This window comes from Helicoverpa zea, chromosome 19 (assembly GCF_022581195.2).
Source record: "Helicoverpa zea isolate HzStark_Cry1AcR chromosome 19, ilHelZeax1.1, whole genome shotgun sequence".
NCBI classification, from domain to species: Eukaryota; Metazoa; Arthropoda; class Insecta; order Lepidoptera; family Noctuidae; genus Helicoverpa; species Helicoverpa zea.
In genome coordinates this window covers 6418300-6545953 of record NC_061470.1, presented here as the reverse complement: position 1 = coordinate 6545953, position 127654 = coordinate 6418300, and the positions used below count along the sequence as shown (strand labels likewise).

The window sequence follows — 127654 nt, the reverse complement described above, 5'->3', positions numbered from 1 at the left end:
TTTTCATAAATTTCAGTATTCTACTGAAAAAGTTTGTTAGTAGTTCCGTATTTTGTGTTAAAACTACCACTCCTTGATTATATGAGGATAATAATCGAAGGGCACAGTTTACGATGGCTATTGACCATACAGTAATGTACCCCTGGCCTTGCAAACAAATAGGACATAAATAACTTTATAGGCGGTCCCACCAACATAAGGAATAAATGCTATGATTAATACTGCCAGTTATTTTTAATATACAATGCGAAATAATAACTGGTATCGAGAAAGCGCTCCATAAATGTTATACTATTTTTATTTTGCCCCTGCGCTATCCTTACTTCCTTTACTTATATTATATTTTTTAAGGTTATTTCTTTACTACAAAAAATATACATAGATATACTTTTACATTATAAGCTACATTCTCAAGCTCTTCATATTATTTCTCAGGACGCTTTTGAACCCTTTGGAAACAATTAACATTGTTCCCATAAATCGCAATGAGGGATTTTCTTTTTTTTTTATTCTTCTTCTAGGTGGCTAGATGACGCTGATCTTGGTACGTTACTACAAGGAACGAAGTCATATAATTTTGAGGTCGTAAAACGAAACGTACATGTCATCAACATTTTTTTCTCAAGAACAAAACCTATAAGGGATCTTTCTCATCTCTTTCGCTACATTGTTTACTATATATTCAGGCGTATAGCCCATTTATTCAAGTCCACAACTAGATCAGCCTAGATACGTCTACAGGCAATCAATCCTGCTACCGTTACTGAGTGCCAGCACCACCGCTACACCAGTTCCGTTCTATTGGACCGCGTCCAACTGATAACCGTTGGTTCCTATGCCTTATTGGACCATTGTCTCCTGTATACTGGGTCAATAGAGTAAATTGTAGTCTTTGGTAATTGGGTAGTTTAACTCGCTGTTGTCTCTACGGCTTATAGTTAGATCAGATCTATTTATTTATTTAAGGAACACCAATAGGCTACACATAAAATATGTGTTGGCAATAGATATATGTAAAATAAAATAAAGAGGAGGCGGTATCCATCTCCATTTCACTTTCATCCAGTATTTTGTAAAATGCTGAAACTGGTGGCTATTTGGCATCATGCCAAAGATATAATGCCTCTCTCTCTGAAGGTTCTAGAAGAAAGACAAGATATTTTTTATCAGTATGCGTTAAGGAGTTGCCTATTATGAAATAGCTACCTGCTTAGTATTTATCCAGTGTCACTTAGTGCTTAGATCGAGCCATGGGCATTCGTAACAATCTATTTAAATGCTTTATATAAAAGAATCTCTAGATTCCTGACACTTACAGAAGCATGCCGTTGCATAAGATTCCCTGTCCACAATTAATTAGTCTTACGCTCGCTAATTATGCTATGCACTATTATTTACATAGCACATTCTACAAATTATTTAGTATGTAACTTTAATGGGAAAAATCTGTGCGTCGCAGATAATACCTCTCTTATGCTGACTCATGCTCCTCTGATGCTCATATCAATCTATCTATAAAGTGGAGGAAGTTGCTTTAATGCGTGGTGCTCTTATAAACTAGAAACTTTATTTTTCTGCTTTCTACATGTTTCTTTGTTTTAGCTGTCTTCCTCGGTAAAGGGGCTACCTAACGTTGAAAGAATTTTTCAAATTGGTTAGTTGTGCCTATCCTATAATTAGGAATTTACAGTTCCTGAAATTAGCGCGTTCTTAGATGTATTGTATTAGTTACAACTGTAAGTTAATAGCAGGTTACACCGAAACACGTAAATTGTAATAAGAATTTTCACGGTCAGGCTCGTGCTTGAAATACTGAACAAACAGTTATTGGGAAAAAGTTTGTGATCCGGATATTCATGCCAACATTTTTACTACAGATGAAAAATAATCCTGAAATCTGTCGTGCTAATGTCAAAACAAAATTCAATGCGAACATTTATCGTGAAATTATGAATTAAGAAATATTTCAGTTCCATTCCGAACAGGCTGGTCGTTGAAAATAGTAAAGTAAAAGAACTAAAAAACGTAATGTCTGAATTAAAGAAAGCTTAACTGACATGGGTTAGGTGTAAGAACAGCAAAATATGGCAGTTGGGAAACGACCCAAGAGACCTAGCAAAAGTGATTCGAAGGTGAAATCTCCTTCTGTAACAAAAGAAACTAAACCGGTAAAAAGGGAATCAATAAACACTCCGAAAGGAGCTTCAATAACGAAACCTTCGAAAGTAGAACCCGGGGCTACTCCAAAAGTGGAACCCGAAACCGCTCCAAAAGTAGAACCCGTAACTACTCCAAAAGTAGAACCAGATATTCCTGTTGTACCAACAAATAACACAATGGATTCAACACCTAAAGCTTCCAACACTGAATCAAAGAAATTCGGAGCCAAATCTTCTAAGAAAGCGAAAAGTGAGAGTGGTGTTATATGCGCTTGTCATCCAGAAACAGGTGGTAGTGGAGAGGACGGAAAAGATGTAGGGACGGCATGCTGTGATTATTTGTCAAAGGGGTGTAAGCGTTGTAACGTTGATGTTAAAACCCTAGCGTCGGGAGTCGCAATAGGCATACTGACTTTGTGCTTTATAAAATGGTGCTGGGTTTGCTGGTGCCGAAGATCCTGCCGGAGACGACGCCCAGTACAAACTTGCGGCTACTCTGGCTTCTGCGCTGTGTTCATGCCACTCATATACGCACTGCTTTAATTACAACCACGCTAACTATAGAGATGCTGCAAGTTTACTATGAAGCTTCAATCTTCATAGATGAAGGTAAGCAGAAGAATATTATTACTTTTTATTTTTTTTTATTTATATTTTATAAAAAAAAAAAAAAAACTTTTTATTGCACACAAATAGCAACAAACTATTCGTTATAGTAAGGAGGAAACATTTTTTCTGCTTATTTGTACCTCAGAGGCTCCGAAACTATACAACAGATTTAAAATGAATTTTATCCAGACACGGGAAGAAATTCCTCTGGGATGCGGGCGATACCGCGAGAAACAGCCATCTGGGCTGCCAGCAGGCCCTTTTATTTTAGATGAAGAAACATTTCGAAGTGTTTCGGTGTTAGCAGTACTTGCTTAGTTTTCTATCGTTATTATTCGTTATACACATTATCCTCACTCTCGCAAGGTCTTACCAAATATCTGTAGCCTCTGTAGGTAAATAAAGATCCAAATGCAAAAAGTAGGAGAAGCATAGACTTGTTAGAAAATATATTGATACTCATATATCATCAACATGCGTAACGACATTCTAGGCACAGATTGTAGACTATAATCACAAATGAAAGATGTCAAATCCAAAAACTCAAACAACATTTAATTTGCAAATAATGAATTAATTTTCATTTTCACTTCAGATGGAGAAACTGCCGTAAAAGAGGACAATGGATAACTTTGGAAAAGAAAAGAATTAACAAAAAATAATAAATAATGGTGTGAAAACACTAGAGTTTTCGTCATGGGTTAGACTGAAGTGTTAAAATGGTTAAAACTGTGACCCAAAAGACCTCGACCAAGGGCAATGTGAATTGCGCCTGCTTCTACTCGGCTTCTCTAGCTGCCAAAGCGAAGAAGACGGCAACATACAGCGTAATACTTGGATTACTGGCCCTGCTCGGCTGGTACTTATATGCACACTTTTATAAAGGCAATTGCGATCGGTGTTGTCGAAGACAATGCCGATTTGGAGGTGTACGCTGTTGTTGCTTGCGTGATCGACGACGACGATAACAATCATACAAAATGAACAAGGTACCGTATTTTCTAGCGTCACTTACTTTAAATACAATGTTTCCATTTTTAACACGTTTCCTGGGACAGTGATATTTTTATTCTTTGCATTCCTGTGGCACCAAGCAGTAGACTGTAATTGTTTCGGGACAGAGCATGACCCTGATACATTCTTTCTTTTTCTTTTTCTTTTGTAAATTAAATTTCGTTTCTTTCGTGCGATACCAGATGTAAAATATCTGGCACTGATGTAGGTACAGCACTATATTTTAAAAATAGATACATATTTTTTTAGAACTGAAGTGTTTTCAGTATATCTTACGAGTCTTAGATACATCATAATGTATGTTCATCTTTGATCTACTTACACTTCAATACAGTTTACTGTATTTTGGATCTGGTTGCGCACTCGACGTTTTAAGGGATTAAAAGGTTCTAGGTGGCTCCATATTAACACTGCGTTACTAATCCGGTAGGTAGAAATTATAAGTACCATTATTTCACATCACTCATTCCCACATAATTATTCTCCATAAGAAAGGCGAAAAAACAGATATTAACAACTACAGACCCATAAGCCTGATTTCGCACCTGTACAAACTATTTATTAAAGTAATACAACAACCGCATAAGAGGCCAACTAGACCAGCATCAGCCAGTCGAACAAGCCGGATTTCGCCCTTCTTTCTCCACAACCGACCATCTGTTCGCGTTGAACCAAATAATAGAAAAATGCAACGAATACCAGAGACCACTATACCTGGCTTTTGTGGACTACTCCAAGGCTTTTGATAGTCTCAAACACTCAGCGATTTTTACATCTTTACGCTCGCAAAATGTAAATGAGACATATATCAAGCTTTTGGAGTTGATCTACAGAGCCAGTACAGCGTCAGTGAAGCTTCTCTCACCAGGACCATCATTTCACATAGAAAAAGATGTGAAACAGGGTGATCCACTGCCACCAAACCTCTTCACCTGTACGCTGGAGGAAGTCTTTAAAGTGCTCACTGTGCAGTGAACAGGTAAAGACATCGTCGTCGGATGCAAAAGGCTGACCATCTTGCGATTTGCTGATGACAACATCCTTTTTGCGTCCACATCAGAAGAGCTCCAGCAAATGCTCCAAGACCTGAGCACAGCAAGCCGAGAGGTTGGACTTCAAATGAACATGACCAAGACACAAACAATTACCAAGAGCACAAAACGTAGGGTCGAGGTAGATGGGCAAGCTCTACACTATGTCGACGAGTACATCTACTTGGGCCAGTTAGTCTCTTTCGAAAACAGGCAGGAAAGGGAAATCGATCGCCGCATCGAGAATGCCTGGAAAAGCTACTGGTCCATGAAACACTACATGAAAGTTGACCTTCCCCTTTCACTCAAGCGAAAATTAGTCGACATGTGTATCTTGCCCGTCCTAACCTACGGTGCGCAAACCTGGTCTCTCACAGAGTGTCATAAGTCCAAGCTCAAGGTTTGCCAAAGAGCAATGGAGAGTAGTATTTTAGGTATCAAGCGGATGGACCGAGTACGCAATACCGTCATACGCTCCAAAACAGGAATCTTCGATGTGGGCCAAAAAACAGCAAAATTAAAATTTGATTGAGCTGGGCACGTCAGCCGAATGCATCGAGACAGGTGGGCCAATGTTGTTGCTCAGTGGATACCACAGGATGGCCACCGTAGACGTGGTAGGCCCAGGAAGAGGTGGCGTGACGATCTGGACGCCTACAACCCCGACTGTTACAATAAGGGTTAAGAGAAAAAAAAAAAAATACTCATGCCTCAGTTTACTTAGTATGAATGCTGTAATAAGTGCCTAAACTAATATGAAGCCTTTATTTCAGACACGACGATATAACAAGAACACAACTCAGTCCATGACGTTAATAATATTCCAGAAACAACTTCAAATAATATTCAAAATAAATAGTTAAATGTTTGTTATGAAAATGTCTTTTTACCACACCAAAATGATTACAATAAAGTAATTTGAAAACTTATTGTCGTATGTTTTACGCTGGTGCATGACTAGGGAATCTGGCTGCCTTTAATAGGTAGGTAGGTAAACAAAATCATAGAACCTTTGTAAGGCACCAAAGTTAATCGTTCACGCTACGATATTATCATGTTCAGTACCTATTAAGTACATTGTAAACGGAAGGCTTGCTTTAAGATGCGCTATTTTGTTAGCAGTTCTCCACTACAGTCATAAAGTAAAAGTCCTAGAGCCAAAGGCGAAAAAAGTTATCTTAATAGTCTTAATAGGAAATTACTGAAAAGATGCAATATGCAGAATTTAAAATGAAAATTAAGTGGTTGTTTTAATAATAAATATTACCACTTGAAAAACTATGGTCTCAATTAGGTCTGCCTATAAAGTTTACTGGGTTCGCTATTCAACCGAAAAAAGGGGAAATTCACCATCCCGAACTTAGTAAGTTGGAGTACCAATTACCTTGGTAAGTAGTAGTAAGTTAAAAAAAAAAGTATGAGTACGTAGGTAAAATTTTAATCTATGCAAAAGTAGAACAATTAAAATGGCCGATCAGCTAAGGAAATGCGCCCCAGTAGGAATTACCGTCCTTGCTATAGCCGTTGAACTTGACTGGCATTGAGACGGGTTCTCATTTACAATGCAGCTTATGACAAGACGGTTTGCCTTGAACTTGCAATTTCCGAATATACTCGCACTGGTATGAAAGTTATTGGCTTGTTTTACTCGCCTGGATGTAAATAAGTAGTTCCGTAAAGGGCGATGCACGGTTTTCAGATCAAGTTTATCGATTGTAGTTAAAATTATACGCTATGGTTTGGTCGGAGAAGAAGTAAGAAACAATTTTGGGCGTTTTCACGAGAATTTGCTGTATCACTTATATACGTATGTGCCATTGATGATTGATCAATACATTTCGCCCCTATTAGTAACCTACACCCCTCAAATTATATCTTGGTAGCATTTTGTAGATAGGTAGTCCATATCCTGATCTGATTATCTTGCTATCAGACGTCAATTGTCAAACGATACTATTAGACGAGAAGAACCTTACAACTTAGGTAAAAAATCTAAGTATAAAACTACTTACAAAAGCAGACTCAAATGAACAAAGTAAAACTGCTAACATGAAACTTTACATCAAGGAAGGTAAAAATGTAACAAAATTATTATCCTGTGCAAAAATACATGGTTTTCCGATATTGCAAACAAAGAGCTTGGCTATTACCTAATTATAATGAAACAGGCATAGGTACGCCATGAAGCTTGTGAAGTAGGTAGTTGTACATTGAACCGTTTTAGTAAAAAGTAATTAAGTACCTAGGTTCATTGATCAAAGTTATGAGTCCAGAAAAGTAGGTACCTCCATATAAAACACACTAGGTACCAAACAATACTAATAAATGTATAGGAGTCTGTGTCTAATGATGATGGTGAACCGTTTTCAGTAAACTAGCGTAGCGGTTGCCCGCAGTTCCACCCGCGTTCCGAGATAACTATTTCCGCTCCTGGATAAAAAAAGCTATCTCTATTTTGAATTGGCTGAGTTACGGCGTGAAAGCGCGACAAACGAAGTTACTTTAGCGTACTCTTTATACCTAAGGATTATTAACCAAACTTTTTGCAATCCCATAAAACGAGAGAGATTAATCTCATCATTAAAAATAATGATAAAATATTAGACGCAATCTAAAACTTAACAGTAATCCGATCATAATTTTCTAAACATAATATTATCGAATGTTCGACAATAAAAACCAGTTTATATTTATTTTGATGATTTAAAAATAAATTCACATAATTACGTGATGTCAAATGATGTCACATTAACAGTATCGCATAGTTTGAGGTCAGTCACTTTATTCTAGTCTAGATCTTCGTTAGCACTATGGCTATTAATTATAACGGATTATTGAATACATTCAACGGTGGATTAGACGAGCAAATCACTATTTTAATTTATTTATTTCTGCTTTTAAATTTTGTAATGGGCCTAAAATAAAACCTTGCGGTATGCCCGGCTCATGGAACGTAACGGGTAGCGGAAAATTGCACCAGGATATATTATATTGCGAACATTTTCTATCAAAGCGTAAAAAATCGGTGTTGTAGATTAGTAACGCATTTACAACCGACTGTTTGCCCAATATTATCACATGAACTTTGTCTAAAGCTTTAGACAGGTCGATGCCAAAAAGATACGAATTTGTTCCTAAAGTTAGCAGAGGAACAAAGCTAACCCATCTCCATATGTATTGTCAGATGATTTACTGTCTTACTGTGAACACTAAGTAAGCTTTTTGGATCATAATTCCGCATTATCACTGGATGAATATTCCACATAAATACAACTTATTATATACACATTAAAAGATAGTTCTAAATGACAAAAAACGCAGTATTTAAAATAATATTTAAAAAAACTTATCGGTAATTCGTTGCAACGTCGCCCTGATAGCGGCATATCGCTCACGTCATTCAGTCCTACTCGTTTAAATGTAACGTATGATAACAAATATTAATTTGAAAAAATGTCGACCATTTCATTATGTTATAGAGCAAACTGTGTGACTTGCTTATCCAACGAAGTACTTGGTGCTTTTAAAAGTAGTTAATTCTACAAAGAACTATGAGGCTATGTTGGTACTTAGATATACTTAGATATGTCCTATATTCAAATCAATTTTGTTCTCCATGTTCTAAACATACAGATATTAGGTAAGATATTTCAGATTTTGAAACAATTCTGTTGGCCAGACAAAATTATGCCATTTTCGTATCAAATACACCTCTATTTTCTAGTAGCAGCTTCTATGCGTACAAGATCCGAATTAAATACAATTACCTACAGTTTTAACTTAACCAATAACTTATAAGTAAAAACACACGTTATTAAACAATAACTTATAACTAAAAACACACGTTATAAAATCGTACAATTTCAGTGTCTTCCACGATAAATTCTTCTCAGGATCCGTAGTATCGTTGGTCAACTCAGTCATTTGTTGCCCTTCGCTAGGCAGCTGGCAATAATACACAGCAAACTGCCATACGATGAGCCGCAACCGACAAGAGTTTTGATGATCACTTCTTCTTTTCCATACACTTTATTATTAATAAGGCTTATGTTCTAAATACACAGGGTGACTGGTTATTAGTGACCGATGCCTAAGCATGTGGTTATAGGTAACATGATTACAAACGATTTTCCCAAATAAACTTTTTTAATTCTCATTACCAGTACCCTATTACCCTGTTCCGATCTCTTCATATAGGGAGAGTCTACACGTACGTTACAATATCAAATACATAGATGAAGATGACAATATAAATAAAGCTACAATAAAAATATAATATGACTTATGTCCACTATGGTAAAAGTGTAATTTTATGGCCTAGTTACTAATTATAACTTAACATGTAATAAGGACCGCACACTTTATAGTTTCTTTTTTAATATTAACTTGATTTAAAAGCTAGAGTTGTGATTGCACATTTAAAATCACTGTGCAACCGATTTTTCACACCATCAAAATATAACAAGCTACTAAAATCAAAATAGACATTCAAATAAAATATTAAATTGTACATACCAGGAGCCTGTGACACAGTACAAAACAAAGTCACTAATAACAAATTTCCCGATGGTCGGTTGTTAATAAAGTACATTTTATCTATAAGGAAAGCCGCGTGTTATTCATATGGAGCCAATTAGCCGCGTTACAGTAGCGGTCTACTGTTTTACGGACATATGACTAATGTCGCACTAAAATGGTAGCGTCGTGTTGTGGCAGCGCCCCGGGATTAAATCCCGGATTTAAATCAAACAATTCAATCGAACGCGGACTAAAAGTTCGATGTGAACACTCTAATTAGAATACGGTTAGTGATCAGACAGAATAGCAGGTTTAGCATTCAGGTGCAATATAAATGTGGCTATTTAGAAGCTTTTGTTTGAGCTTACCTATTCTATTATGTAGGCTCAATCATATAGTTGTATGGTGACAAAACGTATTACAAATTTTCTTATTAAGGCTAAATCACTAGCAAGCTTCCACTATATGCTCTAAATCAAGTCTAGGAAAGAATCATCCCATCATCCGGCTAGTTTTCAGTGCAAGGTTTTAGGCCGCCCTAAATTACATACAGGGTACAGGGGGCCCATGACAATACGCTTCCATTTTTTTCCATTCTGAAGTCAACATTTATTCATGTAAAATATCCGTAAATCCCGCGTTTTGCCCTCCCTATTTGAGCAGCGAACATATTTCGTTATCGATTACACAGGAAATGTGACAGGAAGACTGGACTCATACCGATAGAACAACTCCTAACATTACAATATAATCGTTCTTTATAGGTACTAATCAAAATATTTTAAAAAATTGACATAGTAACCGCCACTTTGTATATAGGATCGAGGAAAGATACCTAAGGATGCGTTCAAACTAAACTAGTTAAAGCTCCTTCTATCTATTAAGCCTATATCAATGATTTTATTAAGCCTATATTTTTTATAAAGCCCTTAGTCTTTTTGCATTTAAAAATAATTTTGATAAGAAAATATATCTGAAATGCAGAGCTAGTGGTCCAGCTCTAGCTGTTCGATGATTTAGTCTAAACCCAAAGCGTAAGCATTTAGCCTTCGTGCCAAGAACACGAATCATTTTAAAATATTAGAGGAGGCCTGTCTAGCGAACTGAGTCAAATTGGAAAGAATGTGTAAGCTCACTTAAGATGGAATTCGACAATTCCCTTCGGTCCAGCGTACAACCAACGGCTCCAAGCCGTCTTTGTACCTACGCGAGAGGCACCTTGTTCAGCAGTCCACCTAAGACTTATGCCGATATTCCTTCGGATGTGCCAAACGGCACACAGTGTGCAATACAAAAAGCTTGTGGTCGACTCACTTAAGGAAACAGAAACAAGAGTATGAGTTTATATGAAAATGAAATTAATGACACTATTTCCTCGATAATCAATTGGATGACCAATAATAACCTAAAAATAAATCTAAGCAAAACTAAAATTATGTGGTTCAGCCAACGTAAAGCCACTTCCCAATTAAATATTAATTATAAAGGTACACCACTGAGCACTACAGAAAAAGCCAAATTTCTAGGCGTAACCATTGACACAAAATTAAACTGGAAGGCTCATTCTGAAGAACTTAATAAAAGATTAAGTACATCGTCGTATGCCCTATGGAAACTTTCATATGTCGTGAATTCAGACGCATTAGTTACGGCATACCATGGCATCGTAGGGTCTGTGTTAAGATTTTTCATATTATTCTGGGGCAACTCCACGAATAAGGAAATGCTGTTCAAATCCCAAAAAAGATGTATCAGGGCAATGTTTGGTTTAGATATCACAGACAGCTGCAAGCCTTATTTTATAAAACATAAAATTTTAACCCTACCATCTTTATTTATTTATGAAACTGCAATTTTTGTCAAAACAAATTCTAATCGTCTCTCGGATGTGGTAAGTCGCAGCCGGAGAGATAATACTAAACTATGTGTAGTTCGATCAAACACAACACTAATGCACAATAGCATTCTATGTTTGGCCCCAGTTATCTATATCTATACATATAATAAATCTGTAAAAAACTGTGTCTGTACATTGAATATTTAAAAAAAAAATAATTGGGTGGGGTTTAGAAACAGTAATGGAGCACAAATCCAAAAAAATCTGTCTGTTTGTCTGTATGTCTGTTTGTTTGTACACGCTAATCTTCCGAACTACTGAACGGATTTCAATGATTTTTTCTTTGTTGTATTAGTATTAAGCCTGGTCAACATATAGGCTATAATTTATCTTCGAAACTTGAAGACCTGATGCAGAACACCAACAGACCAACAAAACTATAAGAGATACAAAAATGGTGCCATGGCAAAAATTGTTTCATGTGATGAGCATTTTCAGCTGAGATAATAAATTTTAAGATCTGGAACCCCTGATGTGGAACCCCAACAGCCCAGCTTCTCTGTACCATATACAAGTATGACGTTTTAGCAAAAGTTGTTCAATTTGATAAGTACTTTCTATTGACATATACAAATTGAAGATCTAAAACACCTGATGTGGAACTCCAGGGGCCCAGCTAGACTATAGCATATAGAGGTATGACGTTTTAGCAAAAGTTGTTCAATCTGATAAGCACTCTCTGTTGACTTATAAAAATTGAAGATGTAAAACACCTGATGTGGAACCCCAGGAGCCTAGCATATAAAGATATGACGTTTTAGCAAAAATGGTTCACTCTCTATTGACGTATCAACATTGAAGATCTGGAACACCTGATGTGGAACTTTAAGAGCAATACTACACTTGAAATGTATAGAAACGAATGTTATGAAATAGGTATGGTGAATCAAAAAAAGTAATTAGTCCGTCTTTTAGATAACCCTAAAATAATTGACACGTATTTTTTCTTTTCTCTCTCTCACAAACAAATAATAACGAAGATATAACACGCTTGAATGTTGTGTTAAGTCACTGCTTAGTCCAAATGTTACATACCTAGACGTGGCGTCACGAGCCTCTTCGAATTTGTTGCGTTATATCTCATTATTATTTTGTATGTCTCTTCCAGACCTCGGGACTACAGAGTTCCGAATTTTTGGGAGGCAAACGTGGGGCCGAAGCCAACACGCTGAAGCCCTTTCGAGACAACTTTAATGAAATGGTGACACAAAACCGACGATTATCCCTTTATACACTATAGAAATGAACCCAAGGACAATCCCCGGTGGACGTCGTTAAAAAAAAAGACAATCCCCGGTTCTGTGCTATACCATTGCTAACTGTGGATGAAAACTACTTGGGCTATTGTGATGGGATGCTAATGGACTAGGAAAGGGGAAACTACGGGAACCATTGCACCTGCCGATGACAATGTATTAGATACATGTAAAAATAGCAGGTGGAGACTCGCCAGCTCACTTACTGGGCCCCGGGAATCAGTCACTGAATAGCAACAAGAGGGCAACAGGGACTTGAGCGGCTGAAGTGTGAAGATTCCTCGGCAGATTTTAAACGCAGATTACGCGTTCCCTGTGGGTCACTTACCCCGAGGCACCTATCCTTCGAGCAGGGCTACTAACCCTGCTCTAGCGACTCCACTCTGGACGGCCAAGCCAAACCAGAGGCGTGAGACCTACCCCCGTCATGGTTCACTCCGACCGGCCGGAGATTGGTGACAGTATACTCTCCCTGGAGAACTCAGTATATATAGCCAAGCGGGGTCGCTACTCCCCGTCATTATCAGCCTCAGATGTCCTGCGGTGCTTATATCTCATTATTATTGTCGTTATTATCTCAAGAGCCTTTGTCCCAATTATGTTAGGGTCGACTTCCAGTAACGATGCAACTGAGTACCAGTGTTTTACAAGGAGCGACTGACGATCTGACCTCCACAACCCGGTTACCCGCTCAACCCAACACCCCTTGGTAAAACTGGTCAGACTTACTGGTTTCTGACTACCCATAACGACTGCCAAGAATGTTCAATGACAGCCGGAACCTACAGTTTAACATCCCCTCCAAATAACGGTCATTGGTATCCAAAATATACGTAGAAAGTACATACAAACTTAGAAAGGTTGCATTGGCAGGTACTTGCCAGACCTGGAATCAAAGACGCACGCTCATACTTGACAGATTGGTTCTCTACCCACTAAATCACCACGACTTCCACTAAGTCATCACGACTTTGTCATCTCAGTAACATTTAATGTTTTTTTACGTAATAATACGTGTAATATTTTTGCCACACACAACTTAAATGCGGACTAATTAGAATCACTACTTTTATTCCTATGGTCACGTCTATTGCGGTTCAGTTCTCAGCGTTTTGTTTAGTGTGCTGTGCTTTTGCCGTTGAAGTACAAAAATTAAATATATGGAACGCTTCTGTTGTAATGGCTATGCGTATTCCGTTGTTTTCAAGTCAACGGGCCCTTAAAATTCAATATCAGACGATTCACATCTTTGATTTTGCTGACCCCGTAGTCGCTGGATAAGGGACAGGATCCGCGTACGAAGTCGCGGGCAGAAGCTAGTCTATAATAAAATACCAAAAGAAATAAAAACTTTGAATTTAAAACTATTTAAAATACATTTGAAAAAATATCTAATTGAGAGGTGCTACTATAGCTTGACAGACTTCCTAAACACCTAGGGCCTTACTACAAAAACTTTAAACCCTGTTTTACACTTGTCTAATAAAATTTTGGCTGCAAAATGAACCATATGTCAACGTCATAATTTGTCATTTTTTTAGACAAGGCATAAACTGACGTTTAAAAGTTTTTGTGGTAAGACGGTTAATATTATGACATTTTTTCTTTAGCGATTATAATTGCATCATTACAATCATATTTGTACGCTGTTTAATAACGGCAAAACATGATGATTCTTATTTATTATACCTTTAACACCTTGTATACTCATGTTTTACAAATAAAATATCTTTTTATCTTTTATCTTTTAACAACAGTGCGTAGCACCTTTTTGTGTGCGCACAAATATTGTAGGTACCTAAAACAAAATATGTTGCAAATATTTTGTTGGAATTTCATCCTTAGTAGATCTACACTTCTAAACAAAGAGAGGATAGAGTGCTGAAAATTGTACCTTTGTCACGTAGCCGCGTTTATTTGTAAGTCGGTAAACCGCATTTGAGGAATACGGGTTTCTCGTTGTGTCAGTGATTTATTTAGGTCACATTTTAAGAACAAAGCTTTTGGAATGATGACATAATATGCATTCATTTCTTACTAGGTATGATCTGGGTAAGTATTAGTTTCGGTGGATCGAATGACGCTAGCGCGCCGTCCTAGGCAAACTGAAGCATTGTTAACTCTTTTACGATATTGATATCTACAGTAGTAGGTAGGTACCTAGGTATGTACCTATTTAATTAATTATGTGGGTTGCTGAAGACTAAGCAAAGTGGCGAACCTTCGGGGAGACCTTTGTCCGCAGTTTTCGTCATTCGGCTAAAGCAACGACGACTAAGTACCTACCTGAAATAATTTCAGGTAGGTTTCAGGGTTACAGGATTAATTTCAGTGAAATTAAAGTGTTGTGGTCGCCAATTAGAGACTTTGTAATTACCTACATCTTTCACAAATATTTATGAACTCGAAACTCAAACCCCCAGAGCTGGCGTTGTTTCTGTGAATGACCAGGGTAATGTACCTACCTGACCTAGGTACGTATGGTTTCACACGTCAAAAAATCCAGATCGACCACTTCGAAGAAAACGCCAGAAATTGTTGTCGAAATTACTGTAAGTACCTATGTAAGTACATAATATATTTAGTTCAATAAGGGGCAGAATGGACGCAGCAGCTCAACTTGTTATTCTCTTATTGAGGTATTCTTTAGAAATGAACAAATAGGTACCTATACAAGAGCCACATCATCCTATTAGGTAAATAAATAATTTGAAATGACATAACCCGCTATAAATACATTTAATTAAACACGATAATTATTCCACATTGTATATCATCCTTAATATAATAAATTTTCAGCTCCATAATAAATAGGTTCGACGGCCATAATTTAATTATATCGGTGTAGGAAAACCGCATTTGTTATATTTGTCCATGTTTTGGAAAAACCCAATGTAGGCACCATAGGCAATTGATCTCATCAAATAACTAATAAGTAACTACGAACAAACCATATTTTTTTACTTTAAAAAAATTGGCATTGCCTTATGGACTTCCGAAAATGGTGTGTATGGTCATTGGTAAAATGTAAATTCATCAAGAGTGAAGTCAGCATGTCTATTCATATGATAACTAGGTAGGTACTACAAAAACTGCATTGCCGTTTTACTTTAGGCTGTACCTATTCTCCTCCTTCTAAATATTTATTTTTATCATTTTATTAGTAAAACATAGGTAAGTACTAAACTCATTATTTCCAGAAACAAGAATAAGTATTACTTCAATATAATTATATTACCTACTAACATCTCTATTGTTTATTGTGCTACTTACTATGCAAACTACTGGTTTGTGTACTTAATTTCTATATACTTACTTAATTATCTTAGGAACTCAGCAATAACAAGCTTATTTTGATAGCTACCTTGTTCGTGCTTACTCACATCTTAATTTAACGTTATCTACACTTATCCATAAATTGCATCGGACTACTTACCGACTCAATATCTCGGTCAAGGTCACAATTCATCCGAAACGTAGAAGATACCTTCTCGCTCCTGATATTATCGATTTTATATGACGAAGAACACCAAATTACACACAACTTTACAAATAACTCGTGAATATGTGGGTTTTATTGTAAAATGTTCAATGTTTTTGTTCGAATAGATGTTATCTTGTTTATATAAGGATTATTGGATGCTGCAGGTCACTAGGTAGATGTCAAGTTCTAGGTGAAGGCCGGGGTTGGACTTGCGCAGTTTGGCGCAAGAAAATGTTGCCAATTCTTGTTAAGCGCCTGAAAAGTTTAGCACAGCAATGGGCCGTACTGTTATTTATTTTGTTTGAAGAAAAAAATAAAATGCTAGTGATTTTGCCCACAACTTTTTTAGATTTAATTTTGGGTTTACTGACAAAGCGTGTACCTACAACGTGTACAATTTTAGTGAAGATCTGAAAACATCACACTGTGGTCCTATGGCGGGCTTTTGTCGTCGGCTTCTGATCTCATGATTTTCTAACGGTTGATAAGGTCCTGAAAATATTATGGTCGGCAATTATATGAATTCCGAATTGGTCAATCAGGGCCTAACCGTATCACATAGGCAGGCTATTCAACTAGAAACGGCTTTTGGCGTTTGAATCGAGTAGCTGCTTTTTCTCATTGAAAAAAATGAGCAAAAGCTCATGTATACTAATATTATAAAGCTGAAGTTTGTTTGCTTGCTTGAACGCGCTTATCTCAGGAACTACTAGCCCGATTTGAGAAAATATTTCAGTGTTAGCTAGCCCTTTCATCGAAGAAGGCTATAAGCTACTTTTTAACCGGTTCGTGTAGAGGTTCCCACGGGATGCGGATGTACCCGCTGGCAGAATCTAGTCCCCCATAAAATCACCTTACGTTTTGACGTGACAACGTCTTATAAATCGATGGAGCCGGCTGCACGCACGAAAAAACATGACTCATGCGGCGTTACCTCGCTCTGAGGCGTTACCTCGCTCTGAGGCGTTCCATCGCACAATCGGCCTACGCGTTCGGCAGCGTTCGACATCTGTCTCTCTCCCACTTGAGTGAGCGATGCGTTCGCGTAAACAGCTGCTATTCAATAATATATTTACATATTTTCGTCAAGTATGAAGTGCAGTGAAAAGTGAATGTGGTGTAAATTGTTTATAGCAACGATAATTGCGACGATAAAGGTAATGATTCTTTCGATAGTAAATATGTGTTCAGTGATATATTGTCGAATATTCGTGCTTTCATAATTAAAATAAATAGCATCAGTCCGCTAGTGCAGCGATTGTAGGTTATGCTATAACAAAACTATAATAATAAGGTAATAGAACTATTTCACGATGAGTAAAAAATCAATTGCTTTACTATTCGATCGAAATAATTATGGAGCATAGCCAGTGTTGGGCAAAATGAAATCTAACTACTGATTACTAACTACAACTACATATTGTAGTTAGTAATCAAAACTGCAAATTACATTAAATAATCGTAAAAAGTAGTTCAAAAATTTGATTACTAACTACAAATTGTAGTTGCAATCACGATTACGAGATTACTTTTTATAACTACCTACCTACACATTTTAAATAATCAATCGCGCGTTCATGTACTGACTTGTCGTTTGCTATATAGTTAAGTACAGTTACCGGCACGAAAGTCGAGCCCTGACTTTCACCTGCGCAGAAGTGATATATTGGGTCCCTTTGGTGGTATGAAGGGAGCGCGGGGGCGGCGGTAAAGCGGTGATTGGCCCGCAGCGCATCGTGTCATAGCCGTCACTCGGGATTGGTTCTTAGCTGCGGTTGACGTACGTCAGGACGACGAAACACTTCGGGCCAATTTAATTGACACCAATTTTTATAAAATATATTTTTCTTTTTTATAAAAAATGTTTTTCATTTAATTAAAGAATAAATTAAATTCGAGGTAAAAAATGTTAATAAGAAAAGTACCAAGGTACGAAGTAGTTTTTTCTTGTCAAACCAGAAAATTTAACCTATATTTTAAATTAGAAACACTTTTGATTATCTAATTCCATCCCAATTTCCATTTCTCAATTAAATCAATCAATATATTTTTTTTCTTTAAATCACTGAGCCAGTATGAAATTACTTAGGGAACTTAGGAAAAAATAAATAAATACATATATTTAAAAAAAAAATGACATAATTGTATTTATGCGTACAAATAAATGTAACTTGATCAGTTCAATTATAATTTCCATTAACCTCCTTCTCTACATCCATACAAAATATCTATCAAACAAATAAAATGAAAATTTTCTTTTGAAAAATGCAACCATTCCATCAATATTTTCTTATGACGTTGTCACGTTCAACTATCGTCAGTAAACCGACTTTACAGACAACCAATTTTTTTTTTATAGAACAGGCATTCATCGTGTAGAGTGTTATGCCTCTACCTACGTGAATTTTCTTGAATTAGGGTACAAATCAGTTTTGTTAAATCTTTGGGTTATAAAAATAAAACTCACATTCGTAAATATATAATGTATAATGCTATAATAATCTAAGTAAAATAACGTAGTAATAAAATCAAATAGTACATAAATGGAGGTCACAAAAAACAAAAAATAAATCAAACAAAGTATTTTACATGGGGCGGATCGCACCATGGTTATCACGCACTTAACGGGTGTTTAAATCGGTGGATATGTTACACGTTATATCAATTTATTTATTGAACATTATTGACCCCGAAAATCTATTACTACTACGAAATAAACTAAAAACAACCTGCTCATGAACTTAAATACTATTATATAACAGTAGCTAATTGCAGGTCTTTTAATAAGACTTGAGATTTATTCTCAATTAAATTAATATGAACTAACGACACTAACGTACCTAGATGATCCCTTATTTAAACTGCGGCTTCTACTGGTTAGTGTAAACGCAGTTTCAATCACTATAGTTAAGTGACGCATGGTGCAATCCGCCTATTCCAGCAATCAGCTGCCCTTTAACATAATGTATTGGTGAGCGACACAGAATAACATTATATAATTAAATAATACATTCTTACACAACACTAGAGAAGTCTCCGATAATCATGGAGCATACGGGACCAATTAAATGACTACATACTATGCTTGTTATAATCTCTAAAACCAAGTTTTATCCTGGAATATCGAACTTGTATGCCGATGTCTTTGCTACCATTGCACCTTATAGATTGACTGTTTTACATTATTTATATAGTATTGACGAATAAAATATTTCACATTCGAGACTAAATCTTAGCATCATTTCTATTCACCTAAATCAACGTCTTTAAATAATCTTTTTTTTTCGGAGACATTTATAGTGTTGTGCACAAAATATCGAATATTATCGAGTCGCTCCACCATCGTATTAACTAAATCCATTAGGCCGTTATATAGCAAAACAATTAATATGGCGTGTTGATTGCCAACTATAAAATCTAGGGAGTGGGTATGCATTGTCTTGTACTAAACTATGAAACACGATGTCGGTAAAAACATCGATATTGAGAATGTCTATAACTTCCATTCGAATAGTCAAACTGTCATCTAGTTAAAGGTAATGTAGTGTTTTCTCGCTGATATTTACAACATCACACTTTTTACTACGAAAAAATATCGATGTCGAGAAACTAACTCGGCTACAATCGATATTCATCCAATATTTAAGTATTAAAGCCCTTCAAGTAGTCACATATTTGAGTACATTTAACATATATAACAAAATATCCCTTGTATTATCTAGTATTACGACACTTTACACTCCAAGACACATACATATGTTGTTACAACATTGAACTAAATAGCTTGAACTATTAAGCTAAGATCGGGATTTGTTTGAATGAATCGCATATTCTTGACTAAGCACCAAAGTATCATCGTATTTCATAGTTTAGCTTCAGACGCGGAAGCAATGGAAACCTTTTACCCTGATCACACACAGTCGGCTTGACATTCTCACTTTGCATTGTATGTACGCCTTACACTGCGAAACCTCTACATTGGTATACAAGCATAGACAATGCCAACATAGTCGTCACATCGTCACGGAAAGAAGTCTATACACAACAGAGATATTTCTCCAAAAATTCTCATACATTGTAATCCTAGCCTAATATGGTCGTAGCTGTATGCGTGTGTTAAACAACTTTTTTTTTGTATTTTATTCACTTTTTTCACCACAGCATATCGATACGAAGACAACATTTAATTCGTATTTCTAGCAGCCATACCACGTGGTAGATAAATATATAGCATGTAAGTTCCGTGGCGTATAAGCTTGATCTCAAAACCGGTAGAACTTCTAGCATTTTTTTAAACCCTCACGTTTTTTTGACAGACTCCCCTATAGACATCGTTCCGCGACTGTGCCAGGTATCACCAGACTACCGCCCAGGTCATCTGTCCGACTTTCCCGCGTTGTGTAAATGGTTCGGCGCGTCCGCGAATGCGAATTTAAGCCTATAAGCTTCAGCTACCAGTACACTTATATTAGAGTCGGTCCAGTTCTGTGTGGGCACGTTCTGTAGGAGTATCATGAGGCCTTGGAAATCTCTTTCGAGCATGAGTTTTTCCCGCCAGTGGAGTAGGAAGGCGGCACAGACGTAGAGTTGGAAGGTGGCGAACCCGTCAGATTCTGCGAGGTATGTGTCCCACAGACGGATGGTACATGGAAGGGGAATCTCCCTAGTTAGCAGGTTGTTCATCCACCTGAATGAGAACTGTAAGTAGTCTACGCCGTGAGTCTGTAAGTGCTCGTGAAGGGGTAAGTCTATGCGACGTATGAGCTCCTTGAGCTGATTCACCTGGAAACAAAGAACGTAACGGTTACCATTTTATAGTCATAATACTCTCTAGTAGGTTTTTTTTTGTTGGCAATTGTAATAAAGACGATTACTGTCAACATTAGTTGCTAAATCTTTAGAACCTTTGGAATCCCTCTTAGGTTATAAATGCAACTAACTTCGAGTCTCTTTAGCGCACTTTCACATTGAGACTACTCAATGTATTTAAATTAGAGGTATACAGGATAATCTAGCTAGAGTTGAAGACATGGGCTACTTTGCATCCGGTCGTAAGAAGTACCTTCGGCACGCGGTTGTAACCGAGAGGCATAACTAGTATACGAATAGCAAAACATGAAAACAACCAAAGATACCTACATGACATCATACACACAACAACAGGCCATATCACAGCCTATTAACATACCACAATAACACAACATTTACCTGTTACTCCAGCTAATTCGGGACTATCATATTCCTGGTTTTAAAAGCTGAGCTAATTGTTTATGGTAACAATTGACGCGTGACATTTGTACGAATGAATAACAACCACGTGTGTCGGGTGATATGAGCTAATTAGAAGCGGTTTGTGGTAGGAAAATGATAGGTCTGTTTATTTCCTTGTAGGCACGTAAACATGCGGTTGAATATATGGTGCGACTGCACTTGTTATGTTATGCCCTAGATATGTTTTGCATAGATGTTTGTTTATGTTGAATGCTGAATTAAGCCCACAGTCTTGCAGGCCTTATTGACTTCAGCGAGCCAGTTCTTGGTACCTTACGCCTTAATCACAAGTCCACCAACAGCATAAACATCATTAGGATTTAAAACTGGTAGGTATTTACTATGAACTTTTATGTAGAAGTTTCAAAGTAAACAGTTCGTTTGAAAAAACAGACGTTTAAATAAGTAGTTGGTGAATTTTGGCCTGAGTGAAATCGTATACTGATTAACTGTTTACAATACATATAAAGAGAATTACGAACCTCCTTTTTTATGGCAATTTAATAATTTACAATAAACACTACTTTGATTGAACTCTCTAAACTTTGTTTTAATGACAGTTTTACTTCGTAAAGTATTTGGGTGCGTCCACATCTGGCGAATGCGCCGCGAATGCGCAGCACGCGAGCCGATCGCGAGCTGTCCGCGAGCTGCGCGCGTGCATTTTTGTTCGTGCGCCGCTTCTGCGCCGCCCGCGCGCAGCTCGCGCGCGACCTAAGCGCCGCACGCGAGCGGCGCGCAGGCGGCGCGCGACGTCTGCCATCTTCGATAGTACTGAGCCAATATACGGAACTGTAAGGGCGAGAACTGATTGCGCGCAGATCGCGCGCCGCTCGCGCGCTCTATACGAGCCTTGCGTGAGTTGCGCTAAAGAGGCGCACCGAACTATTGCAGTGACTGCACGCGCGCAGCTCGCGGACAGCTCGCGATCGGCTCGCGTGCTGCGCATTCGCGGCGCATTCGCCAGATGTGGACGCACCCTTTGGATGTCGCACTCCATTTAAACAAAAGAAAGCTAATTATTCATCACCATATCGATAAGTCACGTTTTATTGGCGGAAGTACTCCAATTAGTTTACTTATTCTTTGTTTCATATATAAGGACCAATTAACATAATTATGTACCATTGTAACAACTGATTTGAAGGCATTTAGAATAACTGAGATAATAGTTGTTCTCTGCCGGTTCTACGCATGTTCCGAGGGGACTAAGTACTTCCCATAGACCATCTGTGTACTTTTTGTAGCTTTATTCAGGTAAATCACAGATCAAGACAGACAACCTTGTTTTCGCATTTATAATTTTAGGAAGGATATTGATCTCAATTGGATACACGTTAAAAGGTCACCACTTTCACGTTTATTTTTCTGCAACAAGCCCCTACGTTCACGTGAACTAGAGGTCGTGTAGTAACAATGGAGCGTAAAGCAAGGAAATCAATTAACTTGCAACGTATAATAGGCCGTTGTTCCGATATTACCACGTTACAAAGAAACCTTATCTTTCTGTGTAACCAGATTAGTATAGCTGCATCGGTTTTTACAAAAAATTTACATAAATACTATTTAGTTGATAATAGTCTATGGCTATTTACTTATTATTTTACTAAATAGCTATTTTTTAAATATACTGCCAGCGTGCCTCATAATTTTTATAAAAATAAACTTTTATCGACAGTTTTTCTACATTCATAAAAAAAGGAGAAGGAAGGATTATACAAAAAAAGGTTTATCTGCGGAATTTAAATTATGTGTAATGATAAAAACATTTAAGCAGGTGGGTACAAACCGTACAAATAGGTAACTTAATTGGGCCAGAGACAGCTCTGGTAAATGCGCCCTATGAAATTTGCCATTTTCATGATCGAACGACGAATCGGTAAGTATTATTTCAACTGTGCTAGCCGATTTTGATGATGAGATGATTTTTCATCTTAGGTATATGTTATCTTATCTTTATATTTTCAGCCCGCCGTTACACACAAATGTACAATATACAGAAGCTTTAACCGCTAGAACAAGAAAAAAAAACCCTCATTCTTTTAAATCAGATGCGTAATCTATTCACTAATCCTCGTTCATAGAGCAATTGGCTTAAAAAAACTGTTACAGGCAATCAGTGAGATATCGAAACAGGTGGTAGGTATAATCAGTGCTTATCACTTAATCGATTACTTTATTTGTATACTACATAGGTAGAGTTACACTATTATCATATTGTCAAGTGGTTACACAAATTTTTCATTAATGTTACTTTGTCCTACATAACGGCAGGATGTACTTGGATGGACAGGATGAACTTTCTCCGATAGGAAATATCGATTGATTATTTGTTTATCAAAGGCTCAAATTCAGACGATCATTTAATCCTGATTCTAAAAGGATATAAATCAAATGTATCATGCGATTAATTGCCTTTAATTAGTTACTGAGGTTTAAACTATCCTGAAAATACATCGGCCATTACTAATTTATAAATTCGAAAGTAAGTCTATCTATCCTTCCTTTAGGCTTTCACGCTATAACTACTGAACCAATTTAAATGTTTAGCACAAACGAAAGGCCATAGGCTAATTTTTATGTGGATTCGAGAAGTATTTCCCTAGGAAAGCGAGAGAAACCGGAAAATCTAGTATATACAATTTAACTCTAGTCTGAAGACTGTCGGGTATAATTGAACATTTCATGTATAAAATCCAACTAGTATATTCTAATATTTGACAATAAGACTGTCGGGTATAATTCAACATTTCATGAATATAATTTATCGCGCCACGAGGCAATACAAAACAATCATTCGTATTGGTAAAGGCGGCACTTATAAATACGGTTAACACGGAAAGTGGCCTACTTAACACCCCGCAGCGTGTCGGATCGCGCGAGCCATAACAATTGTCAAATTAACGATATATAACGTGCGGGCGATGTACTGGCTGTTTCAATCGCGGCCTAGTAGCCGACGAATCAACACCGGCTTATGAAATTACATATAATAATTATGTACCGATAGGTAATTGATCATCTGTGGCAGTCGTTACGGGTAGTCAGAACCCAGTAAGTGACAACCAGCCTTATTAAGGATATTGAGTTCGGAGGAACTTGGTTGAGGTAACATAGGCAGTTGCTCTTTGTAAAACACTGGTACTCAGCTGCATGTTAGACTGGAAGCTGACCCCAACATATTTGGGAAAAAATAATTACCAGTACCACTAATTACCAGTCACATAGCCTTTACAGAATATAGACTCCTTTTTATCAGGGTGTTGTAATTAGTTCCTTTAAGAAATGGGTGAAACCGCGGCGGAAGCCAGTTATATTACATTTGTATCTATAAATATTTGTAACACTAACCTTGTGTTGAATACCAAGTTGAGCAAATATGTAGTTATCCTGAATGCTGTCCAGGAACTTGGAGAGGCACCAGAAGGAATCAGCTTCTATTATATCCCTCTGTTCCTCCGTCAGCTTGTCAAGAGGGAAGTTGTCTAACTCCTGGCCTGGAGCGGCTTCTTGTAAGAACACCATGAAGAATGGTGTGACCAGGTCATTGATCCCTTGCACATAGCCTGATGCTGGGTGCCTGATCGCCCAGATGTAGAGGATGCGCTCAAACATAACCTGCAATGAGGTTTTAATGTTATTAGATCACTTGTATGCAAAAATCTAACATGAGAGAAGTCTCAATAACTAAATGCTGAGGCCTGTGACTAGGTATATCTTTAAAAGCCAGCTTGTCGGCTAGTAACTATAATCTAACTGTAATATAATAAAGCTGAAGGTTTTTCATTCACTTGGACCTGCGCTAATGTTACTGGTCCAAATTAAAAACAAAACTTTAGCCTATTTATAGGGGCCGGCTAAAGCTACTCTTTATACAGATGAAAGATGGGAAGCAGGCAAAACTGCTGGCTAACAAAAGAAGGTAGTATACGAATAAGTTCTCACCTGCACAGTAATCTGTTGAAACAAAGCCACAAGCGGGCTCATGCGAGGTATGTCTATATGTATCTGTCTGTAAGTATCATCATCTCGTTCCGCATCATAATATTGCTTCACTAGGTGTTTGTAGTCTGCTCTCTTCCGCTCCAGAGTCTCGACGCGACGTTCTGCGTTAGGAGGCAGGTAGCCAGCAAGAAGACGCCATGTTATGGCCCTAGCCTGAAGAGATAATATAAAGATGGTATAGGTCGACAAAAAGACTGCTGTTTACATTTTATATGTTCATATTTGGATAGAGAATTCAACATTTTCAGTAGACCTGAACCAATCTCAAGTTCTAATCTTTCTGTAGTTAATATGTTGTTACTGATCAGCATTGATGTGTAAATTCTATTCACTACAGAACAAAGTCGGTTCTTCACTTAAAAATGTACAACTGCTTCAGTAACAGATTCTTAATAGCATGAAACTGGATGAAACTGAGACAAGCCTAGGTCAATAGTAGATAGGTTCGTTATAGGAATAGGAGATGAGGTTCATGCCTCTTCTTTCTGTATACAACCGGTTGTATATTGAGTAGTTGTTGAAGTCAAATGTTGAATAAATAAGAACAGTAATGTCCGGACACTAAATAAATAAATAAATAATGTCCAGACACTTTTTCACACACGGTCGGTTAGCCCCATGGTAAGTTATTAATTAACTTGTGTTATGGGTGCTAACACAACTGATAAACTACATATATACATATTTATAAATACATATTGTAACACCCAGACCACGGCCAACAAGCATGCTCATCACACAATTGTCGACCCAACCGGGAATCGAACCCGGGACCTCAAGATCGGCAGTCCGGCATGGCGACCATTGCGCCATCGAGGTCATCAAAACACAGTGAACATATCTTAAAGATGGGACACAGGCATTACAGCTATTTTAGCTTCTTGCCTATTCATTACTATAAATCTAATTAATCCAGCAGCCTATTTAATTTGGACATAAAAAGTAATGTACAAAGACTATGTCATACTTTATGGTAATCTCGTGTTCATGTAATTGTCACTTAGATGTAAGAAAACTAATGAGTAGAAACACTACATGTTCTGTGGTGATTGCTAATTATATAACAAAGAAAACATTATTTATCTCTCACTAACCATTCACTACTATAGTTCGGCCATTCAGAGAATGCGTTCCTGACACGTCGCGATTGAACTGACGACGTAACTTTGCAATGGCGTTGCAGTTACGATAAAAATATTTTTGCTGGTTGTTTACCGTTTTAACAATTGAGGAGCATTAAAACAACATTATTATATCAATAATCAATGAATGTAGTTACGTCGTCAGTTCAATCGCGACGTGTCAGGAACGCATTCTCTGAATGGCCGAACTATAATTACACACTGATAAGAGATCAGATAATCAAATGACTTGTTTATTTAGGTAACTATAGTTCTGACACTAATTTTACTAATCTAATTGCCTTAAAAAGGTATGTAGGTTACTTTAAATATCAAATGTAGTGTCAAAGATAGGCTCTGTTGTAGATATTATGACAGCATTTTTTGGTGCCAATGGAATCCAGTTTATAGACTACACAATATGTTGTGATATGAATGAATGTTGTGATATGCTCAAATAAACTTCAGTGGCCTTCATTAATTACAATAACAAGGCATACTACTTTGAGTCAGACAGTTCCTACTAAAGTTACAAGTATACCCAAACATTTTATGACATGACTCATCTAATTATGACAGTTATTGACTTACTTTTACTGGAATGCCAGACCAACTGATCTGTTTGAGGTCATCCAAGTCTATAACAGTACTGTCGTGCATCTGCTGGAACCTTTCGAGCTTGGACTCGCTGCTCTCTTCGCGGGAGGTCAGCGCCGACAGCCTCACTGGCCGAGGCCGCCCTGGGTAGTGCCGCATGGGCCCTGAGCTCCCCGCACCCACCCTCCGGACCTCATTCTTCTTCACCTCCACTGCCTCAGCCTTCGGCTTCACAATCTCACTCTCAACTTTTACGTCATTTTTGTTTACGTTCCTACTACTATTCCTATGCGAATTTATCACGTTCAAAGCAGCAGTTTGTGATATGGCCTTGGATATTTTAGTTTCAGCGATTCCAGATATGATGTCGTCGTCGCCCAGGTCCCAGGCGTCGTTCACTGACGCCTGAAACTGTTGATACGATGACCCAGACATAACCTCGGTCCGTTTGACCGTCTGAAAAGGCCTGCCCGGGATCGCGCGCTGTGGTGTCTTCCAGAACGTATCAGACAATAATCCGTTCTTGTCATATTCGGGTTGGTAGCTTTCCATAATAAAATACAGCCGTGAACATTCTAAATAACTTTGTTGGACAACAAAAAATTACAGTGGAAATGTTGTTGATATGACATATCACTCGTCTGACCATCCAAAGACAATTAACATTCCAACCACACACAGATTTACTTATTTTGCTTATGACGTGCTCAGTTGTCAAGTGTGCTTCTCTCTCTCTAAATACTAAAGTAAAAACGAGATAAACGACGCAACTGCTGTCGTTATATGCTAAACGTTGTATAATTTACTATCACAGACGTGTCAATTTTATACTTGGCATACTTTTTTAAGCTGGCATTACCTATTTATTTATTTTTTCAAATAGGTCTTTTTGTTTTTGTTGTTAATTGCCAATGAGGGTTTTCGATACTTTTTCTGCCGCCAGGCGGCGCTTCGTATGCGTCAGGTCCAAACAGCTGTCAAATAGTATGGAATTGTAGGGTCCGAACTTATTGTTTATTGAAATTCTGTTATATTGGAAGTGTTATTGATTTTATTATGGACTACGGTCAGAATAAGGTTTCCGAACTAAAAATTGAGCTAAGAGAGAGGGTGCAAAAGTCACTGGTACTAAGGAAAAGCTTGTTGAAAAATTTGTTAACACAATATAATTTAGTTTTTTTTATTTACTCAACCTCAATAGTAAAACAATAATGCAGTGCTTTAATTATAAAATAAAAAAAAACACTAAAATCGTTCACTATTCATAGTAAAGATAAGCACTTTGACAGTTACCTGGACCTGACGACTCGGTGCTGCCACCTCGTGGACGCCATTTTAGAAAACCCTCATTTATATTGATTTGAAAAATAAGTTAAGAGAAGTACATGAAATAAGGAGCTGTTAATTTAGACAGATATGCTTAACTTTGATTTCAAGCACTAAAATGATTTGTACTTAACTTGCTACATAATTTTGGTAAATAATTTTAAGTTATTCATTTTAGTCGTGGCCTGCCCTAAGCCGGCACACCTACAATATGCTGTACACACTAAGGGCAGCATAACAACAAATTGTACTTTATCAACTGACTCTCACGAAATCATATTTTAAGAGTACCCCATTTTAGCCACCCAGAGCCACCACAGAACTTGGAAAATAAGGGATTGTTTATTAAAAACTCTACGAAATATGGCTGACATGTGCGAGTATTCTAATATTTCAAAAAAATAAAAGTGTCATTTTAGCCAATAGAATAAATAGGTTATGCCGTAATTTTTTGATTTTGTAAATACTGCAAATATTTATTTTTTGAGTTTTATGCATAATCTGTACATTTTAAATTGTATGAAGTTTTATCTAAAAATAAGTAACGATACGTAAATTATTCTACTTTAGGAACGACGTCTGTTACTCGTTACCAACCGAAATCGCTGTTTCCAGGAGGCTTATTTGATCAATACCTACATACCGATGAAATCCTTAGTCAGAAGCAAACCGTGACAAAAATGTCTAATCAGCGGCCTGAATCCGATTCAATGTTCATGCAAAGAGGTGATGGGCCACGAAACAGAAGTCCGCCCCGATCTGAGCCACCATCACGACGGAATTCGTCGACTAGAAGCAACGGGTCAGTCGAAACGATAACCGTTAAAGATTTTTTTGATTTTATGAAGACTGCGTATCAAGTTTACGAGCACATGGAAGGTGACGAAGACGAAGGAACGAAGATTGATTGGGAGGAATTAACGAAATTGACGGTTATAAATCATGTGATTGAGCAGCAGGAGAGGGATTTGCTGTATCAGACCGCCTTCCATGAACAGAAGCCGACCATTAGCAAGAGTGAATGTACCATCGAACCGAAGAACCCCGAAGATAGACTAGAAAAGAGATTCAGTTGCAGCGAATTGGAAGGTGACTGAAATTTCATATCATACGTCTTCTCTTGCTGTAATTATTTTTTTTTTCAGGATGAAGTATCTCTATCATTCTTTGATATATCTCAACATATTCTCAAATAATTTATTTGTATTATTAGGTTTCTTTGGATATTACACTAAATTAGATGAATAATTGTATTTTTCGGTGTTTGTTTAACAGCGCCATCTAGTTTTGTTAATAAGAACTACTAAAATACGATCTTTCAGGAATTTCAGGTCGTCGACGGTCATTGCCTCCTGAAGCAAGAGTTGAAATGCTTGGTATTTGGACCGAAGCTAATCTAAATTGCAAGCTTAATGATGTATGTATGAAACAATCAAAATAATGTATTTAAAAATATTTGAACTATGTTTAAGAAGTTTATCAACAGATGGCGCTGTAATATATTTCTTATTTTAGGTAGTAAACGAGGGCATTTTGGACTCTATTCTGCCATACCTTGTTGGATATAAAAAACCTTCTAAAACAACTAGTGTTTACACTCCTATAATCAAGAAAGTACCATCAGGAACAGACGTCAAGAAACCTGCCAGCTTTGGAGGTTAGACTTACCCACGTATTTTTCTATTTTTACCCTAACTTTACAAGTACCTAACAGCCAATTAAATAAATGATTACCCTTCTGCCGGCAAATGATGTGTAAAACAATAATAAATATTTCTAGGTTTCGTGGATGAAAAAGAATCGAGAGATCGTTTGGGTAGGCGAAAGTCTTCAGTTACTATTGCCCAAGAACGCAATAATGCGAAACAAGAGTAAGTCGTAATGATTATTAAAAAACATAAGTATTCATATTAAATTTAGATTTACATACTATTATTTCGATATTCTGTATAATATCCGATATGGTCTAGTGGCTAGGATACCTGGCTCTCACCCAGGAGGCTCGGGTTCGATTCCCGGTATCGGAATATTCTTTTTGCATTTTTCGCATACATTTTTGAATTCTTATTTTCAGCGGGGATGTTGAAATTCACGTTTGCGATGAAGTAAAAGGGCTCAAGAAAGATTTTAGGTGTCCACAGAAGTTGTTGGTATCGAAAATGGGTTATTTCGCCGATGTAACGGCCGGCCAGAGACTAGAAGATATGGATATTTCTGTTCATTGCGACATACAGGTAAGCCATCATGTTGGTTTATGCCATAAACTTTATGGGCTTACTTCAGTGTGATTATTTATTCGTATTCATAGAAATATAGAATTGCTCTACTATATTAAAAAAAATATAATTTCTTGTCACACAATAGCTAAATTTATTGGTCCTTTGATTAGCGAAACATAGAGGTATAATAATCATACAAGAACATATAAGTACATATCAATATAAACTAATATTTTTCAGATTTTTGACTGGTTAATGCGCTGGGTGAAACGCGATACCATACTGGTTGCTGACTGGCCTCTGCTTGACCCCCACAATGTGGTACCTATTTTGGTGTCAGCTTCATTTCTGCAGGTAAAGATATACTTTGTAGATAAAGTAAGTTAACATATAGGTACTCGGTTCCCACGCATGGAGAGGCATCGAGGTCCGTCGAATTTGCTATATGGTTTTCTATAGGCTCACTTCCCTAGTTCCTAAGTTCCCCTGTCCAAACCTTAAGAGTGCTTAGATTCTTAGTTACAGGTAGGTACCTATATAGTTTTATGTCAATGATTTTTTAACTTTCCATTAGAACTGTTTTAGAAGATCTTTTGATCTTCCAAGTTGTAGAAGGATCAAAGGACCAAAAAAACTTAAAGAACTTTGTGCTCAGATGGAGCCACTGCTGCACGACTGTCTGATCTATTGCCATGCTCACATCAACGACATCGTGAAGACATCCACTAACTTGGCATGTCTCAGTGACGCTCTGCTTACCAGGTAACCATGCCGTTCAACTATGAAGTAAAATCTGCTATTTAACAGATTCTTTAGTCACTGGTTTAACCAGTTCAGTGATTTGTAATCGAAATAGCAATCACATTTTATAAATCTGTAAGGGCAAATCCAGCTTTCAGATCAAACCATTGAACAAAAATAATACTTAAGGTACATAAAACCTACAGCGCTACACTAGGTAGGTACTCGCTGGTTTCTTAACGAAGTAGGTACACGGGAAAGTCTTTCGAGTTCGAGGTGAACTAAAATTAACGAAGTGCCTTTCCAAACTCTCGAATTCGCCTAATTTCGATAACTTCGCGAGTAGTGCAAAGGATTCATGAAGATGTTTTCTTTCAGGTTAGCAGCAATGTACACGAACGCGGAACTGGAAGCGATCAGGGACCGCAAAGACAAGATCCAGTCGCGCCTCTTCTGCAAGATGATCCTGTCCCTCGCTGAGCCTGTGCCCGAGACCCTTAGGGGACACTACTCCAGCTTAGCCACGCTCTTCAAGTGCTGCAAGTATGTATGAATTACAGCAGAGCTCTGCATAACTGTGTATAGATAGGTACCGATGTGGTTATGGTTCTAAAAGTTGGACACTTCATAGCATTCGGGACCATTTTTTCCTATGGGTTATCTATCATCAATGAAACCCTACATACATAGGTATATCTGAAGCACAATATTTTGAGTTCATATTATTTGAATAATATTAGGAGCGGAGAAAATATGTAGGTTTATTTGACCTAAAAACCTACCCATTTTCCTTTCTTCAATTGCAAAGCGTAGGGAATAATAATGCCCTGCCTAACTAGCTTATTTACATCGAACCTTCTAAATGTGCTTGTGTCTTCTTTTCTCGTCTAGATGTAACAAACTCCTAGGACGTCACATCGCTGAACAAGTTCCCTGCCAGCCCGCGAGTATGAGGATAGATCGACGCGGCAATGTCGTCTCTTCTCACTCCAAGTAAGCACATTCCCTTGTTATGGTCCACATATTGTTCTTCTTGGTGGTAAGGTTTAGGGTACGTCTACACGGTGCACGTAGCTGGAGCAAGTCAACACGCGCAAGTGACAAGAGCACGCGGGTGGGTATTTTGCATTGGTAGGTACATGCGCGAGTCGCTGGACCCGCAAGTTTAAAATGCATGTAATCTACGCACGTGTCACAACATGCGCAAGCTACTTGCACCCTGTATATGCACCCTTAGCAACAGTGAAAAGTAGAATAAGCTGGATTGCTATGGAGCTTCTTATAGACTGAACGCATTAATCGGCTTAGACAAAACCAAATAAATAAATAATTTTGGGAGACTTCTCAGGATAGGAGTAGCACTCCTTCTTTAACTTCTTCCTTAGATCATAATACCCAAGTGTTACCTCCACAGGGACCAGTCGTGGAGTCTGAACGACTACATAACGTGGCTGTACGGCGAGCTGCGGTCGTGGCGGCGCGTGTATTGGCGTCTGTGGGCTGACTGCCACTTCTTAAGATGTCAGCTGTGTGACAGCTACTTCCCGGCTTATCAGGTAACAGAGTGTGGGATCTGTTCGTCTTTGTGGTGCTTAGTAATAGATGGAGAACGATGAATTCATGATTCATCTGCCTGTGGATAGTACACTGTACACATGAATGGCGTGGTACGTGGTACCTAAGTTAAGTCTGGCTTCTCAAAAACCCTACTTTTCATAGAGACTGAGGCATCTCCTCGTAGCAAACTTCTTGCTGTTCTATATCATCACAAGAACTTTATCTGCTAAATTTTGTTGGCATTTTCAAACTTCAATTAATTGCTAATGCAATACAACAATTATTTATTTACAGATGGAATGGTGTTCCCACCACGAGCAGCCCCCGCACATGTTCGCGATAGAAGGCAGACCCTCACTGCCGGCCGGGCGGTACCCCTGCTGCGGCGAGAGAGCTTACCGATTCGAAACTGTTACCAGGAATACGGTTAGTGCACTTCAGGTTTTTATTAAGGGGAGTTTGTTGCACTACCTCGTCGCAATAAAAATATAGAAAGTGGTGAAGATGGGCTCTTTATGAGACTTGTTTGTTGGTTTCTTTCTACATATTTCCTTTGGTCTTAATTGTTTTTTCAGCTATCTTTCCAATTTTAAATAGGACTTGAGCGTAACTTCATTTGATTAGGCACTATGATAGCATATTCTGCTTACTGGAGCTTGGTAAAGACGCGTCATGGATAACTGACCCGCTTGTAAGAATTGAAACCATTTTACATCGATCTTCAAGTCTTCAATTCCTCAATCGCTGCAGGGTTGCCAGTTCCGCGAGCACGTGCCTGACGAGCGGCTGGCGATGGACTCGTCCGTGATGGAGCTGTACAACCAGTTCCGCGACATCATCGCCATGCGACCCCCTCAGCTTATGTTCCCTGAGAGACTGACACGACTTGTCGGAAGAGGTACGGACTTCATACTTTTAGAGAACTTTTTCTTTCACATACAATAGTTGTGAGCCAAAGATAGGTGTTCAGAAATAAGTGGAAGAGTGCTGCGATATTGTTGCATGTTTTCAGAGAGTCGAGAACTACCGAACAATCTAGCCTCATACAATTCTTTTTATGTTTATGTAGAAATGTATCAAAAATCTTGTCATTAATTGTAGAACCTGAAATACTTGCAAAAGGAACAACATTTTAAACGGTGTATCGTGCTATATATTTTTGCCCCTTTCCTTATCCTTTACAAAATTTGCACTCTCCTCGCAATCCTACACGGTAGTATACATGAGGCCAGCTTCTAAGTTTGCTCCTAGAACCAGGTGAGGACAGCAACGGGCGGCTGCAGTGCAAGGAGGTGTTCTGGTGGGAGGGCATCATCCTCGTCCCTCCGCGCCCTCCTCTCGGCCTGCTCGGCAAGCTCTACACCAGCAACAACAAGTTCAATCGTGAGATAGCACTTTGTTTGTGAATATGTGGTGTGGGGATGTGGCATATCTAGGGCTTCTTACCTTTATTACAACGACATTTTGTTGCTAAGGAAATGGCCCTGAAGTTCTCCAAAAGGAGAAGGGAGCAGAAATTTGTTTTTTAAAAGCCAGTCTGAATGAAATTGAAACATCAGCGTTTTAGCTATATGAGAGGGAAAAAAGTTAAGCGTGACTCTGCGTGACCGACTAAATATGACAGGCAAAGAAAGGGTCAAATAATGCTGTTGCACTTAAGAGAACAAGCATAGACTGTCCATATTTTACCTGGGTTAGGGTACACATCCTTGCACCACTAAGAAGCGCTGTAAATACGCTGTGACGATTGGCAATACATGTAGCGGCCATGGGGACACGCTTGCAATTTACGTAGGGCCCAGCATTGGCAACTTAAAATATGTAAATACACCAAAATTCAAACGTTTTTGTTCTTTGGCTCTAAAATACTTGGGTATGGTAGTGTAGAGATAATGTGTGCATCAAGTATTGAATTTGTTCTAAATGTCGATTCTAAAGAGTCAAAGATTTTTCAAATATCCCTGTCCTAGTTTGAAACGACATATTGTTTTTGTGATTTTGTTTGAAGGTCTGCAAAGATGTGGTCAGCGATTAGACATCGTTTATTACATCGGTAACTTTATATCATAAGTTCAACACAATACTTCAGTTACCTCAGTACAGTAATGACTAGTTATATTTATCAATGTTACACAGAAAACTTTATAAAACCTACATTAATGAACACACATGTTGGGAAGGTTCGAGGTTCATATAACATCAGAAATACATTCAAATACGACGCACATACAGCCAACGTGAGACCTGGTTCTCCCGCCCTGGGTACTTCGCAAGTGTCTGCCCAGTCCTTGGCTGGGAACTGCTCCAGCGGCACCGTGGTGTCTCCGGAGAGAGACGTGAAGCTTCTCAAACCCGTCAAGGATATAAGGGAGGATTCCCTTAGGACCAAGGTAAGACTCGAAGGACCAAAACTCGGCTGGAACTCGAGACCTTTTGATACTGAAGGTTCTACTACTGTTTGCGGTGGTATAGTTTGTATTGCATGAGTATCTATGCATTGTTAGTTTACTTTGACTTATAATATCTATTGTAGTTACCGCATGTCGCATGTTAGACTTACGAAGATCTTTTGCTAGACTAAATAGTTAGATAAATTACCTATCTTGTATCTTTAGAACTATAAGTAGCTCTTAATGTATGTAGGTATTGAACTGCCTTCTTGATGGTTGCTCGATTTAGTTAGAAATGTTATATAATTTTTCTCTATCCTCTACTTTCTTCTTTGATGTATTAATATTTTTAAATCTTTTCTTTATTATTAATTTAATTCTATGTATAATATATTTTATGCGTATTTGTAGTTACCTAGTCTTATGAAACTTATGACTTTGCTTGCTATAATTTTCTTCCTTTACATTTCTGTCTTCATATAAGTTTTTTTTTAATTCTTTAAATATTTTTCATAAAATGTATCTTTTATTTCATAGTAGGAGCCAGTCGCAAAACTGGCCCCTTGCCCTAAAAAGTGCAACGAATGGTCTTTGTGGGCAATCCAACCTATTTCTAGTTAGGGAATGGGAAATTCCATGTGCATTTTATTCAGCTTAAAATTCTTATATTAAATTCGTACCCAGTGCCTTTGAACCAGTCGTTTGCACTATTTACGACATTACACGACCGTAAATAAGACAAAGTGGTGGTACACAAAGAAAGGCGCTCCGGGCGGCGGCGACTCGGCGGGCGAGTCGGGCGGCGAGCAGTCCAGCTCGTCCGACGACAGCGAGCAGAGCTCGGCCTCCGCGCCCAGCGACGAGGAGTGCGCCTCCCGACGTGCCAAGCTGCGACAGCCGAGGAAGCACTCGCACTCGCATTCACATCCCGCTACCAAGTGAGTACTGACAACTTCGCAACAAATACCGCTACACAGGTTCAGTATATGATCTTCAGAACCTCGTCTCTAGGTAGATACACCGAATCGATTTTTGTGTATTTATTTACCAATGTTAAGTCAAGCAGGCTGTATCCAGCTAAAACGCCATGTGTTTTGAAAGCAGCAGTGGCCTCATTAATCTTTTTTACCTAAAATTTATGAAAACTAAGCAATTTGGCACACAAAGGAAGAGGCATACCCATGTATATGTACGACTCTGGACCAGAGATGAAAAGGATTACTAACCAAGACCTCCGACCTAAAATTGCGTCTTTACGTATAATTCTTTCTTTGAACCAGACGGACGCGCGTGGTGGGTCGTCAGTGGATCTCGTGCCTATCAGCTCGCAGCAACCAGGACGGACAGCGACGCTTCGAGGAGCGAGCCGCGAGGCAGATGCGCGCCGCGCTCGCCAGGACCGCCGCGTTACATCACCAGACCAAGTCCAAGATGCCGCCAGGTTACACCAAATTAGATTTAAGTGAAGTTAGGTATTGCTTGAGACACCCATCGCTGGTAATGATGAAAACGTGCAAAAAGGTAAAAGGATTGTATAAAATAAATGCAGGACAATAAATATATGGATAAGGCTCCGATAAGCCATTCATCCTCTGCCTAGTCCATTCCCAACTATGTAGATAAATGTGGGCCATATTCTGTTTTGACGTGATGTCAGAAAATCGCACAAGGACCAATACCGTATCTTGTTGCTGATTCAGCATGGGCTTCTAAATACTTAAGAATAATATTAGCAGAATCTTAAAAAAAATGTTTTTCAGGTGGCGTATACGCCCGACTGGAGGCAGAGTGGCGCGAGCGTCACGGGCAGCGCTCGCGCAACGCCGTGTCCGCGCGGCCGCGCCAGCACCAGCCCGCCAACAAATACAAGTCCAACTAATACACAACTACACATGACCTCCCGTGTTTTATTTACTATATAATCATCCATATCATCAATCGTATCAAACAATTATGGTTGTTTCCAGTAAAAAAACTAACAAAAGCACGATAGTGATCGTACTTTTAAACCAGCCATATTTTTCAAATAACTGCTCCCCTAGTCAGCTTGACGCCTTGCGAATTCTCAATAGTTTTAAGTCACAAAGTAGCCTTTTGAGCAGTGGCGTAGCTTGCCTTGTCGGGGCCCCGTATAAAAAATTCTTTGGAGGCCCTTATATGGCACTTTTTTTATAACCTCTTCCCTTTTCTGTTAACTTTTTCTTTTCTCAGCGCCGCTGGGATAATCTATTTTCCTTTCACTCATTTAATGCACATTTATATAATGCGCGTAAATAAACAGTGCACTGCACTCCGTGCGGTGGCGGCGTAGCATCGGGTGGCACCCGCGGCGGACTAACTATTGAGCACCCAATAATCATGGATTAAAATTGTAAATAAAAGTACTTAAAAATCGTGTAGAAATCATTCGTGGTGGTTTTTGCTAGGTTTAATTTAACGTAAAGAAACCGGAAACGGGTCATTGCAAACTTATAAAGAGCTATTTTTGAAATTTGGGATATAAAAAACCCAAACATGTTTTATAAAAACCGGCCAAGTGCGAGTCGGACTCGCGCATGAAGGGTTCCGTAGGTACCATTATTTATAAAACGGACAAAAAAATCATGCTTGTTGTATGGGAGCCCCCCAAAATATTTATTTAATTCTAGTTTTCAGTATTTGTTGTTATAGCGGCAACAGAAATACATCATCTGTGAAAATATCAGCTCTCTAACTATACCCTAAAAATCAGTGTGAAATTTTTAAGTTTTGAGAAAAAAATAATTTAATAAAATATTCCATAAATAGTCCCATGAACGATGTTTTCGTAACAGCGCCTAAACAATCTTTAAAGCATTTTTTTCATATGAAGGTGTGAAAAAAAGAAATTAGAGAGTATGCCATATTATTTTTAACATTTTTATCTTTTTTTTGAGATTCGTCACATTGTTATAGGACGTGGGGCAATTTTGTATGGATTGCGATCCGTCTTCTTTGAATAGCATGCAGTGACTGGTAGTGAACCTAGGCTTTGCAGATTAGAATGGCACCCTCAGTGACTTGTCCCTTCTGCCCGTGCCATCCTGGTCGTGCAGATATGTGTCGACCGAGATGGCACCCCCCGAGACGTGGTACCAGTGGCGGACCGCCCTCTCCCCCCCTTATGCTGCTACTAACTCCGTGGTTTAATATCCAGTGTAAAGTACAACAACGTACACGTAAATCGCGATATCGATGAAGGATTCCCCGCTGAGTTGAAGATGAAGTAAGTAAAACGGGGAAGTCCCGCAGCCCACCATAACGATGTAGAGTGTTGTTAACTTTTGAACGCACGCTTAAGGCGGGAAAAAAAAAGAATTGCTATTCAGAATTTTGATATTTGTAAAATAAAATAAATTAGGAAGTTTTTATTTTTTGTCTTTACACACTTTTGGGGCCCCCGTGGCCCGGGGGCCCCGTATAATTGATACGGCAGATACGGCGGTAGCTACGCCCCTGCTTTTGAGCGTCAAAACTATTCTAGAACTCTACATCCACAAAATGTTAGGGGAGAAAATAAATATTGAAAGCTAAAGGGAACATCAGCGCCGAGCGTGCTGTGTTCATCAATCGTACTCAATCACGTATGTATGTGTGTGTGTGTGTCTATATGAAAATAAGGCAATAAATAAAAGTTACCAGGTTTAGTCACAGATGTTTATTGTGCCTTATAACTAGAATCGCATCCTGTGGGGATACTGGCTGGAGCGGAGACCGAAGGCCGACTTGAGGTAGCCTCGCAGCACCTTCTTGTCGGCGCGCTTGCCTATCGCCTTCACCACAGCCTCATCAACTGACTTCTGGTCTGTCTTGCGCTGTTCAGATGGAACGTATTTCTGGAAAACAAAGGAAAATATTTAATTATATGCCTCTTTAAAGACACAACAAAGTATGGAGGTGGGAAGAAAGTGCCTAATTTTCGCACCGCAAACTTTTTCTGGAAAAGAATATCAAGAAAAACAGCAAGGTTTATGCCATGGATCAAACCAGTCTTCGGCTTGTACACCTGGATAAAGACTGTCCTACCCTTTTTAAAGCGAAATTTCATCTCAATTGTTTCAGACATTTCTTCTGAAATGCTATACATAATCTAACTATCACGTTTATAGAATAATCAGTTAGGATATGATTGAAATTAGAAAAAAATTAAGTAAATGCAACAAACCTCTTTCTTGGAGGCAAAGATGTCCTCTCCCTGCTTGCGCTTGACACTGCGCTTGGTGCTCTTCTTGTTCTTCTTGAAGTACTCGTCGTTCAGGTGCTCAGGCAGCTTGAAGTCTCCGAGGTCCAGCTTGGTGGATGTGCCGATCACGTAGCGCTGAGGAATGCGCCTCAGAGGACACGAGTTGAACTGGAAAGGGTATATTCATGGTAAGTTTGATGATATTTATTGACAATTTCCTAGCAGTCAAAATGAAATGGAAAAGTGCTACTTCTGCCGCAAAAACTTGCGTCATTTGTATGCTGTCAAAGCATATTCTTATGATCTTATGCTTGAAAGCCAGTAATCGTACAATCATCTCTTAGCTGGTTTTAATAAAAAATTAAGAGTTCCTTATTATTTTTTCTTGCACTGGTTTCATTGCAACATTAAATTCAAGTCAAACATGAAAAAAAATTAATGCTTGGTTATGAAATCAAGCATTTAAAACAAACACTAAACTCCACTAGAAAACACACTTAAAAATTGAGAATCAAACACCAATGTCAAGTGTACTCACTGCAAAAGGTCCAGTGACGAGCAGCAGACCGCTGGGCAGAACTCCAACAAGCACGACGCGCTTGCCAGCGTGGCGACCAGCCAGCAGGATGCACACAGTACCAGGGGTGAGGGTGGGCCTCGTCCTGCGGATGTGCTTGCTGAATGTCTTGTGGTGGGGACGAGTGCGGATCCTGAAAGTAACATGATGGATTAGTTTTTGTTAGAAAAGTTAGTTCTTATACAAATTGAGTATGAATTCGCTTTCTTTCTGATTTTTATCAGCGTTACAAGCAGATTTGAACATTGCTATAGGTTTACAAAAAATCTTGAAAAGAGTCTTATTGTTGAACTAAACAACAGCAACAAATTATTCAGATGAAAGTCCAAAGCATGTGAACAATGTTTAGGCTCAAAAATAGACTACATAAAACATGCCTGTGAAACTTAACTGTTAAATTTCTTCAAAAACTTTTCCTATTTATGTAACATTGACAAACTTTCTTGTTTATAATATGGGTAGGATAATATAACAACACTGAATAACAATAACTGTTGCTTACTTGTCCTGAGTAGGGTAGAAGGACTTCCTGCGGCGCAGCAGCACGGTACGGGTTCCTCCGTTCTTCTCACCACCAATCTGCTTCACCACCACGGAGGGCTTCTTGGGCTTCTCGGGCTTGGGGTTCTTTTTGCCCACAAACCTGTACTTAGCCTGGAAACAATAAGATAATTTCATGAGCTATCCAATATTTTTATGATCATTATATGTAACCACATAGACAAATAACACTGATACTTTTAAACATGCTGACTTTGTACATTGCATGTTGAAATAAAAATTGTATTGTTATATTATGTGCTTTATGTTAAAGGGTGTATTTGTTATAGGTTTGCATTTGCAATGCACCACTCTGACTGCAAAAGTACAGTCCTAGCCCAAAACAAGTAGTCAGATCTACTACATGTACTAGCAGCCAGATTTATAGTACTGCCTGTAGATCAAGAAAAAAAGAAAATACTGTTGCAGTGGGGCATGACATAGGTTAGCCTACATGAAGCATGGACCATGGTGTCAACACCGTTTGAAGAAAGTACATACAAAAAGAACGCATGTTATGAACCATATTCAACCTATTGTTTATCAGTTGTATAGTTTGTTGCGCTAAATAAACAACGAGTTATAAGAAATCTTACCTTCTTGTGGAACATCTTTGATTTGGAGAAGCGAACCACTCCATTTCCCAGGTCGTAATTCCTAGGTTTGCCAACTTTGGCCTTGGCTACACCGCCCGCGGGCGCTGCGGCGGGCTTGGCCGCCGCCTTAGGCTGTGGTGGAGCCATTTAGAATCTGCACAAACAGAAAACAACCTTAACAACAAACTCACCACCTGACTTCCACCTTTGAGGTTATATATGTTTTAACACTTCTCCCAACAAACAAGTGATCCAGGCACGATATAAGAACGTATAGATCGTGGCAACATAACAATTACACATGAATATCCATCCATTCACTGTTTAATCACTATCACTCGGTGAACGTCAAAACTTTTGATGCAAATTATAAGGGTTTTGAATTTGGCTAAAACAAAAATATAACACACAATCACTTGTTTGAAGGGTCCTTTTTGTAATTCTTACGTGGAATTATGAAAACTATTTGAATACAAATCTATTTCTTTGGATTTATTTTCATCGAAAACAACATCAACTCACATTCCAACCGGGATCAAGAAAAAAAGAAATTGTCAAAGGCGGATTTGTCTATGGCTGCTTGCCTATGTACGCCATAGATTATAGAAAAAAATTATACGACACCTTGGCTTTTCAACCGTAAGAAGGTTTACATTAATTTGTGAATTAAGTGAGCGTACCTAATATTATTTAAACAAAGTAGTCGTTACTGATAAATCTATAACCTTTGCAATTGTAACGCTTGAACTAGGCTGATGATGAATTCATACGTACAGTCAGCACCAAAAGTCGATGAACAGAATCAACATGACAAAACACCTGTTCACAATAAAATGCCATAAGTTATAGTCGCAACTAGGAAACAAAATAGACTGTACACCACAAACTTACAAAAGTCGTTAAACACGAGTATTTCAAAAGTATCTGTGCACTAGTATTCCTAAAGTCGCTGTACACCATCAATCCAAATGTCGCTGAACATCATTGTATCAAAAGTCACTAAACAGCAGTAAATACAAAATTAGGTTAACAAAGTATATTTTTAATGTTGCCGTGTGTTAATGTACTTTTGACGCTTATGTTGTTCAGCTACTTTTGGGACAGTACTTGCTTGACCTTAATAATATATGTTAACACGTTAGTATCTATTTCAATAATTTTAATAATTATTTTGGAAATACACTATTTTGCAAAAAAAGCGGACACCTATGCGAAATCTTAGTTTTAAGGACTTTAAGTGTATTTCAAAGGGTTTTAATGATTGTAGTATGTTTCTAGCATCAAAAGGGTTAGCCAAGCATGCGTGAGAGTGTATTCTAAATTTGAATTTTGTACAATTGCTAAGAAATTGGTTAAACCTTGTTTTGGACTAATTGCTGGCAGAAAGTTCGTCGGTGTTTTGAAAAGTTTTTGAAGTGATTTTCAGAAAACTGATAAGACAGTCTTAATTAATGTACCTTTTTGTTAGATCAAAACATTTTTGAAAAACTATGCGTATTTGATAAAATTTTCACCTGCTCTAAATGGGCTATACTGATGATTGATGGCAATGTTAAAAGTTTCGGTATTTTAGTGTTAAGCGTTCTTCTGTTTAGATATTATACCCACGTGTTTTAAAATATCGCTTTTTCATAATTAAACACTATTTAGAGGAGTATCAGTACATTGGGCTGTGACAAAACCAATTTAAAGTAAGCAGTGCCGATCACAACGATGCTAGAAACATACTTCTTCTTCAATTTAAGAGCCCAGCTCTTGTCGGTGCAGCTCCTTCCATTTACGCCTATCTAGCGCCAACTCCTGAACTTCCTTATACGTCACAACATTCACCTTCTCTTTAATTTGTTTCATGTAGCTGTACCTTGGACGACCCCTTCCCCTCTTCCCTTCGACATACTACAATCATTAAAACCCTTTGAAATACACTTAAAGTCCTTAAAACTAAGATTTCGCATAGGTGTCCGCTTTTTTTGCAAAATAGTGTATTTCCAAAATAATTATTAAAATTATTGAAATAGATACTAACGTGTTAACATACATTATTAAGGTCAAGCAAGTACTGTCCCAAAAGTAGCTGAACAACATAAGCGTCAAAAGTACATTAACACACGGCAACATTAAAAATATACTTTGTTTGTTTAGTGACTTTTGATACAATGATGTTCAGCGACATTTGGATTGATGGTGTACAGCGACTTTAGGAATACTAGTGCACAGATACTTTTGAAATACTCGTGTTTAACGACTTTTGTAAGTTTGTGGTGTACAGTCTATCTTGTTTCCTAGTTGCGACTATAACTTATGGCATTTTATTGTGAACAGGTGTTTTGTCATGTTGATTCTGTTCATCGACTTTTGGTGCTGACTGTACGTGCCCTCTGTTTATTTGTTGTCGTCAGAGTTGTGACTAATTTACATAAAAGTATCTTAAGACACACAAAGTATCTACATCTTCAAATAAAGTATCTGTATCTTGATTTCAAATACATTTTCAACAGTATCTTGTATTTCAATTTCCCTTGCATAAGGTGTTTTGCCCATCTCTGGGTCTCGTTTTCACTATTTCAATATATTTTAATGACATTTGTGTAAAATATTTGAAATATACATATTTTTTTGATAAAATGTAAAATCAAAGCAATGGTTTTTTTTTTGCTCTCGCTTTCTTCCTTCACTATGTAGTCTATGGAAATAAATAATTCTGAACGCGTCGATAGCTATGCGAAAAGAAATATACGTCAAATTATGTAAATGTCAAAAATACCAGTGCAGAAAAATGGCTTCTTTGAGGAGCCCGTCTACGCCGTCCGACGGTTATAAAAGGTTCAGTGATGATTTCGCAAACACCAGCATCAACAATTACGGCTCGAACGTCACAAGTAAACGAGAAGCTATGTTTTTTATATGCACAGTAGCCGCAAGATTATGTGTACGCTTTTGTTTTATTAACAATACATTTGTGATTCATTTAACATTTTGTTTTAATTTATTTCACCTTGTTTTGAGCGCTAACTGTTTTATGTACTTCCATATGTGATCCGCTGAGATCGATTAACTGTTCTAGTGAAGCTAAATCTGATATATGACGCACTAGAATGACTCATAAATATACCTAAACACTAACCTATGCATAAAATAAACAGTAAGATGCTATTTGCTTGCTCTAAAATCGTAGATTTTAAACCTTTTTTCTTCTGTTCTTTTTCCAACACCTGCACCTAGTATTTAAGAAGTAGTTGAATGCTTTGCATGGCGAAAAAATATATTTTAGTCTTAATAAAATAATTGAAATTTACAAACCGAATTTTGACCGACAATTTCGAAAATATTTTCGCGGATCTTTTGGTTATGATAGAATCTGTTCTTAAGGTCACGTTAGGACTCCCGGCAATGTTATCTAGCATCTATCCAGTTCCATCTGGTTTCAAGGATAGTGATTGGCTAAACTGGAGTGATCCCATTTATACCACTGTTGATAAAATAAACATTTGCTTCTATGATACTTAGATAGCAGCAGGACTGAGCTCAAATTTAAAACAACATAAACTACACTACATGAATTAGAAGAATATTACAAAATTAATGTGCCTTTATTTCTTATTTATGTAGGTAGTACATGGGTGTAGGTACATACGATAGCCAAAATATCCTCTTTACGTAAAATCAATCAATTTTTAAGGCCAGGATTTTCTGAAGATTTCGAGGTTTTACGAATTGTTAGCTCACTTTGAAAATACGTATTTTTCTATGTCCATCAGGATTGAGGAGCCACTTTTTGTATCTTAATGAAATTTTGTACTTATTTAGTAGTAAGTTAAAAAGTATTGTAGGCTCAATCTTGGAATTTGTAGTATAATAGTTCAAAAGTTATATGAACACAAAGGTGGCTCCTCAATCTAAATATTTGAACTGAGGAGCCACGTTGGAACACAGAAAGTATACGATGTACATTCTTGAAAATTTTGTATGATTTAGTAGTAATTGAGCGCAATGAGTACTAAAAATTTAATTCCAGTACCTTTAATATTTAAGAAGATACAATACTTTTAATGTGGCACCTTAACCCATACAATGAAAGTGTGAATTCCCATGAATCGTAAGTGGCAAATTCAAATTACACCCCATAAACATTTAGTAGTAAGTGTGTCTGAATTTGTAATACATAAACAAAGTAGTAAAACTGAGTGAATTTTGTTAAAGAACGTATTTTAAGTGGCTCCTCAATCCTGACGTTTCTGAAATGAGAAAATGCTTGAGTTACCTGAAATCGGAATGAAATAAAAAAAATTAAGACACTAACATTTAGTATAAATTTCTACTAAATATACATGCACAAATGAAAATTGTATGTATTCAATATCTGATAAAAAATCATCTTTTCCATATTCCTTAGGACGTCGCCATCAAGGGTGACCATGTAATATGAATAACATCAGGATAAATAGGTAGTTCTCAGCTTTGCCGCTATTTTTTTATTAAACCTTTGTTGGCATACACATTTATGGCTATTCCGCCTCTTGAATGACAAAATATTATTAAATACAAAAGTATTTAATAACCTTACTTAATAAAGTATTTAATAAACTTGCTTTGTCATTCAACATTGCTGGAGCGGTGTAGCAGGCTAAAGTGTTACGACCATACTGCCATTTTTTAAAATAATGACAGCATTACATATGAAACAGATATTTGCTGCGTTGTTGTAACCGACTTTAAAAAAAGGAGCAGGTTCTCAAGCCACTTGTTATTTTCTTTGTTACTCGCTACCTCGAAGACGCCTGGACTGATATGATTTTTTTTTCTTTCTACTCGCAGTTTTGTCCCATAGCTAACAGGTTATTCGTGATATGATTATGAAGGTTTGGATCTTACCTGATGACGGAGGCGACAGAAAATCAACGGAACTCCGTATCGGTATTTAGCAACTGCCAAGTGTTTGGGCTCATTGGCTTCGTATTGACGAGATCTTTACACCGAAATATGTTATGAGTATCATATCAGACCTGACAATAAAGACAAAGTGCGTTTAGGGAACTCCTTAACGGTTTATAGCAGCCATATTTAACGGTGTTAGGCCGTATTTTATTTATATTGGTAAAGAGTTTCCACAACTGCCACTGAGGGTACTTAAAATACACTCTTTTGCAAAAAAGCGGGCACCTATGTTAAATCTTGGTTTTAAGGACTTTATGTGTTTGAAAAGGTTTTGATGACTGGAATATATTACTGGCATCAAAAGGCTTTGCCAAGCATGCGTATCCATTCTTAATTTTAATTTTGGAGAATTGCTAAGTAAGTCGTTAAAACCTTGTTCTGGACTAATTCCTAGTAGAAACTTTGTCAGTGTTTTGAATAGCAAGTTTTCCAAGTGATGTTCAGGAAACTGATACTGCAGTTTTAATAACTGATTGATGAACATTTTTGCTACATCAAAACATTTTAGAAAAATCATGCACATTTAGTAAAATTGTCAGCTGTACTAAATGAAAATAAGATCATACAGAGGAACTCAGAACGACAAATTATTAGAGATAAAAAATAATAAAGAATATAATAAAAATTTGCGGCAAAGATTCTTCTTCTTTCGTGTCGATGACATGTCATATATTGAGACTACACTACATATGTCAGCCCAATATGCGGCCACAGCGAGAGCACGGCGGCAAAGCTGAGAACTATTTATCCTGATGTTATTCATATTACATGGTCACCCTTGATGGCGACGTCCTAAGGAATATGGAAAAGATGATTTTTTATCAGATATTGAATACATACAATTTTCATTTGTGCATGTATATTTAGTAGAAATTTATACTAAATGTTAGTGTCTTAATTTTTTTTATTTCATTCCGATTTCAGGTAACTCAAGCATTTTCTCATTTCAGAAACGTCAGGATTGAGGAGCCACTTAAAATACGTTCTTTAACAAAATTCACTCAGTTTTACTACTTTGTTTATGTATTACAAATTCAGACACACTTACTACTAAATGTTTATGGGGTGTAATTTGAATTTGCCACTTACGATTCATGGGAATTCACACTTTCATTGTATGGGTTAAGGTGCCACATTAAAAGTATTGTATCTTCTTAAATATTAAAGGTACTGGAATTAAATTTTTAGTACTCATTGCGCTCAATTACTACTAAATCATACAAAATTTTCAAGAATGTACATCGTATACTTTCTGTGTTCCAACGTGGCTCCTCAGTTCAAATATTTAGATTGAGGAGCCACCTTTGTGTTCATATAACTTTTGAACTATTATACTACAAATTCCAAGATTGAGCCTACAATACTTTTTAACTTACTACTAAATAAGTACAAAATTTCATTAAGATACAAAAAGTGGCTCCTCAATCCTGATGGACATATTTTTCTAGTATATCAATATTTACGGTGATCAAGACAAGACCATTCCTTAAACAAATCAACTCGGTACTGAACAATGAAAAATTGCAATGCCTATTCCTCTATACTATAAGAGCTAGATAGACATTAGATAATTTTATCTATGTTATCATATTGACAGCTCGTTATCAGCCAGTGGTAACCAACAATTGGTAGGTAGGTACAATGTTCGTGTGTGCTCACTTGGAAAAAATATCAGGAAATACCCACAATGAAAATCAAGTAAATTATCCCAATTTAATTTAATTGTGAGAAATTAAAGTCCAGGCGGTTTTTTACTATTTTTGGTTTCGAAATATACATAGGTTTTCAATGGAATTGCTATATTTAGTTGATGATCGTCAAAAACGCACCAATGTTTAGAATAACTGGCTAGATTGTCATTGTTCAGTCTATATCTGTCAATACAAGTAATTCTGTCGCAAATTGTGAAGAAAAATGAATCAGAAGTTATTTATAAAACATAATTAGAAATAAAACAAATTAGTAACTGTGTAGTGCGGCAAAAATGTCGAAAACAGTGTTGAATTTGACTGACACAGTGTATTTCGGAATCCGAGATCAGTGGTACAAATTGAAGTCATGTGAGTCAGTTTTACAATAAATGGTACACTTCAATTTTTGACGTTTTTGGGTCAAGGTCCCAAACTAATAGCGATATTGGCAGGTCATTGATATTTGGGGTAGATTTTGTTTATCACGGCAAATGGGTTGCGTGTCAAAGGGTCTTTTAAATCAATGCGATATCCGGTCATCTCAAATGTCTTATATTTTGTAGCCCTAAACCTGTTAAACTAATTAGGTACGTATGTAGGTAGTTATATAGTGTCACAAACGAGTATAAAAAGTAGTTAGTGTAAGCATTTTGATTCTTCCGCATTTTGTTATAAAGCGTAAATAGAATTTATGTAGTACTAAACACCAAATACATACTATAATGTATTATTAGAATGACCATTACTTTGACTTGGCATCAACCCAAAGGGCTCCAAAAGTCGGGAAAGAATATCTGTCTGCGGCATTTACATACCGTCCAATTCATGTATATATTATTATAATTGTCAAAAACAAAAAAATCTTATCTATTCATGAACTGAAATGAAAGCTTCTCGTATTAATCATCCACAGTCAATTAAGAATACGTACGCAAAGTTTTATGAAAAATATTCTTCTACAGGTCCTAATTGGTAAAGTTTGACCCAGATCGCGAATCATCAAATAACACTGTAACCATTCGTATCCATCTATCATCCACTAATTGGATTGTTGATATACAAGCCCAACTCGGTGATAGATCAATTAGCCCCAGTCCCGATCCTCGTAGGTAGGTAATGATTATTGACATAAAACTATTTCATATCGAAAGTCCCGTGAAAACCTTGTTGATAGTCACTGTAATCTAGCTCTTATATCATATATCTATAAACTTCTACTAACTATAATAAAACCCGTATAAACTGAAGGAGAACTTAAATATAGTTTCAAGTCCTGCGACCCAATTCTTGATGGAAGTTCGCAAAACGACCTTTTCAACTCTCTAGAGTCCCAAGCACCGAACTATTAGTTTTGGCCCTGTTCCTTGACACGATAATCCCCTATTATCGTCCCGTTGGCCTTCCAGGGGCCCGATTCTCCTAAGTTAATAATGTCAAAATCGAATAGTAATCGAATCGCAATACGATCGTAATAGCAGTTTTAACCATATCGGGCATTCTGCTACTAATAAAAGACCAATCGTATTCGATTGACATTTGATTGGTGTGCGATTGGTATGCTATTTTGGTAATTTTGGTCTATACGGTAGTTTGCCGTGCAATCATTTTGCAATCGTAAAACATTTGCAGACAAAATGATTCATTATTGAATGACAGAAAAGAATAAAAACGTTTATTTCAAAGAAAAAATAGCGGAATGCCACATACGCTTCAATAGTAATCGAGTCGGGATTGGATCTCAGTCGAATCGAGTCGAACGTCAATCGAAGGTCGCTTAAGTAAAATTAGGAGAATCGGGCCCCTGATCAATTCACTGAGTTAAATATGTCACTGACCTTACATTAATGCTCGTAAAATAGGAAGGTACATTCCAAAACAACATCACTGTACCTTCCAAAACCGTTATTATAATCTTCGGAATGGAACTGCTAATATTAGTTGGAATAAGTACTTCTACTGGTATGGGGTACAATGATATTGCAAAATCTATTGTTTGCAATGAGTGCGGCATGCCCGCATTGAACAAGAAATCACCAAGGTCGTGTGGACAACCCGTGAAAGCGATTGTGCATAGATATGCAATTACTGGCTGCTTCTGCGATGGCCAATGTGCTGTTACTACGTTAAATCTTGAGTAAAGAAACGCCCTTGAACGAAGTGCCCTTGGACATTTGAAGGGTAGCTTTATTGTTTGCTAATTCGTTAACCAGTTTTATATTCATTACGAAAGTGAGTACAAAACTCGATCAATTTTCCAACTTTGTACACGCGCTGATGAAAATACCCATAATTGACAGGCTAATAGAATTGTTTAGGCGAAACAATTCCGCCAGCGTTACTACCGTGTTCCTATATGGAAAGTTACTCCGCACTTCATAAACACTATTACATTTAAAGTGTCTATTAAGCGAAGTACCGAATGACTTTAATTTAAGCAAAGAACAATATATGTAGGTACTGTCGTACCGGGAATAATTATCTTGCTCAAAATGAAAAACTGATTCGATATCACGACGTTTATTGCTTGGGCTCGAGAGGTGAAGTGACACACTTCAATATAAAAAACTTATTCTATGGAACAAATCGAATACATTTGAAATGATTGCCCGGTCAGTATCAAAAATATCTCACGAATAAAACCTTACAAACGAAAAAGTTTCTAACTACGTTACACGAGCTACGCCCTTAGGATAAAGTCGAAACTTTATCACAAAAGCGCAGCTGTAGGCTGGCAATCATATTAAATGTCCCTACCTAAACTTAACTTAAAACTTACCTATGCGTGGAAATTAAAAACACGTCCCTCACAACGGGATAGTTTACAATAACCTGTTTGTGAGTTATTTAATCTGTGCCAAATTGCACTTCGAGAACACAGGTTATCGTGAACTTTTTCAAGGCAAAACCACGCAAAAAGCCCCGAAACATGCCTCTAGTAGCAAAGGATATTCAAAGTGAACACCCGTCCTGAAGGGATTACCTTTCAAGCGAAGAAAAACTTTGTATTGACAACTTACAACTTCGCCGAACGCTAACGTGTCAGATGAAGGGATAAGTCACCGTTATCAAAGTTTCTCACCTGATGTAGAGATGTAGTACTGAAGTAGATTAGAAGTAGGTTTTATTAATTGTAATTGATACTGGCCGGACAATGATATAAATAGAAATAGAATAGTTTTTATATTGAAGTGTGTGACTTCACCCCCGGAGTCTGCGAATAAACGCAAAGTTAAAGTTATTATTGAATGTTTTAATTTAATATCCTGAAGATCCCCGGTTCCTAGCGCACCACGCGCTACAATTTAGAATTGTTATCATTTTATTATCGTCTGTGTGGCTTGCAGACGAAAGCAAATATTGCTGACGATAATATTTTTATAAAAACTTATTTGAAAGGGCTAATTGTCAAATACAAAGCCATACTAGGCTCACAGCTTTTCACAACCAAATCTGATACCCGGCGCCTCCACCAAATTGTCGTACCGGGAATAATTATCTTGCTCAAAATGAAAAACTGATTCGATATCACGACGTTTATTGCTTGGGCTCGAGAGGTGAAGTGACACACTTCAATATAAAAAACTTATTCTATGGAACAAATCGAATACATTTGAAATGATTGCCCGGTCAGTATCAAAAATATCTCACGAATAAAACCTTACAAACGAAAAAGTTTCTAACTACGTTACAGTACCTTCTTCCTATGCAATTAGTACGCTTCCGTAACAATATTCTAATTTAAGTCTTTAACTAATTACAAAAGTACTCATATGATATCTAATTGCGATCTAATTAATTGATGTTCCACAAGATGTCCCGTGACGTGTCTATGCAATCAGACGCAGTCATTGCACTCAAGCACGAGAGACTTTATCTGCGCTAAAGTGCAGTATCCTTATCTTGCACTTGAAATTATTCATTTTTCCATTAATATACGCATTTATATTACATGTCTACTAAACCACGACTGTCCTTGCACACGGGGTCTATTCATATAATATTCAGGTGAATTTTATGAGCCCGCATTTCGTAACTGAATATATTTGCGAAGTACTCATAAGTTTTGCATGAGTAAGTTGTAGCGATGCTTTTCCATAACAGCTTTGTTTTTGGTTGGTAAAATACGGTCCAGTAAAGGCTTTAATATCTAGAGCACTCCAGTATTTTGTACCTTCGAAGCTATATTAGCCTGCTAGATATAGGTACTAGATATGTTACCAAAGTGCTCCACAAAATTGGATGCCTACAAACCAAATTCTAATCTCTAAAGTGTCTATAAACTTCTTACAAAAATCACCTCCGAATGATCGATTTTCTAGGAAATTAGGTTACTAGCTTCTGCCTGCGGTTTCACCCGCATCCCATGGGAACTACTTTCCGCACAAGGATAAAAGTAGCCCCTAGTCTTCCTAAACATATTTATCAAATCGGCACAGTATTCCTGAAATTAGCACTTAAAATCAAACAAACAATCTCTTCAGCTGTATACATTCATAACCTCAATTATCATTCTACTTCTTTTCCAATACCATGAGTCACGGTATCAACGTGAGCTTTTGGAAAGCGTCATTGACGGGGTCACCTCCTGCGGGCGATGACCGTCGCTGATGTCATCGACGTGTAAACGCTGTTACTTCATATTTTGAACATGACCTTAGTCACCACTACGTTCATTTAGTTTTTATTAGGAACAGTTAAATGCCCAACAGCATAGAATTGGCTAAGATTCCTTCCTATACCATAGAAAATTATGTAGATTTTATGATGAACAACGAAAAATGTTTTATTTATCTGACCAAATTATTAGAGGAAGATTCGAATAGAAGACTGGGAAACGGTTTTTTTTTCTAACGCATCCAATAATAGTCATTTTATGCTGCTATATTTATGTGTTTTCAATAACTACCTTGAAAGAAGAAACAAAGTCCACGACTTCTACAAATTAGAAATTAGTCTAGCGTTACACATTCATGAAAAAAGTAATTAAGTAATCTGTTTTAAAACAATTTACACTTTAATTAATTAGATTTCCACATTTCATCAAGAATTTGATTAAAATCAATTTGCATGTAACTTCTAACACATTAATTAGCCAGCTGAATAATTAGCAGACATTGCTTTTAGCAGTTTTGCGATATAAAATTCGTCCGAGACTGAATAGCCGTGACCTCGGTGTAAGCCCACGCTAAACAATGGCTTCACTAGTTTCTATGCTTTTTAAACCCTGTTTAGAGAATTTAGCCAACAAATTCTCACGATATTCATTAGTTTAAATGTAGGTAAGTAATGTAACCAAACAACGCAAGTAACCCAATTCTCATAAATAGGTTTAAATGTTTGATCTTATTTACCATAGATAAATTTTTTTATGATTTACTAGCGGTTTCCCGCGATTGACCCACATCCCAAGGAAACTACTGCCCGTGCCGGGATATAATATCCTGTAATATATTACTCGAGAAAAGTTTAGCTTTCCAACAGTGAAGGAATTTCTCAAATCGCTTCAGTACTTTCGGAGCTCTTATCGATAAACACCAAATCTATTTATAGCCGATGCAATTACCTAACTGAGCCGCCAGCAATCGATGCATCGTTTATATAAATCTAAAATAATATATAGGTTAACAGTGTATATAAAGCCTGACATTGGCCTTCATTCATAATAGACTAGATGCTAATTGTGTCTATTAATATTTATGAACCTATCTAAGATTAGTCATGGCATGGCGTAGGTACGTATTGATTTTCATTTTGTAAGCTTTGTTTACCTACTTACTTACATACTTTTCCATACGCTCGTGTAATATGTATTCTATTTTAACAACAACTCGGCTCTATGGTTATAAAATTCATGGAGACGCATAATGCACTATGACGTAATCAACTAGCTAGGTAGATCCAGTTGCAATAATAATGCAGGTCTGCATTATTATGTATGTTCAATTAGTATAAGTAAGCAAAATATTGAATACTTATTAAGTGTCATGTTTACTCTACGTGTAAACAAAGCCCAAAGCTCTCAATTCAGATCATGCTTGTAAATGCTCACTGGACAAGAAGAAAGTTTCGAATCTGTCTGGCCGAATTTCAAAGCATTGTGCCGATACCAATGCAACTTTGATGGCATATGTCACTCTCGTTAAACTTTTGAAAGGCGTACCAGGAATCTCACGTAAAAGTTTTTAGAGTGGCTCTCACAGAAATGTACCTATGAATGTATGTATTTTTAAGGTTTTCTGATGGTAAATATCAAAGAAATTTAAGTTGATTTGTGAGTTTACTGAAGACTGCTTTGAACGGTTATCTTCTTATTGGTACCTAATGGTCTAAGATCCGACCTTACATCGACCTTCACCGACTTGATAATAGAATAAAATATACTTTATGACAAATTTCATATATTAGAAAATATATAAAAAATAGGTTGTCTAAAAAAATCCTGGACAGACTATTTTTAAATAATTTTTTTAAAATATTTTTTAACTAAATTTTGTGACGTTAAGATAATAAGAATTTTTTTATTCTCACTTAAAGTAAAAAGCTTATAGAATGTGCAGCCATTGGGTTGTCTATTATTTACCTAGACAAACTGCTCGGTTGTCAGGTATAAACAGGTATGTTCATAGTAGTTACCTTCACTTGAAATGATAATAGAAAAAAAATTATACCAATAGAAGCGCTGTTTTATAACGAACACGTTGATATAGGGTTGTCTGTGAAAAATTTGGGCCCAATAGGGGTTTGCGATTTTTAAAGCTGTTAATTTTCACGTGACTGGAAATGTGTGACAAAGAGGTCCGAGTTTAGCATAGCGTGCAATAATAAAGATTATTCGTTAGACAGAAATGGATATGCAAAGAATATTGAGATTGTGCAATTTCTAATTATATTGGATAATAATAATGACCAGGATTTTAACCGGGATTTCGAAATAACATTTTATCCTACCTAACGACATGGTTTTGTCTTAACCCTTTCAAAAAACCTACAAGCTCTAATCATAAAGGTACAATTTCCACTATAAGTACCTTCTAACATAACCGTTAGAGCCAGGTCATTATCATTACATTCCCGTTGCATAGATCCGTCAGCGTCCCCCCGGCTCCACAGGCCTTATAAGACGCGACCAACTAGATCGTGACAATACAATTAATGGCCTGGGTCTCAAGCCCCAGGCCCATGGGACTTTGATAGTTATTGCAGCTTTGAGAGGAAGACTAATGTGCCGATGGAGATTTTAGCTAATTAGCTGAGAGGAGTTTGTTGGTTATAAATGTGCAGTGGTGGCAAAATTTTTAGCTTTAGTAATTAATTAATATAAAATATTACTTTACACCTAACACAATTCCCTCTGCCTGTATGTAGATATATGAGCACGTTAAAGAATGGTGTTGATGCTTATTTCTGAACTCTTACTTGTCGGCACCGACCCATCGGACTATGTGTGTCCACTCTCTCTAATTTCTATTACAAACTCTTAACTGTCTATGTTCGTTCTTGATTACTTTCATCATATATGTATAAGTTCATCATACTGTTTTTAAATCATTAGAATCTAAGCTAAACTAGCTGCATTGTACTCTCTAAACTTTAACCATGAACCTTGAACAGCTAATAATGGCTCACACATCCGAGCAATTTCGATTTTATAGTGCTGGGCGTAACTGTCCATCAAGTTTGCACCTCGCAACAATGGCGCGCTATTGTCTATCATCTTCCTCTGACGGGCGTACAGTACAGCTGGCGTTGCCGAGCTGGTCATGGGCACCATTATTTAAAGCTTAGCTGTATCTAATCGGTTAATGTGAAATCTATCTGTTCATGGGAACTTTTATAGGATATTTGTTGTTGTTTAATGAGGATGGTGAAGAAAGGTTGGTATCCTTATTCTGAGATAATTTCAGCAATTGAAAGTTTATTTCCCAAGCTAAATGAGGCTGAAAAGTTTTGAAATAATTACACAAGGGAACAAGATTTTTGTTGCATGAAATATTACGACTAATATTGTATATTTTTGGGCTGCTAATTGAAGATCTGAAGTCAGAATTTCTGTATCAGCTTTAGTTTTTGAGATATTAACAAAACGTGATTTTCAAGAAAAACACAATTTATTAACAAAAAACAGCAGAAGAACAACAATTAAGCATCAAAAAACTTTCTTTTATAAGATTTTCTAGCTTGATTCGGTTCACTAGGGCTGTCTTTAATGCTGCAACAGTAGTTCGCCATCATGTTGGCATTCCAATGACCCTGGGACCGCTTATCCATAGTCCGAATATCTTGATGGAACCATTCATCTTGTTCTTCATTGAGATCACATAGATTTTCAGGGAAATGGTCGAAATGGCTAAGGAAGAAGTATATCTTGATGCTCATATTACAACCAAGCCGACAACATCTGTTCAAAGTGATTTGAATAAGCTTTCATCTTTTTGTTTGACAGAAAATTTTGTGCAATCCAAACGAATTCGTTTCAGGCATTTTTCGATATATTTCATGTAATTATGAAACTTACACTTACATCAACCACCTTATTTGTGGACCATCAGAAATTCCAGCTTTTAGTTTATCTATACTCCAATTATGGGACTTTTTAGATATGTATTGAGCATTTTTGTTCAGAGCTTTTACATATTGTTTCATGAGCCCTAGTTTGATGTGCAAAGGTGGTAGCACCTTTATTAAGGTAAAGTAGTAGATAACAAGTTAGGGTAAATCCATTTGGACCGTTTTTTTTTGTTAGTACCGTTCATATCAACCACGCAGAAAAACTACTTAATGATTCGAGAGTTCTCGCCAGATCATCGGTGTTTGTTACTTGAAATGGGGTATTTTCTTATTTTTCCATAACCTTAAAGACTCGACGCATGTTTTACATACCATTTTAGACACCCAGTAGGTACCTGTCACAGGCGTCCAAAGAAAATCCAAAGAACTCAAAGTACACCCATTTCAAGAACTCCGACACGCTTAGTCTACAATCTTTAAATGTATATTCACCACAAATATTACAGAAATAGTTAGTATCATTTTTACAATTATTTTGCAACATAGAAATAGTAAAAATTATATACTTTTTAAATAAAATGCTCTGTTTTATGAAATTTAAGTGTAACTAGTTCGAAAATACGGTCAATAGCTGTATCTCAAAAACTAAAGCTGTTAGAAAAAAAATGTGGGTAGATTTGAAATCAGCGACCTCGAATTAGTAAACAAAAGTCATAAAATTTCATGCAACAAAAAAAAGTATTATTTTGTTCCCTTGTGTTATTACGTCATGGGCAAAGAACACATTTTTGTTGTGAAATAGAAGTCCTATTTTAATCGTCTCTTCATGCATAGAAAAAAAAAGATATACGGTTTCCATAGACTGAATATCTCTTTGGTGTCAGACATTTTTATTGACGAATCTCTCGTCGTTATTTCCTAGCTGGTTTTATGGTAAAAGTTAACCATTACGAGTACTTTCACCCCCTGGATGAATGCCAATTGCCAATGAATTCAAAGTCAGTCGATATATCGAGCTACAACAAAATTCCAATGTTAGTTTTACGTTTTGCCATGACTACGCCGAAACAGACAAGGGGATCATGTGATGGTAGGTATATGTAGTTATAGGAACAGTACACACAAAAAATATGGTTTGTGTTTGAGATACATAGGTAAATCAATATGTAACCTACTTCGTAGAGAAATGGTTACTTACATTTATTTGTAAACCTAGGTTTTGTTAAGTTTTGTCTGCAAGACCCAGAGACCTACCTACGCTTACCTATACCCTACTTATCTACGTAAGTGCCAGAAATTGTATCCTCTGTTACGTAAAGTTCATCGATAATCTTATGCTTAGCGATCAATGCTATGCGCCTAAGCATGCCTTTTTTCTTTTTTTTTTTTTGTTGTCGATGGGCTAAAAATGCTATTACGCATCCTCTTGCCGTCGGGGGACGGGAGAGGGGTATGTAGGACTCCCCGGTAAAGACGTTCCCGGTATATGCACTAAAAAGGCCCAGCGGCACTCCAACCTCGCCTAAGTGGAGGGGGTCTGGGAATCCATGGCATCCAGTCCTCCACCGGCGATTGCCCGCCTTACGGCCGCCTAAGCATGCCTGGATCTGGATTTTGTTTACGGATGGTAGTTTTTTCGCAGAAGTCTCGTAGATTCAGGAAACTATTCCGTCCGTAAGACAAACTAGTCATCGCAAGTTCACAGGAACCTGCAGAGAACAGTCAGCAGATGGAAGAAATAGGATGATGATGACGATGATATAGCTGTAGAGATTCATAACCCTAAACAAAAATAACTCCAGTAGAAACAAGTGACAGCAAACCGCGACCACTGAGCTATTAACTAATTGAGTTTGCCACGGCACGGTACGCCGCGCTCTGTACCGCAAAATGTTATATTGAAAACGTATTAAGTACTAAATGTATACAAATTGATACGTAACTTTGTTGTAAATTCGTTACTTGTATGAAATTACTATGAAAGCACTCTTCCGTTAATAAAAGGAAAGGGCTTTTAGCTAGGAAAGACAAAACAAGCAAAATAGAGGACCTACAGAGACTTTAAATTGGATTCAGAAGCAGAACAAAATATGAAAATGTATCCCTAGGTTTCTGATATAACAATAAATTTTTTCGTATACAGATAAAGACACATTTACAAAAAATCCTGACAGGTTCCGCGGAAAAATGAATAAAACGAAATAAAGTCTTGCTTAATCCTTCTCCGTGTGAGAGAAGGCCTGTGCCCAGCAGTGGAAAGATAAAAAGGCTGAACAAAAAAACTGCCTAGCTAAGCAAAGGTGTTCTATTTCAGACCAAACCAGCTTAAAACCATTTATTCTGCAGTTCTTTTATCTTGCTTGCATGCGGTTTACCCTTTGTAATGTAGTTGCCTAGCTGTCGTGATTGTCTCGTCGCCCGACCGTCGCAGCGCCCCGTCGTGTCGCACTAACCTGAATCTTTCAGCCGCTGTAACCACAATAGGATAAAGCAGACTGAAATAATATTATTGCTGCAGTTTTTTCTTTATGTACTACTACTTATTAACAAAAAATATATATATACTAATATTACAAAGCAGAAGTTCATTTCTTTGATTGATTTGAAAAATTCTTTCAATGTAAGATAGCTTGTTATTAAGGACGGCTAGGAGGATAGGCTACTTTTAAATGGGTGCGTGATCACAAATCGCTGGCGAAGCGGCAGCTATTTAACTAGGCTATAAAATCACGTCATTCGTGATAGTTGTAATTAAATTACGTAGGTATTAGTCACTTCATGAAACACGAATCGTCACATTTTCCAAGCATCATGAATTATGTTGCCAGATAACATTAGATACGAAACAAAGTAGGCTTTATTAAGTAAACTGCAACTCTGACGATGTTAACCATTTCGGAAGTACCGATAGTAAAGAAAACCTTACAATAAAGCACTTTTTAATCAATGCCTAAGAGGTTAGATATAAAAACAAATGAGGATTCATATGTATTTTTTAAATTAAATTCTCCCGCAAGCTGACACTTGTTCTAGATACTTTTCTTTCGGAAACTGAACATATACAAAAGCCATAGACGTCGTTAGACCGACTGAACTCTCAACTGCCGTTGAGAGAGGATCGTTAAAATACATACTATCCTACATTGAAATTTTCATGCATGTACTTAGAAATTTTTATATTCTGTCTACTTGGTCTATCAACTCGTGTTTATTTCTTTCTGCAACTCTGAGAGATTTTTTATGATTTAATTGAATGAGTAGCCATCTTGTTTTGTTTTTGCTAATTAGTAGGTACAAGAGTTCCGGTCGGTGACCCGCTGAGTCAATATTAATTATGTGATAATTGTTCACAATCTGCAACAGCTTGTAACAATTTTCTTTGCATACGAACTCAAATGCTAAATGTTATAAAATTCAAAAGTAGCTTTTAGTATTCACGTACTTAGGTATTAGTGTTTCCGTACATCCTCTTGAGTTTATTTTCGCTACATTCTCCTACTACCTTTACTTACTATCCATGTAAAGTACATCTATCTCGATTTTTATTTCATTCCATTTAAATAAATTCTGATTTGCAATTCGGACACTATGTCAAAGGTCTGTTGAATTATTTTGTAATAGGACAATAGGATTTGGTAAAAGTTTTAATTTACAAGCCGTAATTAATCCTAAAAACCTCTGTCAAAATCAAACGAACTCCCAGAAGGGTGATGCAAAAACGTTTGCGTGTTATAAATAGTTCGGCGCCCCTCTCAAAATCAGTGCGAAGCCTGTTAAGGTCGCCACTTAATGACATCAGCCTGGGTCGATACCGTCACCTTTTCAATATTGCGTGCCTAAGTTAATGCCTATACATATATGTTATTCTTCTTTGACATTTAGATACTAGTCTTCATTTAGGGGGTCAAGAGGTAGTGTGTCTAGCTTAGAGCATGTTACCTTTTTGAAATCCGTGTCAATGTTTAATATTATAAAGAAAAGAGAGAAATACAAGGTGTTGATTTGCATTTGTGCCATACGTCAGGAGGAGGACATAAAATACGTAAATAATCGATTTGAATTACAGTAGACGGGAAATAGCTAATATACACTGCTTTTTTTGTCATTGTAATGTCGTAGTATTTCAGAAGTAATCCAATTTTATGAATGAAATTTATGAATAATCGTTGCGTATGCTTTGTGTATGCGTTTGTGAGAGGGCGCAGCACGGTTTTAAGGCCAGTAACACACGCGCCAAGTTTAAATACGGCTAGATGACGTTGAAGGAATTCCGAAAAAATATTAAAAAAAAAAAATACATACCAATTTTTTTTGTAGATTTGAGTCGAGAATCATTAGCATAATTACGTCCTTGACTATAGCACGGATACAAATCAACAGCTTGTAGATCTCTGCACACCATAAGAATGGGACTTAAAGAAATATTGAGGTAGGTAAGTGATAAATTTGCTACTCATCGAAAAACTGCTATAGTCTGCAGTTCATAATACATGTGTTCATTAAAATAGCCTCTCTGTTTTATTAGCCGTTTAGGATTCAATATCACTATTATATTATTTAGTTCACTTTATAAGGTTTAAAGGCAAAACGGAGTAGTTTAGATCACATTTGTCTTTATATATTCCAAAGATAAGGACGTAGTTTGGAAGTTCACGACAAGTTATTTAATCCCTTTCTGTTCCACCTTTGAGGCTTACAAAACTCAACTTAGAAACTGGGTAGGTTTAATTTTAGGTAGGTTTTGAAACTTTCACAGAGAAAGCAAACTGTAGTATCAGCTATGAAGATGGTAAAACAGATGGTGTATCCAGTGGCGGATTTACCAATAGGCCAAGTAGGCCAGTGCCTAGGGCGGAAGATTTAGAGGGCGGCAAATTTTGCGAATTTTTTTACAGTTTTTTTTTATAATTATACGAGTACACAATCCATATATAAATAAACGATTAATAAACTCACTGTAATATATGCTTAGGTTTATGTGATCATGTATTTTAAAATATTCCAATAGCGTTTCAATAAAAATAAATAGAAAAATCCGCTCGCTTCGCTCGCGGTTTCTTCATCTTTTCTGGTTTATTCTGCGCTCTTTGGGTCCAATCTAACAAAAAGTTAAAGCACCGAAGTAGCAAAAACAACTGCCGCTCTACGCTGACGATTTCTAAGCTGTTCAGGAGGTGGAGGACTTTTGTGTCCCAAATAATTTCGCTTTTGTGTCCCCAAAACTCAAAAAATTTGGCGCTCGCTACGCTCACGACTATTTCACTTTGGGCCGGTTTTATAAACTCGTTTTGGTACTTTACTGTTCTAAATCTAAAAAATTTTGCGCTCGTTGCGCTCGCGGCTTTTTTACTTGACTCTGATTTCTATAAAAACTAGTTAGCGCTTTATAACTTTGCAGTGGTATGACTCCGGTTTCTTTATGTTAAACCTAGCAAAAAGCACCATGAATGATTTCTACTCAATTTTCAAGTACTTCAATTACAATTTTAGTCCGTGATTATATTGTCTCGTTTTTGTCGTCGTGGGTGCCACCCGATGGGGCGTGCGCCTCTGATATAGTACCTACCCAAACGAATGAACCGATTTTAATTTAGTTTTTTTTGTTTTGTATTACAGGTGTTTTACGGGCGAGTTTCATGAAAATCAATTGAGCCGTTTAAAAGTTACAGAGGTTTTACGCTTTAAAGTCGCTGTCAAATAAACTTGTTAGGTCAACATTAAACTCTTCGTTACATAGCGGGTTGCAAAAATAATCTAGTAACTGACAGAAATATCATTAAAATTTAATGGCCTACTAGCGGCAAATTTGTAAATCCGCCACTGGGTGTATCTATTATATTTTACATGGTAGGTTCTTTTTCCATTCTTCTGAAAGTTTTAATCCGATGAATTATTTTTATGTTTCCTCAAAAACAAGACAATATAGATATCTTGCAAATGTCAGTAAGAAAATAAAATTATTTTCCCCTCCTTGTCTTACTTCCATTTCATCCAGTTAAGTATTTTAATTATGCTAAGTTGTTTTGCTGTTCGTACCAGCACCTACATTTCACTATTATCTTGTCATATGCAAACAGCACCTACTGCAGTGTTCTACCTAATGTTATCATGAAATTCAGTGACTGAATAGATTCTTCACTGTTCAGTGATAATTTTGATTATCATTTATTGTTTTTCTATGTAAAAATAATGAAGATAGCTGATAGTTTAGTGAATAGTGTTAGAAATGTATCGAGAAGTGTGTATAGAACTGTAAATGACCTAATTGGTATGTACAGATTTATTATTTCGATTTTATAATACTGATTGCATGTCAAAATTGTCATGTACACATTAATTAACGATGCGGAGATGGGAATTCGTTTAATCTGTGTAAAATTAGAGATACCTAAGTTGCATTTCCGCCATTTTAAGGTACATACATTTTCCCGCCTGCCACAGACGATATTAATCAAGTAACAGTCTATGGCTTAATCCTGTAGAAACAACTTTTTTTTGTATATAAAATAATTTGGTTCCTCTGAACCGAATTAATACTTAACATCAATCTTCGTGGGTACAGGATTTATTAAATTTTGAAGTAGCTAAGCTTAAAATTCTGAGTTTTAAAAATTACATAACTGAGCGTGAGTTTAGGTTTTCAGTCTTCAAATAGGACCCATCTGGGTCGTTTGAAAACTTCGTGGAAAAGCTGGCAGGCAAGAAAAATATTCTCTTTTTGTACGAGCATTGAGTTTTTATTAAGCTAAGGTAGCTTAAAAGAGTTTCTTTGAAAAATTGATGCTGCTTTTTCAAGAAATAAATTATTTATTGTAAGGGGGACGTTACTGACAGAAGCCCGATGGCCATTATTTTATTAGAACGTAGAACGGGTATTTATTATGAACAGAAGTTAGTGTTTTTGTGTGTATGTCCTGTAAGTATATACCTAGCTAGGGTATGCCTTTATACATTGTTATAAAGATAAAGATTTTAATGTGATTCGATCTAAGTTGCCTTGCGCAAGCTGGAGATGTTTACATAAAAAGTTTATTGTCTTTGGCACTTTATTGATTTGACTCATTGATGAACGTCTCTAATTTTAATTGCTTATAGAGTCACAGCTATATTGAAGTTCGAGGTAAATGTGTAGAAGAATGTTAGATAGAAGTAAATCCCATATGAACTTTAGTGTAGATTTCAAGAGTTTTGTAAAAGCTTTTCCTTTGTGTCGCGAAATTGAAACCAGATCTTTTGATCCTTAACACTGATAAGTCTTTTGTGGCACATACCTAAATACAGAAAAGTAATCTACACTCAGTTTCAGCTAGACTGAATGATCCACCATTATTTACGCAGATTTATTTGTAAGAAAATATATTCTTTCTTCTGTTACCTAACATACAATTCCTTCAATGTTTGCGGAACATAAAAGGAAAATAAGTAAAAGCCTCAGCGCTGCCAAGATTCCTGTACACGAAAGAATTCCTCATATCATGAAACTGGGAAATTTTATATAGAGACGGCATGAGAACTATTTCAAGTAGGTACTTCTAAACTTGTGCCTTTATAAGTTTATACCAAACAGCTGGCTCGTTGTGCCCGTCTTTGAATTCTTTTTAATGTGGAAGTGAGGCTAAGTAAATTGATTTAAATTGTTAAGAAATATTGAGGAAAAGATAATAGGCAACATGCATCAAACTACCTATGTAAAAAATATTTTATTATTGCACTTTTTACTTTTTTTTTGGGCACAAGACCTTTAGGCTGCGTTATACAATAAACCGCGTAACGTTCGCTCAATTCGGCGGCTGACAGTCAGTTTGGTTTGAACATAGCTTTAGTCCTAATTTTATTATAATAAAAAAATAAAGAAAAAGACTTCAAGTCACCGAGTTTTTGAGTGAGCTTTACCAATGAGGAGTTGCTGACTGTGATCAAATAGACATACTTAGGTATAATTGGGTAGTACGTCTTAATAATGTTAAGTTTTAATGTATTCTTAAATTAATTATAAATAAAACGTATGATTATGTATAAATTGTGTGTTAGATATATAGAAGTATATAAAATAAATATTGTTAAGGTAGAATCATAGCATAAAGTAACTGAAAGTGGCCGTGACGCCTGTGGTACAGATTAATTTCTATACAGGCACCGAAATGTTATTTACCTAGAATAATTAAAATGTAAGACCTCATTAAGATATTGTGTACAAAACATAAATAACTAAATTTTGAATTTGAATTTGAATGATGGCGTTTTACGAGTCACGCATGGGCTACTAAATGAAGAAGCTTGAAGCTCAGTCCTGCCTACCCTATCATATTCATTATTTAGTGATTGGACATGCTTGATTGCCTTGATCTATCAAGCGTAGGATTTTTATAGCATTGTTCGTTGTTGATCGGTTAAGTGTAATTTTAATGCATTTTGGCTTTTGGTATTGTTAATTTGTTTGCTTAATTATGAACGCAGTCATAGAAGTCACCTCTAGTAGGTACCTACTCTCTTTCAAAAAAGAAATAATTTAAATTCGGAATTTAAATTATTTCTTTTTAGAAAAAAGATCTGCTAATCTTTATTTAAATTAAACTCCTCTATCAAAAATGTATTTAACTCTAGCACTTAAAAACTATGCATAGTTAATTAGTATAAATGATTACGCCAATCACGACCAAGGAAGCAAGACATAGATACTATATATTATATTCTATCTATTACAATAGCTAAATTAATTGCAAAAACCTTGAGTTAACAATTACCTAACAATGAAACATATTCTATTCAGTTTCCTGTTTTAAAAAAAATATTTTCACTGACATAAGGCGAACGTAACTTCGTAGACTTAATCATAGGGCTGTCTCACTGACAATTAAGTGTAAAACGATGTGAATAAAAAAAATACCACATTATTAGTATCTTCCTTTCAGCACACAATCCGTTTAAATAAGTTGAATACCTATTTTGATATAGGTATGTATAAGAAGAGTTTCAAAAATTGAATCTTGTCAGCAAAACTATAATCAGAATGCGAAAGACATTGTGTAACAGATTGTAATTTGTTTTTTATTTAACACTACCAGGTTTTACTTAAATCCTAATAACTGCCTAATACAGAAAAATATAATTAGATAAATCAGACTTAATCATTTAAATCTGCAAAGCTAAGTAGAAAACGAGGTCTTTGTAATGTAGACTGAATCCTCTTTTTCGCGCGTGGAGTCAAACAAAATAAGGTTTTTAATTAAAGAGGTGGTATAGCTAACAAGTTCGTAGTTTATTTATTTTCTTGACTGTTAGTCGTAAACCCAGACAATGGGGTTACGACCCACTGTGTTGACCATCTGCTAATAATACTATATAGTTAAACATAGCTATACATACTTTATTAACTTTACCTTCATACATTCGTGAACTGTACGCGAGTATTTCGGCGGGCACAAACGTTTTAAATATTTAACTGTGTACACAACAACACAAAAATGGTTTTATAAAAATTTGATATAACGCTAGCAGGACAGAAAATATAAGTAACTTATTACATGTTATTAGATACGAAATTTGCTAAAACATGCGGGTGCAATGTAGGTCATAGCTTGTTGTATTTAACATGGTATTCATCTTACGAGATGTATCTTCTGACTTTGCTTTCCTGAAAACCGGTCATACATCAGGAATCAGGATAAAATACAGTTTTTATTTTAACTCCATATCCACCAGTCACTTGAGCAAGTCTGTAATTGAAACAAATCGATCAACCGAAACAAACACAGTAATTTAGGCATTAAAACATCAATAAGGACAACATAACAAAATGTATGAGTAAGTATTGCACAATTGGAAAGTACATCAAAAACCGCTATTTTCTTGAAGCGCCAGCCCTGATACGCAAAGTCGGTTAGTAGGTTCAGTGGAGCGCTGCATTCCGTTTCCATGCCAGCTGGGGACAGTGTGTGTGATGGATAAACAAATCGACACAGGTAGACGCTTTATAATAATCACTGAACACAGTTATTCAAGTGCGTGAAAGTTAGTTTTCTAAGTGGTCCCTTTTTCCTGCGTGCAAGTGTATCTGTCCTTTTCGTCGCATACAATAAGGTTAATAATATCTCCCTCATTTTTTCCGGATTAAACAAGCAAAAGTTCGAAGTAATAAGACTTAAAACAGTTCGCGAAAATACGTAACACCAGAAAATTCGCTGCATTTTGGAACGGGCAAGTACTACATCAAATAGACGTTTGTAAATTGGACGTCCAAAAACTAGAGTTACACCGCTTAATTCTGCCGTCTTCTTTAGCGAACAACAGACAAAATAGATCGGAAAATATCGATGCCGTGTCTTAATTTATATACAAAAAGTAGGACGTTCATTAATGTATTACTAGGCACGGATAACAGCGAAGTTTAATCACCCAGTTTCGAAAGTTCCTCCGGCTCGCTGATTCGAGCCTGAACGTCTGAATTTTTAATACGTTTCAAACCAGTTCACCTCCCACCTCTTCCGTTGAAGCGGTCTTGAGAGTTCTCAATGCAATAATCTGACTCAGAGGTAGATTCGAGTTTCGGCTACATTGTTTTGTTATCTAGTGTCTTAAGGAGCGCGTTAAGGCTGAAAGACACCATTAAAGAGTTTGGTGGTTTCAAAAATGATGTCATAGTCTGTGTTTTGTTTACTGTGCGTGTTTGTGTGGTGGTTTAGAGGTCACCAAAGTAGTGCCTAGTGTTTTTTATCTTTTGACGCCCGGATCCTAAAGTTATTGAGGACCAAAAGTTGTTTGTGTTGGACGATTAAATAAAGGATTTCTACCATGTGTCGTGCAGATACGCGGACTGGCACAGATGGCGCCGGAGACTCAGGGACCCTGGACATGGGCAGCCGGTCCTCACTCCATACCGGCCTTAACATGTCAGAAGACGAGCATTGGGAGATGAACTACCATGAGGCTGCCATTTATCTAGAGGTACGTACAGTCAACTTCAGGTCAGTGATAACAGTTTTATAGGAAAATCGTACTTATTACTATAGACTTACTGAGTTAAGGTGCATGGCAGTTACCACTGATGTGCAGTCTACCGTACCCGGGTCCGTGATTGAACCGACCACTTGAATTATTTAGGGAAGGTTCAGCATGGAAAAGTGTTAATAATTCACGACTTGTTGATTGGTTCATATTTTATTCATTAAGCCGTATTTGTTTCATTATTAGAGTGCTCCAGGGATTATGAAATGTGAGAATTTTGGGCTGATGAAGCTATATTGGCAAAATGAGTCACGTTTAATAATTCACTTAAAACTTTGTAGAAACATAATCCGTATTTAAGAACAATCCATCACGTTTTTCAAGACAATATTCATTCTTCCAACTGGCACAAATAAACTCCCCGTCTAATGATTCCCATTAATTTGGCAGTAGACGAGTAGGTACTACAAGCACGCAGCTCAGAGCCATCAATATTAGCCGTGAATTCTAGACGGCAAAACAAAAGACCACTTGCGTAAATAAGGACACGAATAACTGTCTTATTTCACAGTTGTTTGAAATGATAATTTGCTTTGTGAGTGTCATTTTCAGTTGATTGCCATTTACGTGTATTTCGAAGGATCATTACACTAGTCCTTTGATTAAACGTAAGAATCAGGAATTTGTGGGAATTTGCAATAAGAAATATATGTAACTAAGTTTAGAAACCTAGCAGTGCAACAATAATGATTTGTAGAGCATGCATTACTTGCAGCATAATCAACAGTCTTTTGTTTTCTGTATCGCCCACATCGCGAGCATACAACATTTTCTCTATAAATAATTTATTAGGTATACATGTAAATTATCATTATACAGGAAAATAACACGTCTATCTCTTTCTAGGAAGGTTTAAACAATGAAAAATTCGACTCGCACCCGTCGAGTCCGGAAGAGTTGCCGGCGTACCTGAGAGTCCACAACCCCTGGTATCATGGACTGGACCTACTGGCTTCCTTAGTGCTTATACTCCTAGCTTTTACTGAAGATCCCGCTGTGCCTACTTTTGAGGTAAAGAAGAATTTCAGCCTTGCAGACTTCTTCCTACTTACGTTAGGCAAAAAAATTGGCCCTCAAAAGGCGAATTTTAGTACTCTTATCCAAATGCATTTTGTCGTGGTTATTAAACCATACAGCAATCTGCAACTCAAGCGAGATCAAAGTCACGGTGGTGAAATAAAATTGATAAGGGATATGCACCTTCTTACATACTTAATAATGAATATTGTTTTAGAAAGCGACATATAATGCCTATACTTATGTAGTTAGAGTTAGTAGTTAGAATTAGTTAGTTCTGATATAGTTAGTGACTTACACACTGCAGATTGAATTGAACTGTCGGTCGATAGTTGGCCCTAAGTTTGACTGTCTACACTACGAAGTAAATCGTGAATCCAAGTTTTTATTCGATCTGATACCGACCAGTTATAATGTGTGTCCTACGTACCATTCCTCTCCAAGCTTCAAACAAGTACTTATGTGCTACAATCCCATATCCATTAGGGTAGATACTAGGAAAAACGTCTTATTATTATATTTATCTTACCGTTTTTCGATATTCTAATGAGTCCTTGTATGTTTCAGTTACCAGTATGGGCGCACGGCACGATAGAGCTATTAGCGTTGACAATAATTGGCGTGGAACTGCATCTGAAGCTCAAGTGGATCGGCTGGGGGACCATACTCAAACACAAGAGGACTATGATTAAGGTATAAGATGGTATTGGAATTCCTTAGTCTTTTTTTACGACTTCTAGTTTCTTAGCTATAGATAGCATTCTTTCGCCACTTCACCAGCTATTTGAGGAAAATTACTTCATCACGGAGAAGGGAAATTCCCTACGTACTGCAACTATTTATCGTAAAAGACATCGATATAAGATAGGATTATCTTTTTGAGCAACCGCATTGTTTTCTTTTGTGTTCTGCATCTGAGAAGAAGTCCTTGAAAGGTGAAAGACGCGTGAAAGGACCAATAGCATCATAGATATGGATTCCTATGGGAAGGGCAAAAAGACTCTGCCGGGCTGCGGGATTGTTCGAAAGAATTACCGCGGCCCTGGTACATAAAAGGCCTACGATGGAACACGACAGTTTTTAGTCAGTAAGAGTCTGGGAGGGTTTTTTTTTTTTCTCTTTTCTTTTTTTTTTCCGACGTTAAAAATCATCAAATGACCCCTCCCGCTGTGGGTTAGCAGCGGTGAGGGAGTGTCAGACTCTTACTGACTAAAAACCGTCGTGTTCCGTCATAGGCCTTTTATGTACCAGGGCCGCGGTATCTCTTTCGAACAACCCGCAGACACGACAGTTTTTAGTCAGTAAGAGTCTGGGAGGGGTCATTTGATGATTTTTGTCGTCGTTAAAAAAAGGGCAAAAAGTCTGTTATTTTTCTTTGGAATATAACAATTTCAGATTTCTGTCATATGCTTCCAGGGAATAACATTACTAATAATGTTGCTGGAAGCAGTGGTGGTGCTCTGCCGACAATCCTCCCACTTCCGAGTGACGAGGGCGCTGCGCCCCATCTTCTTGGTGGACACCAGGCATTGCGGCGGAGTCAGGAGGTTCATCAGACAGATCCTGCAGTCATTACCACCGATTATTGATATGTTAGGTAAGCCTTCAACGACATAAAAAAAATACTAATTTATACAGGCAATCTGTTTAATTTTCTTCTTTGCAGTATACTTAAGGAAAGTCCCTAACTCGTTCAACTAAGAACGTGCCTCATAGCAGACATGTTTTATCACCCACTTAACAATACCTCTTCAATTGCAGTTTATACGAAAGATAATTATATAATTATGACGAGTCTCTAAAAATAAAATGCCGTCTTCTTGTTCCAGGGTTACTCATGTTCTTCGTGGCAACATACTCTCTGCTGGGCTACTATCTGTTCTCGGAACACGTTGACAACGGACATTTTCAGACAATAAGCGATTCTTTCGTTAGCATGTTTGTTTTATTGACGACTGCCAAGTGAGTGTGAACGAGATTTATTGCTCTATAAACTAAGTTTTGAGTTTTTGTAGTATCTTTATTTTCTTTGTTAAATGGTCATTCCATTTAACGAGCTCAGTCTGAAGTGGGCTCGGTTAAAAGACTTGTCGAAATCGCTTCTTATCATTCGTCTTTTGTTTCCAGTTTCCCCGACGTCATGATGCCATCGTACGCCAAATCTAAATGGTATGCAGTGTTCTTTATACTGTACATCATCACAGTCCTCTACGTGCTTATGAATTTGGTAAGTTTATCCTTCTTGAACACGGAAAACACAGAACTAAATAAGTCACCTAAGTCTTGGAATGGAAGGTTTACTCAGGTCCCAATTACCTGGAAAAACCTTCAATTCAATTCATTAAAGAGGCCTGCAATACACGGGTCATCCATGTAAAACATTCGGCTGCATCCGACCTCAGCATGGTTGGCAAAATTCTAAGCAAATGATAATTTTTAATAACATTTTCTAACACCTTATGAACCAACTGTATTCATGTGCAAATAAATACTTTGACTTTGACTATGAATTGAAATGATGGTAGAAGTAGCTTTCAGAATCGCAGGACCAAAAATATTCAACCAGTTGGAAATTTCTTCTTTATCTTTTGGAAAAGTCTATAATATCAACGATCTATTTGCAGATGTTAGCCGTAGTATACGAGACGTTCACCCGCATCGAGCGCGAGAAGTGCCGCGCGCTGCTGCTGCACCGCCGCCGCGCCGCCCGCCACGCCTTCCGCCTGCTCGTGTCGAGGCGGGCGCCGCATGCCGTCAGGCTCAGGCACTTCGCCGGCCTCATGAGGCATTATGCGCCGCATTATAGTGAGTTAGAAACTGGCACTATTTGAACAAATGAGTCCCTTTTGTCTGCCAAGTCCATGGTCAAATCATACTTTTGACCATTTATGAAGAAAAAGAACTGGGCACATACACACTCAAATGTAACCAGTAAGTTAGACAGGCCATGCTCTTGTTATTCTTATGTGCCTCGTTGGTCTAGTGGTCGCAAGCGCGGCTGCTCTTCTCGAAGTCTCGGGTGCGATTCCCGGGTCGGGCCGAAATCGCTTTGTGGGTTTTCTTAAACTTTCACAAAGCAGCCCGTAGTCTGGAAGTTGGTGATTGACACCACCCGTGCATCGGAGAGCACGTAAATGTCGGTCCTGCGCCTAATCTCTCTAAGTCGTGTCGGATTGCCGTCCCATCGGGTCATGAGAGTGAAGGAATAGGGAGTGCACCTGTGTCTGCGCAAATGCTCGTGCACTATAATATGTCCTGCGCAGCTGGCTGATCTCCTTAAATGAGAACAGCCGCCGTTGCCGAAAGCGGCCGTGGACGCCATTATTCTTATGTGATGTTGGGCTTGCCAACCTTCCAACAGGCAGGGTCTTCAGGTGGTATTGAGGGATAGACGTGTCAATGGTGTTTTGTGTCACCTGAATGAAATAAGTAGCTATACTTAGTAAAATTCGCCAGTCCCTTCGATGATTTTCCCGAACATTCTTTATAAAGGAATTCTTCGGATTTTTCTATTTCTTTTATCCTCATAATCTCTTTTATTTTCCTAATTGACAATTCGCACAAATTAGATGTTCTCTCAGAGCAAAAATGCCTAAATTGTATACATTTGCAGGTGGTCTAGACGTGTACCTGATGTTCAAGCAGCTGAACCAGTCCTCATCGGGAGGCCTCTCCCGGGCGGAGTTCGCGAACCTGTACGAGGTGTTCGCGCTGCGCTGGGCGGGGCAGCAGTCGCGGGCGCCGTGGTACTCGCAGTCGCCGCTGGAGCCGCTCGGCAGGGCGGCCGCGGCTGCGGTCAGGTGGCCTTACTTCGAGTATTTGATTTGTAAGTACACATGACAACTTTGTCTTCTTCAAACCAATTACGTGGGCATGATGCTCCTTATTAAGATTATTTCGCTTCTGAAGGCAGTTGCTCCATAAGACATAGGAAGTCAGATGCGGTGACACTGGAAACCAACCCTTATACTGTCAGAAACCTGTCTTTTGCTGACTATCAAGTAACCTGTCTTTTGCTGACTATCCATAATATGCACTTTGGTAGCAGTAGTCATATCGAAGTTTTCATTGCATCTTTTGGGAGAATCTACTAGTGTCTCCAAATTGAAGATATTTAATGGTTAATGATCTTACTTGCTTTTTTCAGATGCACTTATAATTGGTAACGGAGTAGCGATGGTGCTCCGAGTATGTGAGGCGGCGGGAGACCTGCAGGACAGTGCTCGACTTCTCTGCGCATCCTGGGACACCTGGTTGTTCCTGACATGTAAGTTACTCAATAATCACCATTTGAAACTAGGAAAGAAAGTGAGTACCTATTTAAAGATGGATTGTAGATGGTCCTTAGAATCCTGGGCAGATAGTTTGCAAAAGATTTTTTTGAGTGTCAAAATACCAGGCAGCAAACCAAAAAGCATGACATGATGAGATGCCATGATGTCATTTACGAGTATATGCTAAATTTGTTTACTTCTCTAAAACACAATTAGACGCCAGCATACTCCAATCCTATCCTAGGTAGAGTAAACGGAACATCAATATCCAAATTTTTTTTTTGTTTCCAGTGTTCCTCCTAGAAGCAGCCCTGCGCATGATGGCGTCCGGGCTGGCGGTGTACCTGGAGAGCGGGTGGAACGTGTTCGACCTGAGCGTGACGCTGCTGGCGCTGATGGGCGCCGTACTGCTCAGTATCGCGCCCAAGCTGTTCATTGTCGTTATATTTAGGCCTTTGAGGTAATGTCCTGAGTTAGGGATTATTGCTCACACTTACATACAAGCCTGTTCTTATTAAGTATCTTGGGCACATGCCCAGAGCTCCAAGGCTCCAGCCTGATGAGATTTTTAGTCTGATTGACTCCAAGCACTCGCTATATGTACTCCCTTGTACATAATGGAGTAAATAAGGAAGTGCATTCGAGAGTTTCCAGGGGGATTACATAAATAGGGGATGACATGAGTATGATGAGATGATCACAAATAAATAAGGGGTTATGGACATGCCCATGTGTTCATTATGGTAGATCCGTCACTGCAAACAAGATTTATAACTTAGTTTTGGAACATAGTAATACTTCAGCTACCACAGTTAACCACACCCCTTTAGTCATCGATTCTACTATACATATAGGACCTTGTTCTCCTCCCCAGGTTAATGCGTCTGTACAAACTGAAGAAGCGTTACCGTGACGTGTTCGGCACGCTGGTGCTGCTGTCTCCGCTGATGTCCTCAGCCGGCTGCGTCATGCTGGTCATGTACTACTTCTTCGCCATTATCGGCATGGAGCTTTTCGCTGGTTATGATCTTAGGAACTGCTGTGTGTAAGTATAATGAGGATGAAGAAGTTATTTGGATATTTTTCAACTTGAAATGACAATCCAAAATCAATGATGCGTTAACAAAAATATGACAACACAGACCCCGAAGTTTATCATACCCTTTACCTATCTTCCATAGTACATAAACAATAAAATATTTTGTCTTCCACTTGGGTCATATGAAAAAACAAGACTTGCTACGCCGACCCCAAACGGATTTGATCAGTCAGAAGTAATCTCATTGCGCCCTTATGTCAAGACGATGATGATGATTGAACTGACCTGGCTAAGGCCATTGTGAGAAATAAAGCTAAATTTTTCTCCTCTCCTTCCAGCAACACGACAGTAGAGGACTTCTACAAGTATTCCCTGAACGGTTCGACGGCGCTCGGCTACTATTACTTGAACAACTTCGAGAACATCGTGACGAGCGGCGTGACACTGTTCGAGCTGACCGTCGTCAACAACTGGTTCATTCTCATGAACGCGTACGCCACGGTAGCCGGACAGTTCAGCAGGATTTATTTTATGGTGAGGATGGGGTCCTGATTTCTTTGATGAGGACTTTCTGACTAGGATTTTCTTAGTTGTCCGTTGTGGTCGGCTTCTAGTGTAACCGTATGCAGCTACATATGTACCGTTGTGTACCTATTATATGGATGATAATAGATATAGTTGTTAATCCGGTGTTCGGAAGATCTGATCATGGTCATATAATTTGTTCTGAATTTGTCGCGACAGTCCGAAGATTTTGAAAACTTCTGCAAAAGGGCCGGTTTTATTTTTGTATGGTCTCTTAAAAAATCATCCACTTAAAAAAAGACAGTTGGGATCATATTTATTAAAAAGCATTTTCTTGTAAATTCCAGGTATTTTACCTATTCACGATGGTGGTACTGACTATCGTGGTAGCGAGCGTGCTGGAGGCCTTCAGATTCAGGATACAGTACAAACGCAGCACCACTAAAAGAGACGGTAAGATTTACTTCCTAAGTACATAATGTACTTATGCCTATGATTTTAATGGAGAGCTAATTTCTGAAATGAGTAACTGCAATTAAAACAGTATAAATGGAAAAATCTTTGGAAGCATTATTCTTGACTTTAATGCGATGTTTATGAGACCTTACTACTTAGGTACTGAAACTGATAAAAACTTTTTCAGAGGAGAAACTTCTGCATGAAGAGGTGCACACAAGTTGGGAGGAGGCACAGAGGTTGGGAGCCAATGGGGACCTGGCTGATGAGCTCAGGCCCAACCTACCACCTGGGGTAAGTCTCAAACCTAGCAACATTCATTATTACCATCAAAGCAGACTGCTTCTTCTTTAGTGTCTTTTGTGTTTAAATAATTTATTTTATATTCAGTTCTTTCGTGGTATGAAATAGTATAATAACTTGTATATTACAGGTGGAAGTAACATTTATCGGGTCTCGTCCGCGTACGAAGGAGGTGCTGCAAAGGAGAATGTACCAGACTGACATACAGAAGTGGCTTGCAGAAGAAGACGAGAATGAAGGTAGTGTAGCAACTTCTGGTGAAGTAGCTATAGCGTCATATTGCTACTAGCGAAATGTAGTACCAGATTTCAATGTTAACGATTCTCTTTATTTTTTCCAGGAGTACCACCTTCAACAACAATTACATCAAGCGAGGACCCCCTCGCTCCTCCCCTCATCCACCAGCCCGACAGCGAGAACAACCACCAGATGCGAACCGGCTACCAGTTGTAGAACATAATACAATTAGCGCTGTACCACAGGCTAATGTTCATCTGGGACGCACTCAAGAGCTTATGATGGGCCATCTGAGGATGGGCCCTCAGCTGGCTGCAGGCCTGACCAGGGAACCGTGGAAATACATAACTGCTGGGTACGTGCTTAACACTGGCTGGAACTTTTGTTTGAAGGAATTGACATTTAAACATTTGACGTTTATGAAGTGATTTGTTTGTGAACGTATCCGAACTATTCCATAGATTCATAGAATTTAATTTAACAGGATTCTGTGTAACATGGAATATGAATCAATTCCATTTTAATGTTAATTAATCGATTAAGAGATGATTTCCATGTTTATGTGTATTACTCAAAATTGTTATTTAATTAAGAATCTTCTCGTAGGAAATACGTACCTTATTGTTAAAGTTAGATGAAACCCTAACCCGCCAGCTATTATAAACTAATACTCTGCCAGTAGGACATTATTACCGAGTAGTATGAATGTATACTAAGTTAATGATAATAGGTATATTCTGAGAGTTAGCTTAACATCTGTGATAGAATTTTATGGAATTAATTATGAGGGTGTAAATCGACTGTACAGACAGAAATGTGTGAGTAGACGTACTAGACTTTTGATTTAGTTTAGAGGACTTTCTAGAAGTTTGTAACATTATACGTATTTGTATTAATACCGAATGTTTATTTATCAGAAATGGCAGCTTTTAATAATTGCTTCTCATTCGCAAATAATGTGTGAGAGTGAAATGAAATAACAGTCGAGCCATAGACAACATATAGATCAATTGCTACCGTTAGGCAGAATTAGGCCAATAAGTGTATTTTTTTTATTATTTTTGGGTTGTGTTTAATTTTTAGTTGTATCCGCTTGAATAAGTTTACTAAAATGTACAATCTACAAGAGTACACGTTACATAAGTTGTCTTCTAAGTCTACCGAGTTGATTATAAGTTCAATTTTGTACTAACACAGTTAGCAGGTAATTTAAAATGGGACAGTATGGAAACTTATTAGGCATAAACTATTTGGGAGAAAATGTCTTCGAGGATAGATTGAACTATCTTTACTTCCATAGATACCTACAAGGACTAACTATCCTATTTTAAATTGCCCTGTACATAGAATAGTCATGTTTGAATGCGATGACTGTTTAATAATATTAAAGTGAAGTCGACAATTGATTGATATTATGAATAAAACGCCTTCGTAGGTTAGGTAGAATTGTAATCGAATAGCTCTTGAAGTCATAACTGAATATTAAAACCATAGAGAACCTAATCTTGAAGTGTGATGTTTCTTAAAATAATTATTATGAATTAGAACGCTTTTAATGATAGTATCAAAATGGGCAATTAAAAAGAGAGTATACATTAATTGAGTTATTTACATTTCTATTTCTTACTGTACAGTATTAAAAGTGAGTCTTCACCGATAGGTTTTGCCAAAGAGGTCTAAGCCATTTTTTTTTATTTGCCATTAAGTACGCACTTGAACAAATTAAGTTACAGCTACTTACATTAATTAAGTATGAACAGCTTCCAAAATCTCCCTAGGTAGTTCTTAATGATTTTTAATTAAAATATCCCGAACATCCAGGCACCGAGGGCGCTACGCGCTACGAGTTTTTTTTAGAAAGCACTTTTTTACAGTTTACAGGAACTTAATTAAATTAACGTAATATCTAATGGCGCTACATGATACATATTTGGCTTAACTATACGAATATTTTGTAGGTAGATATGTAAAATCTTCGAAAACATTTCAACTTTGTTTTGAAAATCAATTTCAAAAGGACTTCATTTTAGGCAACATGCTGCGCTATTTAAGAAAATATGTACATAAAATAAATAGACAAATAGTCATTTAATGTGATAACTAAATATGGACCATAAATCGAATTATTTACATGCTTTACCTTATTTATTTAATTTAACTTTTAACCAAATATTTTTTGTGATTCTTTTATTTGGCTGCTCAGTATTAACTTTTTGAAATTTTATTGAAATACAACAATATGTATTTGTTTTAGATGTATAAAATGTTTCATTTTAATATATTATTTATAGTTTAAGTAAAAAATAAGTTTAAAACTATTCGTTTTTTTTATAACGTGTCAATGAACCTATCTAATTTTCACAATATTTTGATACAAACTTGAGAATAGAGGTATGTAGATAGAGCCTATAGCTTAGAACTCATTAATAGATAATTTCCCTTTTAATAGGTGTAGGTAGGTTTGCCTAAAACAGAGGAGACACGATACAAAATGGTGCTTGTGTGTGTATGTTGAATTTCCAAATATCGGTAGTCAATTCATAATTTTCATTTACACGCAAAAAAAATTTTTACCGTAACCATATTTAAGTTTGAAGAGCTATGTTATGAGAGTCTCACCATCTTATCTCATCCCTTTGGATAATCCTATTTTCAAACTAATCTATATAAATAAAAATGAATTGTTGTTCGTTAGTCTGATTAAAACTCGAGTAAACTGATTTTGGTTTTAAAATGTTTGTAGAGGTCCAGGGAAGGTTTGCACGATACGAAGTTCGCGGGATCAGCTAGTTAAAAATAAATATCAGTCCCATTGCTGAACATTTTGCCATATTTTCCACCATAAAGCCACATAAATGTTTTTTTACATAGATACCTTTATAAGTTATTTTTAGTTCAAGAGTTGCAGTGATTAAAAGGTAGTCAAAAGTCTAAAGACTGGCAAATCGAACTTATAGAAATTGTCAGTCTATAAAGGTGAATAGTATGTACACTAGTCGAATAAATCATGATAACTTATTAATAATAACAGACGTATTTATGTAGTTCCTCATTGGGTGAATTGAAAATAGTATTCAGGATTCGCTAAAAATACTTTCTGCTTAAGGCATATTTTTTCTTCCATTCCATATTACTCCAGGTTAGTTATTTGATTCACGTTTTTTTTTGGATAAGGATTAATTTTTGTCTTCCATATTTTTTTCAATTACATATATCGTTACTACAATCCACTTTTATAAATAGATTGTCGTTCATGTTTAGAAAGTAGGTTCATCATAAACCCTGAGAAATAAGTTGTAGTCCTAATCCCCCAGACAATAAGGTTCAATTTTGCCAGCAGTATTAATCGAATGAGTTCGAAACGCAGGCTTTAGATATATTGTTTAGAACTCACTTTGTTGACATGCAAATGTAGCGAATAGAGGAATAATTCGTGTTAATTTAATAAATGCACTTTTGAGTACATATATGCCTTTATTTTATTTTATGCTCATACTTCATTTTCTTACGTAGTGGTGATACAAGAAAATTTTGATAAGTGTAGAGGATGCAAGTTGAAAGTAGGTATATAATATATGAACCCATGCAAAACGATAAATAAAAGATATCATAATATTCAAATATTTTATTCTGTTTCCAAAATTACTAAACTTTTTATTTACTCAACTTTTCTAAAATACATTTTCATTATTTTATTCAGCACCAATTAACACTAAATTATTGAGCGCGACATAAACATATACCTACTTAATTATATAAAATAATAACTATTATGAAACGTTAATATCCAAGATTGATATCTTTAGATATTTTAGGAATGTCCTATTGTGAGACATAATTTTATATCTCGAGTGTTGCCAGTTTAAATAATTTCGTAACATTATGGGTAAAATGGTAGTTCGCATAGCAACACTGGCCCCGAACCAAGGAGATTTTATTACATGAGCGTCAGGTAAGAAATAATATTTAATCAGTATATAAGCTTTATCACAATAACACTGGAATAATTACGAATAAGCAGTCTCATGGAAGACAGACGCATGATATACTTTTTTATTAAGTCTCGGTTGACGCAAGCACACACAGATTTTATAGTAACTATAGTTTTTATAAGCTATAGTAATTTACTCTATTTAGCATGCGTGCATAAGTAGATACTTCAGACTGCTTTCTGACGTTGAGTAAATAAATTGGGCCACATTCACAGTAAACAAAATAAATAGGTAAGTAATAATTTAAATATTTACACAATACTGGATTGTATAAAAGCAAAACTGAGAGATTTTATATTTTTTCCTACTGTTACTTATCAATAACAACAAACATGATATTAAAGTATTATTCGAGTTTTATTTACACATAATTCATCTTCATTTCATGAAATTTAAGGACACTATTTTTAACAATATATTCGGATATAGCCACTCACGTGTAAAACGATTTAATTTGGGACCCCAAGTAGCCATTTTTACTTACATGTTATTCAATTTGTAAGTTTTATAAGCTTTTATTTATTTTTTCAGTATCAGAAAATGGTAAAAATGGCTAGGGGTCCCAAAAATTCTACATTAACACCCGTAATAATAAATTATGCGAAGAAATAAGGTGGGTACACTATACATAAATTAAACTAATAATATAAATTATTCTATAATAAATATAAGTAATAATATCATTTTAAATCATAATTTAATTATTGGAACTGCTATATTTCGACGTGGAGTCAAAATTGTCACGAACTGGGTTAAAAACGTCTTTACTTGTGTAAATCAAAACTCATTTTCTAACATTAATGTTTCTTTTTCATCCTTGTTAGTGTGATTATACTTTTTTTATAAGGCGAATGGCCATTTTAAGTATAGTTAAGTAATGGGAAACATCTTGTGCGTAACGAATTGATAGAGACTGAAATAATTTAAAAGACGAATTGGAAATTAAACAAGACTTTATTTCGATATTTAAAGTGACAATTTCGACGAATTATCATAATATTTACGTATTGTACTGTATACCTAAATATATAAATACAACCATTCGATAGAGATATTCTATAACATTTTGGAGTCAATATGACGTTATTCCTCAACTTGCAATAACATCAAATGCAAGATTCATAGGGTTATGCAAGCATTTTTAGTGTGCACACACAATTGCATAAAATTGAAAAAATATTCTCATTCGAGTTTATATGTGATTTCATTATAATCATCGCTACCGAATCGTGAAACTGTTGCGACACAAAAATTAAAAATGTTTGCGAAAACCCTTAAAAAGTTTAGGAGGTAGAAAACATGCATGATACAGACCTTTGAATGACAATACAGTCACTTAGGCACTTTCCAATATTTATAAAAATATGATTGGAAAGAGTCAAAACATTCACACATCCAGTTGATCAATCACTTTCAATCGAGTTTCTAAACTCGCAGTGTTGAATTAAATATTAATTCTATCTAAGGCCGTAAAGCCGTATTCATTGATTCAAAGCGTCAGTTATCCTTTTCCCTTGAATCTACAAAAGAGATTTCTACTCATGAGGCTCACGATTCACTCACCCATTGCACATTGGAACACTATAACCCTCTCCCGACCTAGTCCGGCAAAAATACTGTCTACACACTACGCACCCAGGTACATATTTGCAAACCCCAAAACCTTTGGACAGACCATCAGTTGTCATAAAAAGCGACAACTTTATTATACAACTGTCACATTAAACACTAACTCCCGTAACATCTACTGATAAGCAGCAACGTTCGTTAACTCGCGAGCAACTGTGGCGCAACTGTTGGGCAACAGTTGTGCGACTGTCGGGCAACAGTTGGTCGACTTAGCTGATGTAGCATGAGAAACTGGGCTATGAGAGGCGCGGCCGCTTGGCGTGCGGCCGGCGTCACATCTCGATGGAGACGCCGGGGCCGCCCAGTCGTGTCTCCTTCACTCGGAACCCGTTTTCGAGCAGCTGCCCGCATAGAGAGTCTACTATGGACCGCGGCGTCGTCGGCGGGATTAACACCATGGCGTAACTGTAACAAAGATAACAAAATTATTAAAAAAAAAAATTGGAAAGTGGACAGACATAAATATTGTGTCGCAGAAGAAACGCCATTTCTTCTTCCCAGCAAAAACTCATAGGAAGTGGTGTAGTTTTAGGGCTGTCTTTTGTTTTTGACGTCCGAAAAGTGCTCAAGAGCACATAATCTCAACAAATCTTTTATGAGTTTATGACGCATAATTCTTCTACTAAATAAAATCAATGTTGACAAAGGTTTCACACCGTAAGAAATCAATACAAGTTTTGAGGAATGCTCATATTTATTTATAAGAAGACATTTGCAAAACAAATAATTTAAAATGTTGTCTGTCTATGTTTGAAGATTTCGAGTTTTGATTGAAACTTGTTTGGTGACTTTCACGAGTTCACTCAACTACGAATATAAACTATTAGTTAATGTGTGACTCAACTTATTTTATAGCTGTAACGATTAAAGGATATTGAATATTAAATGAGAATAATATTCTCTTGTATTGCATCAGTATGCCTGACTTAACATTATTGTCTTTATTTTTTGATAATCTACGTCGGAAACCTAACATTTTGATCGAATTATCTTCAGTAATCTAAAATAATAAAGCTGAAGAGTTCGTTTGATTGCTAGAACACAGTAATCTCAGGAGAAGTTCTTGTGACATATAAAATATTGGAGTTTCTTGCCGGTTCTTCTCCGTAGGACCCATTACTTGGAACCGTGCACCTAGCTACTTCCTAAGCACCTATAAGTATTGGTCTATGTGAAATAAAAACCTTCGACTTGGAAAAAGTCTTTCGGGCGCGGATTAGTTCCCACGGATGAGTTCACGCGGGTGAAACAGTAGGAGGAAGCTACATAAAAAGACTCGCGTTCCTTTTCCGTATAAAAAGAGGCATGTACCCTGCTTTAGGACAATAAATAACCCTTCTTGGCAGTTGGGTAAGCTGATAATAATAGTAAAAGATATCTTCTTCTTCCCAGCAAAAACACATAGGAAGTGGTGAAGGGCGGGCGTTTTGGGGGCTGTCTTTTGTATTGACGTTCGAAAAGTGCTGATTTTCAGCCTACTTTGAATAAATGACTTTTGATTTGATTTGATTTGATTTGACTTACCCCCCACCACCGGCGCCCGTAAGTTTACAAGCTAGCCCCTTGGCGCGGGCGGCGCTGCGAATAGCTTCTAGTGCGGGGTGCGACACGCCCAGCGCCGAGAGCAGACAGTGGTTCATGTCCCACAGCTCCTGTGAAAACAAATAGGTAGGGTTAATTTGGGCTTTATTTCCTATGAAATAGGTCTGAAGTTGCTTTGAAGATGCTGATGTTCTGGAACGGCTATTTGCCAATTGCTGTGGTCATCTGCCAGTATTTAAGGGATTGTTAAACACATTTGTGGACATTGAACGAACTAATCGTGGTCGCCGCTCGAGAAATTCGTCAAAGTGGTTGCTTGTCAGCGGTTTAGTTTTTAATCTTATACCTACAAAATCATTTTATAAGGATCTTATGAAGTATTATATCATTACGTAATACATTATCCATTTTATCATGTTTTCTAATTCCTTGAAAATATGACCGGAATCGAACAGTAAAGGTATTACAATTGAAAATAAATTACGAACAAAACCGACAAACAAAACAGTCATATTTACAAAAATAACTTAAAAACAAATAGGCATTAACTTTCAGGAATAAACGCGGAAAATATTGTACTTATTCGTCATAGGTCAGAAACAAAACAAGTGCTATTAAAAGCCATTCCTCTACTATGCGCTTACGCATACCGAATAAAAATGGCATAAAAATATTACAAGCTTCATAATATAAAAAATATATTACATAAAAGTGACGTATAGTACAAAAACACGTGCGTTATGATGACTACGAATAGGCATGATGACAGTAATCAAAAATCATTAAAATAATATAGTTATTAAATTAAACTTGAAGCTTGGAATATAGAACGCGCATTGTTTTCTTTAATAATAATGTGATTAATATGTATTTTTATAAAATAAAATTACGAAATAAGGCAATCCGCCATGATATCTTGAACACCAATCAGAGCTCGTGACGTCATCTCTCAAAACAACTCGCGCGAAAGCGCGCGAACGTCACATTTCGTTATTGTGAACTTCCACTGCGATCTTTGTTTTTAATTAATTAATTGTTTATAACACGAGTTATGGAGCCCGGATTTATCAAGGCAAACAGCGCTAATTTGCCTAGAATTGATATCATAATGCTGGGAGAGTTTTTGGCATCAAATAAAGATTATTGTTCAGCTGAATTTAGAAATATTAAAACTTCCATGTAAGTATACTAGTTTAATTTAAAAAACTTCCATGTAAGTGTATTAGTTTAATTAAAAAAACTTCTATGTTAGAATCTAGAGAACTATATAATAACTTACATCAAAGTGATCTTCACAAAAATAAAGTTGTACCCTGGGCAATATTGCTTTTGAATCTCGCCTTGCAAGTTTAAGCCACTTGTTTCGTATTTTTTTATTGTGAGGAACGTACACAAATAACTTATCAGGAGTTGTTTTGGATGTGTTCTTACACTGGGGGACCCCACAACACCTATGCACTTTCGAATTCATATTTAATAACACAAAAAAACTTAATTATTGCACGAGCGTTGTTTACTTGCGTCTTGTAATTTCAGTCGTGACGTCACAAGTGACGACATGACACTGACAAGCGTTTTCGCGCCGGATTCAAAGTGGACAGAGAAAAATGCAATTATTTGATAAAAAAACTTCGCATTTTCTTAAAATTAATAATTTTTCATATAAAATAGACGTATACCTACATCATACAAAGGAATTTAAAAATTTGTCATCATGCCTATTATTTTTATAGAGCAGTCACTATTTCACAACAAAATGATTTATGGGTAACGTCACAAGTTTACTATGGCATGTAATACCTAGAATATTTTCGTCATGTATGAAAATCAGTAGTGGAATATACCCACTAGTTCTAAGTCCACACTTCTAAGTAATCGTGAATCATACCGCATTCAATGGAGATCTCGTAAATGCTTGAAATGAGAATCGTTAAATTAATTGTCTACTCTAACTTCACAAACATCTTAGAAAGCCTGGGGCAAAGTGGGAATGGGAGTTAAATGAGCCTATTCAAGTTAATGTTCTAGGACATTAAAATAAATGAAAAGTGTGTACTTACTGCTAAATGCTGGTACTCCGCTTCACTATCAATCTCACACTTGCCACTGGAGAGTTTTTCCAAAACCTGGAAAGGAGCAACATCAACTATTAAGGCCAAGTAAATATGACTTATAAACACGGTTACACCTCTCTTGAGTTCTTATGGCCCTGCCCTGTTTCCAATTTACTTGGGGTCAACGCAATTCTTCTCTGTGCTAACATTCGCACTGTTTTTCAGGGAATCTATCCAAATGAAAGAAGAAGAAGAAATCTTCTTCGATCTCCCTCTCCCCTTCCATCCATTTAATTCTTAAAGTAATCTTTAAGCAATCATATTTAAATTAAAATTTTCGCATTGCCACTACATCTTTTAAAGATAGGTAAACTTTACCCGATAGCATAAGTATAATTACAATAAATGACTTTACACCTAAAGCCTAGGATTAGAATAGCAAAGTGTGTCAATGTCCGCACTATTGATCAACACAAGTCCGGCTGAACACGAGGTGAGCAACCTGTCAATATTTTAATGTTATTATCTAAGATTTACGCATTGCCGTTTTACTAATAAGACGTACTTATGCATTAACTTCATGAATATAGCGTGCCTAAGTTTTGATCAACAGGTAGAAATCAGATATTATTCCTTTCATTAGATACAAAATCTAAGTGTGTCTGTGATCTATAATTTGCAATTTAGTCATAGTCAATATAGCTCAGTAGCAAGTGTGACTCCAACGGTTGAGTAAATCTGATTACATTTTGCTATTTGTAATACAGAGATTTACTATATTGATAATATTATACAGCTATCATGATTGACAACCTTAAAATTGCTGAAATAAAACCTTTTTGAACACTAACCTGCGTGGCTGTGTGAGCGACATGATCACAAGCGTCTAGGATATGATCAACGGCAGCTGTGTTCCTTTGCCTCAATGCTGCCACCTTCACGACCAGGGCGCGAGTCTCCCGGGACACGCGGGAGTCCACTAGGAGAACCCGAAGGTCCATCTTGATGTCTAAATGCCGGGGCTTACTGCCTTTCTTGAAGGAAACCAGCGAACCGAAGGTGCAAGTTGCGTTGTCTATACCTGGGGGTAGAAAAGATTGTTAGGACTACATGTAAATAAGAAATACTCTACAAACGGGGTTTACTCCGTATCTATCATAGAATTTGGTTTTGTGAGCATGTGTGTTTATTAATCATAGATAGTATTGTATTAATCATGTTTTGGCAAAATGTAAACTCATAGTGTAAAGTCCGTCTTGATAAAAGTATTTTTTCCTGAATAGAAGACCTAATAAGCAAAGTCTGCTACATTGGGAAATCCATAACACATGTGGTTTTTTTGTGTACTAGTTCAATTACATCATGAGAACTTGAAAATATTCATAGTTAAGTGGGAAAGTAAACAAAGCTGACGGTGCCTACGTCATATCGTTCAAGTGTTGAGATTTTGAACACTGGCAAAAACGTGGAGCATTTTTTTTTCAATGACTATGTCTTTTTACGTCTAATGTGTTACAGCAAGTTAAGTTATTAAAGTATCTTCTTATATTTAACTACTTATGACGGGTGAACACACCCATATCTAAATAATTTGTCAAGCACTATTGAAACATCCTATTAGCATATTCATGTTAAACGATGCATTATGTATTCCATACAGGGTTTTTCATTATTTATTATTTTATATACCAATATGTATGCATCTGACGTAGGTCAAATAATTACCTATATGTTTGCATAAATTCTAAAACAAATAAATCATAGTTTAAATGGGACCGGTGTCATTACAATATTTACGTAGTTTTAATGAATTATGTCGTTAAAAATAAGTAAATATATAAAATAGCATATGAAATTGTAATGTCAGAATGTCGTCAAGCGGTACTATGGATTTACCTTTATTTAATTTACATTTTGAATAATTCATAGAATCCGTTAAATATTTTCTCACGTTTTCATGCATGATTTATGCCTAAACCTATTTACAAGGGAAAACAGTCAGATTTACTATGAACTCATGTTTATATTAAAATTGGATGGGGGAAATCCTTGTTTTGCTTGGATAGTGATCTATTTTATGCCTTGTTATAGAAACAAACAGTAGTTACGCACAGGTTAATAATAGAGATATAACGAGTCAAGGGCTGCCTTGAGAATAGACCCGTTTATTTAGCTTGCTTTATTAAATAAACATGGATAACCAAAACAATAATAACCGCTGTTTCAGTCCTGAGAAACGAACGTAGGTTTCGATACCTACCTGGGCAAAGAAACATAGAAGAGACACAAGCAAATATCGCAGATCAAAATAAATGGGTGTTTCTGCCAACCTGGGTACCCCAAAAGTCGATGAACAGGACCAAATTTCTAAACAACGTAATGTTGTGTACACAAATTGCTTGACAACGCAAATGAAAGAGGTCACTTCACATTCTAAAAGTTTAAAAGAATTTGAACACTCAGCTAGCAGGCAGTATCTTTATAACCAGAATTCCAAAAGTCCCTATGTAGGTGCATTGTCTTATGTCATCCTCATGAACTTTGGACTCCACAGTGTACATGCGACTCGCGTACTAAGACCACATATTGGTCACTGGTCACTAACTGTGTCAAGGCCTGCATCGCTTTCTATTCAGACTATATCGGAAGGTCCTTATTCCTGATGATGACCAATGTACGAACGTGTCCCACTTTGGGGAACCGATCTGGTTTACGTCGCCCGTGAATGGTTCCGTGAAGGATACTTTAAATTGGTAGGTACTTCAGTCAGAGCAAAGTTTGAAGGAAATAAATTGGGTCCCAGAATAGTTTAGGATAAATCAAAAAGTATTCTAGACTCTAGATATTTACTAAGCTGATCTAAGCTTGATTTTAAACTACTTTAGAGGTTGAGAATCTTTGATAAAAATGGTCGTTTGAATATCAAGCAATAACCCAAAATTGACAAAACACTTGAAAGGCTTTGAAAACTGATAAAGAGAAACATCAATCAATCAATCAAAATTCCTTAAACTTGGCATTTACTATCTCAAGGGGCCCACATAACTTAGCCTTTTGAGGTCAACGCATATGAAGTGTTATGGCCCCTAACCTAAGAGTAGCCAAGCGGTCAAGGTTGCAATATTCAAAATAATTTACACTGTCAATACTGACATTACATAATTTCGACTAACGATTTATCGCTAAAACCTGTATGAAAGAGATTTAGATACCCGACCTTGCTCGAAAAACCTTCGGAAAGGTTAAATCTTGTTTTAAGAGCAAATTAATTAATAGACAAGAGGTCTTTACTAGCTAAACCCATTTATATTGAGAGTATGAAAGTTGCATAATAAACACAATGAATAAAGAGAAATCAGAATGTACAAAGTAGAGATAATTATGTATTAGGAAACGTAAACTTCACATTCTAGGAAAAAAAACCGTCTGTGTCTTTTAACTCATCACTACTTCAGCAAGATGGCGAACAAAATGGCGCAATTCGATACAGATTACTTTCAGCGCCCAGGGTCACCGGTTCAACGGACCAGATAGCCCAAAAAAAACTTATTTTTCAAAATTAGATAACTACCACAAAACTAATCTGTACCTAAACACCTTTGAACTTTCTAGAATCTAATATCTCTTCAATGTAATGCTCAGAGGAAATTGTCTATATAATGATTTTTATCGAAGTTTACAAAGTATTCCGAGGTTCCTGCCTCATCTGACGTCATTACCACGGCTTTGTGTATACTGTACTAATAATGTTGCTAGTGAAAGCCAAACATTGTAGACGAAAGATATACCAATAAATATACGTCTTTTATTTACCAGACTCTACGATCAACACATTGGGTTTGGACAGCTTAATACGCGTTTTACCGAAGTACTGCTGTATTTGAAAATTAAAATGTTGTTTTTTGAAGTTGGTTATCGAAATTGAGATCGTTTAAGGTCGTTGCAAATGTTTTCATATTTCTTGTGAGCTTTCAATTATTATTATTGATGCTATTAATAAACCGCCAGTATGCGTCATGAGCTGCTGTAACATTAAATCATTGGACTACGAATTAATAAAAATAAGATTACCAACATTTACTATCTCGACCTACAACAGTTAATTTTTCTTATTGGCCTCGAAAACAGAATCCCTTTTCTACTTTCTCCTCATAAAACTTGCAAGAGTTCTTATAAAGTGTGACTTTCATTCGGATTCATAAAAGGCATTATGTACTTGATATTAAAATTATTGAAAAACCGGTCCCCTTTGATCTTCCTCATCCACATAGGTACTCAATTAATTTTAGCTGCATGATAGGGGTAAAGTGCAGTATATAAATAATTTAAACTCACCTGATGGAGATCCGTGCATTATCCTCTCACAATTATACGCCCATTCCGATATGATTTCTCTCTCATTCATACTAAAGTCTTCACTCGTCTGATCATAGAAAGCGTCGAACGATGTCGAACTCTTCAATTTGAGGAGCTGGATTAACGCTCCTGCTAAACACACGGCGAATGAAGCTGAACTGCCAGTACCAGCTCCAATCGTCAACTCAGATCCTAAGGAAATGTCCATTGATCGGACAGGAAGGTTTGTGCTCCCAAATATTCCAGAAAACACGTATAGGAAACTGCGTAAGGAATTCTTCTGGTTATTTTGCAAGGCATCAAAGTTAGGTTTAATGATGTGTAGGAACTCGTCGACCCTTCGCAAATGGTTGTCATGGTCTAGCTTATCAGGTAATCTCCAAGAGAATTTGCCTGTAATCCCTGGAGCTAGCTTCGGGTGGAATAAGCTCTTAACTGTAGGTTCTAAAAGTAATGTTTCTTCTAATCCGACGCATGGCAAATGTATCCGTATCGTTGGCTCCACGTGATAATTTACTTCCTGGAATAGAATGAAAGTTTGTATGAATCTTACAAAGCTTTGTTGATAATTTCAATTGTTTTTGAAATATCATTCGGTCGCTTTGTGACTTTGATTTTTAATGAGTGAAACTCATGATCTAATGGGACTGTCATGCTCTTAAATAGATTACTTATGTTGAAAGTGACTTCATTTATGTTAAAGGCGTACAATATTGCAGTTCAAACACATCAAAAATAAAATAACTATATGACGTCAGTTCACATACTAATAGGACATTATGTCTCAAATATTTTACATAATCATTACACTGATTGTCTTTTGTTATTTGCTACCATACATCATATTTATATATATTCAGTTAAATGACCATCGATTTATTTGACTAAGTGCCTTACATTTACACTTAATGATTTGTTTGCATATACATATTAAAATAATAACCTTTACTTATTAAATTAACTATTCTCGTGTGAAGTTATTATAAATTCTGAATAATTTACAATTAAAACGAGGAAATCTCTTGTATATTGTATATTACCTTCCACTCTGTACCGTATGCTATTAATTTTATTTGAAATCAATTTAAAATCAATATTGGAAATAATATTTATTACATTTTTTATTGCGGATGTTAACATTTTGGTAATAGTTTTAAAACCATTCAATACATTAATAAAACACTTTCAATTTTGAAATAATTTGCGTCGATCATACGACATTAAATCATATCCTACAAAAAATGTATCTTTTCCTCATACCCAGGTATTGCAAAAGTGAGCTTTCTATGTAACGACATACACGACATAGGATACCTTAATAGCTACATGAGGCAACATAGATTGCTGATATTTGAACGCCACATATAAGGACATGTTACACACACCCATTAATCTAACTAAATAAGCGGATGTTAGACTAGATAGTTTGTAATTTTCGGAAATACCCTATCATCTAACCCCAAACACCAGTTGAGAAATTTAATGAAACCCTAATATTCAGTCATTAAAAAGTCTCACTTCCCAACAAAATTAAAAAAGTACAAAAACCAAAAAATATTTTTAAAAATCCTAAATAAATACGAAATAAAAGAATGGTTACCTTAATAACAATAGAGCTCCTGAGTCCAAGACTGACAGCCACCGCAGTCTTCCCGTACACAACCGAATGCTCCCCATGAAGAATCACTTTCCCGGGAGCCGACACACTTACTGTGTACAAGTTATCTATTCCGTTCAACATTTTTAACAAGTCTTTACACGCAAGGAACCAATAAAAACAACATATATTTTGTTCTACTTCATTATTATTTCCAAATTACATTTCAAGACTTCTGCGCGTTCCACTGTTCAACCGTGAGAGTCTTTTGCGTAAATGCGTGTATACTCTTCAGTTCTTCTTGCAGTACTGTGTTCACCAATCTGTGGAGCGAATTATTATACGTTAATAAGTATAATAGATCGATTGTTATTCTAATGGGGACGTTTGAACGTGTTTGTAGGAGATACCGATCTTCGTGAATACAAAACGTCGCTGTCATCTTATCGTTCGGGTGTTATATTTTTTTGAATACTTCTGCGCATTTCATTGACTTTTCAACCCTCAGTATTGTGTGCAGAGTTTTGTGCAGTTAGAGGAAGCCGCAACCAACGTCACCAGGATGCGTATTTTAGTGTACTGCTTGGCTCATTTAAATACGTTCAAAAGTGTGTTCTGAATTTTTATGGCGAGTTCTTTGTCTAAAACTGCATGCCTGATGACATCTACGATTAGAGGACTTTATTTGAATACTCTTTGTATTTACATTCAGTCAGATAACCTTAGAATTTTGCGCTATTTTTCCTCATGAGGCAAAGAAAAGAATAAAGGACAATAAGACAACAGTATGTGCATTAACACTAATGTAAAATGTTGTATAACAGGAAAAAGTTTCGTATATTGATTTGTTTCGACAAAGAAAAGAAACACGTTTATAAATGATTTTACTGCATCGCATTACCATGACATAATAAATATCGAGTTTAGCCACTTTTTCCTTTACCACGCATTTTTTGTCGTAGTATTTTTTAATAGGAGTAGATAAGTCACCGCTGCAGTCAGCATTTTATCGCAACCTACTTCAGTCCTACGCTTACGTACTGTTGCTATAGCAGCAATACTATGCAGTGTATGCATTTTGTCAACGCTTGGCATACAGCCAGGGTTTTTACTGCAATTTTTGCACGCACATATTATGCACAACGACCTTCTCATAGCCGTATTACGACGACTCAATAATATCGGTAACAATGCGATATTGTCTGATTGTGTATGACTGGGGACACGTAGACATGCTTAATAAATGGTCTTCGGGAATACCAACGCATTGAGCGAATTTATTGTACAGTCAACGACATATAGGTACTGAATTATTAACAGAGTACATAAATACAATAGATAGACGAAACCAAAATTCTGAAATATCGGTAGGAACTATTTAAAGGTACCTTATTATATCAAAAATCAGTTGACTAAAATTTCATACAGGTTTCAGACCGAGGTTTGGTCAAACCGCTATTTGCCATTGCCGTTGGCGGAAGCCCGCTGCCCGGGGCGCAATAGTATACAAAAAACATTAATTTGAATTCCCTGAACGTTACTACATATTTGACGCTGACTGTACCAGGAAAAATATGCGATGCTGCAAGTTAAGATGACATACTCGATTTATATGATCTGTACCACTTGAATTTTCCCGCTATCGCATACCTAAATGCAAGCCATAATGTCTAATGTTTCTAGAAGTATTTTTTAAAGAGCTTTCAATGAGTGACGAAGAGGAGAAGTGAATTTGTAGATCCTAAGACAAGATAATATGGACTAAGCCTTTTCAGGTGCACCGCATTTTTTTGTCGGCTCTGTAGGTCATTCTAGGTTATGCGTAGGACTAACATATCTATCTACTGACATTCCAGTACGCCAGATTCGTAACCGGGTAAGAAAATAGGGTGGATCGCTATAAACAATTTTAGACAACGAATGACGTACAGCTTAATAACCCACACCTTTTCTAATGCTTTTACGACCTGACCTAGAGCTATGGAACATTCAATTTGTGTAATGGCTTCGACGCAAGAAAGTAATTACAGACTGTTTGCTAATTTCGAGCCAGATACATTAAATTTCCCATACCAGAACGTTTTATAGCTTCGTACAAAAGGGTACGTATGAATCATTTCAATGAATTGATCCCAGTTTCTGTTACAATCAGTGCAGTGCCGTTGAGATCTAATTCGCGTTCATGGTCTGTGTACTTCAAAACAATTGCTTTATTAATACTTGCTTTTGTTTTTATAGGGTCAATTATCAGGTACACGTGACTTTCGCTTGTTTTTCTAAGTTTTAACGTGCGCTAAACCGTCTCACTTTTAAGATGCGCATTATTTGTTCCAAACTGATCAATCAAACAGTTCTTTTTTGTCTCAAAGTGCAAATCAACAATTCAGTAATACTTGGAAATATGCACACCTGCAGTACAGACAAATATATTGTTTAATCCGTTACAACACACAACACATCACGCTGTTTTATACCCAAAGACTAAAAAGGCCCTTTTTCAAGTGCTCAACACCAAACTCAGGTTAATGCCTACATATGCAGACTATACTTAAGTGGATAAAGCCATATACGGGTATTTTTATTCTAAGCAATTTCCTCAGAAAAGTCCTCAATTCTCCAATACTTGATGGTAGATTGGCACTTAAGACCTTCCTTTTGCGAGCCATCAACTGCACCTACCTATTTGAAGATTTTTCTGAGGAAGCTATTGATAAGACAGTTGAACTTACCTATGTCGTGCAAGTAGCGGTTTCCCCTGGAACTTGTCCGACACGATGAGCACAGAGAACTTCGCGCCACAGCCGTCACTGTCATCCGTCACCTCCTATTGGCAAAGAGACATATCGTCAGAATTACGTCATGAACAATGAGTTGCATCATTTGGCGGTTACAACGAACACGAGGCGTTTGACGACCGACACACGGAATTATTAATTACTCTTAAAGATGGGCAAGCAATAACTATTGAGGAAACCCCATACTAAATTAAACATGACAATTTGGACGCATGGGTTATGTTTATGAGATGAGAACTGTCCAGCATTGACGTATTCAATGTTTCAAGAGTTTTGTAATAAGCAGTCCATCAGGTGTTTAGAGAAGTCATGTAATCAATGCCTTAAGAAAAGAACAATACCTCATACAATACACTCAATTTACTACACACGCCTGATAATATTATGAGTGGCGCCAAGTTTGTTTATAAGATAGAACAACTATTCCGATTTGTATAGGCTCCTTCATAATAATGTCCAAGAAATGCGGTGCGAGCTGCCATGTTCACAGTCATGCAAATTAAATTGTTTCCATAGTGTTATTTGTACGAGGATAGTAAATAAAACCGCACCTACATAGTATTTTGTTAGGCGCGTAACTTCCTACGCAACTCGTAACTCCGAGGGGGGACTAGTTAGGTAGCGCGGGAAAACGGGCCAGACCGGTGCAATACTTTGTGAAATATTTAGCTATGTACTTCCATTACAGAATTATTCAACGGAATCGACAGACAGTCTTTGAGCAGGTATGTGAAAGTTCCAGGAAGGTATTTTTAATCGTAAATCCCTGCCGAATTTTCACTAACATATTTTTGCAATATCGATTGCGATTTCAGCGTTCCAACGGAGCTTCTAAAGCTCTATGTATTTGGGCCTATAATATAGACTTTGCCATTGCAAAACATACACTGTTGTCATTAGCGCGTGAATCAAAAACACAATTTTGTGTCCAATAATCATAAAACATCACCTCAACAATAACAAGTCCTCTACCGAGGTTGTCCAAAATTACTCTCAGTCTCATTTCACACAAATGACATGACCTACGTCTCCACAACCGTCGCTAGACAGACGGTTAGATATTTCTAGAGCATAGTACATGAGGCCCTGACATTGATTGGTGCCGAGACAAGAGAAATTGATGTGAATTGACCACAATTGCCCTGCACTCTTCCTCAAGGATGGGCTAGCAATTGGGGCACATGTTGATCGAACTTCAAGTATTCAATAAACTATTGATCTTTGTTCATTGATATTATAAACATGTGAGTCTGACTTAGGATTGAATAGAGCATGTGTTGTGCTGCAACGTGCTTGAGAGTTTCAAGCCAGTTCAAGCCAGTTCAAGCCAGTTCAAGTCATTTCAGTTGGTTCTTTAGTACTTTGTAAGGGACTTTATTTGAGAAGTTTATGTAATGAAACCAAAACTTTGTAAATAAACTTTCTCAACCACTTTAAAAGTCCTGATTAGGCCAAAAAAGAAAGCTTTCCATTCTACAGGAAATATGAACAAAGTGATTCTCTAAACATCCTGTTTAAGCAATCATTCAAATATAGGATTTTCAATTAGGATGTACAAGAAGGAGCAAACAGCTGTTACCTTTGTGGGCAATAATGACAGCCATCCCTGTATGGGTAGGTAAGCTGCTAAATCTATGACAAATGACGTCAGACGACTGCGTACTATACCCAAAATGTCAATCAATACACGAGGACAAATCCTACTAATTATTTTCCTCTAAGAATACAATAGTTGCCTAATGTGCGAAGCTTGTCCGTACCTAGATTTGGCGGAAATATTAGCGGATATCATCCATTCAAATCTATTTGTGCAAGTATCAATGATTACGTACTATAATTACTTAATCGCTGATTTCCAATAGCTGTTCGAAGAACCCAGACAAGTTCCGGTGGACCTAGATAAATAAATCTTGTTTATCTGTAGTCCCACGGTCAGAGATGTTGGCAATCTATCTCTTTTTATCCGGTCTAAGGAGGTTACGAACTCTTTAACAAATATTAGTTAGACGTAGGTATTTCCCTCGAGGAAAAAATTGCAAAGCAAAATTTTTAACTTTAGGCACATAATTATCCGTGCTTGGGTAATTTTTAAGACATCTCCATAATGATCTAAGATAATGTTTGTTAAAACAACCTTATCTTTATTTGTTTTAAAAATTGCATTTACAAATTCTAATTAAGATGAGGGTTTTATTTGCTTCTTTATGGCTATTTCAATATTAATCTCAACCTTATCATGTGCATGCGTGCATGAAAATCATACCTTACCTACGGCGATTACAAAACTTTTATCAACAGTTAGTCGGGTCATGACATTTGAACACGTTTCAAGCAAACCTGTCTACTTACTACCTATTTATTTTCGATTTGTTTTACACTAATTCTGATAACTATCATTATCTGCGAATGAAGAAAAAACAGATAGTGTCTGCTTCCCACGCGTTGAACCATCAACTTAGATATATTGATATAGTGCAACGTAACAGGTAAACACATCAGTTTTATGAACACCAGTATCTATTCGCCGTATTTCTTCATTAGATACATAAAAGTATAGTGGAAATTATATTAATCTTTCTATCTTGTTAAAATCTTCAAGTTCACAATTCAGTTTTGTAATAAATCACATTACATCAGATGTTTCATCTCACCATGCGTTTGACCGATCAAATCAAAGTGTAACCTTGTATCCGCGACATTGATCCCACATAACGACCACACTCACGGCGTTCCAAGTTATTTCATATTGACCACAATTGTAAGGTTAATCGCTCTTTCGAATTGACCTTGAACAATATTTAGGTGAACAAATATTACAGTAGCATATGATTATGATACATTTGTATTAAACGGATACGCTCTTGACCGAAATAGTTATAATCACGCAATTTTGTATGCAATCAGAGATTATATTGAATCTTCAATGAAGTCACTGAAATTGCATAATTTATCATTAGCCATCACTAATAAATTAATTTAGGTACCTTAGTGACTGTGGGTATAAATGGTAAACAAAACCAGACAATGAAGGTTCAGCCTTTGGAATACTACCAGGACTACTGAAAGTCCTTCCGCCTCTTACAAAAGTGTGACGTGCATACGTAAAAACTGATAATTACGTACAACTGACGCTATCTCTTAACGTTTTACTTCAATAATAAAACTGTCAAGATTACGAAAGATGCTGTTTCCTGGTCTTAATTATTCTGAAACGTGCTGATCCTCAACTTTAGCTTTGTCCACAGCAGTTCTTACAAATATGTACGTAGATAACTATAGAACATCAAGTTCATCTATTCATAAAATGTTTGAAAACAATTTGAACTCTTTTCATATTGCAAATCTACAGGTCCAAAGTAATTGAAGCTCGTTTTGGAAGATTTTAGAAATCTTTCTGTCCCTGTTTGAGCTATTCTCGACAAAAGTGTTCAGTTTTGTAATCAACAAATAGTCTTAGAATGCTCAACATGTAGTCTACTCAAACGAAACCATTATAAACAAGAATTTCGAAATTAATTAAAACCCAAAAAAGTAATAGATAATTAAACTGACTGCTAATGGTGATTAAGAAATATTATTTCCATGCAGGGTTATGAATGACCCCATTGAAGTAGAGTTTGATCATACAATGAATATGGTGAATCTACTCGTAAACCGGTCCATTAGTATAATTAGGAGGAATAATTAGAATAATTCCCTTGCATCACGCATAACCAATGCTTTAACCAAATTATCAAGATTACTGATTAACAGATGTAGTTTGATTAAAAAATCCATAAGTAAGTAGTTTAAAGTTAAACAAAGGTGAATTCGTGTTGTTTTTTGAATAAGTGGTATTATCTTAATTGAATGCTGTTATTCTTAGCGATATTTTACTGGTATACCTAAATAATTCAATAGTTTTAATGTAATGAAGGTCTCTATTTAATGAAACACATCTGAGACGCAAATAAAATATTAGAGTCGAAAGTTGTTCTCAACTTAGTTGACAACAGAGTTAGCGATAAAATCGAATATCTAGGTATAGGCTATTCTAAAGTTTTGTCTATAAATGAAGACCAGTGTAAATGTTTATAATAATGTTAAGCTATTAATGTTATTAAAACTATCACTAAGGTGAAGGCACCGATCTTCTTAATGTTGAGACTGTTACTTATGATGTTTTCGACGATGTTACTCAAGAAAGTGGAAACAGTACAGAGAGTGAGCAAGTGCATACGCAAGTCGTTGTCAAGTGAACAGGTTGTTGTGGCCTGTTTTCATCTCCCTATTGACTTTTACAATTCACGCAATTGTGCACACAATTGTTGTCAACACCGACACACGATCCTTGTAAGTCATTCCCACGTGATACTCACATGGCCCTATTGGTGACATTAGTAAACAACGAACAAAGAAAGTCTGTAAGTTGGTTTGAAGACGATTACTCTAGTCTTGGGTTAATTCCAAAACATCACGACTCTTCCATGAATCGATCAAAAATAACGTTCATTGTTCAAGTGTTATCTTCATTATAATAATGAATTTCAGTAACAAAATAGCCCTGCAATTTTAACATGAAACAGCATTACCCTGCAAGAAATTCGTTACGGAATTATACGACCCAATTGAAGTAAAATCCGTGTAATTTGCCCATTAGCCACTACAGATGAATCGAGTCTCGCCGTTATTTCAGTCTCGGCGATCTCGTAAATCATTTTACAGACAATTACAGCGTGCATTCTAAAAGGGTGATGGAGAAAAGTAAGATTAATGATCCAATCTTTAATGCTTGAAACAGAGTTTTGGGATATGGTTAGAATGTTCAGCCTGTAAAAATAAGTATGAAACCAGACTGTAGGTCATGAAACTTGATAGGGCGCAGTGCACTAAAATGCTGACAAAGATTGATCGAGTCGTTGAGTGCATTAGCAGTAGCAGTCTTGTCATGAAGCAACAGACTACGGAAGAGGACGATGACTAACATGTAACCTATATGGCTTCGAATGTCGACCTACTAAACTTTCAAACTGTCGAGTCTAAACATGAAGATGATACACGCAACAAGTAATTTTATTCGAGTGCCAAGGAGGAAACATTTATGTACTTTCTCTTTGACCAAGTAAAGGTAACTCGTGGTAATGCTTGTTTAAACCATGCACCACAAGGCGTTGTTTATGAACATAAAAATGTTTACAGTTCATATGTAATGTTTTCACTGAGTTCTGTACTCGCTCCAGTGCTTATTCAGTGCAAAGACAATCCATGTTATAATTTCAAGTTACTATAAACGGATCCGTTCTGCTATGCGACCTTATTATGATTTGATCGACTCTATGTTGCTACCGAAAGAATGTTTTAAATTCTTGGAGACCTTCAACTTTCGTAATAAGACGTCTCAGCCGGATGTTTCCTTTTAGAAAATAAACTTTCGAAGTAAACATAGATCTAAAGTATTAGCGGTTTGTACGACAGACATCGATCGTGGACCCGTAGTGAAAGCTGAGCTTTAGAAATCACTACATACCAGTTTTTTAGAATTATTATCATTTATTTACAATTTCTCTGTTATGAGATTATTTTATAACTTTTACTTTATCTTTTCCACTTTCAACATTAGTCGTGAATATCATGGACCACTTTCTAGATTACATGCATTTATGTGTTCAAGAATTTTTGAATATTGATAATAAACCGGTATAACACAACACATAAATATTCAGGACTTAATTTAAATTGCACCTTTATTGAGTTTTTTCGGTGTTATGATGATTGTTTTATGCATATTATTTTTCAATTCTAAATCACCACAGACAGAATAGTAATAACATACGATTGCACAAAAGATATGCATAAATATACCGTTATTCACATTACTATTTTCAATCATTTTTAAATAATGAACACAACCTTTAGTAATGTTATTGATAGTAAACCTTGAACGTAGAAACAAGCAGTATTTTATGTTATGTTTTTTTAATTAGACAACAACAAAAAAACATAATAACCGCAGGTACACTGAGGCCAATGACTCGTATAGCTTAAAAAAAACACGTACCTATTACAGTTATCACTAAAAAAAATAACTTCACTAAAAATCACGGTTCACTTTGTCTATTGTACGAGTTACTTTTTTTAGATCGCGTTCGGATACGTGCAGCGGCGTGCACCGACCGCGGCCCGCTAAGTCCACCGACTGACTTCCCGCGCTTCACGGATGCGGCTGAATGACCGGCTGCGCGATTGTGGCCGGCTTTTTGGCTTGTAAATCATAAGAGAGGATGAAGACGAGACGTCTAGTTTTCGAGTAAGCCTCGCTTTGGTTATTACGTGGCACTGGATGACTGGACCTCACATAAATGATCTTACCATGCGCTTGCTTACTCAATACAATCTACATTTTGTATAATACACTTTGTAAATAAACTGAAAAAGATATTGAATCTAACAAAAATATTAACATCGTACGTGCAGAATTACGCTTGAAAAGTGCACGGCGCTCCTACATCACCTTGACATTTTTGCTAGCAAAAATGGAAAAACAAGGACGTGCCGTTCTCAATTTATTACTTTCGGTTGCCAAGGGCCAAAACTACGCAATATATCTCCGGTTTCAAAACCCTGGTACATAAATATAGGTTCTGAAAAGAGAAGAGGTATACTAATTTATCGCATGTAGAGTAAGAAGCAATATTATTTGCACGCAACACGAAAACATCGACAGGAAAGTGAGCTCGCATGCACGGAACAATTGAACATCCTCGTTTGGTGGCCGGAGGAAAACCTATTAGATTACTTTGTATTAGAATAGCTATCAAACTTTAATTTGGTAACGCAAATTATCCCAAATTACAGAGTACGGAGTACGCAATCAAAACACGATACTAATATCATATTAGACTGCACCAATCCATGCAATGTAGCCAAAATCGATCTATTAGGAACATAAATAAGGAGTTCTTATTTATGTTCCAACACAGCCTTATATCATCTCTTCGAATTACATACACCAATATTAAGTTACAAGTTACGAATCGGTTGACAATGAAATATAAATCAATATGTCTTCTACAACAAGAATATCGTGTAACAAATTGCAGGGTACGGCAATAAATTAGTCTTTGCAATACAGTTCCTGACAACTCGCAGGTGCTTCGAGTTTATTATTGGATCGCCGAGATCCTAACCATCTAATTACTCACGGACAAACATTGGATAGATAGAACGGATTCGATTCGGATTACGGAATCTTTTAAATTGAAGCAGATAGCAACAAATCTAATTTATGTTTCGGTCCTTGTTACTCCACCATATTTCGCAATCAATTACCTGACGATCGTTAAACCACATACCATAAAACCAATTCATTTGTAAAACAAACACAATAAGTTGGAAGATGTCGCGGGATTTCATAATACGCTATAATTTGCTGGGACCTTGCCGAACCGACGGTGTTGATATTGCGCAATGCAAAGACGCGTATTTTAGCATACAGTTAATGTTGACTCTATTACTAAATTATTTACTTTTGGCCGCCAGATAAACGTGACATTGGCATTTAAGACGATCGATCATGCTTTTACATGTTTATTTTCTAATGTTTCGGAGAAAGCGATGTGCGGTGTGGGAATGCACAAGTGAAGCAATTCTGACTCATGGGAACTGTCACCGTGACTCTCGGTCACCCTTACAAAATTAGCAACTTGACAATCGGTTACAAACTTCTTTTTAAATACTTAAGCCATTCATATTACTTGTAAAGCTAAAAATACTTATGACAGACACTCCTAATGTCTTGACCTAGATACTTCTTAATTATATAGATCGATATCAAGTTTTTGTGGTAAATATTTGTTATGGAACTTACTAACAATACCTGTCTAGCAATTGCGTAAAAGCTATTACATTATAACAATTCAAAAAACTGGTTGACGACAGCATTTTTCGCATGACTTTACTTCTTTAATTAATGACCTGCTGAGGCCAATCCCATTAAGTATACAAGTAACATTTACAAGAAAAGTGTTGCACTCTCATAAACTATTACTCATTAATATTGTATGTTAATACACCAGGATTTTACCAAGCCCTTTGCACAATGAAGAAAGACATTTTCGCATACGTGTTACATAAAGCGATCTTTTTACGCGCCCCCGGATTGCGCCGTTCAAGGCCCACTGACGTCGAACGATAAGGTGCGGTTACGTTATGCCAAGTTTTTTATGACCGATACCACACGTCAATTAAGAATTATGCCAAATAGATAAGAGAAGATGAATGTATTTTCTTTTACCATCAAAACTTTATTGGAAAAGGATGAGGATAAAGATAAGGCGTACCGCAGGGAACTCTCTTGGGACCACATCGTTACTAGAGCTAAACAAATTTGAAGAAATAACTGACATTGCAAGTGGATTTGCGATGCATTCAAACGTTTCAAGGCAGATCAAAGGGCACGGATGACACATCACACATCCAGCTGATGACACAAAGAATTACTTCGATAAGGCTGTTAGAGACCTTGAGTTTCTGATAAGCGTAAGCATTCTTTAACGTGCATATGTGATGTGATTTACATTGTTTATTGTTCTCCTTGCATGGATAATTCCATTATTTTATTCCCATGCCACGTTTACGGTAGTAGTAAATCAGGAGAAAAACGCGCACGTACTACAAATTGTACTCAAAGATAACCAAATCAATCGATGACATAAACTTTTCAGATACATCCTCGTGATCAATCTTTTATTTTTCTAGAGAGTTCATCGCAGAAAGTGATGAACGGATTTTATCGAAAGATTGTGTCTTTCGATATAAGATTACGTCAAAAGATACCATGGATAGTTCTTATGAATTTTTGGCTTCCACGAGTGTCTTTAACATTCGCGTTTTATGTCTAACCACAAAATTATTCGCACTAATCTAAAGTTTCTGTCAAATGTTTGGCAATGTTTGACCTTGGTTGGACGATTGCACGATGTCTTTTGTTAATTTATGAATTCAACGTTGGACTTTGTATTGTATAAAGAATAACCAAAACATGTGAAAGTGAGAAGGTAGGTAAGGTATGTCGCTCTCCTTTTCCATAGTGAAAGGAGATTTGGGGCAAATTCTTAATGCGTAATTACTTTGTCTACGTTACACAGCGGTTGCTGAGGCATAGCACCTTGCTTTCTATTTATATCTTTAAGCAAAGATATAAGAGATGTCTCACAAGAATAACAAAAGCTATATACGGATGCATCATTTGATTCTTTTACGTGAGAACCTGAAGAGATAACAATTTCATACACATATCAATAAAGGATGTTCTAGCGTTTACTTTCTAAAATTAGTAATGAAGACCTTGATCATAACTAAAATTGATTTACACCATTTCGAAAGCTGACTTTCTTGCTGTTTACACAATTCAATTGAAATTGATTAGACCGCATTAAATGCTAAGTTATGATGAAATTGCAATTTTCTTAGATAAACATTTATTGAAATTTATCAATAATAAGGTTATACACATATTACTTCCTTAATGCTTTAATGATAAATTGATAACTCAACAAGATCTGGGCGTACTATGAAAGTGAAGTCAATATTAAACAAACAAATGATAAACCACTGTTATTGTTCTAATGGAATAGAAGTGAAACACAAAAGCACCAATAAGAGCTATTGGAAACACAAAGCTACTAATTCAATCAGGCTACATCGTAGGAAACGTTTGATTTTCCAATTACAATTCAAGGCAGCCACAAAGGCTGACAACTCTGATCTAGCTAAATTAGACGCTTAATATGCACGCTATGAATGAATTCTAATTTGATAGACTGCAAATGGTAAATTCAATGTTGAATGCAACATGGTGTCTAAGTTAGGTTTACTTAGACAAACCGGATAGGCCTGCATAGTATTTGCAAATCTGATGGACGGAGAAAACTTAGGAAGAAAGTTGTGCGGAAGGCAACACCGCAAGGTTGCAAGACCTTGGAGATATCGCTAACGACCCAGATAATGTTTGGCCCAGTGAGAGATATCAAAGCCAATGAACTTGGCGATAACTTTGGCACAGTTCGAGGAAAGAACAAGCGAATATTAAAAGGGAAAGTTTTACTTTCTTACGTTTTATAAACATGGCTTTATGAATACTAAATTAGAGGCGTACGTTTTTCGCAGTCTGTTTCTTCTCTTGATGTGGATCGTTTTTTGACCTATTAGTAATAAAACCACCTGGTAGTAAACATTTAGCGTCTGTAAGTCTGGCAGCTCTTGTATTTTGGTTGAGCTCAAATCATTAGTTTTAGTCAATATGTATCTATTAGATCTGAGACTAAATAATGGAAAAACTTTAACTGAGAAGATTTCTTATGCAAAAAATTATTTTTATCCAACAAGTTTTTCGTAAATTTATGCTTTCCCCTTACAAACTTGTGTAGTTTATGGATACTTTTTCTATGGTCCAACCAGTTTATTACAACACCAACCACAAAGATGAGTAGTTATAATTATATGTAATTAGAAATGTATGTTTTGATTCTTTCTAAGATGAACAGGTAGGTGTTACAGTGTTTAGTCTGCAAAGAGTAAGTTTCATCACAATCTTGTAATACAAAATGTTGAGCCAGTATTCAACCGAGTGGAATTTTACTGCGATTCATGCAATTCGCATTAAATCTCGCTGATGGTGCAACTGCAACGTCAATGGCTAAATGTTGATATTACAATTTAGAAAAACCTCGTAACACACTCATATTTAGGCCGTTAAGAAAATATTAATAATGCTTTATCTAAATTGTCGGGTAGCCGCAAATGTTTCGCAATTTAGTTGCAAGAGGACCATTGTCTCTGGTCGTAATGGCCGTCGATGTGTGCACATTAGGATCGCCGTAAGCGTGGTAAGCATGTGGCACATGTGCAATTCTGTTGAAGGTTACCCTAAGTGGAGCAACATTTACTGTGTCTGTTCTCAACGTTACAGTTTTCTTTGCAGATTTAACTGGTGTTTTTAATGCAATGTAAGCGGTACCGGTACTGCTTGATGGAGCGTACGGCAATCACATCCACGTCAAGTGATGGATAGCTACTGTAACCTGATTTCTTACAACTGCAGTTTATGAGATAATCTGTACTGAAAGTATCGATAAAGAATGATTAGAACGCGTTTGCTCAGTATAATGCGTCTAATACCTGGATGTGAAGTCCAGAGTCCAGACTGATTTATTTATGTTGAATTCGAATGTTTTTCATGGAGCAAAGCAATAAATTATGTTAACATTGTTTGTAAAATGTCTGAATATCACGTTTTCCTATTTTTCATACATACGTATTTTTACAAACAACTTACAACTGAAAACAAAACAAAAATTTTGATAACGAGTGGTGATTATTTCAGAAAATAAGAAAATTATGTAAATTATTATTTTTAATTCATTTGCCTGAATAAGTTATAAACAATTTATGTAAATTTTCAGCACTACAAAAAACTGAAAATTAAGTTTTTTCAAGGTTATGTGTACCTACCTGTGGCATCAAATTATTATTTTTTACACCTTTTTAAGGCACATACCTTACCTATACTTTTTTATTTTATTTACAATAATTAAAAAAAAATGCATTCTTTCACGTAATTTCGTCACAAAGGGAATGACCGATGACCAGTCCGCCTTGCATAGTACCAGTTCTTTCAAGCTGATAACCTTCGAAGCCAGTTAATCAACTCAAGAACTATGTTGAAAGAGACCTAAAAAAACATTTAGGTACTCATTTAGTATTGGCAATTCTTGCTGAATTGACCAATACTATTTTCGCGGAAAGATTAATTGAAATAACTTTTTTCTGCAAATCGTTTTCACGAAATGGCTAGGTACAACGTACCTAATGGATATTCCAATAGTAATAGCGATAAGCATCTAACATACATATGTAGCATTGATTGAGAAGAATACTTCAAATAACTTAAATAATCCTTGGAAGAAATACCTCAGAAACATCCTCCTGCCTCCTCAGCCAACATCGAAAACATCCAACTCTTTGTTCTTCTCAGAACAAGCTATGCAAACAAGCAAAGTCAATATCAATTATTATGATAATGAATAATTAGCATGATCAAACGATTCACCACCTATTCATTAACACAATAAACTTACATATCATCTTCTTGGAAGCAGTGTTAAGATAGTGCTGTCATTCAGTAGTTCTGACTCCTTGGTATTACCCAAAATGCATACACATTATTACACATGCATCACAGATTACATTAAACGCGTTATTAATTATGATGTGTAGCACGAGGTTTCCATATAAAGAGTCTGTATCTATCACTTTTAGCATAAGACTGTGATAGTTAGGTTCCTTATTTTCCTCATCTGAATACGCCTCATGCATAATGCTCATGTGTATAATTCAGAGCAGTTCTCATTTGATTATAATGGATGTCATTGTCTTAGATTCAAATGCATCTACTAGCTATAGTAATTGGGTTTCATTACAGGCTCTTTAAACTTATGAGAATAGTGGTTGTTCATCTTCATTAGGAATTAACATTCAAATAGATGTCGGTTGGTCTTGGTTGTTAGAAAATAGTTTTAGCTCAATTTCTTAGACCTATTTGCTCTATACATATATAACCAAATATAAAATAAAAAAAAAAACACTGAAACATCGCCCTTCTACTACTACTATTATCGATTACTTTGCCGTCCGTGACATCACGTCACGAAGTTTTACGAGCCTGAAACTGTCATCAATACTGTATTACATCATCCTGTTACAAGTTAAGCTTAAACTTATTTACAAGGTATTACTTAAAATGCATTACACGTAATTTTTTAAACATTCATCACGCATTGCGGTTAGCTCGGTCCGACTTGGACTGAAACTAAATTAAATAACTGCGGTTAAGGTACCAGTATTAAAAGTAATGATTCATTAAACATCTCATTAATATCTGTTTGTCGGTTTATTATTAATGTCTTATTGCAGTTCGATGTTTACTGGAAAACATCTGGATTTTGAATTCTGAGTTATTGCATGAAAACACTAGTGGACGTTGAATGTTTCATATCGTGGATTGAATTTATTTTAGATCATATTTTTATTTTCACTGTTGCAGGCACAAATCTAACTAATCACACAAAATCATAATAAGTCTAGTCTATCAACACAACCAACAACAGAACTGCAATAGTTGATATTCCAATTTTCATGAAGCTACTAATTTGAACATTCATGAATCAGCTACATAACATACAAGTATCATTTGTGCACAATCATTGTCCAATGGCCTTTCAAGTAACCATGGATGATCATTGAAACTAAATTATTATACTATATCCAAGGCAAGACGTATTCTCAAAGCAATCTAGGGAAATGGAATGTCATTCTTGAAAAGGTTAATTAATGTACCGTTGAAAATTATAGTGGAACATAACTGGTGGAACTCGTTATAGGTACATCGAATAACTATAAAACTGCCTCCCATTCGGAAGGTACCATTTCAGATACTGGCCATATTTCAAATTAATATTATATTAAAGAATACCAAAATAGCAAGGGTTAATTTTCTTACGAGTTCACAATTAATTTGTTGGACTACATATTGACACTGATTTCATTCCAAGAAAGACAGTTTATATTAAAACCGACATCACTACAGACAGTGCAGAATTAGATCAATCAAACGGTAGCACAGATTGTATCAATACAAATTACAATTTAACTGACGCAGACGCCGCTTACAAAAAAGACTAATAAGAGTAATGAAATTGGACCAGTAAGAACAGTAACAGACAACAATAAAACAGCTTTCAAAAGATTTCAAGTATCGAGACTCGAAATCAACATTAACCGTCTTACCACAAAAACTTTTTAACGTCAGTTTAAGACTTGTCTAAAAAAATGTCAAATTATGACGTTGACATATGGTTCATTTTGGAGCCACATTTTTTTTAGACAAGTGTTAAACAGTGGTTAAAGTTTTTGTAGTAAGGCCATAACTGTTTCAAACATTAATAGATCACTTGTATCGGTCTGATTTGATGTGTCTTCTATCTCTCTTTTACGACATACAATCGAAAAAGGAGGATGGTCGAGTTATTTTCGAATCGATTCACGTGCAACCAAATGAGCTCCATTGTTCTGGTGGCCGATTTGTCTATCGTGAGTCAAACATTCCTGGGAGTCCCAAAACTTATTCCCATTGAATCATGATCAATTGATCATACGATATTGTTTCTTGGTATGACAACGTGACGCAAGTGTAGTATGGTACCAAATCCACTAAGACACGCTTCAATGAATTTACTTGGGGAATTTTGGGCAGCAACGGTACAGTTTGCCTTATGATGTAACTAAAAGAAACGTAATGACACATTTGTCTTTAAAGATATCATCAATCGCGACATGTGGCTTTTCGGCAGAACTTTGTGGTCAATGAGTCGGTTCATACCAAGAATATCATTCATTCAGTATTTTCAGTTTTTGAGGATTTTTTCATATCAATAATCATATACCTTATCAAGTTACCAGTAGTCTACAATTATGATATGTAAGATTTCTAATACATATTTTCCTTCCTACATTAATGAATACTTGACATCTGTTCTGCCATTCCCAAGTAGTTCAGTTTGAACATAAAGATAGATTAATCAATTGTTTCCTTTATGTTTTCCTGCATGTTTAAACACAGCTATAAATCTCGAATATGCATCTACAAATGCTTGTAGCAAGTATGACGTTTACGTCCGACTCTCATTACCATTGCCCTACATCACGGCTTCAAATAGAGTCAAGTCGAGTTTGTTTATCTGTTTATAATGCAGAAATAGTTCAATGCAACTGAGATTAGCATTCATGATAACAAATGTGGCACTTTAATTAACTGTGTGACTTGTTGCAGAATTTATATCTCAGTTTCTATTATTCTAGTATGTTGGGTGGTTTTTGGACGCTTTCATGAACAGTCATGATTCAGAAGTCAGGGTATTAAGTTCTCGTATTTAAGTAGGTATTGTAATTTCATTTTTTTACGTGTTGTATTGTCTATGGGCCCCAGTTGCCTGCAATGCAGGAACAAATAAATAGAGAATAAAATAATACCTATAATATTCCAGAAAGCACCGTGCCCTTTCTAGGTTCAATTTTCGACTACGTTAAGGATATCAATTTATCATCCCTTCATAGTTCATTCAGACGCATATCAAACAAGCCAGTATTTAAAAAGAATCTCATAAACAAGTTATTAATAAAAGTGCACTTCCAGATGTCTGACAGAGGCCTCTCCCATCGTGGGTGCGCCTTAAATAAATCTTATCTGAAGCACCATAGAATTCCAATCAAAGATCCCAGATATAAAGCTGCGTACTTGCTTCGGCAGTACATATACTAAAATTGGAACGATACAGAGAAGATTAGCATGGCCCCCGCGCAAGGATGACACGCAAAATCGTGAAGCGTTTCACATTTTTTTGGGCTGCGGGTTGTTCGAAAGAGATACCGCGGCCCTGGTACATAAAAGGCCTATGACGGAACACGACGGTTTTTAGTCAGTAAGAGTCTGACACTCCCTCACCGCTGCTAGCCCACAGCGGGAGGGGATCATTTGATGATTTTTGACGTCGGAAAAAAAAAAATATAAAGCTGCGCTGATAGATCGTTTCCAGCTAATGCAAATAAACGAATACAACAATTATTACGAACAAGAAGATGCAAAACTAAGATAGACAAAGACAAATCTGGTACAGTTAGATAATTACCAGTCTACAATAATCATTACTAACAGCAATGGTCTGCAGTGCACTGACCGAACGTTAATTTCTCTAACTAATGATGAAGTAGTGAAGGCTAAAGTTAACCACAGCGTCAGTCCTAATATCTCCAATTTACTCGTAATGGCCGCTCCTCCTCATTAGCCTAGCTAACGCGGCGCGACGCAAGCGCATCGTTATTGCGGGTAGTTTTACACGCACACGTGAGTAATGATGCGATTTTCCTTCAGTGGTGCACCTTGAATACGATATTTCTGTTGTTATCATCCATATAGGCCTCATTTATTATGTATGTTTTATGTCTATTTTTGAATAACTAGTCATTACGCGATAGCAAAGGTACGTAATATATAATGGGATGACACGGTGACAGGAACAGTTTAAATTTCTCGATGTCCGCCTCCAATTTTGGGTATTTTGTTCAACTAAGTTTAATATGAATTTCAGACCTTTATCGGCGTAACTTAGGTTCTTGATATTTGGGTGAGTTGACGCTTTTCAAGAAAAAAAATTTGTGCAAACCACGCGATTGACAAAATGTGTAAGCAAATTGATTCACATCACTGTTGAGGCACGTGCATGCCCAGTGAAATCATGCGTCAAATTATGCAACGCTCAGTGAAAACAGCACGCACGGCGCATACCGAACGTTTGTGGGTTAGATTTGTGACAGTGTTCCCTGTGGCACACTGGCCACAGCTCGTATACGTGGAACCAACGAAATGGCTTCAATAATTGTGTAACTGCGTTGATTGATGACGATGGCCATGGGCTAGACAGTTTTATAGCTGATGAAATGGATGTGGATTTGTAGGCTCTGTCTAGCCTGTAGCAACAGGAGTGACTTAATGGAAAACAGATTTTTGCATGTTTTAATCTATCAACGTCAGTTTACTGTCGTTTCTATAGGCACCTTAAGCTGGATCTTAAGCATGTAAAGGAAAATTCTCCGCACTTGCTCAAGGCGAATTTTCAATTGCAGATCACTTCTTTTCAAATATGAGATCCTCACCGTGCTTTTTAAAGAAAATTCATGTTATCTACATAAAGCGATACGAAATCAGGCATATTATGTTTAAAGTCATATGACAAGAAAAAGACAAATTGAAAATAAAGCAAAAATATCGAGCACATTACTAACAGAAAATAAATTCGGTCAAAGCTCCACTTTTTAGATCACATTACTGATCTTAAAATAGAAGTCTTTGGTAATAGTCTCGTGACTTTGTTTAACAATAAACTAACTATGCTACAAGTGGATAGATTGGAGTTGCCTACTAATGTTCTCATTTCTATTTTGACGGTCACACTTTCTTTCATACTTTTTTTACACACTTACATTTCCTGAACTTGGCACAGATCTCGGTTCTTAATTTCTTTCATAATTTGTTTTTTATTCATGAAATCTTGTATCATCACGAGTGGTCGAAAATATCTGATTTCAACGGTTAATGTCAATTTCTCTATGCCCGAAGGGCACCAATTAAGTAGGTAGCTAAATACGTTTGGAATCAAAATCACAGAGCTTGTTGAATGTTAATAAGTACCATTATCAATTAATGTCTCCTCAATACTTTTACCCTTTTTGTATGCGGAAGAGAAACAACTTGGGGTAATTCCCTGTTATTAAAATTATTGCCAACATTAAAGCATTCACTAAGTAATATTGCTGTAATAACATCAGAACATTCCTTGGCATTATTATAATTATGACCTTGACCTTAGCAGCGATAATTTTTGCTTAATGTGCAGTCATTATTTCTGTTGCTATCAATTATGATTACAGATGGGTACTGCCGGGTCATTATAAACTCATAAATCCTCTCTAATATAATAATAAGAAAGTTATTCCGCCTGTCTGTTTGGATTTAGGTATATTGAATTTATTATTAAAGTGGGCAAAGGGACTGAGGAAAATAGAGAATATAAGTACCTAAGTAGAATCAAGGAGCGAAAAAATATTAGCAAATAGGTACGACAGGTAGGAAACACAACCTTTCACCATCCATCGGTTTCACAAAACACAGGTAAAGAAACTCCTCTTTATCAAGTCATCATTAGTCATCAATCAGCGTACTTCGGAAGCCTAATTGAACCTTACGCAATCATCATGTCCGATTGCGAAGATATCAATAGGTAGCTAAAACCGAGCCAGTTACCTACAAAGGCTGTAGATAACACGTATGAATAAGCAAGGCAATACTAATTATGATAATAGGTACGTCATTAATGTGACGCGTTTCCTAGTGTATTGAGCGACTTGTCTATTAGGATGCCCTTCCGCTGACGTTGTTCACTGTCCTACAATCGTACAGGACGTTCAAAATAGGTGTTGATTACTTTAAAAAATATGACAATAATTATTTTTCCATGACAATTGCAGATTGCAACAGTCACGATTTGTAAAGATTGCCAATCGGAATATGTACTTCCATTTGAGTTTTAGTAGCATGGTTATCGTCGACGTGTATTCAGATTTCTGATTAGACAGCAATTATTGCGTCAATATTGCTATCACTAGGATTATTACTATCTAACAAATAGCTATGCTACGCCCACCAAAATAATTAATTGCTCAAAATATTGTTTCCATAACTTTTTCGTTGTCACTTGGTTAGCATGAATAAACTATTAGGGACTTGGACCTTATTGCAAGCAACACATGTTGTATAATACTAGGTAATTTGACATCACAGTGCTCAGTACTTTGTAGGTCAGCATAGTGATTGGAAAGGCATACACCTTGGCCCATAGGTTTGATTAGTAAATACTACAGTTATCTAACAGCCCTTAAAATGTATACTGTACTCGTCTATGTTTGTCAAGCTGTTGTAGGTAAGTACACTAATATGTAAAGGAACATATGAAAAGGTAGGTAAGAAGAAAAACTGATTTGTGCAATCTACAAAGTCATTAAAATCTTTATTGGAATGTAATTTAGAATTTCGAAATAAATCTACTACCATACTACACTTAGTTACAATAATATGACTACCACATTTGTTATCTTTGTTTACATAAACAATATCAGTTTTAAAAACCCACTAATTGGCATATGGAACATAAAAAATAGATGAAAATTACAAAATTTAAAAACTCTTATAATTAGTAAAGTTTTAAACAGTTAAAAGGCAGTTCAGATATTCTAAGTAATTAATAATAAGCTCTACTTTCTTTTTTGCTTAGTTACACATGGTAAGCACACTGGTAAAGAGAACTGTTGGTAATAGAAATAGCAGAAGAAGAATATGAAATGTCCACATGAATATGCTGCAATCAGTAGCGGGAACAAGTCAGGCAAGTGCGGAGGTGGCTGCACAAACACTGTACCAACTGTCAGAAGTATCATACCAACCACTGAGATCACAAAAATAAGACTCAAAAAGGTCAAGAATGGAGAAGTATCTTTTTTGTTTGGTTGTACAATTTTGTACACTCGGTTAGCATTGAAAATTGAGAAGTAACCTGAATTTGGTTGCGACAACTTCAAGCAAATGCTATAGAATGATGTGTAGATGACAATGGTGGCTAGGAAAGGTATTAGAAGACCATCTTTGAGCAGCAGTGGAAGCATACTAAAGGTAGACACAATCAGGAACCAGAAACACATGAAGGGATCTTCAGGGAAATGTAGAGCAACCGGTATTGCCACCAACAAAATTGTTTTCTCATGAACGTGGAATGAGAACAAGAAAAAGGCCATAGACACATTAATCAAGCATGGAACAAACTTTCTAGTGTTTATTCTGAAGAATATGTCTGCACAGGCTGGTCCCGCAGCCATCGCTGTGATCAACAAACAAGTTTTAGCCATTTCCTGGTTACTGTAAATAGTCTTTAGTTTGATGAAGACATTGACCATGCACCATACATTAGAAACCTTGTCTTCAAAAATTCCTCGGTTCAATGGGAATAGTCTGTGAACAACTTGAAAGACATTCTCCCAACCGTTTAAGAATGGGTACCACATGATGACAAATGTTGCAATAACTGCTACAGCAAGTTTATTGAAACATCGCACAAAATGGGACAACTTGCCTCTCCCCAGTGGCATGCCTATGAAACATTTTCTCAACAAATAAAAGAAAAATGGCAAAGCATGATACAGTTCCATTTGTTTATAGTTCAGAGCAGCAACAAAAAATATTGTAGCCAAAGTATCATTCTTAATGGCTATTATAAAGAAAGTAGCCCATAAAAAGAAGCCAAGAGACACACAATTGTACTGAAAGTGACCATAGTCTATCAAAATGATGCCAGGGTACAATAAAAACAATGTAGTTGAAATGTCTGTTCTCTTCAGAACACACTTTGGCTCTTTGGGTTCTTTCCCTAGCACTCTTTCAGCGTCTATACAAATGCACAGCACTGCAGTCACATACAAATAAATGTCACTAAGAAAAACAGTCCATCTCATAAAGGTTTTATGCGAGTCGCTTTCGTAACCTCTCGACGCGAACAGACGCACCGATTCAGGGTCCAGCCAGTCCGCAACCAACCCCATAAGTAGACTGTGGTACGCCGTGAGCGGCGGGTAGTCCATACCCCAGTACTGAAGATCATTTTGTGTCGTATTATGATACCATTTATTGCTTGGCGTATGTACGGTTATTTCCTGCCAATGTCTCTGTGCTTCATAATCACCATACATTGGAGGTTTTTTATATCCTGAATACGGATAAGCTGCCACGCACCATCTCACTAGCAAAGAGAATAATATACCGGGAAGTAGCGCCTGTTTTGTCACAGTAAATTTATCCGGATCCGCTCTCCTTGTCATTGTGCCCGATTATAAGGTTATTTGTACGTTACAGACACTATTTTCATTCAGAAATTATAATTAACTTTACAACACAGCACATGTTGTTCGATAAAATTTTGACAGATTACTTACGACGTGAACGGCGTCCAAATCCTTGGTCAGCTTCTCCTTCAAATATCCTTCGGTATACACCATATTTTTTGATAAAAATCCATTTACCGTGAAACAAATACCATACACGGTTCACGAAAATTATTTAACACTTTTCAATGGAATTTACTATAAACGAAAACGGGTTTGATTCACACAAGTAATGATTTTTTTTTTCGAAAGTGACAAAACGAGAAAGCGCCTTTACGAAAGTGAAATTGCGGTCGCCGAACTGACGAATTTCACACCGGACGGGTCCATGCATGTAAACCGACAAAGTTTGATAATGTCCATTCACCAGTCAAATCTCATAGAAAATGTGGGTTACACAATTTAACAGCTTAGCCGTGACCTTGACCACCACTATGCAAAGGTATGCAGTATTTCTATCATCTGCGCCTGCGGAATCATCGGGTTATCTAAAATGAAAACCTTTACAATCATTATATCACAATAATTGTGTGAATCCAAGCTTGTAACCAAGCTTGTTGTAATCTTTTGATATTCATGAAATACTCAGCATGGATGGACCAGATCAGAAGTCGGCTAAAACGTACGGCTGAGATAACGAGAATATCATCCAAAAATAAAAATATAAACCGACAATGACCTCTATGGATGTGGCAAACAGAGGAACTAACGCAGACCGCCATTGTAGATAATACCAATTATGGGTGGTTTCCCAAATTTCAAGGAAACAAGCACGGCATTTAATAAAATAAGCGATCAAGATGAAATCTCATGGGTAGATGAAAATATGTTGGCTTTAAATAGTAAATATGGTATCTATAGTGTAAAGGTACGTAAATGATATTTGCATAAAAAAAAGTTTAGCACGTGGTAGTATTCTCATTCAGAATATATGACACGAATACGGTTGCTTATAACTCGGCTACATTGCGGATCATCATTGTTCTTCCCAAATAATAAAACTTAGAGTCATCGCACACTGCAATAATAGCTTTTCATAAAGTTGGGTATTCTTTTTTTATCGGCTGGTATTACTAAACTGACACTGACACCGACGTTTCAAGATGGTGGCTTTCGTTAGTTTATCTGTCAGCCACATTAGAACCGGACACTAGTAAAATCCGGCCATTCACTATCCGATTTTTCTCAGAGAAATAATGTGAATTTCAGATATGGTAAGAACAAAAATCAAGAAAAAACCCATTGACATATAACTATAGGGACAGGAAATGTCACGAAAAAAACGTGCACACCTACTGTCAGTCTGCAGTCGTAACTAAAATGGCTGCCATTACTAGGGTTGTACCGCTACCGGATTCAACAAATATCGATATTGTATTCTAGTTAGAAGTATGTACGAGTCTTACTGGGTGCATAAAAATAACAGAGTATAATAAATAATCTCTTCGTCATAGAACTAACTATCACATTAACTTCACTGATACTAATAAACTCAACAACTTCAACCAAATGGGAGGAGTCATTTCAGTAGGGTGATACCTTTGAAAAAAAAAAAAAAAACAGGCAAAGTAATTATTTATTATTTCAAATAGCCCTATGAAAGTTCTTTCACGTCAGACTAGTTGCAGGGTGCCAAAGATTCGGTCCTATGAAGAAGAATCCGCAAGAAACGCCATAAGGAGATACTCTCTTAAAAAAATACAATAATTTAAAATCGTTTTCAAGCTATTCATGAGAAAGTTATATAATGCAAATGGAGCTAATTATGTATTAATCGATTGTACAAAACAATTTTAGTGCTTAGAAAAAAATATTTATACAATTCGAAATCTATACTCGGTAACTAAGTTCTCAAGCAAATATTGCAACTTGCATTCCGATTTGCTCGTCTGTGCGGAAGCACTGCCGTGCCCGTGGTCGCCGTAGAAGCATCATGTGAAAATAAAAAGGCAAAACATATTATTTTCAATAAAATATGTCTTTAAAATCCTGAATTTTATAATACGCCTTTTTAATCAAAATGTTTTTAACTGATGTTTTGTTGAAAATAATACACAACTCTGAGGGCTCAGTGTCTTAGGGACAGTAAGTTCTGATGTTAAAATTTGTAAAAGCAGACTTATTAAGTGGATATTATATCGATACTATTATGACAACTGCACAGCACTATGCCAATATAACATGTTATTGTAAACAACATTTATTTCTAAATATAGGTTTTTATACAGAAATAAACCAAAATATAAGTACTTTCACCATCAATTCATGTTCCCGTAACATATTTTTTATAAAATGTGAATTATTTTATGTAGTTTCTAGCAAAAATAGGTTCCTAACCTGTGTAAAGACAATCCAGCTTGATTTTGGTGCTTCCTAGCACCACACTTCACAATACAACACATAGGCATATTCGTTGATTATTTCACTATTGAAATAGTAAAGTCTTAAAAGTAAACACGAGTGATATTCTATAAAATAGCAAAAATAAGTCACGAAGAGCACCTATTTGACAGCACAACTACCATGACATATATGGCCAGATATGGCACGCAGAAGGATTTCAAAAGTAAATGTCACCATTTTACGCAATCACAAAAATATTGTTGTCCCTGTTTTCAAATACACTTATCTGCTTAGAAAGAGTGAGACAGAACTATGTTGCATAGTTTGTTTCATATTTATATAACTATAGATACGTCAATATCAAAACGGCGTCTCCTTATAATTCTAAGCTCGATGAAAAAACCCTATCGGAAAACTGTAAAAACTCCGAAAAACCACAAACGAGCAAAACTTTCAAACTGAGACTTTGTTATCTGTGACCAATTGACCGATAGTGACCATAGACATATAAATGGCGGTTAATTTAATCTTTTCAGATTTGTAATGTATTTTTTCTTGTTTTGTTTTAATAGTAGTAGTCATCATTACGTAGGTTAAAAATAACGCAATGAAAATGGAGGGAGAAAGTTCCCCATTGAAGAGAAATTTGACCGAGTGGAGATTCAGTCAATACCCGAAATATATTTTGTTACCGATTGATGAAAATCATGACCAAATTAGATCCAATATAAAGAACGTCGTTTTTTCTGAGGTATTTTAATTATCTCAATCATGACTCTTATATTTTAATCCACAGCTAGACATCGCCTAGTTTGATCCTAGAAAAAATGCGCGGTGTGTCAATATTATGTCGGACTTATTTACGACAAAACCAAGTCTGGCAAAGATTTCTATAGCACCTATACAGGCTCAAAAGATTTAAATATTTATTTCCAGGTTACTCCTCGGCCGTTGGAACGTAACATACGACTGGTGTGCGCTTCTCAAGATGCCCTGACTAATATATTGGACATGGATCCCGACATGGCTAACCGCGAGGAATTCGCCGAGTTTATCGCTGGAAGGAAGCTGCCATATGGAGCGCTTCCTGTTGCGCATAGGTACTGTACCTTTTTTGTGGTAAATCCTACTAATATTATAAACGCGAAAGTTTGGATGTATGGATGTTTGTTACTCTTTCACGCAAAAACTACTGAATGGATTTTAATGAAACTTTACAATAATATAGCTTATACATCAGAATAATACATAGGCTACAATTTGTAAACATATTGTTCGAAATACTAAACCTGCGCAGACGAAGTCGCGGGCACCAGCTAGTTATCTATAGTCCGCAAGCCCCTCTTCTCCACTGGGCACTACGGGCAAGTGCCCAGGGCCCCGCGATCGAATGGGGCCCCCTAGTTCCTGCCAGATTAGATAGAGAGTCCTTAAAATATCAATAAAAAATCACTTTACAGTGAATATTTCTAAGCTATTTAGGCGCTATTTGTAAGCGGAGGTGGAGGACTTTTGCGTCCCAAATGTCAAAAAATGTTGAGCTCGCTACGCTCGCAGCTGCTTCACTTTCTAGTCGCTTTTTTTAAACTTGTTTGAGTACTTTTGTGTTCCAAAACTCAAAATTTCGCGCTCGCTGCGCTCGCGCCTTCTTCACTTTACAGTGCTTTTTTCAAATTTGTTTGGGTACCTACTTTTGTGTTAAAAATGTCAAAAATTTCGCGCTCGCTGCGCTCGCGCTTTACACTTTAGCAGTGGTTTTCTTTGAATTCTTTACATCTCTATTGCGTCCGAAAAATCAAAATTTTTAAAAAATTATCTTCGCTTTACAGCGCTTTTTTTCAAACTTATTTGGGTACTTTTGTGTTAATTCTGTATGATTTTACTACGTGATTATATTTTGTCGTTTTTTTTTTGGAAGGGTTTGCTCAATAAGTAGCCCGCCCCGGGTGCTACCCGATGCTACGCCGCCACTGGCGGAGAACGCTCCTTCTCCAAATTGAAACGAATAAAAAATGAATTAAGAAGTACAATGCTTCAAGAGAGATTAACTAGTTTGTCGCTGATGTCCATAGAATGTGATATTCTCAATACCTACCATAGATTTTGAAGAAGTGATTAACAATTTTGCTCGTCTTAAATCTAGAAGGGTACCTTTGCAATCAACATAGAGTTAATCTAAGGATTTTATGCTAAGCGAGTTACTTTTGTAGATTATTTTTTATATATCCTATTTTTTTAAAGTTAGTAACTGAATAAAAATAAATTTAGAACCTTGTTTGTCTATTTTCTTTATATATTATCACTAGTGTTTTCTCAAGGTCATAGGGGCCCCATGATCCTAATGTGCCCCAGGGCCTCAAATAGTTTAAAGACGGCCCTGATAGTCCGCGCCAAATAAACGTGCAATAAAGTTTGTTCACCTCCTTCTACTAATGTATCCCAATATTCCAAAACGATACGAAAAAAATGTATGGGCAGTGTCGGTAACACGATCAAAACAAGTGTATCGTGGTAAGAGGCGTCCTTGTCGCAAAGGATTACAAACCTTTGGTCAAAAGTATGATCAGTCAGTAAAACTTTCCGAGTAGAGTACCTACACAAGTTGAGTAGTCTATCCCAAGCGCATTCCAAATTCGAAATGACGGAAGGACATTATTACAAAATGGCGGACAGGGCCCCGATTCTCCTAAGTTAATAATGTCAAAATCGAATAGAAATCGAATCGTAATATGATCGTAACAGCAGTTTTAACCATATCGGGCATTCTGCTACTAATAAAAGACCAATCGTATTCGATTGACATTTGATTGGTGTGCGATTGGTCTGCTATTTTGGTGATTTTGGTCTATACGGTAGTTTGCTGTACAATCATTTTGCAATCGTAAATCATTTGCAGACAAAATGATTCATTATTGGATGACAGAAAAGGATAAAAACGTTTATTTCAAAGAAAAAATTGCGGAATGCCACATACGCTTCAATCGTAATCGAGTCGGGATTGGATCTCAGTCGAATCGAGTCGAACGTCAATTGAATGGCGCTTAAGTAAAATTAGGAGAATCGGGCCCCAGGTGATGCGCCCCTGACGGCAGGGCGGTTGAATGACCTTTATTGCAAGTTTATTTGACGCGTACTATAATGACATCTCCTGCTGGGGTTGGGTTAGTGTAATGGGAGGAAATAGTTTTTTACACTTTTGCTTCTTCTGGAAATCTCTGAGAACCATTAACCAGGGCTGCGATTACTTTAGGTACATAGATAATTGAAATAGATACCTACTCTTTCTACCCTTTCTTTCAATCCCTGTATAAGTTGTTTTTTCTTACCAAATTTTTTTTTGAGCATTTTTATTTTCTTGTTATAGATACGGTGGGCATCAATACGGACTGTGGGTAGGTCAGCTCGGTGATGGCAGAGCTCATATTCTCGGAGAATATGTTAACAGGTGACAAGAAAGTAGACTCTTCCAAAGTAAATTGTATTTTAATTAAAGCCAAGCTAAATTTTTTCACGTGTACCTACAGATTAGTGAGTAGAACCAGATTCCAGTGCGAAACAAGACCTCGGGACCCTTGGCCCCTTAGTCACAGATTACTTAATCCAGAGTCCTTACAACTTTCCTAAAGAGACTGATCTCTATTTTCGTAGATACATATAAAGAAACTCTCGAGTTTTTACATGGTCACCTATAGATAAGTCTACATTGTTCTTCTTTCACACACATGATTTTCTTCGTAGACGTGGCGAAAGATGGCAGGTCCAGCTAAAGGGTTCAGGACAAACGCCATACGCGCGTGTTCATGATGGCCGTGCAGTCTTACGGTCTGCCATCAGGGAGATGATCGCTAGTGAGGCCTGTTACTTCTTGGGCATACCCACTACCAGGGCTGTGGGACTTGTTGGTTCGTTATTTACTTTATTACTTTAATTTCCCTTAAAATTGTTGTTTGTAGGAACTGTATGGTTTTGAGCAATAGGTAAACATTGACAAATTTTTCGAAAGAATTGTACCTCCTTCCCGTTGTACATAGTCTCCCTGTTTTCAGTGTGTCAAAAGGTATTATGTGTGCAATAAAGACTAATAAAAATACCTCTTGGAGTGCTGTTAAGAGTAACAAATGAAACGCTATAAGCCAAGTTTCTTCAAACTTGACCCTTAACCACCTCATTTTTATATTTCTTCTTTCATTTTCTCATTTCTAGTACATCTAGCTGTTTCATCATACAAAACGCACATCGCAAATCTTAATTACAAAGCGTCAATTACAGTGAGCGACGAGGCAATAGTAAGAGATGTGTACTACAACGGATGTCCCCGCAGAGAGCGAGCAGCTGTCGTGCTGCGTCTGTCTCCCAACTGGTTCCGCTTCGGCTCCTTGGAGATCTTATCTAGGACCGGGGAGATCGCTGTGTTGCGGCAACTCTCTGATTTTATTATAAAAGTAGGTTAAATTTAACAGTAACTTTAGATATTCGCAATTTTATAGTTCTCGCACAACTTAATGGTGACTTAGCAAGTCCTATACCTAAATCTTGGGCATTAGGAACGCGCATCCGGCTATATTCCTCACTCCGTGTAGTGTTCGTCTCGCCTCCTGCCTATACAAAAAAATAACCTAGTCCTGGACCCCAGTTTCCAATGACACTAAAAATGTTAAAATAATGTACAGGAACTCCCAAAATGTTCCGAGTCACCATAAAAGTTAGGCGAGAACTTCTGCCGACATCTTTTCATGGCTGTATATCGGTTTGCAGGAATACTTCCCAGACATTCAGCTGACTGATGAGAATCGATTTATTAGAATGTTTTCAGAAATCGCTCATAAAACTTTGGATCTAGTCGCGAAGTGGCAAGGTTAGCTACCCTTTTGTTCTTACCCTTATTAATTAATTTTGTACATCTTACCTATTTACCTAATTTATTTTCATGTTTTACCTTATAATATCTGTTCCCAAACACCAGGTTTAGGATTCACGCACGGGCTTCTGAATACAGACAATATGAGTCTTCTGGGCCTAACAGTGGACTTTGGTCCCTTCGGCTTTGTAGACTCATACGATGGTGGTTTTGTTGCCAATTGCTCTGATGGAGAAGGAAGATATGCTCTGGCAAAGCAACCTGACGTGAGTTTTAATATTTCTATACATGTATAAGTACCTATAGATGTTTTAGAAGGTATTTTAATGTCTATTGTAACCACAGGTGGTGGTATGGAATATTGGGCAACTTGCAAATGCCCTCAAGCCCCTCTTGACTTCGTCCCAACAAGTTCACATGTCGCATATTCTGAAAACCTTGGATACTTATTGCAAAAATAAAATACTGTTAGTACGATTTAATTTCAACTTATGATAAATTATGTAGCGTCAATTCCTTGAGACCATAAACCGAGGCTCGGGTGTTGTAGTACTTTCACACATAATACACATGCAGCAAGGGCCCCACCTTCCCGCTCTTATGTAAACTATTGCACAAAGGAGAGTCGAGCGGCGTCGAGCGGCTGATGTGTCCACCCACCCTCTCCCTCCCCTCAAGATGTCCCGTAGAGGGGTGAAACAAAGCTACATATTTATCCTTTTTTTTTCAATATACGCCATTCTGAATTCGTACAGTCAGGACCTGCTCGAAACAGAAAAGGTATCTTCCTACTATGAACAAAAATATTTCAGGGAAACATTCCTAATGAAGGTAGGTCTGAAAGAAGAACGTTGGGGCGATGAGCAGCTGGTAGAGAAGCTATTAGACATGATGCAGCAAACCGGCGCAGATTTCACAGCCACCTTTAGACAACTGGCTGAAGTAAGTAATAAAATATAAGTAGGTAGGGCTTGTACACAAAACTGCGATGCGACGCGATGCGAATTCGCAACGCAGAAAATTACGACACGAATTGCTGCGATGCGATTTCGTGCGGCAAGGCGTCTCCCAGGGTAACCATTCCTTCGACGACCGTTGACCGTACCGACTATAGGTCGTAACATGGATCGTAAAAAGAAATGTGCAGTTTTATTATTGCTTAGGAGATACAGGAAAAAGAAACAAAGAAGATTTTGGGTTCTAACTAATATGGCGTCAACAAGTGTGACACAACATCGCAGGAATGCGCGATGCGATTCAATTCGCAAGTTCTTGCGATGCGTAGAGGGAGCTCGCAGATTTTTGCGATGCGACGTCGCATCGCAGTTTTGTGTACAAGCCCGTAGAAAAGAGCAACAATATTTATTTAAAATTATAAAAAGAAAAGAGTTGAGAACCTCCTCCTTTTCGGGAAGCCGGTTTAAACCAAAATTGAGTTTATTTTATATGTCACTCTTTCACGCTTAAACGGCTGAACTGGTTGAAATGAAAGGGATGGGGATAGCCCGTGGTGGTACCCTGGATAAGAAGATGAGACATTCCCTTAGGATACGGACGAAGTCGTGGGCGAAATTATAACTAAAATGATTTTTCCAAAACAGTTGGAACCTTGTGAGATGGTAAGCGAGATAAAGTTGGCGGAGAAGTGGTCGTTGAAGCGTCTATCTTCGCACGCGTCGTGGGGATGTTGGTTGGATCAGTATCGCGAGAGACTTGACAAGGAGGCTGGTGAGGAAATAATATAGTACTTTGTCGTCTTGGAAGCAAATTGCTAAGACATGGCATTTTGAGGCCTCGCAATGTTTCAATAGATCTAATATTTATTATTGGTTTTCGAGTATTTGTATGGGCTTTTCACCTTTTTCACTAATATTTTGCAAAAATATTTACCTAATTTACTTATGTACGAAAATTGCTATGAAAAAGAAGCAATCAGAGGGTAAATACATTTTTTTAAATATTTCTTTCCCTGTAGGTGTTTTACCAGTGAACAGCCGTGATTGTGGTGTAACGGCGGTAGACGCGAGTTCTAGTGGCTTGTTTGAGGACGAGCGGCGTAGGCGCATGTTGAGCGTGAACCCAGTCTACGTGCCCAGAAACTGGCTGCTGCATGAAGCTATTATTGATGCTGAACAGGACGATTATCAGAAGGTTTGTCACTTTGAAATCTTTGTAGGTAATAGGAAAAAGTGTCACTGTCTATAGAGTATGGCATTGTTGGCAGAAAATCGTTGTCAATGCCCGATTGATTGAAATCAAGAAAAATCTCGGGATTATTCGAAAGCTGCGGGATTGTTCGAAAGAGTTACCAGACGTCCAGGCCCTGGCACATAAAAGGCCTACGAAGGAACATGATGGGCTTTAGTCAGTAAGAGTCTGACACTCCCTCACGCTGCTAACCGACAGTAGGAGTCATTGGATAATTTCCCATAAAAAAGGCTTCTATTAAACATTTCTTTTCTAGGTACGTTTTCTCCTTGATGTTCTTAAGAATCCGTTCGAAGTGCAGCCCGAGGCAGAAAAGCGCGGGTTTTCGGCACAGCCACCACAGTGGGCGTACGCTCTTAAGATTAGCTGCTCCAGTTAAATGTCTTAAATAAATGTTATTTATTTTTGTTTTTTATGGATTGTTTTGTTACTTAAGCCATTTTGAAGTCATGCCCTCGGGTCTACTGCTTACCTCGTTATTTCTGCACAATACTAAAATGGCAGTCGGTCAGAACAAGCAAGCACTAAATTCACATTTTATGTCGTGAGAAAATAGGAGATTTTGCCCAGCCCTGTGATCGTGTCCGGTAACTAGTAGTGACCAAAATGTTCATTTATATTTTGATACATGTGTTGGTCAAAAGTTACCTAATGCTCTACGATTATCTTTTCGAAACTTTAAGAACTGCTAGGTTAGACAAGTCACTTGAGAAGTTTTCATTTATATAGTTAGTACACAGCTAGAGTATAAAATGTAGAAGTGAATAAACAGTTGCAATCCTAACTATGTAACTATTTTATGAGAGTGATGCCCTCTTGATGTCAAGTATAAACAAACAAATAGATTAACATTGATCTTAAACTAATCGGATAACTCAATATAGGTACCTATATTGAGTTCTCCTGATACTGTTTTCAGTTTTCAGTTTTCAATTATACATAATCTAGTAGTCATGAATAAAAAAACGAAGTGATGAATGGACCTGGGAACCAGATAACCTTTCAGTTAGTAACTAATTTTTACTGTTGTTACTTAATTAATGATTCACGACCAATTAATATTACTTACATATTTAGGTTTTGATTGGGATTTGAGTTGAGAGATGGTCCAGTTGTGTAAATACTTACATTTTTATTGATGACATCGGAATGTGATCAAACAATGACTCAAACGATTTGTATGAAATTAAAAGGATATTTTAAAATATTCGCAATTTAATAAACATTAAACTAAAATATACAAAGTAATTAACATAAAACAAAATCAGTGAGCAAATCTGTCAGCCATTTTGGCACTGCGATTAACATTTCTACCTCTCAAAACCAGATCTTGACAGGGAGACTTGTGGGTGTCTTCGGTGGGTTCATCATCAGCAGCCCTCAATTGGATCAAAAACATACGCCTAGGTCTGTTAGAAAGGTTCAAATATGAGCCATGGAGGGTTAAGTAAGTGAAAACGATGATCTCTCCCTTCTTAGCGCTCACTGGTGTAGCTTTGTCCAGGGGATACTTTTCGGGGTCTACGTAATGGTAAGCTTCGTTCTTCTCATCGTAGATAGTCTTAGGTGGTAGAGGTCCAAGCTTGTGGCTTCCAGGGTAGATAGCAAGTCCACCATTCTCGGGTGTCGTGTCGTCAAGGTGGATGAAGATGGCCAACATGCTGTGCTTCTTAAAAGGAAAGTATGGGTAGTCTTGATGCATCAGGTAGGGAGCTCCCTTCTCTGGGGGCTTGATGTGAGCTTTGGTGTGATGCAGGAGAATGTCTTTGGTGTCCATGATGTCTTCCATGGCGTCCAGCAAGTTGGAGTTTGTGATAACGCGGGTGAACACTGCGCTGTGCATCTGAAGGTTGTGAATGGACTTGACCTGCAGAAAAAAAAAAATACAAATTAATAACGTATTTAAGTAAGAATAGTTTGGTAAATGTGTAGGTATGCATAAAGTGCTTCCAGTTAGTATATAACAATAAATAAATGTAACGAGAGATATTCACAAAGCAGATTATAGTAGGTATATTAAATTGTAGGTAAGTGAGAATATTGTCTCAATTGGCAATCTGCGATTCACTTTAGTAGCTAACGCCGGGTGACATATTAATTAAAGTTTAATTTCAAGACAACGTATCCAATTATCTCTCTCGATATTAATTCCGCACTGTTGGATCCGCACGTACCTGCCTTGGTACCTTATGCTTTTTACTTTACATTTTTAACACGCCTATTTACTAAAAAAACGATGGATTATCATGTAGCAGTTAGGGTATGTGCTAACTTCGAGACCCACCTGGGTTTCCCGAGGCCTGTGGTATGCGTAAGCGTTTTCTTTGCTTGATAAAATGTTTGCTTACTTTTCTAATTCGCACATACATTCATATATTTATCCCGACTAGTGATTTTTTTTATTAAACCCAAAATTCCGCAGAAAACATGAATCTTTTCCGAGTAAAAGCTCTTCGCGCTCTTGCGCTTAAAATGGATTATCAAAAGATACAGTAGCGCACTGTTTGTATATGACTCTGCGACTATTGAAGATTTGAATTCGAGAACACATGGTAACATTACTTTTTTATATCCGGAATGTTCCTTTATAGTATTCAGTGGAACGTACAAAACTTGGAGCTTTAAGGCATGCAACAGGCAAAGTTATGTACTTACAGTGACACTGCGGTTGCTGGCCAGGTTCTTCATGTCATTTCCAGCCCAAGCTGCCTCCAGTCCCGTGAGATCTTCCCTGTTTTTGCGGTCGAACAGTTCATCGTATTCAGCAGACATTTCTTCGATTTCTGCTGGTGTAAAGACATTGGACAGTTTCACGTATCCATTGTCTTGCCAACATTTCTTCTGCTCCGGAGTACAAAACTTCAGTTTATTCATTTTGATAATGTGGCAGAAGAATTACGGTCACACTGAGAACGTGCGAACTATATTTCTCGCAATTGAAGACTAATTATTAGCGCCGTAGATGTGCGATTAAATAAAGATGCTCCACGTGACGTATCAATAACAAACCAGCGGTAATCGAAACAAATTGTTTATAAAAACACTTAATTTTTATCTGCCATGACATCCGACCTTCAACAAATATTCATAAATAACAATCGAACGATATTTTAATTTAATTTTTATCCCACTGCCTAATAGAATTTTGTTTTTCGCGCGTATTTTGTGTGTTATCCAACTAATATTATGAACGCTAAAGTTTGTATGTATGTAGTACTTGTGTACCTACTGGTTGTTATTCTTTTACGCAAAAACGACTGAATAGATTTTGATGATCACTTCGTCATCTGGCTACCCTCCTTTTTCCAACTATGTTGGGGTCGGCTGCCAGTCTCTTCGGATGCTGCTGATTACCAGTGACTTACCCACATGGAACTACGGGGCTATCTGACCTCCTCAACACAGTAACGGATACCCCTTGGTGAGACTAGTTGACAGTGGATTTGGCTTGACTACCCGTAACGATGACCGACGATGTTGAAATGACCGTTGGGCCCCACCAATTTCATGTGCCTTCCGAAACACCGAGGCGTTTGTCATCCACGGATCGACCACGCCGAGCGTTGCGATTGGGTGATCTACGCAGCTTGGTCCTTTTCATCCTATTTTTTATTTTTATGCAGGAGGTAAGCAGGTGCTCCTATTTCTGGGTGTTACCCATCTACGCTATCTGAAGCCTGTAGGGGCGGTAAATTCAAATACATGTAAAATTATTTGTTTTGACTTTTATTTTTATTTTTTTTTTATTTTATTTTAGTCACAATGTTAAATAAAGGATGCCTTATCTTCTACCGATGTGGTACCATTTCATGTCATCATCATTAATTTAAGAGCCCAGCTCTTGTCGGTGCAGCTCCTTCCATTTACACCTATCTATCGCCAACTCCTGGACTTCCTTATACGTCACAACCTTCACCTTTTCTTTAACTCATGTACTATAACATAAATTAAACTTCAGGCTTAAGTTATGTGATTGATAACCTGAACTCAAAAAATATATCTACCATGGAAAATTTTATGACAAATCGACTATTTTCAGGCAACAACAAACCTATGAAATTGTATAACTACTGTTGCGTCCGGGATTGTTGATAACCTTTTAATTGAAGTTTACCATAACGATACCATAGTGATACGGTCAGTTGTACGTTACATAACATGACCCTGGCTGTGGTTGCTAGAATATTAATTCGAAAAGGCTTATCTTGTTATGGTCTTATGGGGTCTTGACCTCACAAATAACGTCATATTGCCCCTTGCTAAACTAAATAAAAACAAATCCAGACCACACCGGTCTTGTTTTTGAGTAAAATGTGTTGCAAATTGATAAATCATGCGATCTTTAAGTTATTTGTTTCTTTAAGTTATATTGAAATGTATGGTGATGATGGTTTTTTGACGTGTCTTAGCGTTTGCGATTATAGACCGGCAACTTGGCGAACGGGGCTGATTGTGATCGTTCCGAAGTAGGACCTATATTGAGACTGATAAATTAGAGCATTCATGTTTCTGAGATAAGCTGTTTTTGTATTGTTACCTGAATTAGGACAGCATGTGAGTTTAGAATACGAACCTATTACCGTATCTTAAAATGTACCTACAAGA

At 36.8% G+C, this 127654-nt stretch overlaps 8 protein-coding genes and 2 non-coding genes across 13 annotated transcripts; 5 read left to right on the top strand and 5 right to left on the bottom strand.

Annotated features, from left to right (window-relative positions):
- Positions 1-18436: 18436 nt before the first annotated feature.
- LOC124639522 (TBC1 domain family member 22B) lies at positions 18437-27625 on the bottom strand. The gene is made up of 4 exons (XM_047176936.1): positions 26957-27625; positions 25185-25397; positions 24591-24857; positions 18437-20750 (listed from the first exon to the last, which is right to left on the bottom strand). The coding sequence occupies exons 1-4, from the start codon at positions 27512-27514 to the stop codon at positions 20343-20345; spliced, it is 1446 nt and encodes a 481-aa protein (XP_047032892.1). The 5' UTR covers positions 27515-27625; the 3' UTR covers positions 18437-20342.
- Positions 27626-28853: 1228 nt separating this feature from the next.
- Positions 28854-37091, top strand: LOC124639505 (SANT and BTB domain regulator of class switch recombination). The gene is made up of 17 exons (XM_047176905.1): positions 28854-29377; positions 29611-29705; positions 29804-29945; positions 30069-30159; positions 30363-30522; positions 30748-30861; positions 31163-31269; positions 31627-31791; positions 32140-32241; positions 32663-32804; positions 33100-33231; positions 33556-33703; positions 34057-34188; positions 35038-35195; positions 35955-36133; positions 36476-36636; positions 36956-37091. Exons 1-17 carry the CDS (start codon positions 28969-28971, stop codon positions 37072-37074), a joined length of 2556 nt encoding a protein of 851 aa, XP_047032861.1. The 5' UTR covers positions 28854-28968; the 3' UTR covers positions 37075-37091.
- Positions 30244-30315, top strand: Trnae-cuc. The gene has a single exon. It is a non-coding gene; the product is annotated as a tRNA-Glu (tRNA).
- A 1765-nt stretch (positions 37092-38856) lies between the features above and the next one.
- On the bottom strand, positions 38857-41746 carry LOC124639537 (60S ribosomal protein L6). 2 transcript variants are annotated; one of them, XM_047176954.1, is made up of 6 exons: positions 41632-41746; positions 41110-41263; positions 40476-40627; positions 39935-40106; positions 39379-39564; positions 38857-39049 (listed from the first exon to the last, which is right to left on the bottom strand). In XM_047176954.1, the coding sequence occupies exons 2-6, from the start codon at positions 41254-41256 to the stop codon at positions 38888-38890; spliced, it is 819 nt and encodes a 272-aa protein (XP_047032910.1). In that variant the 5' UTR covers positions 41257-41263; positions 41632-41746; the 3' UTR covers positions 38857-38887. The 2 variants fall into 2 exon arrangements, with proteins under 2 accessions (XP_047032910.1, XP_047032911.1); XM_047176955.1 differs by having other exon boundaries at positions 41557-41672.
- A 2109-nt stretch (positions 41747-43855) lies between these two features.
- Positions 43856-78563, top strand: LOC124639506 (two pore calcium channel protein 1-like). 2 transcript variants are annotated; one of them, XM_047176906.1, is made up of 17 exons: positions 43856-43988; positions 67048-67187; positions 68094-68258; positions 68832-68957; positions 69681-69861; positions 70094-70226; positions 70392-70491; positions 70889-71069; positions 71878-72090; positions 72412-72531; positions 72830-72998; positions 73413-73583; positions 73916-74111; positions 74450-74555; positions 74746-74852; positions 74992-75100; positions 75202-78563. In XM_047176906.1, the coding sequence occupies exons 1-17, from the start codon at positions 43886-43888 to the stop codon at positions 75312-75314; spliced, it is 2433 nt and encodes an 810-aa protein (XP_047032862.1). In that variant the 5' UTR covers positions 43856-43885; the 3' UTR covers positions 75315-78563. The 2 variants fall into 2 exon arrangements, with proteins under 2 accessions (XP_047032862.1, XP_047032863.1); XM_047176907.1 differs by lacking the exon at positions 43856-43988 and adding an exon at positions 47922-48104.
- A 145-nt stretch (positions 78564-78708) lies between these two features.
- LOC124639526 (mevalonate kinase) lies at positions 78709-114278 on the bottom strand. Of its 2 annotated transcripts, none has more exons than XM_047176941.1 (8): positions 113692-114278; positions 92998-93092; positions 90272-90591; positions 88651-89191; positions 85167-85396; positions 84322-84387; positions 82244-82371; positions 78709-81124 (listed from the first exon to the last, which is right to left on the bottom strand). In XM_047176941.1, exons 3-8 carry the CDS (start codon positions 90410-90412, stop codon positions 80992-80994), a joined length of 1239 nt encoding a protein of 412 aa, XP_047032897.1. In that variant the 5' UTR covers positions 90413-90591; positions 92998-93092; positions 113692-114278; the 3' UTR covers positions 78709-80991. The 2 variants fall into 2 exon arrangements, with proteins under 2 accessions (XP_047032897.1, XP_047032898.1); XM_047176942.1 differs by lacking the exon at positions 113692-114278 and adding an exon at positions 99101-99309.
- On the top strand, positions 108391-108497 carry LOC124639905. The gene has a single exon (XR_006985507.1). It is a non-coding gene; the product is annotated as a U6 spliceosomal RNA (small nuclear RNA).
- On the bottom strand, positions 111690-113685 carry LOC124639519 (dolichyl pyrophosphate Man9GlcNAc2 alpha-1,3-glucosyltransferase). The gene has a single exon (XM_047176932.1). It carries the CDS (start codon positions 113575-113577, stop codon positions 111964-111966), a length of 1614 nt encoding a protein of 537 aa, XP_047032888.1. The 5' UTR covers positions 113578-113685; the 3' UTR covers positions 111690-111963.
- Positions 114279-116590: 2312 nt separating the features above from the next.
- Positions 116591-123428, top strand: LOC124639517 (protein adenylyltransferase SelO-like). The gene is made up of 12 exons (XM_047176930.1): positions 116591-116734; positions 116920-117083; positions 119348-119428; positions 119722-119885; positions 120253-120425; positions 120739-120838; positions 120947-121107; positions 121187-121308; positions 121654-121783; positions 122443-122569; positions 122817-122992; positions 123306-123428. Exons 1-12 carry the CDS (start codon positions 116591-116593, stop codon positions 123426-123428), a joined length of 1665 nt encoding a protein of 554 aa, XP_047032886.1.
- An 818-nt stretch (positions 123429-124246) lies between these two features.
- LOC124639536 (probable alpha-ketoglutarate-dependent hypophosphite dioxygenase) lies at positions 124247-126002 on the bottom strand. The gene is made up of 2 exons (XM_047176953.1): positions 125705-126002; positions 124247-124916 (listed from the first exon to the last, which is right to left on the bottom strand). Exons 1-2 carry the CDS (start codon positions 125921-125923, stop codon positions 124314-124316), a joined length of 822 nt encoding a protein of 273 aa, XP_047032909.1. The 5' UTR covers positions 125924-126002; the 3' UTR covers positions 124247-124313.
- Between the last annotated feature and the right edge of the window lie 1652 nt (positions 126003-127654).

What these genes read in the sequence shown, in the direction of transcription:
- LOC124639522 (XM_047176936.1), bottom strand. Translation starts at nt 27,514, where the DNA reads ATGGAAAGCTACCAACCCGAATATGACAAGAACGGATTATTGTCTGAT. An exon ending in GGTCTGGCATTCCAGTAAAA is followed by an intron (nt 25,398 to 26,956) that starts GTAAGTCAATAA and finishes TTATCTCTTCAG; the next exon opens with GCTAGGGCCATAACATGGCG. An exon ending in TTCAACAGATTACTGTGCAG is followed by an intron (nt 24,858 to 25,184) that starts GTGAGAACTTAT and finishes ACCTCATTGCAG; the next exon opens with GTTATGTTTGAGCGCATCCT.
- LOC124639505 (XM_047176905.1), top strand. Translation starts at nt 28,969, where the DNA reads ATGTCTAATCAGCGGCCTGAATCCGATTCAATGTTCATGCAAAGAGGT. An exon ending in GAAACCTGCCAGCTTTGGAG is followed by an intron (nt 29,946 to 30,068) that starts GTTAGACTTACC and finishes AAATATTTCTAG; the next exon opens with GTTTCGTGGATGAAAAAGAA. An exon ending in TGTCAGCTTCATTTCTGCAG is followed by an intron (nt 30,862 to 31,162) that starts GTAAAGATATAC and finishes CTTTGTGCTCAG; the next exon opens with ATGGAGCCACTGCTGCACGA.
- LOC124639537 (XM_047176954.1), bottom strand. Translation starts at nt 41,256, where the DNA reads ATGGCTCCACCACAGCCTAAGGCGGCGGCCAAGCCCGCCGCAGCGCCC. An exon ending in TCGTCACTGGACCTTTTGCA is followed by an intron (nt 39,565 to 39,934) that starts GTGAGTACACTT and finishes TACCCTTTCCAG; the next exon opens with TTCAACTCGTGTCCTCTGAG. An exon ending in TCTTTGCCTCCAAGAAAGAG is followed by an intron (nt 39,050 to 39,378) that starts GTTTGTTGCATT and finishes TTTGTTTTCCAG; the next exon opens with AAATACGTTCCATCTGAACA.
- LOC124639506 (XM_047176906.1), top strand. Translation starts at nt 43,886, where the DNA reads ATGGCTTCTTTGAGGAGCCCGTCTACGCCGTCCGACGGTTATAAAAGG. An exon ending in GTTTTATTGACGACTGCCAA is followed by an intron (nt 70,227 to 70,391) that starts GTGAGTGTGAAC and finishes TTTTGTTTCCAG; the next exon opens with TTTCCCCGACGTCATGATGC. An exon ending in TCTACGTGCTTATGAATTTG is followed by an intron (nt 70,492 to 70,888) that starts GTAAGTTTATCC and finishes ATCTATTTGCAG; the next exon opens with ATGTTAGCCGTAGTATACGA.
- LOC124639526 (XM_047176941.1), bottom strand. Translation starts at nt 90,412, where the DNA reads ATGTTGAACGGAATAGATAACTTGTACACAGTAAGTGTGTCGGCTCCC. An exon ending in GGAGCTCTATTGTTATTAAG is followed by an intron (nt 89,192 to 90,271) that starts GTAACCATTCTT and finishes ATTCTATTCCAG; the next exon opens with GAAGTAAATTATCACGTGGA. An exon ending in AATGCACGGATCTCCATCAG is followed by an intron (nt 85,397 to 88,650) that starts GTGAGTTTAAAT and finishes TTCTACCCCCAG; the next exon opens with GTATAGACAACGCAACTTGC.
- LOC124639519 (XM_047176932.1), bottom strand. Translation starts at nt 113,577, where the DNA reads ATGACAAGGAGAGCGGATCCGGATAAATTTACTGTGACAAAACAGGCG.
- LOC124639517 (XM_047176930.1), top strand. Translation starts at nt 116,591, where the DNA reads ATGAAAATGGAGGGAGAAAGTTCCCCATTGAAGAGAAATTTGACCGAG. An exon ending in CTCGGAGAATATGTTAACAG is followed by an intron (nt 119,429 to 119,721) that starts GTGACAAGAAAG and finishes TTTTCTTCGTAG; the next exon opens with ACGTGGCGAAAGATGGCAGG. An exon ending in GAGACTTGACAAGGAGGCTG is followed by an intron (nt 122,570 to 122,816) that starts GTGAGGAAATAA and finishes CTTTCCCTGTAG; the next exon opens with GTGTTTTACCAGTGAACAGC.
- LOC124639536 (XM_047176953.1), bottom strand. Translation starts at nt 125,923, where the DNA reads ATGAATAAACTGAAGTTTTGTACTCCGGAGCAGAAGAAATGTTGGCAA. An exon ending in CCAGCAACCGCAGTGTCACT is followed by an intron (nt 124,917 to 125,704) that starts GTAAGTACATAA and finishes TTTTTTCTGCAG; the next exon opens with GTCAAGTCCATTCACAACCT.